We start from the raw sequence: 143,495 nt of genomic DNA on the forward strand, positions 1-143,495 counted from the left end.
TCTCTGTATAGCCCTGGCTGTCCTGGAACTCACTTTGTAGACCAGGCTGGCCTCAAACTCAGAAATCCACCTGCCTCTGCCTCCCGAGTGCTGGGATTAAAGGTGTGCGCCACTACTGCCCAGCACGTGCCCGGAACCTTGTGAGGCCAGTCTTTATTGTCTGTTTTCCTTCTGGCTTTCTGGTCTTTTGAACATTCGATAGAATACCCACTAAGCTCTATCTACACAGTAGGGCTTCTCTAACTTACATCTCTAAACACTTCCTTCAGATTGTTTACAGGAGTTGAAGAACTATATAGTCAGATTTTCTCACAACAACTCCAATTTCCTCATAGCAATTCTCTATTTTCTTCCTTCCTTTCTTTCTTTCTTTCTTTCTTTCTTTCTTTCTTTCTTTCTTTCTTTCTTTGTTTTTTTTTTTTTTGTTGAGGTTTGGTCTATTGCTATGTATTGTAATGCTAAATTCTATATACCCAGAAGGTCTAGACCTAGGAGTGACTTCTCACTATTATAAGCTTTTGTTGTGCAAACCTTGTTCCTTGATTTAAAACCCTTGGTTATATAAAATTGGCTACAGCAAATTACTGGAGGGATTAGAGGAAGGTTCGTTTGGAGTAACCATGTTGGAGGAAGAGAGATAGACAGAGAGGAAAGAAGAAGGAGAAGGAGGAGGGGGGAGGAGGAGGAGGAGGAAGAAGAAGCCACCACCAGGGGAGATGGACAATGAGCTCATGAGCAAGAGAAAGAGAAAGCATCTGTGGCCCACCGCTGGTTGGGTAGCCAGGCCCGCAGTTAGAAGAGTAGATTAGGGGTGGCCTCCAGTAATTGTCAAAGCCAAATAAAATAACCATAGTCTGAGTCTCATTTATTTGTAAGCTAGTCAGGGATAAGCTTAAATTGTTCTTACTGCAGTTTTTGCTTTTTGTTTTTCAAGACAGGGTTTCTCTGTTCTCTGTCCTGGAACTCACTCTGTAGACCAGGAGGCCTAGTGTTTCAAGACCCCTGTCTCTGCCTCTTGAGTGCTGTGACTAAAGGCGTGTGCCACCACTCCATGGTCCCAGTTTTGCTATTTTTACATAGATGTGACTAAAGGCATGACAATAACAAAGTAAGGTGAGTGCTTACACTGACCTGGGTTGCCACACATTTGGTCCCTAACTTCTCCATATCATGAACTTGAACAGGACGTTGTCAGGGTGGGAGCGTGTCACAGAAGCTAGCTGCTCCCCTCATGGTGGAAGCAGAGACGGGAACAGAAAGTAGCCAGGGATGAGATAGTCTCAAGTACCTGCCTTCCAGTAACGGAACTACTTCCTCCATTAGGTCCCAAACCCAAAGCATCCAGAGCTCTAATCTGGCTCTGCTGTCTGGAGAACAAGCAGTTGAAACACCAGCCTGTGAGAGACATTTCAGACTCAGCCAGAACACTAGCCATGGTCCCTTGGCAAGTTACCAAATCTCCATCCGTAAATTAGAGCTGATAGAAAATACACACCTATAATAACCCACAGCGGTGTTTCTTACTATAAAGATAACCACATCTTGCTTTCTCTTCTTTAACATAAAACAGACTTGATCCTAAATAAACCATAACTTAAAAAAATAAGTGTAACAGTAAAGTTACTGACAACTCCATAAGCAACAAGGAGAGTAGGGCTGGTCCAGATTTGTGAAACATCTCTGCAAGGCCAGAGTTCTGATTCGATGTCTCTGCCACAACAGCAGCCAAAGGGAACTCAGCATGGCATCCTCTGGTGACATGGTCTAAAACTTGAAAAAAAAAGGGGGGGGGGGGTGGGTGTTCTTCGGTAACACATTCTTTTCGTATATGGCAGGAAAGATGTCTGAAGCTCCCAACAGACTTTCCCTTATACCTGCTTTGTCACACACCCCCGCCTGTTCCCCCGTCACACCTACCTGGTCCACCACTGGTTAAAAGAATGCAGCTACCATATTAGACGAGACTGGCCAGGGCACATGACTTTCTGAATAAAATTGATGTTCTGATAGGAAATAATGTGGAAGCTGGAGACACAGCTAATATGTGGTGATGAAACAGAGGAAGACAAGAATGGAAAGGAAAACAAGGGGGGAGGGAGGGAGGGAGGGAGGGAGGGAGGGAGGGAGGAGGAGGAAGGGGAAGAGGGAAGAAGAAAGGAATAAAGGAAGGGAGGGAGTGTGGGAGCAGGGGGAAAGGGAAGGAAGGGAAGAAGCAGGGAGAGGGAAGGGGAAGAGGGAAAAAGGAAGGAAGGAAGGAAGGAAGGAAGGAAGGAAGGAAGGAAGGAAGGAAGAGAGAGACATAAATCATGAGGTTATGACCATATACTGTAGGGCCACTCTGTGGAGGAAATGTCCTCACATTCCTTCCTTAGGTTCTGTCATCAGAGGGCTGGGGAGATGGTTTAGCAGGTAAGATCCTGAGTTCAAATCCCAGCAACCACAGGGTGGCTCACAACCATCTGTAATGAGATCTGACATCCTCTTCTGGTGCGTCTGAAGACATCTACAGTGTACTTAGATATAATAAATAAATCTTTTTAAAAAAAAAAAAAGATCTGTCCCTCACCAGTACGGGGACCTTAAAGATCCACATCAAAGACAGATCAGCCCAGTGATGAAGATGAAATCCGGCATAGCACGTTAATTATCTCTTCACACCTAATAACAATACTGCCAGACCTAGTGGTCTGAATCATCAATAAACACTCATTACCTCCCAGTTTCTGTGGGCCAGGCGCTCAAGCATGGAGTGTGTAGGTGGTTCTGGCTCCAGTTTTCTCGTGACACAGAGGCAGACATTGTCCTGGGCTGCAGTATACCTGTAGGTGCTTTTTCTAAAAAAAAAAGTTGATCAACATGGCAAGCAGGCCAGTACCACAAGTCACACTTTAAAAACAATTAAGTCCAGCTTAATTTTAAAGTCTGAGGGGAAAAGCCTGTTAAAAGAGCAAACTTTCGCATACACCCACAGACATACAGTGAAACAGCCTGGAGCACCCTCTTTCCATCCCTCGCAGTGACGTGGCATCCTCCAGGCAGGACAGGATCCTTAATCTTCTGACTCTCCAAAGTGATGCTCTGGGGCCTCCTCAATCCGAGGCTGGCTCTTTATTCTCTGGAGTGCAGTTTGATCTCTCCTTGGGCTGCACTGCTCCTCCAAAATCTTATTCAGGCCTCTTTCTTTTCTCTTTTCCTTCTGCCCTTTCCTCCCACCCTCCCTTGCCTTCCTCATTCTCTGTCACTAACCCCCATAGCCAGGCCATAAGAACACGGTCAGAGTGAGCCGAGATCAGCAGTAGTCGTCCTCAGTCCCACCCGCTGCTCCTTCATCCCATTAGTGTTCCTCTCCACAGCCAGGCACACCCACACCTGGTAAACACAACTGCCGAATTCAAGTGATGGGTAGCTAGTAACTTTCTACATGGATACAAACGCATCTATGCTGCAGTGACAGATGAAGCCATGGAATGATGCAGAGAGTGGAAGGGGGAGGGGAAACGCAAGCTTATAGGCTTTATTGGGGTAAGAAAGGAATCTTTGAAAATGAAATTTAGAAACAGGTAGATGGAATTTCTATTTATTTATTTATTTATTTATTTATTCATGTTACATCCCAACATCAGCCCCCATCTCCTCCTAGTACCCCCTCATAGAGATTTTCTCCCAGTCCCCCCTCCCCTTCTCCTCTAAGAAGAGGGAGTCTCCCCCTCCCCACTGGGTATCACCCCCTCCCCACTCTCTCACCCCCACCCTCCCCACCCCTTCACCCTTTCACCTCCACTTTCCCACCCCCTCATCTTCCCACCCTCCCCACCCCTTCACTTCCTCACCCTCTCTACCCCCTCATCCTCACCCTCCCTGCCCCTTCACCTGGAAAACATAAAAACTCCCCTAATGGGTGCTGGGGGTTGCTGCCTCTCCTTCAGGTATGGGACGACCCCAGTGCACTGGAATAATAAATTCTTCTTGCTTTTTGCATTGATTCCGGCTCCACGTGGTTCACTCAGGGGGTCCCTGTTAAGCTAAGGCTCCCCAGAGTCTTAACAGCAGCATGGAGGCTAGGCAGCTACCCAGCTATTGTGCTTCTTAAGGCATATTAAAATATAAAGGTTGTGTGTTTCATCTGGAAACATAAACAGTCTAAGGTGAGAAGTAACCTCACGATGGGATTTTTCTATGATATTATTATTTCAAATAACAACCTACTTTTAAGGTAAAAAGAAATCTAAACAGCTACTTTACTAGAGAAGATATGGTGCAAACCTGTAATCACAATGTTTGAGAAGCTGAAGCAGGAGGATCACAAGTTTGAGGTCAGCCTGAGCTACATACACATTGGTACCCTGTCCCAAAATACCAAAAATAAGTAAACATAGTTTTAAAAAAGACATGCATATGTTAGAAGAGCATGAAAAGGTAGTTAATATCATATGACATTAGAGAAATGTATATTAAGGCCAAAGTGATCCAGTAGAATGAAGATGAGAAGCAACAAGAAGCCTTTGATATATTGGAAATTTCTTAAAAATAAAGCAAAAAAGGAGGAGGGGGAGGAGGAGGAGGAGGAGGAGGAGAAGGAGGAGGAGGAGGAGAAGGAGGAGGAGGAGGAGGAGGAGGAGGAGAAGGAGAAGAAGGAGAAAAGAGGAAGAGGAAGAGGAAGAAGAAGGAGGAGGAGGAGGAGGAGGAGGAGGAGGAGGAGGAGGAGGAGGACTACAACGACACTCTGAGCATGTGATTCAGTGAACACATCCTTTGATAGTTTCCCAAAGGAGTTGAAATTTTGCATCTGAGCTGGCAAGATGGCTCAGTGGTTAAGAGCACTGATTGCTCTTCCGAAGGTCCTGAGTTCAAAGCCCAGCAACCACATGGTGGCTCACAACCATCTGTAATGAGATCTGATACCCTCTTCTGGTGCATCTGAAGACAGCTACCAGTGTACTTATTTATAATAATAAATAAATCTTTGGGCCAGACTGAACAAGCGGACTTGATGTAAGTGAGCTGGCTGACCCGAGGGAGCTGGGTTGACCGGAGTGAGCAGAAGTCCTAAAATTCAATTCCCAACAACCACATGAAAGCTCACAACCATCTGTACAGCTACAATGTACTCATATACATAAAATAAATAAATCTTAAAAAAAGAAAGTTTGCATCCATAAAACTCAGCAGACATGTGTTTATAGCAGCTATATTTGTTTGTTTGTTTGTTTGTTTTTTCTCCTTTTTTTTTTAGAAATTTTTTTTAAAATTAGGTATTTTCCTCGTTTACATTTTCAATGCTATCCCAAAGGTCCCCCATACCCACCCCCCCAAAGCAGCTATATTTGTAATTGACAACATTTGGACATAACCAAGGTGTGTTGTTATAGCCATATGATGTGAAGAGAGCTGAAGGAGACTAAGGGTCCCTATGTGTCCTGCTAAATGGAAGACTCAGGTCTTCAACTGACACTCACACTGCGATTCTCACCGCATGACAAAGCCATGAAGAAGACAATAAATAGCCCACAGCCACTAGGGTTTGATGGGAAGGGGACGAGGTAAACTGGAGGAGTTTGCGGCAGGGAAACTATCCTGAACATTCTTATAATGATAGATGTGCATTTGTCAAAAACCAGTGGGAGGGCTGGAGCAATGACTTGGTTATTAAAGTGTGCTCACTGTGCACGTGTGAGGACCTGAGTTCCATTCCAGCACCCACATAAAAGCAGACACAGAGGCAGACATTTGTAGTCCCTGCTCTAGGGAGGAAGAGACAGAAGAGCAGAGCCATGAAGGCAAAGGGAGGGAGACCGCCTGGAACAGAGAGAGCGAGAGCAAGAGAGTGAGGGAGGAGGGCAGAGGGCAGTCCTTTCTTATGAAGGCCATACCTGGTGCATCTGGCTATGGCTGACAATGATAAAAGCTGTTGCTAGGTCCCTGGGAGGAGCTAGGGCTCTGCTTTTCTCCCTCAATCATGTCCCAAGAACTGAGTCCCAAGAACTGAGTCCCAGGAACTGAGCTCCCATCATGAGGCTTGGCAGCAGGTGCCCCTACCTGCAGAGCCATCTTGCAAGTCCTTGTATGATATTTTAATTAGAGAAAACAATATCATATCCTGCTGAAAATGGGTAATTTGTGTAGTCAAAGCAGCTGAGCTCGTATAAAAATAGGTCAGGCAGCATTATCCGGCAAAGCTTCAGCCTGGCATCTGTTTCATTAAAAATATCTTTTTAACTGATTAATTCTCAGGCTAATCAAAGACACCAGTGATATAATGGTCTATTTGAAGCACAGACCGGATTTCTGAGTTCTATTGCCTTGAAGTCATCAATGTGCTATTTAATCACATTTCAAAATGAATCTATACATGTGTCCAATATTGTGTGAACATCTCAGCGTCACACACACCAGCATGGGTCCCATTTCTTCATCCACCATTGGCCAGAATAACACTCTATGGTCTGGGACTATTTTTATTGCATGTGGTGGACACGATAGGAGGCAGGGATGCATGTCGTGGCACACATGTGGAGATCAGAGGACAACTTCATGGAATCTGTTCTCTCCTTCCATCTTTAAGTGACTGCCCTTGACCTAATCCAGACACAAGCCTATCATAGCAAGTGCCTCTACTCAGCAAGCCATCCCAACGGTCCCTATTTTTATACTTTTAACATTTTTTTAGACTTCTCATTGGGGAGATTGACATTGTAGATGGGAGATAGGGAAACTTCAGCCACTCCCATTCCTAGGAAATAGTGTAATGGCTTTATAGGGACAGGTTAAGGTCCTGGGTGAGGGTAGGGTCTAGTCACTCCTCAGATGAGAAGTGACTCTTCTTCACACAAACACTGTTAGACTTTGAAGCAGGGCAGAGTTCTCAGCAAAGGAAGTATGGCTGTGGGTAGCCACTCCCTGTGCACCACCATCAGATCAGCAGAATTAGGAAAATGACTACTCCATAAAACTAAGGTCAAGATTCTGTTCTTAGAGTGAATCCATGCTGTGTCTGCAGATGTCAAGACTAAGATGAACTGTGTGTAACAGATGCCCATAATTTCTCTCAGAACTCTGAGCAGTGCATGATCTGACATCCAGAGCATACATTACATATAGCACATATAGCAGAGCCTCCGAACAGGGCTGAGTGGCTTGCTAGTCTATGGTTCCGATCTCACAGTGTGGTGGTTTGCAGGCTGTGTACCACGAAAATAAAGAGGAACTTAATGTAGCTATAGAGGAAATGACAACGGACGGAAGAAGAAATGTTTCATATTAGTAGAAACCAAGAAGGTCCCCAACCAGGCTTGGACACTGACCACTTTCTTGGCCACGCCAGACTGAAGATGGGTTCCGAAGCAGCTGCATTTACATAGAATTGCTTTGTGAAGGAAAGATGGAAGCCACATTCCCTCCTTGCATCTGGGGTCCCCAAGATGATTCATGCCCGCCTCAGCCCTTACACAGCGTCCCCTAAACCTGCCTAAGAATTTTACATAGCTGCCAAAATAGAAGGAGAAAGAAACAGTCATTTGAGAGCAGCTGCTTGGCCTGTGATTGACACCCCCAGGTGCTGTGCTCCTTAGCAGTTCCAAGGCAGACCATGGAAGGAGTGGGTGGGATGCTATGCAAATGGGAGGAGGTGCAGAGTCAGGGGAGGGGGAAGAGGACGGAGGGAGGCTGACAGAGTGAGATTTACTAGCTGAAGGTCTGGAAGGCCCAAGCACATTCTCATGTCAGTTATGAAGAGGAGAGCTGTAAAGTAAGAAGCCCGCAGTGGTCAGTTCTGTGGGGCTGAGGGTTTTGCAAACACCTTGGCTTCAGTTTTTCATGTTCTAACAACCGAGCCTCAGTCCTCTTCAGCATGCTGAAGATGGGGTTAGACTTCTGACTCAGATGTTGGTGCTTCTCAACCTTTCTAATGAGGCACCCCTTTAATACAGTTCCTCGTGTTGTGCTGACCACCCCCCACCACCACCATAAAATTATCTTTGTTGCTACTTCATAACTGTAACCTTGTTACTGTTAGGAATCAGAGTGTTTTGGAGACAGAGTGTTGCCAAAGGGGTCTCGACCCACAGGTTGAGAACTACAGTTTATGAGCCAGGATTGGGAAAGTTCCTCTTGATTCCCCATAGCCCATAGAATATGTTACCCCCAAACATGGCACCTTAGCTTTTAAAGAAAGAGCAGAGGCAGAGGTAAGTGACCTGTGCCTTCACCCATTCTTATCCCTGAGGTAAGGCAAATTCCCTAGCCTACCTGCAAATTAAGTTGTAAGAACTTAAGGCATCCAGAGGTAAGAAATGATGGGCCAGGCATGATGGCACAGACCTTTTATCTTAGCACTCAGGAGACAGAGGAAGGCGAATCTCTGTGAGTTTAAGGCCAGCCTGGACTATATCATAATTTCAAAGCCAGCCACAGCTATATAATAAGACCCTGTCTTGAAAAAAAATTATTTCTAAATTGTATATGCATGGCCAGAGATGACAACATGCATGAGAGAGAAAGAAAAACAGACAGACAGAATGCTGTGATGCTGTGTGTGTGTGTGTGTGTGTGTGTGTGTGTGCATGCACGTGCAGGGGTGTGCTATAGTGACTAGAAACATCCACACTTGATCTTAGCCAAAAGGCTGAGAAGTGATGACTAGAGACATTCAGTCCCTAGAGCTGAAGTTACAGGAAGTTATAAGCCACATGGCATGGAACTGTCATAAGCATTCGTAACCACTGAACCATCTCTCCAGCAGCCTAGTACTGTTGTTATAAATATTCAGTGACTGAAGACTTCCTTGAACGCAGTGGACAAATTGAGTCTTTTTTTTTTAACATTGAGTTTATTGATATATTTAGAAGGACCCAGGCAGGCAAAATGTCGAGGCAGTGAACACCATTTTGTAGATATCTTTTCACTAAAATCCACATGAAGTCTTTTCCTTGGGGAACAGAACTGTGACACCACCTCTGTGTGCAGCTTGTCTGTCCTCATTTGGGGGCTAGGAGGTGTGGAAAAGAAGCAACTGAAAAAGAAACCTGCTAGTGTGTTTACACTTGGACCTTCTTTTGCACATGTCATTTCTCTGCATGTTCTGTGCATTTCCCTCTGCTCTGTAGACGGTGTATGCAATGGACAGATAGATACATACAAGCCCTTCAGCATCTCACCTGGATGGTCCAGCAGCAAAGCACTCACATCAACACACTTCACATCATTGTATGGAAATTGTGTGGAAGCTTAGTCTTGGCTTTAGCTTTGTACACCTGTGCTCAAGCATTGCATATACTGTACCTGTGCACTTCATTTGAGGGCAGAGGAAAGGAAGGGAGGGAGGGACAGAGGGAGGGAGGGAGGGAAGTAGGGAAAGAAGGAAGGAAGGAAGGAAGGAAGGAAGGAAGGAAGGAAGGAAGGAAGGAAGGAAGGGCTCTTTAAGGCCTAAGTCTATATATTTACTACAGACTAAATTATAGCCCCTGCTACATTTGTAATTTTCTTTTGTCTTCTGTGTGTGGGTGAGGAGTGTCCATGTGTGGCTACATGAGTGTATGTGCATGTGGAGGCTGATATTAATCTTCCTTCTCATGCTAGGATCCAGACAGATGCTCAGGCCACATGTTTGTGAAATAGCTCCTCCCCTCTCACAGACACCAGGAAGCCTATTGAGTGAACTGTCCATGCATTCCCCCACCCTCTTGAGGATTTACCACCATTGCTAGAGGGGAGGGGCTCCTGAGGTGCCACACCTCCCTTAGGAGGTACAGTCAGCTAACAGTGTCTGGGGAATGGTACCGTGTTTCTTCAGTAGTGTAGGCACTAATAAGTTGCTCATGCTCCTATCAATAGCACCTCACCCATCCTCAATTAAGGAAGGAACCCTAATTAAATGCATGGCTTCACAAATGAGCAAATGCTTTAAAAACCAAAAGGTACAGCTGGTGAATGTGTCAACTTGTAAATAATAATCCACAGGTGCCTCTTGGGCATAGAGGGGTTATGCCACTTCCAGCCACGGTGAGTTAGGGCCTGCTGATTGGACTGACCACAGAAGGGAGATGCAGTGACAGGGAAAGGTTTATATTTGAGTGTGAAGGGCACTGGCACACATGAGCCTTCTGCCTCTTCTACAGTGATGAAGTGATAACCACAGCTTCTGGCTGATACCCTAGCAGTCTACCTCTGATGACAAGCTCCGAGAAATGCCACACTGAGTGAAGTCTGTTGCTTCGTGTTTCATTTTAAATTGGAAATTAAGGAAATGGAGAGTTTCAATTGTAACCTAGTGATAGTTTTGTGAAAACTGTCCCCAAGGAGGGCAGGATTACAACTTTTCCTAACAGACCCAGTGGACGTGGTATGTTACGGGTCATCAGAATACCACACGGCGTGGGATATTCTGAGTTAGGGAATTAGTGAAAACTCGGTGTTTGGGAAAGCATGCCACTCAGTGGACCAGCTCAGGAGGCTGTGTGTGCACAGGCAGAGCTTGGTCATGTCCAACCAAGCTGTTTGTGACTGTGCTCCTTGCAGGTGTCTTTGTTCTTTGTTCCTTGCCCTTTTGCCTCCTGTGATATACATGTTAGCTGGAAAGGGTAAAGTTTTGTTTTTGTTTTGTTTTTTTAATGCTGATCGTGAGGATGGGGAGGTGGCTAGGTGCTTAAGAGCTTCTTAACAACCATGAAGGCCAGAGTTCAGAACCCAGCACCCACTCAGCTAGTCAGACACCTTGTGTACATCTGTTATGTTAGCTCTGAGGCAGATACAGGAAGATCACTGGGAACATGAGCCCAAGCTCAGTGAGAGACCCTGCCTCAAAGAGATGGCCATCAAGGAGCAGAGGACACCTAACATCCTCTTCTTGTCTCTGTGCACGTTGTGCACAGGCACAGGCACCCACAGGGCCATGTGTGTTCACACACACAAATAAACCATTGTAAAATGCCAATTGTGTGCCTAAATTGTTTTAAATACATTGTTATGTTTTCATGAGATACTGCGCTTTAAAAGTGTAACCAAGGGGCTGGAGAGATGGCTCAGTGGTGAAGAGCACTGCTGTTCCCTCAGAGGACTGGGGTTTGGTTACCAGCATCCACGTGGTAGTTTACAACTGTAACTCCAACTCTAGAGGATCTGATGCTCTCTTCTGGCTTTCACGGGCACATCCATGCAGGCAAAACTCCTACACACATAAATAAAAATAATTTTTTTTGTTTTGTTTTTTGAGACAGGGTTTCTCTGTATAGCCCTGGCTGTCCTGGAACTCACTCTGTAAACCAGGCTGGCCTCGAACTCAGAAATCCGCCTGCCTCTGCTTCCCGAGTGCTGGGATTAAAAGTGTGTGTCACCACTGCCTGGAAAATAAATCTTTTTAAAAGATGCTCCACCATGCCACAAGAGGACATGCTTCACTATGTCCATAGCAGCCTTATTTGTGATAGCCAGAAGCTGGAAACAACCCAGATGTCCCACAACAGCAGAATAAATACAGAAAATGTGGTTCGTTTACACAATGCAATACTATTCCGCTATTAAGAATGAGGACATCATGAGTTTTGCAGGCAAATGGAGAGAAACAAAAAATATCATCCTGAGTGAGGTATCTCAGACCCAAAAGGACATGCATGGTATGTACTCACTAATAAGTAAATGTTAGCCAAAGCACCCACAGAATACCCAGGATACAATCCACAGAACTAAAACAAGGTTAACAAGCCATAGGACCCAAGTGAGGAAATTTCAATCTACTAGGGAGGGAGAAGAAACCACAGGGCAGTTAGGTAGGGAACTGAGTGAGGGAGGAGGAAGAGGGGCAGGGGAAAGGGGAACATGATCAGGTACGGAGGGGAGGAAACCCAGGAGTGAAGCCCCGGGGGCTATCAGAATGAATGGAAATATATAACCTCAGGAGGTAGCCGGTAGGGGGACCCTCTAGAATGTACCAGAGACCGGGGAGGTGAGAGACTCTCAGGACTCAAAGGGAGGAACCTTAGATGAAATGCCCAACAGTGGGGAGAGGGAACTGCAGTCCACCTCCAGTAGAAAGGCAGGGCATCAAGCGGAGGGGTGGGGTTGCCATCCCATAGTCAAAAGCTCTGATTCAGAATTGTTCCCGTCTAGAAGAATCGCAGAGACAAAAATGGAGAAGAGGCTGAGGGAAAGGAGGTCCAGTGACAGGCCCAAATTGGGATCCAGCTCAAAGGAAGGCTCCAAGGCCTGATATATTACTGATGCTGTGATGTACTTACAGACAGAAGCTAGCATAGCTGCCCTCTGAGAGGCCCAACAAGCCGTTGACTGAGACAAATGCAGATACTTACACCCAACCAATGGATAGAAGCTGGGGACCCCTGTGCTTGAATTAGGGAAAAGCTGGAAGAAGTGGAGGAGGAGGGGACCCCCTAGGAGGACCAGCAGTCTCAACTAACTTGAACCCCTGAGATCTCTCAGACACTGAGTCATGAACCAGGCAGCATACATCAGCTGATATGAGGCCCCCTGACACATATACAGCAGAGGACTGTATAGTTTGCCCTCAGTGAGAGAAGATGCACCTAACCTTGGAGAGACTTGAGGCCCCAGGGAATGGTGAGACCTGGCAGAGGTGGGGGTGAGGTGGTGTGAGATGGGGGTTGGGGGAAGAATGGGATAAGGAACAGTCAAAGGGTGGATCGGGATGTGGATAGTGACTAGACTGTAAAAAAAAAAAAAAGTTAAAAAATAAAAAAATTTTAAAAAAGATAATATTTTTTAAAAACTAGCAAGAATCTTTTTTAAAAGGAGCAAAATGAGGTGCTTCTGAAATATCTAGAAATTCTTTCCTTCTCTCTCTCTTTTTTCCATTCTTTCTTTCAAGACAGGGTCTTACTGTGTTGTGCTGGATGGCCTAGCACTCAATATGCCGAGCTGTCCTCAAACTTTCAGACGCCTGCCTCTGCTTCCAAGTGCCAGTACTAAATGCTTACACATCACACTCAGTCCCTCTTTTTTTGTTGTTTTTTTGTTTTTAACCTGCACCTTAAAGCAGATTGAGAAGTTGAATTTGAAGCCGGATCTCCTTCCTCTTCATGGGTTTGCTGGCAAAATGATACTTTTTTTATTTTTACTTTTTAAGCCATGCTTACTTTCGGAGAGAATGATGCCCTGTTATCCATGAACTTGCTACATTACTGACGATTTTAAGTTTTCAAGCGGTCCATTCCTGCATCCCCTCATCCTCGCATCCCCCGAATCAGTTTAAACTATAGCCTGTCATAGCCCCAGCACTGTCCTTGCTGCCCAGGAGCTGCCCTCAGCCTGCTTAGCAGGAATTCGTCTGTGATAACAGGTAAGTCACAAACGGGAGAAAATCATTGCTGTTCTGAGAAGTTTCCGGTAAAGTAGCGTTATCATGTTTTGTGTTTTATTGTCTAAGATGAACTCCTGGAAGATTTTAAGTTTCTGTAAGCATTTTCATAAGTGAACACAATCAAAAATTTTCTAAGAACAAAACTTGATGCATTAACCTTCTTTGAGAACTTGAAAACTGTTTACCATGTCTTCTGTTTTTATTTATTCCATAAATGAAAGCATGTAGGTTGTCTAGCACAGCTCCTGGTTTAGAATTCATCTGGCAGCCATTTTTTTTTCTCTTCTCTTTTAACTAGATAATTCCCCCCTGGAGGTACAAGTGTCTAGAGTCCAAAGCTGGGGGAAGGTTTGTCCTTTGTGGTTTATAACATTCCTAGTAGTGTACCAAATATGTCACCTGGAGGATTAGATTGGGTATCTTTTTAAAGATATGCATGCACACACAATAAGTACATAAATGCAATTAAACAAACAAACAAACAAACAAACAAACACTGCAGGGTGGTGTGGCAACACCTTTCATCCCAGTACTAGGGAGGCAGAGGAAGGTGGAGCTGAGTTCGAGGCCAGCCTGGTCTACAGAGTGAGTTCCAGGACAGCCAGGCTATATAGTGAGAATTTGACTCTTAAAACAAACAAACAAACAAACAAACAAACAAAAACAAAAACTCCAAATCCACCCAGATCTTCTTTTCTTCTAAGAGTCCAATAGGCACTAGACACCACACCATGCAGAGAACACTGCTTACTGCCTGGCACACTGGAGCAGCAGTCGGTGGCCTATGCTATGCACCTTGCAAACTGACCTTCCACAGTGCAGTGATGGGTACTTCATTCCTCCCCCAGACTCCCTTGCAACAATCTATGGAAATCACCAAGTCCCACCCTCCCAAGCCACCATGGACGTGAGCTATATTTTCTACCTCCCAAAAGAATCTCAGTGAATTAGTGGTGAATACCTCATACTCAATAGTTTTTGGAGAAGTTTCACGTAGCCCAGGTTGGCCTCAAAAACTGTCTGTGTAAGCAAGGATGACCTTGATCTTCATCCTTTAGCCTCAACCTCCCAAATGCTGGGATTACAGCATGCGACACCATGCTTGCCCAGTTCTATGTGTAGGATTTTTAAAAAAGGCATGGCAAATTTGTTTGTTCAGTCTTCCTTTTCTTGTGACATGGGTCTGATCCTTGTGAGCATACAATGGAGTTAGTTCTGGACTCAAAAGTGGCAGGTAAGCAGCTACTCCACAGAAAATGACAGACAAGCTTAGAGAATGTGGCTCATTTATTATCAAAGGGTCAGGTCACAAGTAAGGCAAACTTTCATACTCTAGTCTGACACGCAGCTCCTGCCCCGCCCATCAAATGCACCATCTGTTCCTGACAGACAAAGCCATGTGGGGCCTGAGGACTGTACCACCCTCTTCTTAGAGCAGCTGCCAAATAATTCTACCTCATTCCTCGGGTGGTTGACCCTGCAGTCCAAACATAACTGATGATACCTGAAGTGCATGCCTGCCTGGCCCCAGCACAGCCATCTAAAGCAGGATTTCAGAATCACCTGGATGTTTCTTATCACCAAATCCTAGAGGAACCAGCCCAGACCTAATGGCTCAAATTCCTTAAGAAGGCATGGTGCCTACAGTGTATTTTTAATCAAGAGACCTAAGCGATGAAATACTCTAAAAATATCTTTTACATTCTAAGAGACTGGAACTTTTGCTGGACCTCACAGGCAGAGTTAATAATATACCCTGTGGTTACTTAAGACTGCTAGCCTACTGTGTGTGTGCTCAAACTGCTTGTTTAACCTGCCTTCGGACACCTAACATCGGACTACCAACCTCACCTGCCTTGGATTTCCTAAGGTCACCTTTTATAACCCAAGCAAATGCACAGCTATAATTGTAAGGTATGTACTCTCTATGACCCTGATGCAGTTAATATCTGTGCGTCATTTACTGAAAGCAGAAAATACAGAAGTTGAAAGTAACTTCCTAAAATCTACCATAAAGGTCTGAAAGCAACCATTTACAGTTATTGGCTAATATTCAGTGATGCCTGTTATTTGGGTCAGTTGGGATCTGTTGGAGCCAGTGACCTAACCCCTTGTAAAACTGTTGAAGATTGCTGTAAAGCATCCCACCCCTTCCCCGTGTGATGCTTCTATGCTGTTTAATAAACAGTGCAAATCCTCTCTTAGGGGCAGACACAGACAGACATACACAGTCACTCGGAGACACACTAGAGAAAGAGCAGACTCACACAATGGACCCACACAGTCACACAACAGACACACACAGGGACAGAAAGACACAGGTTCAGACTCATACAATAGACAGAGAATACGAGACACAGGAGAATGAAGTAGAGAATTCAAAACTGGACTTGTTGGTTAAATGTCTCAAAGGGAAGTGGTTTGATTCCTTTCCTTAATGGGACATTGATGCATTATTGGTGACTCAGAGTTAATTACTATTAAGTTATAACTCCCCTCCTGTGTGCTTGTGTGTGTGTGTGTGTGTGTGTGTGTGTGTGTACATGTAAGTGTAGATGCCTCTGGAGTCCAGAAGAAAACAATGACTGTTCTTGAACTGGGGTTAGAGGAAGCTGTTAAGTGGCCCATTGTGGGTGCAAGAAACTGTTTTCAGGTCTTTTGTAAGAGCATTGCTTGTTCTTACCACTGAGCAATCTTCAGCAACGAATTCTATAGTTTAAAAAGCTCACCAGAGAGGTTGGAAAGATGGCTTGGTGGTCTAAAATATTTGTTACACTTGCAGAGCACCAGTTTGGTTTCAAGCAACCAAATGGTGGCTCCTAACCATCCAAAAACCCATTCTAGAGAGACTGACTCCCTCTTCTTGACCTCCATAGGTTCTAGACATACAAATGGTACACAGATATGCATGCAGGCAAGACACTCATACACATAAAATAGTAAAAACAAAACAAGCAGCAATAACAAACAAACAAAAGTCCTTCACACCAGGCAGAGATGGTACACACCTTTAGTCCCAGCACCTGGGAGGTAGAGGCAGGCAGATCTCTTGAGTTTGAGGTCAGCCTAGTAGTCTACAGAATGAATCCCAGGACAGCCAGAGCTACACAGAGAAACCCTGTCTAGAAAAATAGCAAAGAAACAAACAAAAAGGAATCTTACAGACACTAGCCATGGTGACACATGCCTGAAATGCCAATACTTAGGAGGCCAAGGCAGGAGGATTGCTGTGAGTTCCAGGTCAGCCAAGGCTTTACAGTGAGACCCTGTATTAAAAAAATAAATAAATAAATAAATAATAAAATAAAAAAATTGAAAGGATAAAAGAAACCCTAATCAGAGAATTGCTTGATGTGGCAGGGTTAGGGCATCAAAGATAGGCTCAGGGCAGAAATCAATGGCAGAGGAAGGCCTCTCCTATACCTTGAACTACATGTAATGAAACATCACACGGCAGAAAAAGGCTGAGATTTCCAAACAGGAAAACTTGGCTGCTATGCAAGTGACTGATATGGGCTGGAGGTCATTACAGCTCCTGCGTGTCTTAGCTCTCCAGCCTGCTTCTGTTCTTGGCTTGATTAAACTATCTCTATTTCTAAAACTACGCACATGGCTCTAGTGCAATTCTTTGTTCTAGGACAGAAGAACCTGGATATCTCAGCAGATGCCCTTTGGACTTAGAACTTAGTCTTATACGTCTATACAATAAACTCATTTCCTCTTGGTTTTTTGATTAAAGAATCACATTTCTGGGCAAGGCTTTGGGATTGTCTACTAGGAGCAGGGAATGCTGGGAGGTAAATACCACATTCTGAAAGCCAAGGGGAGCAGCCAGTCTGGCCAGTCAGCCTTCTCCACCAGCTGGGAGCCTAATAAAATGACCCTAGCAATCAATCCTGTGAATTTAGAGTTTGATCGGTGAAAATTTGAATTTAATTTAAATAAAATTGCAGAACTTCATCTGCATAAACCTCATAACCAGTTCCCAGTTCCGAGCAAGAAAATTGAGATTGCAGTTTACATTTTCGAAACAACTATTTCCAAAGAAACCCATTTCATTAGCCAAAATTTTCGAGTGACTGCTGGAGTCAGAGAGCTGTCCCATGACTCAGCGCACTTGGTGCTCTTGAAGACAACCTGGTCTGGGTCGCAGCACCCAGAGGCTCACAGAAGCTTTCTATCTGCTAGCACCGGGTTCGCAGATTGCTATTCCCTTCTTTTGATACACCATTTGGCTGGGTGTGCGTTATCAAACTGTTCTATGCACAGCGTGGCTCCTTCCCTGGGAGAGACTGGGAGATGCTATTGAAGATTGGAACTCTTGCCAGATGACCTAGCACTGCCTTTAGCCTTTTATTTATGACCGGAAAGCCACAGCGTTTTCCTTTTGTAGTTGTTGGGTGTGGCATGGGTGTTGAGGATCGGATCCAAAGTCTTGCACCTGCTCCACACACACCCTAGCACTGAGCAACACTCCCACGCATTTTCATTTGCTTTTATGTGCATGCTGTTTTTCCTGAAAGTCTGTCTGTGCACCCTGATACCCACAGGTCGGAAAAGAATGTCCTGCTATAGACAGCTAAGACACTGGGGGGGGGGGGGGGGAGAGTGCTGGGAATTAAACTCAGACCCCTGGAAAAGCAGTTGGTACTCTTAACTCCTGAGCCATCTAGCCAGTCCATTTTGTAGTATTTTAAACCTTTCCTTTAAAAAAAAAATTATGACTTAGAAAATGCCATGTAAATGCATGTGCGAGACATCTTTTATATCTATAAATTGATTCAGTGATCCACAGAAATAACATGTGCGTGCCTGTATGAGTTTATGTGCCCTGAGCCTATTTTTGATGCCCTATTCTGCCACATCAAGGCATCCTCTGATTAAGGTTTGTTTTATCCTTTTTCTTCCTTCCTTCCTTTCCTTCCTTCCTTCCTTCCTTCCTTCCTTCCTTCCTTCCCTTCCTACCTTCCTTCCTTCCTTCCTTCCTTCCTTTCTTCCTTCCTTCCTTCCTACCTTCCTTCTTTCTTTTCTTTTTTCTTTCTAAATACAGGGTCCCTCTGTAAAGCCTTGTTCTTACCACTAAGCAACCTCTTCAGCAACCAATTCTATAGTTTAAAAAGCTCACCAGAGAGGCTGGAGAGATGGCTTGGTGGGCTAAAATATTTGTTACACTTGCAGAACACCAGTTTGGTTCCAAGCAATCAAATCCATAAAAAAACACCCATAAATCCCATTCTAGGGAAAGAAACTGACTCCCTCTTCCTTCTCCTTCCTTCTTTTTTTGACAGTGCTTTGTGTGCCTCTAGCTGTTCTGGAACTTGCTCTGTAAACCAGGCTGGCCTTGTCAAACTCAGAGATCCACCTGCCTCTGCCTCCTGAGTGCTGGGATTAAAGGCGAGTACCATCATTGCTCAGCCTCACATCTGTAGCGTGTAATTATTAAAAAACAATCCATGCTATGGCCAGCTAGGCACCAGTGCTCTTCCAGCCCGGTACATAACGTGAAGTGGAGTGTTCTCCTAGCTAATGCCTCTCCCAAAAACACGGGCTCTGCCTCTCCAGAGCTCTGAGATCTCTTAGTCCTTGCGGCCAGCTGCTGCCAAACCGCTCCGCACTCCCAGTTTCCATGGCTAGCTGGGGAGGCACACTCTTGCCAGCCCGGGCTCTGCTTTGGTTACCTCTCCCCTGGAGCGCACCTGAGATGCTGCGAAATGTAAAATACCAGGCAATCTTAGTTTAGAATCAACAGATGACACAACCGCTGGGCGAGGAATATATCATCCTAAACCATCAATTATTCTATGTTAGAAATCTTCTGGTGGCGGTGGCAGAATCCACCACCAGATCTAACAGCATCCTTTTGCTCTCGCCTCACCTTCCATTCTCCTGAGTTCGCGCTTCCTCTCTCAGACCCGGAAGGCCCGCCTCCTCTTGCCCAGTGATTGGCTTCTTATAATCTTTATTATTCCATCAGTTAACTAGGGAAAAATTCCGCTACACACATCACTTCTTTTAAGATTATTCTCAGCCTGGCGTGGTGGCACACACCTTTAATCCCAGCACATGGGAGGCATAGGCAGCACATGGGAGGCATAGGCAGGCGAATTTCTGAGTTCAAGGCCAGCCTGGTCCACAGAGTGAGTTCCAGGACAGCCAAGGCTACACAGAGAAACCCTGTCTCGAAAAAACTAAAAACAAACAAACAAAAGATTATTCTCTAGGGGTGATTTTCCAAAAGTATGTTGTCAAGCCGCTTTGGCTACTCTTAATAGTCCTCAAGACAGTTTCCTAAATGTCCAAGAGTGGCCTCAGGGAACACATTTCCCTGGGGAGACAATTCTCCTTGGGTCTCTAATACTTGTGTTAGCACTATCCCATCCTTCACTTTCCAATAGCCTTCAGAACAGTGATGCCTCCTGTTCAGAGCTGGCATATTGCTGTGCATGGAAGCCTGCAGGCTGGTTGCAGCCTATAATTATAATATGCTACAAATACTTTGTAATACATAGGTCAAATTGCTGCTACTTCACGATCAACTGATGAAAGCCCGTTGGGACAAATAGTTTGACAGAAATGGCTAATTTAAACTTGGAAATTGTATTATATGAGTTGTTTCATTTCCTTTAAAACAGTCTCACAGCTAGTTTTTCTTACTAAGATTTCATTTAATTCTGATTCACAGCCAAAGATGTGTTATTGGTTGTCTGTGGGACCTTAAAGTGGGTTAGGTTGGCTAATGGCTGGCACCTGTTGCCTGCCCCATGATCAGAGACAGCCTTGGAAGCTAGAAACTGTGATAAGGACAGCCAGATAGGGCCATAGCATTCTTGGACAATGAAGAAGGGAAGTTGGTTAAAGACTATATACTTAAAAAGACCAAGTCTCACATGTTATCCTAACTTCTACATGGTGCACTTGTACACACACACACACACACACACACACACACACACACACACATTTGTAATTTAAAAGTTTTAAAAGATGGTTAGTTACCTTCGGGTAGGTCAAAAGGTAACTGCAGGTGACTGTGGTGCTCAGCTTGAGGCTGTTATTAAAAATGTGTGGTGTGGGCTGGGAATGTGACTGACTCATCTGGTAGAGTGTCTACTTAGCATTCACAAAGCTCTGGGTGCCATTCCTAGCACAGAATAAAAATCAGGCACAGAGGCACACACTCATAATCCCAATACCCAGAAGGCAGGAGAAGCATCAAAAGTTTAAGGTCAGCTGGGCGTGGTGGCGCACGCCTTTCATCCCAGCACTCGGGAGGCAGAGGCAGGCGGATTTCTGAGTTCGAGGCCAGCCTGGTCTACAAAGTGACTTCCAGGACAGCCAGGGCTATACAGAGAAACCCTGTCTCAAAAAAAAACAAAAACAACAACAACAACAACAACAAAGTTTAAGGTCATACGCAGCAAGTTGGGGGCCAGAATGGGCTATGTGAGATCCTGTCTCAAAAAATGAATACACACACACACACACACACACACACACACACAATTCAGTAAAAAATCTTTAAAAAGCAAAAGCTATTCACCTCTCCCCCCTCAACTTTGGTGTCACTTCTTACAACACTAATTTCAGCTTAAAAGATAGATAGCTTAATGGCAGCACTGACTGAAAGCTGTATCTCTAGCGCCCCCCTGTGGATATGGCTTCATGAATCCCTGGCTATGGTGAAACCTTGCAAGGGGAATCCTGACCCTGCAATGTCTTTTTTTTCCTTGTAGTTCCCAAACACACCAGGATCACTTCCCTAGAGTGACTTCAGCTCAGTCTTCGCCTCTCTTTCTGTCTGCATTCCTATTGTTTTCATTTCCAGTCTCTACACAGGCTCCACGTACAAGCTCCTTGGAGCTTTGTGCTGAATTCCCACTAGCGGAAACTTTGGAGTTGGTAGTATCCTCTTCCTAGCTATACTGAAATCAAGAACTGGCTCCACTGCTTTCTGTAGGTTCGTATACATATCTGGAGGATGAATGGGAAGATTTGGGCAGCTGCCATTAGCTTACAGCCACCTGAATTCAATGTTCTGGGTTAGCCTGAGAATATGCTTCACTCCTTTTCTGCAAGGGTATTTTTTGCTAAGTTTAAAACTGTGGCTTAGGGGTGGGGGTGTAAGCTCAGTTTTGGCTTCATATGCTTTCTCAACACAAGCTATATTTAGTGGAACTCTTTCCCTGTGCAAGAGTGGGAGAGTTCTGAGAATTTTAAACTCCTGCCAGATAAACCAGCTTTTCTTTTAGCCTCTTATTTGTGACAGAATCACTGCCCTGGTACAGCCCCAAAACTGCAGAAACTGGGTGCAGTGATATATGCCTGTAATATTAGCACTTGGAAGGGAGAGACAGGATCAAAAATTAAAGGCTACTCAAAAATTAATTTCTTTAAATTAAAAACTGAAGTGAAGCACAGTAATGTACTAAAAATTAATTTGACAGCATCAAAAATTAAAAGTAAATTCTATAGTAAGTTCAGGGCCAATCTGAGATACAGAAGACCTGTTTCGAAAAGTAAAACAACCCACTATTCAACTGGTTTTTATTATTCTTATGAAGTCACTTATCAGATTTAACTATGCTGCTCTTCTGGACTGGGCTGACTTGTCTAACTAAGTGCCTGAGGTCCTTATGCAGACTGCAGGTGGCAGTTGCAGTCTGCAGGCAGGCATTCGGGGAGGGGGGAAATGTGTGTGCTCTGGCCTTCACTGCTTGCCTTCCTCCACCTTGGGTGATTTTTCCAGCACACAAGCAGACGGAAGTGACATGATCTGACAGTCATCTGGATATCTGTGAGGTTCTCCACACTGCCTGTGTTCTTCCTCTTTCCAGACTCCACCACATCAGTAGTTCTCTTACCTTCCTTCCCTCCAGCTCAACCTCTCCCTCCGCTTGCTTCAATTTACATATTTCTCCTGACTTACACATCGGCTCCTCCAGGCTCATATCTGTGCCTGTCTCTACACTGCTTCTTGGAAGGGAAAAGATCCCGAGAGCAGCCTCCATCATAATGCCAGCCTCCCAGCTCTGTGCTTTGTTCTAGATTTTTCCCACGAGAAGAGAATGAGTGGCTAGTGCTTTAGTTGCCTGTTCAGCTCAGCTGTACCTGTGGGAAGCCACAGGAAGTCTGTATACCCAGCACCAGAGCCCGTGTAGCTGTGATGGCAGCTTTGGAAGTGCTGCTGCCCTTCCCAGCAGGGTAAAGACAGACCATGCAGACCTGCACACAGCATCAGACAGGACGTGTGCAAAGAAAAACTTCATCTGCTCTTCAAGAACAAAGACCATGCTTCATTTTTGAATAATGGCAATGAAGCTTTCACAGGAAACTAGGCTAGTGCCTACTGTACATGTTTGACATTTATTTTAAATAAAGAATATATTAAGTCCTCACAAAGCCAGGTTTTAAAAAAGGCATCTAATAAATTTATACAGTGAATAGTATGTCTTTATTCTATTTACAGTAAATTTGTTATAAATATAATACATTTTTGAAAAGCTTATTTTTAACTTGAATAGATTTATATTTTAAACAGATCAACTTAATTGTTAAAGTTATTATAATAAAGAATATGATTTAATGACAAAAATCTTATTGTGAAATAGTGTGACAGTAAGAGATGAGCAAAGGAATAAAGTTGACCTCCTTCCAAAACTATGTTCAAAGCATCAGAAAAGCTTTTTGTTTTTACAGTTATGTATAAGCCATAGGGACACCACACTGAAATGTGAGTGTCTATAACCAGCGTTCAAAACTGGTCTTACAGAACTGTTTGGGGCAAGCCAGGAAAATTTGTATTTAACACTCTATAGAATTTCACAGTAAAGGTAGGATCTTTAGACTAATGGCTTAACAGGAGTATTGCCAGCAAGGCTTTTCATTCCTCAAAATCACCTTCTAGGAGTCAACCGTCCGATAAGTTGCAACAGCAGACTTGGACTTTTTTTTAAGACACGGCTTAATAAGGTTTATGGATACGTTGAATTCTGTATTATAAGAATATAAATTATAACCAGGTTTAAAAGGAAAAAAAAAAATGCAGTCTACACATTCTCAGCCCAGAGTACTGTGTCAACTAAGTGCCAAGTCCCTGTATTTTGCAGTGATCAGAGAACTTCCTTAACAAGTTGGGTATTTCAAATGCTGCTGTAAAACCAATTCCACAAAGTCAAACTGAGTCTGTGACTCTGAGTTGTCACGCGTTATTGATGATAATCAGAGCAGGCATGGAGTTCTGCTGACTTGTTTCAAATACTGTAACGTGGTCCGATAACTTGGCGAATACTCTTGGAGTTCCAAGGTTATAAACGCCTGTATGAACAAAGCATGCCTTCAGCTGCAAACTGTGCATCTCTTGGCTTTTCAGCTGGAGCTTATACTGTGTCTGTCCAAGCCACGTGAATGATCCGTGAGTTTCCAGTGCCTCAGGACTACAGGAGGAAGGAAATGGTAAGTTGTAAACCTTTCCCTTTATGTTTTTTTCTCTCAAATTTTACATCTTTCTTTCATCAAATCCTTTTATTTCTAGGAATTATTTATGAAATTAGTAACAATAATATTATTTCTGTAACAATTAACCATGTGCTAGAAGTTATTGCTATTTTCTAAGAACAATAACAAGACAGAGTATTCATTTAATGCCATTATAGGATGGCATTTAGTAAACAATGAAGCATGATTTGAAACTTAGCTCTTAACCTCTTGGCTATGCACATATAAAAACAATTGTGTGTAAAATAATGTCCATGATATTAAACTTTATAAAACCACACAATGAAAACAAAACAGTGCCTAACAACACAGCATAATCTAATGAGTGTGTGGCACACACCAGACAAGTCTACTGTGCTCGGATCTTAAGGCGTCATCTGAGGCGTAACATGACAGCCTACAGTGTACTCTTCAGATGACTTGGAACCTGCAGAGCCAGAAGGTATTAGATCCCCTGGACCTTGGTTATAAGTCACCACACAAGTGCTGGGAACCAAACAGAACTTTACAAGAGCAGCAAGTGCTCTTAACCACTGAGATATTTTTCCAACCCCAGGTTTATTTTTTAATACAAAAATGTCTGAGACAAATCTGCTGGCTCTAGGAGAATTGGATATTACAGTATAATGTAGACTCCCTTGTAAATTACTATTTTCAAATCAGGGGGAAAAACTTCCATATTTAATAGCCCTGTAAACATTTCTTTGATACCATATAAACAAATCTAGGGCATGCTTGAGTTAACTTTATCCATGTTAGGCAAGGATTTGCATAATTTCAAAACACTGAATTGCTTTAAAGGATGCTAAACTTTGGGCTACAAAATAACCATTCACAAAATAAACTCTTACCTTGTTGTTTTATGCCGGAGATCAACTATTACGTCTACATCAGCCTTAGAACAGTTAGAAAGTAAAAGGGTGACTGGGACTAAGCAAAGGCTGTGGAAGACAACAAACAGAACTATTAGCCATGCACTTACTTCTCAGAAACAAGTTTCTTAAAAATAACACAAGAAGACTTAACAGAACACAAGTTTAAAATCAAATTCAATAAGAAAAAAAAATTCAGTCACAATATTCTAGGTAACTTATTTTGTAAATAAGATATATTTCTAAAATCCCTCCATAATAAACATCAGCACGTACACTTTCTATAAGCAATACTGTTAAGCAGAAGTGTTGTCCCTAGAGACAAGCATGGCTTAGGGTGCTGGTGCTAAGCTCAGTCTGCATCCTCTCTTCTATTACAACCGTGTAATTCACAAGAGAAGTGAAACAATCGTGTAATTCACAAGAGAAGTGAAATGTCTGGAGCTTACACTAGGCTAGTCCGATTTGATCCTCTAATGCTCTAATACTCACAGCTTACTGAAATGTCCCTAGAGAGGAGATGCAGACATGTGTAAGCATCCCTCCTGGATCAGCGTGCAGCATCCCTCACTCCTCCTGCCGCCCTTCTAACCCTCAGACTCTACTGACATGATGGCCCACCGAGTGTTCCAACTCTCGGGGCATTGTAGACTGCTAACCTTTCTCTCTCCAACTGCCCACTGCTGAGACATCACTTCCATCTGGTGCTCCCTCCTGCTTTCCTGTTCCTTTCCAGCCCTTCCAGCCTTCCTCTCTCCTTGGCCCACCACTCACCATTTCTCTTCTGTCTCATCACATCCCTCCCCAGGTCTACCAAGGTGACTTCCCCAAAACCCTGAACATCAGTTGTCACATATATACTAATTCTAAGAAAACTCACTCCATCTTATACCCTGTAAAGGGATGGCCTTTTCAGTGTCATCAGATTTAGAACGTTTTATTTTTAAAACTTTGTTTATACATTAAAGTCATTTCTCAGCATTACAAACAAATCATTCCCTCTTGATATTTAGTATTTGAAAGTTCCCCCAAGGGTTAGGGGTGTTAGTTTGCAAGATGGCTCAGTAGGTAAAGGAGACTGCTGCCAAGCCTGACGCCTGAGTTTGCTCCCTGGGCCCCACACAGTGAAAGGAGAGAACTAAATCTTGAAGGCTGTTCTTTGACTTCTACATGAATGTCAAGGAATGTATTTCATACATATATGCAAACAATACAAATAAGACGTAAAAAATAATCTCAAAGGAATGATAGCAGTCTTAGTTCCACTGCTAGTCATGCTGTGGGTCTGATTTGTGTCTAAACCAAAATGATACAAATTTCCCCCTAGCTTTTGACTTTATGAGAAACCTTACAACTCAAATAGAAAGCTTATGATACCTGAGAAGTGGTCGGGACAATATCCATCCTCAGTAACACCCAAGGTGACAGTATGAGAGTGTGTGTGTGTGTGTGTGTGTGTGTGTGTGTGTGTGTGTACACTTGCAAACACTAGTAGGCTAAATCACTTAAGACTAAATATTATTTTAAATTTCTTTTCACGTATGGGTTAATGTTCTTATCAAAATAATATTAATTTTTAAGAATGGGTGTCTTGTACATGTACATAGGAAAATTTAATAGAAAACCTTCAAACCTTTTCTGATGAAATGGATGGTGAAATGACTCCGGATAGTGGAGACTTGTTTTAATGAGATTAGAAAGCTGCTCTACTGATGGTCTTGTGGAAACTGTAGTGTTTTCTGGCCTGAAAAACTTTAATAGTTCCATTTCTGGTGGCTCCTGAAATACACACAAAAAAAAAGATTAATAATGAAATGATGCTTTAATAAAGTTATAGCATATAGACTTTTTAAAAATCAATGAAGACAATGTAATTATAGGTTTTTTTTTTTAAAAGATTTATTTATTGGTTATATGTAAGTACACTGTAGCTGTCTTCAGACACTCCAGAAGAAGGAGTCAGATCTCGTTACGGATGGTTATGAGCCACCATGTGGTTGCTGGGATTTGAACTCCGGACCTTCGGAAGAGCAGTCGGGTGCTCTTACCCACTGAGCCATCTCACCAGCCCCTATAGGGTTTTTTGTTTGTTTGTTTGTTTTTTTGCTATTATTTAAACTAACAGCTGCTATCATTTGCAATATAGCCTGGAATAAACATTAATTTCCATTTACCTAACAATTCCATACATTCGCTCTATGATCTTATATAATTACCCTAATACTCTTCTTATATGTAAATTTAGATTCCATAATTGATCATCTCAATGGTTGGTATGATTCTTATCCAATAAAACTGTTTAGTACTTAGGCTGTGGATATTCAATTATATAGCACCAGTTTAAAATTAAGAATGGACCAAAAAAAATTCCACCTTGAAAATATATTGCTTTATTTCACAAATTTAGTGTTTCAAATGTATCACACTGTGAACCCCAAGATTGTATTATTTACTGGATAAACCTGTTTCTAGTTGTAGTGTGGCTCAGCTCTAGCACACACCTTTGATCCAAGAGCTTTCTGTAAACAGAATTTTTGTAATCCAAGAGTTTATTGTAGGGGCTGGAGAGATGGTTCAGAGGTTAAGAGCACTGGCTGCCCTTCTAGAGGTCCTGAGTTCAATTCCCAGCAACTACATGGTGGCTCACAACCATCAGTAATAGAATCTGATGCCCTTCTCTAATGTGACTGAAGTGAGCAATAGAGTACTCATATATATAAAACAAACAAATACATCTTTTTTAAAAAGGGTTTATTGTAAACAGGATTAAATAAAGTCAACCAAAAATAGGTCAAGAGGCAGAGCAAGCAACTAGTCGAGAGGAAGCAAACAGAGGAAATACCATAGAGAGTTAAGAGGGAGTCAGGAGAACAGATAGAAAGAAATACAGGAGGTAGAAGGGAAGGACAGTATAGAGACAGAGAGACAGTATAGAGAAAGAGAGCTTGCTTTTTTCCTTTTTGGATGTCAGCTGAGAAGAACTTTAGCTGTGTGCTTTCTCTGCCTCTCTGAGATAGCAGACTCACCCCCAGCAATTGGCTCCCGAGACTTTATTGGTAAAATCAAATGTCTGAGACTTTGTTAAAATATATAAATATATATACACATTTGGGGCAGTGAACTGCACAGATAGCCTGGTCTCCATTTGAGCACAGGCCTGGAACCCCAGCGACCTGGTGGGTAGTGACTTCCTCCTTCACAGGACAGTAGAAGTTTGGCCAGCCTCCTGGGCCCCTGGCTCCTGTCATAGCTACAGCCCCCCAGCCCTCTGCAGAGAGATTATGTGGCCATCAGTCACAAAGGCAATGCCCCAAGCTCCTGGTATTGTCTGGACTCCATCCCCACAGTTACCTTACAACAGCCAGGTAGCCCACCCCACTATTAAAGGAGCTGCTTGTCCCCTCCTCCCTCTCTTGCTCTCTTATCTCTTGCTTCCCCTCTCCCTGCCTTCCCTTCCCCCCTCTTTTTTTTTTTTTTTTTAAGGTTTATTTATTATATGTAAGTACACTGTAGCTGTCTTCAGACACACCAGAAGAGGGTGTTAGATCTCATTACGGATGGTTGTGAGCCACCATGTGGTTGCTGGGATTTGAACTCAGGACCTTTGAAAGAGCAGTCAGTGCTCTTAACCACTGAGCCATCTCACCAGCCTACCCTTCCCCCCTCTTTCCACATGGCCATGGCTGCCCTCTACTTCTCTACACTTCTCAGAGCTCTCCTCCCTACCCCTTTTCCTTCGGTCCCTGGGAGGGTCCCCACTTTGTTCCCAGCTCTTCCGTGCCTGGGATGTCCGAGAGTGAGAACCTGATGTCCCTGGCCTCTGTGTGGCCCAGGGACCCCAGAACCGGCTCTTCTGCGGTGCCCAGTGGTCTGTGGTGCCTGAGAGTTGGAGTCCAACTCCGGCAGATCCTTGGGGACCCCAGACTGTGCCTTTTCCCACCCCCCAGAGTGAGGTCCTGTGGCTTCCCACAGTCTAATGCCCACCTGACAGTTCTGTGGGGTTGCGTACAGTCAGACTCCCTGCATCCCTCCTCGCCCAGTGGCCCTAGCCCCAAGTAGAAATGGGACCCCATTTTTTGCCCCCATACACACATATAAATAAATATATACACAGGTATATTACTTAAAGGCTAACATGTACTGGGGAGATAGCTCAGCTGGTACACTGCTTGCCTGGTGTGTACGGGTTCAAGAACCTGCACTCTATAAACCAGGCACAGGGGCACTGCTGGAATCCCATGCATGCCTTGTATCCTAGCCCTTGGATGAAGGAAGCAAGAGAATCAAGAACTCAAGGTCAACCTTAGCTACACAGCCAGTTTGAGGCCAACCTAGGCTAACTGCATAAGGAACTTAAGTTGTCTGTCTCTGTCTTTCTGTCTTCCTGTCTGTCTTTCTGTTTTTTGAGACAGGATTTTGTTTTTTCTTAAGAGGAAACTGAACAACAGCATCAAAATGACCTCCCACTGGTCATAGATACAGCTCTACTTACTTCCCAGCACAGCTGATTGCACCTGAGCAATGCAGAGTGCTTATGAGGACTAAAGGAGAGTAACAGCAACACTGTCACACACAAGCAGTACAAGCTAGCACATTCTCCTAAGCTGTGGGCACCTCAGACTCAGTACCACAAGGCTTTGCAGCTCACCTTTGCATTCCTCCTCCCTCAGTCATTGTTCCAGTTTTTTTGTTGAAAAGTCATTTTATTTAGGTTGGAAAACAACCAAAATTAACTAAAATAGCCATTGAAACTTAAAGAGCTATCATATGGACAGGTTTCACAAACATGACCTATCCCGAAGGACCTAGATGACAATAAACCCTAAAGGACATCAGCACACATTTGGAGCCCAAGCTCTGCTTTAACCCCTAAGACTCAGGCAGGCCCGTTTAATCCAGAAGACCAAGAGCTGAGGAGGACTGGAAGAGTTTCTGCAGAGCAGCTAGGATCTTTCTCTCCACCTGAGTCTGGGTTAGAATGTGTTTCCATTTGTAACAACTCTGTGACTACCTTTAATTTTAAGTTTGAAAACTGCATTATTATCGGCTCAGGGGTTAAGAACACTGTCTGCTCTTCAAAAGGACCTGGTTCACAACTATCCCTAACTCCACTTCCAGGATCCAATACCCTCTGCCTAAGTCTGGAGGCTCTGCACACTGCACATTGGGCACTGTGTGCACTTGGCCATACATAGTCTATGAACATCAAGCATGCAATGATACACAGACATATGCAGGCAACACATTCACCTTTAAAATAAAAACAATACGTGTAACTAAGTGTCTTTAAATGTATTACTAACATATTCAAGTCATCTAAAACAATATGACTTCTGAATTATACTGAGTAAGGGCTAAAGGTATACAGCTTAGTGGCTAGGTGTAGGCTTATCATTGTGAGGCTCAGGGTTCAATAAAATAAGTAACACGGAATAAATTCTTACATATGACCTGTCAGGAGAAAAGATATAAACAGGAGCCACAGAAGGATATTTAGACAAACCAGGCATGTGATGCATGCCTCTAACTCCAGCATAGAGGCTAATGCAGAGACTGCACTCTGAGGCCAGCCAGAGCCATGCAACTATATCCTGTCTCAGAACATGGAAGACTGAGTCGGAGGGGATGAGAGGCAAGGCACAGAAAGACCATGAGCTGAGTGAGGGAAGGATGGCTCACATACGTGAAAACATCACAACGGCCTCCCAGCAACTGCCCTTACCTCTTTCTGAGAGTGTGAAAAGGCTTCTTTCCCAACAGTGCGAACAACAACGTGATGCTGGCCTTCTAAAATAAGCTGCTTGTTATCTTCTACAACGTATGCCTAAAAATGCAACCAACAGAAATGTCACCTTTCATTCACAGTAGAAACCTCAAAAGTAGCCATCTCAACATCGGGAGCAAAGAAAAGGATGACACCTTTATCATTCACCAATCATGCCATGCCACCACTCCAACCTTTCTTTACCAGTCCATAAAGAACCATCTGCCCCCCTCTCAATGTTTCGGTTTCTCTATAACTCACGTTATCCAAGCACTTCAAGGAGACCAATCCTGAGTATTTTTTCCTTGTTTTCAATAGACTTTCAAGAAACAACTCCAAAGAAGTGTTTAAAATCAAAGGTAGTCACAAACAGAGTTGTCACAACGTAGGCCTCTTTTGTGTGTGAACATCATGTGTGTAGGTGCCCCTGAGAGCCAGAGCTCCGCATGTACTGTCCCCCCTCAGCCACTTCTCTCCGCCTTGTACTACCTGGCTTCTGGGATCTGAACTCAGGTCCTGTGCCTGCATAGCACTTTATCTACTGAGCCACCTCCACAGGCCCAAGAAAGGCTGCTTTCTGAAGGTGATCTTAGTTAGAGACCAAGAAGTGACATATACACTTCTTTATTCAACTGTCAAAATGCAGGTGACTATAGGTGAGTGAAAATGGCCATGCTTTGTCAGACTGTGTAGACCAGGGTGGCCTCAAACCTGTGATTCTGTGCACTGAGTGCCAGCATTATAGGTATGTGCCAGCATGCCCACTTTAATCCATACACTTTCTTTTGGTTTTGGTCACTTTTTCCAAGATAGGGTCTCGCTGTATATCACAGATGGGAGTGGAATCTGCTATGTAGCCCAGGCTGGAATCAAACTTAAGCCTTCTGAATATTAGAACTACAGGCACATGGCACCATATCTGGCTACACTGCACATTTTAAAAAAGGCTTTCTTTCTACTAATCAATAATAGAACTCATCTACTTTAAAATATCTACTCCAACTTTCTCTTGAAGTGACGCTGTTGTAGAGAAACACGTGCCAATGGTTCTGCTTTATGATATACTATATTGCCATATTATACAACATACAGGATTTATCTGGAGTTTTGTTTTTAAATTTTATTTATTTCATGTGCATCAGTATTTTGCTAGCATGTATGTCTGTGCACTGTATGCATGACTGGTACTTGGGGAAGTCAGAAGAGAATGTTGGATGCCCTGGGATTGGAGAAATAAGCCACCATGTGGTTGCTAGGAATTAAACCTGGGTCCTCTGGAGGAACAGCCCAATGTTCTTAACTGCTGAGTCATCTCTCCAGCCCTGACTTATTTATTTTTGTTTCGTTTCTTTGTTTCTTTGTTCCTTCCTTCCTCCTTTCCCTCTCCCCCTTCCTTTCTCCTTCTTTCTTTTTCTTCCTCCCTCCCTCTCTCTCTTTTTCTTTTTTTGGTTTTCCAAGACAGGGTTTCTCTGTGTATCCCTGGCAGTCCTGGAACTCACTCTGTAGACCAGGCTGGCCTGGAACTCAGAAATCTGCCTGCCTCTGCCTCCCAAGTGCTGGGATTAAAGGCGTGCACCACCACTGCCAGGCTGACTTATTTATTTTTAATAAGTCAGATTTTCTTTAGATTCAAGAGACTGCATCAGAATGCTGCATCTTAATGCTTGAGTATGTTCCACATCTGTATTCACTAACCAGTGACAGCTTGTCGTGTGGGGTCACACTTTTGAGTATTCCTGTTCTAAGGCACAAGACAGCCCACAGCCCACTCAGCCCAGAACTCAGAAGTCAGTCTGTTGAACAGCGGCTGGGTTAACCTTACAGGAGTTCACTGACTGAGTCTTGGGACAATGTATGACATCTTTTACACAGACTTCCAGGCCAACCTGAGTTATATATGGAGACCGTGTCTCAAAACAAAACAAAACAAAACAAAACAAAACAAAACAATTTGATGCCCAAGATATGAGTTTGGTGTTGAATAGTGTTTGATTCACAGATTTTCCTGTTCCTATGCATGCTATCCCACAATTAAGATGACTTTACAGTGTTCAGTAGCTAGCTAGGTGTGGTAACACACACCTGTAATCCCAGGAGTTGGGAGGCATGGGAAGGATCAGGAGCTAAAGGCCAACCTTGATAATGTAAGATCCTGTGAGAAAAATAAAAACTGAAAACAGAAGGGGATAAGGTATCTTAAATTCTCTTTTAATTTATAGACATTTTCTCAACTCAGTGTAAATGCAGCTCCAGGTACTAACTACCACCAAGCTTTGTATCATAGTCTTTAACACATGTAACCTCTACTTTCCATCAGGATTACATATCTTCCTTTACATGTGATCAATGGGCCATTTTGGGAAAAGTAAAATTTTCTTCTCAACCAAGGTCACCGTGGACTTGACAGTTGAGTACAGATTAGAGCATGTATTACTCAAACTCTTACTTTAAGTGCATCAAGGGCCACTCAAGAGCTTACAATTTCAAGCTAATACATAACAATGCACAAGTAGTCTTTTTTTAGACATAAAACACATTTTGCGATTAAGAGGCACCTTATTTAAGCAGTGGCTCATTTGAGGTTCATGCAAAGTCAGCATGTTTACAAAAATATAAACTACTTCTAGTACCAATAAGTAAATAAGGAAAAAAGATAAAAAGGGAGAAAAGGCACACAAAAGATGGAGCACAAACAGCAACAAGTCCAGGAGACTGAGCACCCACAGACTCACAGAGCAACTTCTCTCTTGATAGTGTCTGGAATTGCTCATGACAGAAGAGTTTAACAGCACCTGCTTTCATAGACCTGTATGGCCACAATATTCTTGGTGACACAAAGAAACAACACTAACCAATAGAAGAAAACCATCTGTTCTTATTGAATTCTTTTCTTTAGACAAAAACATTCAAAAAGTCATTGTGGAGCTATTAAGTTATAAAACAGTGGGGCAGTGGTGGCACATGCCTTTAATCCCAGCACTCGGGAGACAGAGGCAGGCAGATTTCTGAGTTTGAGGCCGGCCTGGTCTACAGAGTGAGTGCCAGGACAGCCAGGGCTACACAGAGAAACCCTGTCTTGAAAAAAACCAAATAAGAAAAAAAAAAAAAGGAGGGGGGAAGAAAAAGAAAGGAGGAAGGAAGGAAGGGAGGGAGGGAGGGAGGGAGGGAGGGAGAGAGAAAGGCAGGCAGGTGTCTGTAGTAATGTACATCTTTATCCCAGAAAGATTGATTTCTGTAAATTCAAGGCCAGCCTGGTCTATATAATAAATTCTAGGCTGGCTGGCTGGCTATCCAGGCTGGGTGGGATGGTATACACCTGTATTTCCAGCACTCACAAAGCTAAAGCAAGAGTACAGAGTTTGAAGCCCACCTGCGCTAGACAGAAAGACCCAGTCTTAAACTGTAAGATGAAAAGAAGCCATAAAGGCCTTACGCTGGCCTGCTGCCCACAGTGTACCACCTTCCATAGGATGACGATGCTCAGGTCCACCTCACTGCACTTCTCAACCAGCCTCACAGCACCCTCTGTGGCTTCTCTGTGTTTCTCTGGATACGCAGAAAGCTGATCCTGTGTTTTCTTCAACTCTGAGGATAAACTTCGGTAAAAGAAATCTGCACACGGACTTGCTGAACTTATTATCTGTTGAAAGAAAAAAAATCACTTGTCTACATTAAGTGCCCCATCAAAACTTACTGTCACTCACTAATGTAATCTGCCAAAATTCTAAAACTCATATATACTCCACAGTTCATTTATTAATTTCTTGTCTGTGCAGCTGAATATGTGAAGGCCATTTAGTGCAAATTACTCAGAAGGTAATTACTTAAAGTGTTACACCAAAACAGTCTACACGCCATGATTTTCCAAGTGTCCAGGGAAGATAAAGAAAAACAATACAACTTTATACAACAAAAGTGCTTTTCATTCTATTTAATCCCTAGAAACAGATCACTGAATTGCACCAAAACTCACTTTCATTGTTTTTGTTGTTAAATAATTTTGTGCATGCGTGCGTTTTGAGGTGTCTGGCTGAATTAAGGAGAAACTTATGAGGATATTTTCTAGGAAACATGTAATGAAACAAATAGATAACCGACCAACCACAAAAACATGCATTTTTTCACCTTCTGATGAAATTTTTTTTCTGGTAAAATATCATCATCATAGTTTTCTCCTAAATCTGTAATACTTGGTGTTATTTAATCAAATACTTCAAAAAAAGGTTCCTACTGATGCTTCTAGAAATTTGAATTCTTTTAAAATAAAATTAAGAATTGACCCACCAGGTGTGGTGGCATGGGCCAATAATCCCTGCACAGGCAACTTAGCAAGCCCCTTCTAAAAGTAACAAGTGAGCTGGGATGTAGCTCAGTGGCAGAATGCTTACTTATCATAGGAATGTCCTGGGTTCAACCCCAGAATCACAAACAAAACAAAAACAAAAATAAGAAAGAAAAACAAAGGAAAAGAAATGAGGAAAGGATGTAGGTGTGAACCTGAAATAGTGCTAACTCTAACATTTAAAGTCACACATGCTCTTTAATGATTGGGCCTTTGTAGCTTTGAGACATTCATTCCTTAAACATCTGCTTTCTTAAATATTGTCACAGAAGGAAAGTCACATGAAAGCTCCAATCAGAGAAATGCAATACTTTAGACATGTACGGAAGTGTTAAAGAGCATAAAGAAGTAATTTCATAAACAGCACTGTCATTCAGGATGACAGTGTGGCTCAGTAGTCGACCTCTCCAGATGACGGCGGGGCTGGTTAAAAATGCATAGGACAGAAAGATGGTTCAATAGTAAAAGATGACCTGAAGTGGCGCACTAGAGCCCAGCAGAAAGTGACCCTTATAGAAAAGTAAAGGTCCAGAAAGGAGCAGTACAAAACTTGTAGGCCAGACAGTCTGGGAACATGGAGTGCAGCAGACACAAGGGAGAGAGCCTGTCTCAACACAGGGAAAGAGAACTGACTCCAGAAAGTGATCCTCTCTCTAAGCTCCACACCCACCATGCCACACACATGCACACAAGCAATGTATGTGATCACACACAGAACTAAATTAATTTGAACAAAATGTTAATGCATTTTGTCCAAACTAGGGGCATACCTCAGTTGGTACAGTGAGAGCCTATAATACCCAAAGCTCTGGTTCAACCTCCAGCTCTCCATGGAAAGCCAGACAGGGTAACATAGGGCTGCAACCCCACCAGGCATGGTCACATAGGTGTGGTTGTTTGAATATGCATGGTCCAGAGAGTGGCATTATTAGAAGGTGTGGCCTTGTTAGAGGAAGTGTGGGGGTGGGGGTGGGGTGAGTAAAAGCAGGAGTAGGCTTTGAGAGACGTTTTCCTAGATGCCTGGAAGCCAGTCTTCTCACGTTTGCCTTTGGAACATGAGTCTCAGCTCCTCCAGCACCAGGCCTGCCTAGATGCTGCCATGCTTCCACCTTGATGACAATGCACTGAACCTCTGAACCTGTAAGCCAGCTGCAATTAAACGTTGTCCCTTGTAAGAGTTGTCTTGGTCATGGTGTCTCTTCACAGCAATGAGACCCTAACTAATAAATACAGGGATGCAATGGTGACTTAAGTCTGCATTCCCAGCACTCAGAAAGTAGAGACTTGCAGATGACGAGTGCAAGGTCCTTGACTACATCAGGAGTTTGAAGCCAGGCTGAACTACAGGATACCGTGTCTTCAAGAAAATTTTAAAAATCATATTCTCAAACTCTACTGCAGATCATAACAGAGCTTCACAAGTGGAGAAGAACAGCCTGTATCCTAAAAACAAGTCTCTACATCTTGATATTCAAACCTAAGTTCTAAAGACGGAGCTACTACAGCTATCTCTCAGGAACGGACAACCACACAGAACCTGAGCTTCCACCACAGTCCTGATAGCATAACGGCATCGTAACAAGATCCACAATGCGTACTTAACACTGAAGAGCACTGCTTCCAGGTGACTCATGTATTATATGTTCAAGTGTTATGAAAACTTTCCAATTCTAAGACATAGACAGCCTATGCATCCAATGTTTCTAGGTCTTGGAACCATGTGATATGCCCAAAATTGAAGGTGACAGCATGAGAAAAGAATCTGAAGCTGACTTAGAAACGAGGGTTCTAGGCAATAAGCTGTACTATGGCCCCTTTCCTAAACACAACAGCTTCCTCAAGTAACTACAATTTTTCTACGATCTCAATTACTGTTCTTACTGGATATTTTCAAAAGAAGTAAGCTTTAAGTAAAGTGGTGTAGTTTATCCATATAGCATGCTTGGGTTATCTCACGGATAAAAGGTGGGTATAAAACTCAATAAGGTTCAGATACTCACTTTTCAGAGATAGCTATTAGTGATGTCACAGTTTTTTTCAAATTAGATACTTGAAAACTAAAATTTTTATATCAAATATTACTGTGCATCATTGCATACCTGTTCATTTCCAAAGATGATATCTGCAAAGGTGTATTTTTCTGAGGACTGTATACCACCTTAAAAAACACACACACACACATGAAAACAAATTAATCACATCACTGCTATAAGATATAACATGGACATTTAGGAAAGTGTGAGAGCAAAACAACTTTACCTTCTTTTTGTTTACATCTTACTGCCTTGAAGCAAAACTTTCCCTTCTCCCTACTGGCAAGCTTGGCATCTGGGAATAAAAATGTTTCTCAGGTTACATGTACAAAGTCCAATTCATATTTCAGACTCCCTGGTCATAACAGAAAGCAATTAATAATTATAAAAATGGTTTCATTTGGCTGGGTGTAGAGATGCATGCCTTTAATCTTAGTACTCAAGAGGCAGAAATAGGCGGATCTCTGAGTTTGGGGCTAGCCTACTCTACACAGTAAGTTCAAGGGATAGCCAAGACTACACACAGAGACTTGTCTCAAAAAAAAAAAAAAGATATTAACCGCTTGAAAGGTTAAAATTCAGAATCTTCGAATATACAAGCATATGTGACTCTGATTCTCTGTGTGTATGTTTGACATTTGACATTGTAAGCATAAAGTTCAAAAGGTTAGAACTTGGGGCTCTAGGGGCCCACAATCTTACCACTAGACCATATCCTTTAGTATTTTTCAGTCATTTCCTTTTGATATTTCCACATCTATAACTTATACAAATTATATAATAATTTAATAATAAATTATTTATAAAAATGTAATATATATTATTATATTTGTCATGGTGTATTTTCCACCACTGTATCTGGCCTTTAAACATGTTCTTATAGGGCCAGAGAGATGTCTCAATGGTTAAAGGTGCCTGCTACCAAGCCTGATGACCTCAGTCTAATACTGGCATCCCACATGGTGGAAGGAGACTGACTGACTCCCTTAAGTCGTCCTTTGACCTCCACATGTGTGCGGTGGAAAAATGCATGTGCACATAAGCACAGACACAAACATAAAAATAAGCAAAAAAAAAAAAAATTAAATGCTAATGTATTTTACCAGCCATGAAAGTCTGTATGAGAGGCAGCATAATTTACACTATAGCCACAATAATTTTTCTGCAGTATACATGAATATACCATGCACTCAGAATATACAGATTTTCCCATCTGTTCAATTAACTCCTGCTCTTCACACATGAGATGCCCCCACGGCTAGAGTGTTTGAATAAGTGGTCCACAGCTAGTAGTGCCTTGCTGGTGAAAGAGGTCACTGAGAGAGGGGGCCTTGAGGGCTTATGCCTAGCCCCATTTCCTATCTGTTCTCTCCGTTCCCTGAGGGTAGAGGCAATGTGAGCAACTGCCATGCTCCTGCCCACATGCCTGCACCAAAAGGATGACGATAGCCCTTCAAATTGTAGACAAAACAAACCCTTCCTCCCTTAAGTCGCTCCTTCACATATTTGGTCACAGCAACTGACACAGTTACTAATAAAACCCAGTATGAGGCTCAAGGTACAGACCTTTGTTTTCGGAGATATTCACGGACTTGTGTAGCTGCCAGTGCTTGCTACTGCTTGACACCTGCACCATGTGGAACTCCTTAACCCCCGCTTCACTCTGTCAGAAAGACACACAAAAGTCACTCAAGGGTAAGAGCACGGAGTTAAAATACTCCAATCAGATGCTACTCAAATCAATCAAAAGTAACATCAGAGTGCAGGGACAGAGTTCAATGGTGCAGAACTTGCTTCATGTATAAGGCCCCCATTTAATCCAGTACAGGAAAAAAAAAGGGGGGCGGGGGAGGAGCAAACCCCTTAGGCTTAGGGGCTGGAGAGATGGATCAATGATTAAAGAGCTCTGCTGAGCTTCCAAAAGACCTAGAGTCTGTTCCCAGCACTCAAATGGCAGCTTACAATAACCTATAGTTACATTTCCAGAGAATCCAACCTCTGGGCACTGGGCACACATGCTGTACACTTACATACAAGCAGGCGAAACATTCATACACATAAAACAAAAATAAATCTTTAGAAGCAAATATATTAAATGTAGCATGTATTTGAAATAACTCAACAGTATTTATTTCAGAAAGTTATTCAAATGCCTATCTAACATCTCTAAAGAAAGCAACATTACCCCCAAGAAACATATTAGCTACAATTCAAATCTACACATGTTATTAGAATCTACTAGTTTCTAGTAGTACTTAATAATCAAACTTATTTGAAAGCTAGGTATGGAGCTTTTAAAAAGACCACTGTTTATAGACTACACCTCAAGCTTCAGGTTTCCCTGGGTATGAGACCCTCGCTCAAAGGAGAAAAAAAATAGTTCTGTTGTGGACTTTAAATTAAAACTCTGACCTTTACTGAGTGAGGTGACAGTTCATAGCTGGCCCAGCACTCATGAGCCCTTATGTGCAATCCCTGTCATCCTATAAACCAGACTTGGTAGCCCACGCCCATCATCTCAGTGCTCAGGAGGCGGAAGCAGGGGCTACAGATTCAGTTTGAGACCAGATATCTAACAAAAAAGTATGACATTTTCTTTTATTTCTCAGGCCTTTTCTCCCGAAATATCTCATCCTCATTAAGGTGAAAAACAAACTGACAAACAAGCAATTATGCCTATAATTCTGGCACTAAGGAGGCCAACGAGTTTAGTTATTTATATTAAAACCTAGTGACATAATATAGAAGGAAGAAGGAAGAGAGGGAGGTTGGGGGTCACAGAGACAACAAAACCTAGCAAACCAGCGTGTAGCTTAGAGTGTATGTGTGTGTAGGTTTTTCAAAACAGGATTTCTGTGTAGCCTTGACTGTCCTGGAACTCTGTAGACCAGGCTGGCCTTGAACTCACAAAGATCCCCCTGCTCCCAGTATTAAAGGAATGTGCTGCCACCATCTAGCTATTGTATATATTTTTTTATGTTTTCCTAAATGAGAGATAATCTGACACTAGAAATTATCAACATTTCCTTACTCAAATAATGACCATAACCTCATAAAAATTACCAATATTTCAACAAAATAAATCTCAATGTTTCTCAAAAAGTGGTTTTACTGATTTATGAAACTAAAAGCAAGTATGGCAGACTTAATAACATTTGATAAGTATCTGAACGATCCTCTTGAGGCTCTATAAGCTTTACAATCACATCTTTTTGATATTTAGAGTACAGACAGAAATGTCTAAAGGGAATGGACTGTCAGAACACATGAGCACAGGATTATTAATTTGGAAAATGAAATCCACACAGATCCATCAACATATGCTTCATTACCTGAGACTCTATCACTGAGCACTACACCTGACATCAATGTACCATACTATTACCAGCAGATCCTTTCACAAAATCAAAGCCATCAGAGAATTTTAAGATGTGCTCAAACTAGTCCATATGTACAGTTCTAAATTCATACATATGTCAAACTGTGGAGAAAAAAAAATTTACTAAACCCTAAATATTTCTAAATAGACTTTAAAACAAAATTCATGTTTAAAATAACTTACAGTATTAGTATTTTCTACATCCACGAAGACTAGCATATTGCCGCCCCTGCCTTCTTCATCTTCAAGTGAATTACTTCTGCAGACAGTCGCTCGCACATTCAAAGACCGGCTAGTACAAATAACTGCAGTGTGTCTTAATATTCTGTGTCTGAAGATTAAAAACACAAGCAAACTGAATCTAAGATTCTCTCCTTATGTTACAAATCTCTAATTTTAAATAAAGACCAGAAACACCGTAACTTCCAGGATTCCATATAACCAGAAAAACAAAGAATACAATGAGGTAGAACTACAGTTAGACTTAAGTTCAGTTTAGTTGTTTATTCTCAGTTTGGAAGGAAACTCATAGTATTTCTGGCTCTAGGCTTTTCCCAGCTGGTCAAATTCAACCACGTCATAGTGAAAATAACCTTCACATAGCAACAATTCCATCTCTCTTAAAAGCGGTCCCAAAGATGTTCCAGAAGTGTGGTAGCACATGCCATTAAACAAGGCAAAGTTAGGAAGATCTCTAATGTTTGAGGCCAATGTGAGTTCCTGGCTAGGCAAGGCTACACAGTGAGATCCTGTCTCAAGATAAATATATAGGTCTCAAAGTTAAAAATACCAAACCAAACCACAACATTTTTTTAAAAATGTGTGTGTGCGTGCCACATGTGTACATATGAGTACCCACAGAGGACAGAAGGCGGCACCAGATCACCTAGAACTGGACTGCACACAGTTGTGAGACACCCAATTAGATGCTGAGAACCGAAGATGAGTTCTCTAGAAGAACATCAAGAGCTCTTAGCCACCGAGGCACATCTCCCCAGGTTTCAAACCTCAAGTTTTAACTTGGTATTCATAGCTGTACATTTCAAATATAATGTTTTGGTTTTTTGCCAAAGTCAGGGAGGTCTATAGTCCTGCTCTTGCCTCCCCTCTGATTACAGGCCCGTACTACCACACTAAACCCTATGACTTCTTTCCCACCATTTAGTTCCTGTTCTCTAACTGGTGAACTGTTGTGCATAGACACAGCTGATTCCTATCCACTTGGTATTCATGTTGTGAAATCTCTCCTGCCCTCTGAAGCTCCTTTCACTACCACAGCACTAAAGTTTCTCTGGCCAGAGAACTTGGCCTGTGTCTATCCTCTTAAGGAGAATTCACATTACTAAGGATCTAAAATGTACAATCACTTCAAGTATTTTCCTGTTTTTGTCCTTATACTATCTTACAACATTTAGATATTCTACAGAGTAAAAAATGTTAATTTTATAAAGATGATAGTAGCATTAGGATTGTGCTGTGCAACATGCAGGCCTGGTATTGTACCAATCAGTGAGTCTGCATTCTTTAAGTGATTGGCGTTCACTGTACGCCACTGTACATATATTTCTCATATGTGCCAAAAATCACATTCTTACAAAAGGACATGGGTATGGGAGAGAGCTTCATATACAAATGACACAGCACTTAATCTATCAAAGAATCAGGAAGCTTATAAACTAAAAACACCTAGAAATGTTGGGCTTCATATTCATTTTCTGCATTAAAAAATTTCACGTAGTTACATTTTCTACATTCTTACCTACCTAGAATTAAGTTATAATTATATATTAAGTTTATATATAAATATATTAAGTTTAGATATAGACATCATTCATAATTCGGAAGATGGTTACTTTCTAGTAATCAATGATATATAATATGTACCAAATATATAATAATTATAACAAGTGTCAAATATTTACTCTAATTTGCATATTAAGTATTAAGTAAGGATCTTACACTTTAAAAGTTTTAAATTACCCACCGTTTTTTAGGCTGCTTTTTAACACTTTCATAGTAAAATAAAAAGTTAATTTCATGGACACCCTCTTCGTCTGGCCCACGAAGCCACATTGGCAGCTGGATGGAAGCTCCGGGGAGCAGCACGGAGTCAGGAAGGGGGACAGGAATGGCCTCCAGCTGCTGTCCGGTGCCAGTTCCAAAGTCCATAGATGATGCTGTTGACACAAGTGCTGTTCCCAAGGAGGGGGAAGCTGTTACAACCGTCTTATAGGCACTGCAGTTCTCAGATGTGGAGGGGCTCAGTGGTGTTAGAGCAGCGGTATTGCCACCAAAAGTGAAGAACTCTGGACGTTTAGACACAACTTTCAGTCCAGTCAGAGGACATTTGCTGACATTGACAAACTCTACATATGCTTTTCGGATTTCTCCACAGAGGAGCCCTGTAGGAAAATGTATAAAGAACACCTGCATTGGAGGGAAAAAATATTATTACACTGTTAAAAATTCTGAACCTCTAATGAGCAACACTGTAAGAGACTGCATTTCTTTACTAAAAGAAAGTTATATCATAACTCTCCTTTGGGTCAAGCATATAGTGTTATTTTGCTACTCAAATTTTAAATTCCAAATTTCAAATATAAGAACAAGATGACTTGTCAAACGGGCATGACTGTGTATATATGGACAAGTAAGGAGTTATGTAAAATGGCTGTAAAAACTAGATAAAACTTAGACTTACAACCTTTATCACTGTCAGATTAAAAGTAGCTCACTGCACCAGTACACACCATGGCTCACTAGAGAACCACGGGTCCACACCCACAGCTCAGGCTTTTAGTAACTCAATGGGGCAACATCAGATCTAACAAACGGGGGGTTTTCAACTTGTGAATAAAAGCGAGGCATATTTCAAACTACTCAACAACCATCTTTAGAGTCATACAGTGAGCAGAAATGCTAAGAAATTACAACTAGAAACTTAATGACTTCTCAATGATTTAGCACACATGAGACAAACTGAAACTCTCAGAAAAATCTCAGCACTTACAAAAGGACTCTGACAACCCTAAGTACATATAAATGGTCAGCCCAAACACTAGTTACTTCTATGTAAAGTAAGAAGCCACCCCTACACCCTGCCCAGAATGCAGCTAGTAGTTCCAAATGCACAGGCAGTTGCAAACACAGAATGGATACGAAGTTAAAGGCCACTAAGTTCCACAAAGTTTAAGCCAATGACAGTAGAACGCAGTGAATCAGGCTTACTACGGTCAGACGCTTAGGAGTGGGACTGAGCAGCTCTGTCTTTAACCACTGTCATTCGAGACACACTTGCTCAACCTCTACACCTGAAGCTTAGGAAACATCAAGGAAGAGGGCGTAGGAAGAGACCAGGGCGTCTGCTATTAATGTTTTCTTTATATGACAAGGAAGACAGACCGGTCGACTTCCAACAATACGGTTGCCAGAACAAGACCAGTGTAATGATAGCATCAACTGATGTGAAACTGCTGATAGGGGAAGTGCCACATGGTCACACCCCAGATGAAGAGCTACAGATGCCAAAGCCCAATAAGAAACGAGCTTTCACCAGGCAGTGGTGGCACACACCTTTAATCCCAGCACTTGGGAGGCAGAGGCAGGCAGATTTCTGAGTTCAAGGCCAGCCTGGTCTACAGACTGAGTTCCAGGACAGCCAGGGATACACAGAGAAACCCTGTCTCAAAACAAACAAACAAACAAACAAACAAAAATAGGCCACACAATCCCAAGTAGTCAGTCTGGACACGTACATATGAGCAAAGCTGAATGACTCAGGTTTACACAGATACATGCATGCACCACAATAATTTAAAAAGAAATTGGGAGGGAGGACATAGAAGGAATTAGAAGGAAATGAAGAGATGTAGATGTGGGGCTCATGAATAAAGTTCTCAAAAAAGGGAAAATTATTAAATAAAGAAATACAAAAAACTTATACTTTTCTCAACTTTTGAATTTTTGCGACAGGTTTTCTCTATGTAGCCTTGGCTGTCCCAGAACTTACTCTGTAGACCAGGCTGGCCTCGGACTCAGCAGTTTGCCTGCTTCTGTCTTTTGAGTGCTGGAATTAAAGGTGTGCACTACTACCACCTGGCTAGTTATATTTTTAACAGCTTTTTTTTTTTTAAGACTTATTTTACTTATTTATATGAGTACACTGTAACTGACTTCAGACACACCAGAAGAGGGCACCAGACCCCATTACAAATGGTTGTGAGCCACCCTGTGGTTGGCGGGAATTGAACTCAGGACCTCTGGAAGAGCAGTCAGTGCTCTTAACTGCTGAGCCATCTCTCCAGCCCCTCTAACAGCTTTAATAACTAAAGAACATTTCAATTATATGGCTTAACAAGAACTGTTTACTAGTAGAACTATGTTTTGGTGACCTGTACTAATTTATTTCGAGAACTTACTATAGTGATCAGAATGACTGCTTTTGAAAGTAAGTCCTCATAAATTCTTAACTGTGTAATTCCAGACAAACATCTATGACCTATGACTTTAAAGTATAAAAGAGAGCAGACCTAACATGACATTTAAACTCTAATCTGTCTCAATTCATCTCTAGGCACTAATCTTACCTAGAGCTATAGAGAATTAATGGATTATCATTGTAAGAACTTGACAGGCTGGAATACGGATTGGGAGATCAGGGCCTTGCCATACTAAGCACAGACACACAGAGAAATAAGGAAACACTACTGAATCAAACCGGCAGCACTCAATGACAAGTAAACAGCCACATATGGTGGCCCATGTCTTTAATGCCAACACTCAAATGGCAGAAGCAGGCTGATTTCTGGCCATCTTGGTCTATATATCAAGGTTCATGGCTACATAGTAAGACCCTATCTCAACAAACAACAAAAACTAAATAAATAAGAATTTAAAAAATGTTTTCAGAGTATTAGTAAATAGCACAATGACCATTCTACTGAGAGTTCTGGGACTAGAAAAAACTTTGGTCATACTACCTTGACATTCATGTAAACATAATCCTTCAATTTAGAACACACAAATTGTTGCTTCTTTGTTCTATACTGACTTTTCTAGTCAAAACTTTTCAGTTAAATTTTATTGATTGATTGATTGTGATGCCATTGACAGGCAGGCTTAAAAAACCATGCACTTTATAGACAGAGGTGGGAAGACCAGCAGTCCCAGAATCCACAAACAGGTGGTGAGACATTCAGCAGATGAAGGTATTCTTAGCTGGAGCTCTACTCTCAAAAGCACATGGCAGGAAAGAAACAACTGTTTGTCTTCTGACTTCACACACACACATACGCATTCTAGTATATGCATCCATACATGCATGCAAATGACAGGAAGAAAAACAACAATAAATGGAAAGAATAAATGTTTTAAAGTATACACACATTAGGTAAGTAAGACCAAGCTGGCTAAATGGCAGAATGCATGCCTAGCACATGTGAGGCTCTGGGTTTGAACCCCAGCACCACAATCAACCAACCAATCAAATTTAACTGAAAAGTTTGACTAGAAGAATCAGTATAGAACAAAGAAACAATAAATAAACAGCTATATATGACTTTAAATAAGTAAAAGCTCTCAACATGGACAAGGAAACCAAATAAAGTTAAGACATGCATAAAATGGCACTTGGGCATGTATCCTTTTTTTTTTTCCCATTAAATTTTGCCCCTTTGCTTTTATATTCATTAGATCTGAGAATACATGCAGCTCAACAATGGCCTCCCCTCAATACACACCACTACCACCACCCAATCATAAGACTTGATGCCATTTTATAACTACTAATATTATATTTACAATCACAATACCTACCAACTTCCCTCCCAGGGAAACTGGAAACTAGCACAGGCAGTGTGGGGTCTTACTACGGCATTTATCAACAAAGCTCCTTGATTCTCCCATCTCTGCCCCCATTCCCTGACATAGCCCTTCCTTTTACATGCCACACCCTATTGCCTTCCCTCTTCTCATGGTCTCCTCACTAGTGGCATAGCCTGCAGACCCATTCCTCTCCACTCATATCCTATCCATATAGGTTCTAGAGATCCCTGTCTGCCTCACTCTCCAGATACTCTATAAGCATTCTCTCACATTTTTTCCATAAATTGCAAAGGGGTCATCGAGTCTAATAACCAAAGTGCTGAGTTACAAATATTTCCCAATTTCTAATAATATTTTGAAGATTACAGTTTAGAGTATGACTGTGATGGAATGCCAGTTTTCACACAGTCTTGCCCTTGTCAATAAGATCTATTTACCTAGCTTAACAATAGTTTAAAAGTGTGATTCAGGGCTGGAGAGATGGCTTAGAAGTTAAAAGCACTAACTGCTCTTCCAGAGGTCCTGAGTTCAGTTCCCAGCAACCATGTGGTGGCTCACAAGCATCTGTAATGGGATCTGATATCCACTTCTAGTGTGTCTGAAGAGAGTGACAGTATTCTCACATAATAAAATAAATAAATAAATAAATCTTTTACAAAAAGTGCAATTCAAAACCTAGCAATGCAGAGGCAGGATGCAGAGGCAGGATGCAGAGGCAGGTGGGATCTCTGTAAGTTCAAGGTCATCTAGGACTACATAGAGAGTCTCAAAACAAAGCAAGAAACTACCACTACCACTACTACCACCACCACAACCACCACAACCACCAAGATGTTATCAAGAGCAAATGTAGTATCAACAACCTCAGGCTAAAATTACATTCTGTGAAACATCATCTGGCTCTGTAATTGTTTGGCCCTGACATGGAAAGAAGTGTGATACCTCCAGCAGCGGCATCTCCTCTGTGACTATAGGATCTAAACGTCGGTCAGGACCGTACTTTACAGATGTCTTCTCTTCCTTTGTGTTGTTAAGTCGAGGGCCTTGAATTTCTAAATCCTGTCTCCCTCGTACTGACATACTCAGAGAATGTTTTCCTGCAATTAAAAAAAAGAAAAAATCAATACCCTAAAATGATATGATAGGTTTGAAGATTTATGTTAACTTGACTATATAAATACTATAGATTTTCATAAGTACCAGAAAAATTCCAGGCAATTGCTGAGTAACACACATAATCAAAGTAGCAAGTATACTTTAATTCCATGTTTAATATCATCTATGGTATGCTATTCAATGTCTCACTGTCTTGGATTTACTAGTGTTACCTAAAAGCTACTTATCATTGAACCTTTAAACCTGTTGTCTTTAAAACCAACATCTTATAAACCATAATCCTTATTCACAAAAAAAACCCAAGAACAACTTTTTTGGACTGAATGTGGATATTGGCCTTGAGAAAATATTAAATTAATACATAATACCAGTCAGCTTTTTACTTTGACTCATATCATATCATACGGCACTAATTTGATGACATATAACTCACATCTCAAAAGGCTGAACAATGAAAATTATAATACAGATAGTTTTCTTTTAACTTCTTCAGTATCTATGTGGGGTTTCACCAAAGGCTTCATAAAGTACTCACACGCACGTAAGGGCTAGGGTGAGTGCTCAAGCTATCTTCCTGAAGGCTACTCAGGGCCTTTGACTGCAAAGGTCCAGATTAGGTATATAATGTAGTGGTCCTATGAACATTCTGAATGAGAAGAATCTATATAATGTATCAAGAAAACCCTGTTTATATGATGGAACTTAGTTTAATGTTAACTCAAGGTCAAAAATTATGACCTCTAATATATCTGTTTTAGCTCTCAAATTCTTAGCTATATTTTATAGACTACCATAATTCTGTGGTATTCAATTAAGAGTTAATTATGTACCAGTGAGAAAAGAAAGTAAAACAATTCTCAATACACACTCACACTGCTTTAAAAACATAATTGCAAGACTACTTCCAAATGACCTGTCTAACAATTATCAAAACAGGAAGCAAAAATACAGTACTAAAGCTCAGAAGACCATACTCAAATATTGTGCACCTGTGTCTGCAGTTCTTTTGTTCCTACTGATTCATTCTTTCTATTTAGGTCTCTCTTACACCCAAATGGAAATGTTAGTTCCAAGTGCAAAGGTCAGAGAGTATCCAGGACAGACCTACTGTTAGCAGTCAGCTTTTATGAATGTAAAGTTCACACACAGCAATGCCAGTCAATTTTAGGTTTTTTTTTAAAGATTTGTTTATTTATTTTATATATATGAGTACACTGTAGCTGTCTTCAGATACACCAGATGGGCATCAGATCCCGTTACAGATGGTTGTGAGCAACTACGTGGCTGCTGGGAATTGAACTCAGGACCTCTGGAAGAGCAGTCAGTGCTCGTAACTGCTGAGCCATCTCTCCAGTCCCAGTTTTAATTTGTTTTAAGATCTATCAACTAACTCTGGGAACTACAGTATTTCCTTGCAAACTCCCTTCTCAGCATCTTTGCAACCTAAATTCAGACTATATATTAACTATAAGGTAATATTAGGATCTTGTAGAGTTCTCTATGTTAAAACAAACAAACAAACAAACAAACAAACAACCCACCAAGCCATGTTTAATAAAGTACACGTATCTTTACAGTTTTCTTCAAAATTTGTATATAATACTATTTAGGGACCCAAGAATATTAACTTAAAACTAACTGCTCTTCTAATATTTCAAGTGATTTCTTTTCCTGTTGTGTTTGGGTTTTGTCTTTAGTGGAGACTGGACCTGGGACTTCATGCTAGCCAAGAGCACTATCAATGAGGCACACAAACAGACCAAATTTTATTACTTTTATTTTGTGACAGTATCTAGCTAAACTGTGCAGGCTATTTTTGCAATTCTCCTGTCTTAGCCTTCCAAGTGGTTGGAATTAAAGGTGTGGACTGCCACGGGTAGCTTTGACTATTTAATATCCAATGAGAAAACAGTGGCTTTTGTATGTTGCTTTATAGAAAGGAAGTATTGAAAACAAAATATCCTAAGGTGGTTTTGTATTGGCAGGAGATATTTCAACAAATAAAATTTATTTAGTTAGAATTTACTAAATTGAGAACAGTAGCAAAAATATTAACAGTAAGGGAATAAAATCTCTTACTTTTGAACCTATGCCAGAAGGTAGAATAATCTAAATCACATATGCTTACACATGCTTAGCTGCCATTATATAACATCGCAACCTACAGCCTAACATAAAATCATATCCTTACATAATATACTATGAGACTTTTTTTCTTGGTGATAATTTTTTGTAACTTGACTACAGTTCTCAAACTAGAACTCTGTGGATGACAACATAACATGGGCAATGTCAAAAGGCTGGATGGATATGCTTGAAAGGCACATTAGACCTAGTTAGAAAAAACCTCGTTTCGTTCTTGTATTCTATGGGATGGCGTAAGTGTTACTTTTCTAACTGTTTAGCGATGCTATAGCTTTACCTGTGTGACATCCAGGAAGAGCACCAATGCCATCTACTGTCCCGGAGCCCTGAATAGTGCCAAGATTATACACAACTCCCAGAATGTGCAGCTCCCCTATGTGATGGGGAAAGAGCTTCAGTCTTGCCTATGGAAATATCGAAGTCATTCTTATTATGTTTTCATAGGATCTTAATAGCACAGTACCTCAATTTTTGAATGTTGCAAAATTAACTCATGATCTAAACTTTTAAAATGACAATTTTTTCTTATGGAAAAGTTTCTTTCTCTCTCTCTCTCTCTTTTTCCTTCCCTTCCTTCCTTCCTTCCTTCCTTTTTTTTTTTCAAATTTTATCACAGAATCTTCAGTGGCATTTCTCCCATTTAGTGAAAGTATATTTTAGGTCAGCAAATCCCAAGTGCAATGGAAGAGTCTTGCCCTGGAAAGATCACTTTCTTAATCATGGTGTATCCCTGTCAGGTTAAGTATGGAAAAACATCTTTCTTAAAAGAAGATCTACAAATTCAGTAACTGTTTTGGCTTTTTTTTTTTCTTTTCTTTTTTTCATTTTCTTTTCCTTTTCCTTTTTGGTTGTTTTGCTATTGAGCTAGGGTCTTACTATATAGCTTTGGCTAGTCTGATACTTGCTATGTAGACTAGGCTGGCCTCAAACTCATAGGGACCTACCTGCCTCTGAGTTCCAGGACTAAAGGTGTGCACCACCAAACCAGGCAAAAAAACAAATCAAAAATGATGTCTTGATCCTCAAAAATACTATTTTTTTCTTTTATAGTACTGGGACTCAAACATGAGGCATTGCACACACTAAATAAATGCCAGCCCTAAAGGAATACTTTTAATAAAAAAAAATAAACATCTGGGCTGGGCGTGGTGGCACATACTTTTAATCCCAGCACTCAAGAAGAAAGGCAGGCAAGCTCTGTGAGTTCAAGGCCAGTCTGGTCTACAGAGTGAGTTCCAGACCAGGCAAAGATATACAGTGAGCCTGTTTCAAAAAAGAAAGAATTCTGTACACCTAAGTGCCTGTACCTTTGCCATGCTAACACCGAGAAATGGTGAAAAGTTTGCCCCCGCTTCTCCAGGAACTTAACCAAAGACAAACTACTACTTTCCTATAGATTTCTTTTGACCAATTCTAGGTTTCTAGTCTTACAAAGTTCAGACTTAAAAAAGCTAGAATAAGCCAGGAGTAGTGGCACAGACCTTTATTCTTAGCACTCTGGAGGCAGAAGCAGGTCAATTTCTGTGAGTTCAAGGCCAGCCTGGACTACAAAATGAGTCTAAGACAGTCAGGGCTACACAGAGAAACCCTGTCTCCAAAAACAAAAACAAAACAAAACAAACAAAAAGCTAAAATATGCCATAGCTACAGAAATTAAGTTCATCTTTTACGCTCTGTTTTCAGTTTACAAGCTTAGAAAGGCAAAAGACAGAAAATGATTAAAACAATTACCACTTTAGATTCTTCACTGTTAATTAAGAATTCTGAAATAACTTCAGTTCCAATCATTTCAGGTTCACCTGTAACCTAGAGAACAAATTATGTATTTTTAAATAAATATACTGATGAATAAAATAACAAATTATTAACATTTTACTGGCCAAATTTACAACTTTATCAACTGAAGTTAGCACCTCCAGATGCTGTGTGTATGTTTCCCACACCCGCAGTAGAGAAAACTATGGAAGGCATCTGGTGTGTAAGTTTCATTTTGTTCAGCCTGATTTATTTAAAGCAGATAAGTGATCTATTCAAGATGCAGTCATCAAGAGGACAAAACCGGAAGAGAAGTCAAGTACTCAGAGCTAATAATGGTCAAAATCATTACTTAAAAGCTACACACAAAAATACCACAAAATACATGGCTTGCCTAACAGAGAAGAGGCCATAGATTTGACCCAAAGTTCTACCACAATTTAAATCTAAAAATTCACCATAGAATTATTGTGATAGTAAACATGGAGCCTCAACCCAACAGTGACAGTGAAACAGTCTACGAATGACCATAGAACAGGTTATACAAATAAATTAAGTGTTTATTAATGCTTTATTTGAACAACATAAATGAACAAAGCAACATGAATAGTGGAAGGAAATCCAGAACATGAGCAAAAAGCATACAAATGAAAAAAAAAATCAATGTAAAGATACACAGGCAAATGGTACTGCGGTTTTCTAAATAGCAGAAAGAGTTTTTAGTTCATGTTTTTCTGTACTCTTACATTTCAAGAATAAGCACAGGTTATACCTTAGGTTTATATCTAAGGTGAACTGAGTGGTAGCACCGGAAGTCAGGCGCGTCGTGATACCTGCAATAACTTACTCGTTCTTTCACTTTTTCAATGTCTTTCCCACTGGCATCTTTAGGCTGAAACTTCCAGAGTAATGACAAATCAGACAGCAAAAGCGGAACTTTTAAAGGGTTTCTAAAAGCCACTTCCACAGTAATTGGCTCTACAAAAGAAAAAGGCTACATTTAATAAGTTTCACAAACCCAACACTACCTCTCAACATACCTTCTGTGGGTTTTTATGGTTTGCCTAGACTGTCTTTTGTCACATACAGAACTCAGTTTTGGGAGTCACTTAGATGTCCTAATGTCATTCTCTTGGTACTTCAGCACCATGTTACAGTGTTACATAGACAGATATTAGATCCCCACTATTTGCTTCTAAATGCAGCTCAGTACATAGTAAGTTGTGTTCATGCCCAGGGCCTCCAGTAATATGGCATTTCATAAGTTATCTTGAATTTGCTTTAAGTAAAACAAAAAGCCACAAGTATTCAAGTATTGGGCTGGAGGGATGGCTCAATGGTAAAGTCACTGGCTGGTCTTATAGAGAGCCCACAGGGCAGCTCCCACCCATCTCTAAATCCAATTTCAGGATATCCACCATCCTTTTCTGCCTTCCAGGGAACAAGGCTTGCATATGGTGCACATACATGCAAGCACAACATTCATATACATAATTTTTAAGTTCAATTACATCACCTTCTACAACTGCAAGTGGAAACCTGGAGTTATCGGAGTAACTGTTCAGACAATACTGTGTAGGATAGAAACTGGATGGAATTACTCCTTTATTAGCCACAGCCACAACATGTTCCTCAAGTTCCCGCCACTGCTGGGATGACTCAGAGTCATATTCTTGATCAAGACTTATATGAGTAGCCGCTTGCTTTTCACCTTAAAACAAAAAGGAAAAGAAAACAAACTTCACATTTAAATACACATGAACTTCTGCCTCACATAAAACACATTTCAAAGAAGATCCAGACATAGCCAAATAACTATAGAGGATGCACTCTTGCAGGATTTCTAATTTTCTAATCTATAGTAACAAAAAATTACTAAAAATTCCCAGAGCCGGGTGTGGTGGCGCACGCCTTTAATCCCAGCACTCAGGAGGCAGAGGCAGGTGGATTTCTGAGTTCGAGGCCAGCCTGGTCTACAAAGTGAGTTCCAGGACAGCCAGGGTTATACAGAGAAACCCTGCCTCAGAAAAAAAAAAAAAAAAAAAATCCCAGCCCGGGGCTTCTACCCCTGCCTTGATCATTGAGTTCATGGATGAAAGACACATTCACAGCCTATATATTTTAAGTAAGTCTTAAGCAGCATAGTAGCTGGGCAGCTGCCTACCCTCCACGTTGTTAAAATCCATTTCCTATCGATAACTTATGTTCCATCTGGACTGCTCCTAGCTCCAACTGTGCAGCCCTCAGGGTCATGCTTTTTATGGCTTAGCTAACCCATGGGTGGCTTCTCCTTTCTTCCCTCTTGCAAGTTCTTCCTTTGTGCCATGGCAGCTTCTTCTTCCTCTTTCCTTCCTAGTGGTCCTCTCTGCCCCAAGCCTGCAAAACCTCAAACTCACCTATGTTTCCTCTGCCCAGCTACTAGCTGTTAGCATCTTTATTTACCAATCACAATTAACTAGAGACAGGGCCACTCAGTATCTTATGTGTAGACTCTTTTGGATAGCTAGCCTTGAGGATCCCAAATTAATTAGCATTAAAATACAAGAAACATTAGGCTAACACACTACACAGATCAACAAAATATCTACTTGCTAGTCCTAGCCTAATTGAAACTTTGCTCCTAATCCCGATACCTTTTTTTTCTCAACTCAGAAATAATGTTATTTTGCCTAACTTCTATAATTTTTACATAAAACATGTCAACATACCGAGGTTGCATAAAACATTACCTATAGATGAAAATTTTGTTTTTGATATCAGAATCTCAGGCTAGCCTTAAACTAGGTAATTAACTTAAGGATAACATGAAACTCAACTTCCTGTCTCTACCTCCAAAGTGCTGGGGTTAAAGGTATGAGCCACCACTCTTGGCTTGTATCTTCATTTCTTATTTATTCTGGTTTTTCAAGACAGGGTTCTCTGTAGCACTGGCTGTCCTGGAACTTGCTCAGTAGGCTGGCCTCGAAGAGAGGTCCACCTGCTTCTTCCTCCAGGGTGCTGGGACTAACAGCCTGTACTACTACTGCTTGTTTTTGTTTTTTAATTTGAATTTATTTATTTTATATGTCTATGGGTACTTTGTCTGCATGCTTGTGTACCATTTACACACCTGGTATCCAGGGCGACAAGAAGGCTTTAGAACCTGGAATTACAGAAGGTTATGAGCTACTATGAATTGAACTCATGTCCTCTGGAAGAGCAGCCCCATGCTTTTAACCACTGAGCTGTCTCTCCAGTCCCATTGTTTATTATCTTAGAGCTTTTCATTAAGTTACTTTATTTTTCTATTTATCTACTTATTTGTGTTAGGGAGTGTATGCTTGGCACAAACGTGGAGGTCAGAGGACAACTTTTGGGCATCAGTTCTCCACTCCCACGATGTGGCTTCTTGGGTCTGAACTCAGGTTGCCAAGCATTGATTGCACCAAGTACAAAGTTAATGCCTCTTGAGCCATCAAGTCAAATCCATATCTCAAAAAATTTTAATGTTAGCTTTCATTTCATGATCCTGATTTTTTTTTAACAGAAAGAACATTTTAGCCAACGTCACGGGCCTCTCCACACTCCCTCCAATCCTAACATTCCCATCACCTCCAATGATTTCACTTCTCCTGGTACTTGAATCTTAGCACTTTCGGGCATATCTGCATATTTCTTGTAAATTTTGTTAGAAGTATGCACATAAACAATGCATAGAATTGGTTTCTGTGTTTCAAATTTAAGCTGAAAATGATTGTTTTCACTCAACATTATGTTCCATTATCTAAAGCAAACATGTAGAAACTGTTCATTCAGGCCCTGTAGCATATGTAAATTATGTAAATACATCAAAGTTTTCTGGCTATTAAAAACAATCATGATGTAAAGTTGTGAGGCTGGAAGACTGTGTGACAGGGAGCCAGTTGTGAGGTTGAGACCAGCAGGAGTAGGGCTGCTTCCTCAGTGCTCTTGGCTTGCACGTTCCAGAGCAAGTAGCCTTATGACCCCCACCTATGCCACCCTGAGGTAGTCACATAGCCAGGTGGCCAGGTTACAGGTTAAACTTCTCTCACCTTATAAGGATATGTTCAGCAAGCACCTGGAATGCATCTTCACGCAAATGACGCTTTCCCAGAATGCCCCAGCTAATGATGTACACTCACCCTGAAAACTCCTACCCACTCTCCAAGGTTTACATAGCCCTTGTTCCTCCCAATAAAGAGAGCCTCTTCTCTGCATTTCACTGAAAACCATCTCTGGAGAAGGCTGTTTCTGCCACACCACTGCCAACCAAGATCTTGCCTAACCCACCCACTCAGCTTAAGCGTCACTACTGCTAGCCCAGCCTGGTGTGCAACATGCCTGGGAAGAGAAGCAGACCAGTGGTGGCATAAAGTTAATTTTGATTTGAGAGAGAAACATCTTGAGCTGAAAACATCTGTGGTGAAAACGTGCAGCTCACCACTCATCAAGAACTAACACATCCAAAAAGTGACGACCTTTGCAGGCCTCGCCTCTGAGGAAAAGACTGTATTTATTTATAAGGGAGTAGTGATGTAGCTATGTTGGAGGGTGCTTACCTAGCACTACAAAGTCCTAAATTCAATACCCAGAACCACACAAAATTAAGCATGATGACATATGACCAGTAGTCCCAGCACTAGGGAGAAGGAGGCAAGAGGATTGGCTTCAAGCCACTCAAGTTTGTAGTATGGACTACATCGAACTCTGTCTACATTTTTTTTAACCTTAAAAATAAAATCTTACAAGTAGAGAGGTAAACTGTGTATGCTGCTTCTCTATGTTTTTATAATTAAAAAGTTAACTTAGGCTGGGTGTGGTGGCTCGAAACTATAACCCACACTTGAGAGACAAAGGCAGAAAGAAGGCTTGTTCCAAGTTCAAGGACAGCAAGGTCTACACACAGTTCTACCTAGCTTGGGGACCTTGTAGCAGAACAGAAAAAAAAAATCAACTAAAAGCTAACTTTATACACATTTATTACAATATGATTTTACACAAACTAAACTCAGTAATTTCACAAAGGGAATGAATGTTGTATTTAAAGGTGTTTATATGCACTGAATGTAGTCTATAACAAACATTAAAGATGCTTGCCAAGTGAACAGTAATAAGCACTTCTTATGTGAGAAAAGTTGCTCCAATGAATCACAACCTTTTGGGTTTATTATTTTTACTTTTTGGACTAGAAAGAAAAACAATAAAGGAGTGGCTATAATTTCTAACTGGACAAAGAACATTTCAAGAAATAGTCATTAGGTAATTAGGTAACTAGACCAAGTAAAAGTTTACTAACCATCTGCTGGTCGTCTGTCATGGCCGAAGAAAACCCGTGTTGCTGAACTGTTAATGTATGGTAAGGGAAGCTGTGGTAAAGGGCCATCTGGTGACAGCTGATTTACATTCTGGGAGAAATACAAAAGAAGGAAAAAAAAATCGTTTTTAAGAAAACTACACTTTTTTTTCATGTTTCCTAATTTTTAATACACAAGGTATCAAAATGTTATGCAAGAAAATTTAGACAAACAGTACTCGTTTATATACCAGCTTTAAAATTTTACAACTGAGAGCTTTAGACATCATTTACTCTACCTCTAGAGAGCCTTGCTAGCCAGGCTTGGTGGTACAGACCCACAAATAACTCCACTACTCAGGAGCCTTAGCCTCGGGGCAAGTTCAGAGACAGCCTGAGCAACTCAGCAAGACCCTACAAGAGGGCTGAGGAGATAGCCCAGTGGTAGAGTGCTGCCTAGCAGGCAGAGGCTGTCTAGAACCTTCCAGGAGAGCATTCAACTGGGAGGGATCTTTGTTTTGTTGCATTTTAAACTCTCAAATGGTACTTTACTGAATTTTGTTTCTTTTTGACATATAGCATTCTACCTGCCAAATTTTAACTGGTCTGATTTTAAAGTAGTCTAAAAGAAGTTATTCCTGTTAGGAAGATTAAAATATTCAACCTTTCACAAGTGTTGAAGGGGAGGGTTTAAACATCTTAAGTTTCCTATTCAGCAATGGTTTATGGTTCTGTCTACCTAGATTACAGATAACCCTTGCAATAAACGCACACCTCATCTGTCATCAGGAAGAGAAAGGAGCACATCCGCCTAAGGATGGAAGGAGGAATGGCTCACTTCTCTGTAAAATCACTGCAATCCACGAAAGATGAAATAAAGTAGGCACAGCATGCCTACATTCTCAGATACACAATGAATTAATCCTAGGCCATCCTGGGCTACAAGACCCTGCCTCATAAATAAAAAAATAAAATAAGTAGTCAACAAATCTAGAAATCTTAAAGTTTTCTTGTAAAGACTCCAAAAACAGTTTCAAATGAAAGGCATGCGTGGCTGTTGTACATGTGTAGTACCATAGGTGGGAAACCAAGGCAGGAGGTGAAGAGCCTGAGGTCAGCCTAGCAACGACTGAGCTCTATTTCAAAAGGAAGAAAGAGGCTGGGGAGAAAACTCAGTAGCAAAGAGCACTGGCTGCTCTTGCAGAGCACTACAGTTTAATTCCCAGCACTGCTGGCTCACAACTTTCTGTATCTTCAGTCCCAGGGGATTCAACACCTCTTATGGCCTCTGTAAATATCAGGAATCAGGCAACACACACACACATACGCAAAACACCCAGATGATTAAATAAGTAAATAAATTTAAATTTAAAAAATAATCAATCAAAAAAGAGTATCGATTTGAGAGGAGGGGGTATGGGAGGAATTCAAAAGAAAGAAGGAAAACAATATAATTCTATTTTAATTAAAAACATATTTTTTAAAAAGAAAAAGAAAAGCTACAAAACAATGTTTACTGAAATATTAAAATTCTCTTTTAAAAACTGTGTAAGGGTCATGGAGTACAGATCTATAACCAAGAAACTTTCTACAACTTTTTAAATGACAGGTAGTTACATACTTTGCAATAAAGCCATTTTATTATATTCTCAGGCCAGTAGTAAGCATGTTTTTTCCCTGAAAATAGTAACTGGAAAAAAAGTTTAAATGTTTATTCCTAGAGAGAAGTATTTACCTTATAAACATAAAGATATTCTCTGAGGAAGGCTCCTTGCTGAGCAGCAGACTGTTTGCTTTCATTGATTAAAATGTGTCTAAAAGCAGAAACAGCATTGTCCAGCTGCCTCAGAGTATAGGACTGGCGCCCAATGGTGAAGTTGATGTGATCCTCTGCCAGAGACCAGCCCTTTCCTTTGTAAACTTGCATGGCTTGACAATAGCAGCGCAAAGCATGCTTTTTCTGTGAGAAAATAAATGAAACGTGTTATAGTTTAAATATGCCTTGAACTGGAAGAAAATAAGCACAAACACATGCAGAGACATACACAAATATAAACAAGAAAATGGCTCATCCACTAAAAGAGAATGTGATAAAGAAAATGAAGCTAATAACTAGGATGATTTCACCATCACACAACTCTATGTAGAACCACAGGTTAGGTCTCCTCGGTCATCTACAATATGAGTGTGCATGTGTTTGTCTGTTCTGACACCTGCCCCTTATTTTTCTGAGATCAGCTTCTAAGAAAAATATTCATTGCTCAATTTGGCTTTATTTATTTCAAATTCTTTCTGTGAACAGGTGAGGTGTAAAAGTTGATTGTCAATACCAATCTGACTGGATTTAGACTCACTATGGAAACACATCTCTGAGAGTGTCATGAGAGAGTCCAGAAAAATTTTAACTGAGGGGGGAAGACTCATCCTGAATATAGGAGTACAAACCTATAGGATGTGGGCTACTATACTAAAGAGAGACAAGAGGGGCCACTGAGATAACTCAAGGAAGAGAGATATGCATACAGGCCTAATGGTCTGAGTTCAATCCCTGAACCCCATGAAGTGACAGGAGAAAACTGACTCCAAAGAGTTGCCCTCTGATTCCCAGAGGCATAAAATACCACAATACCATGTGACCTCACACACACATAACACTAATAACAATAAATGAAAACCTGAGTCACAGAAAAGTCAGGTAACCAAATTCAAACTTTATATATCAAGATTTAAGCCTGTATATATCTAAACCCAAATCTCATGGTTTTTTTTTAACCAATATATTATCTGAAAACAAAATTTATTTCAACTTTTAGAGTTAAATCATAAAAAGTTGGCAAGTAGGTAAGAGCAGGCAAGAGTTCTCAGAAGGTAAAGGCTTGCCAGCAAGCCTGACAACCAGAGTTTGATTCGGAGGAGTCACTTTGTAGAAGGAAGACAACCATAACTGTAATTAGTCTCACTTCACACATGAGCATAAACAAAAATGAGCACACACGTGCACACTTGCGTGCACACACACATGAGCACACATACAGAAACAAACATAAAAAAGTGTGACAAGAATCCCACCACTTGGGCTGGAGAGATGGCTCAGCGGGTAAAAGCACTGACTGCTCTTCCGAAGGTCCTGAGTTCAAATCCCAGCAACCACATGGTGGCTCACAACCACTCACAATGAGATCTGATGCCCTCCTCCGGTGTGTCTAAAGACAGCTACAGTGTACTTACATATAATAATAAATAAATCTTTAAAAAAAAAAAGAATCCCACCACTTGGGAGGCAGAGGCAGGTGGATCTCTGTAAGTTAGAAGCAAGCCTGGTCTACAAAGAGAGCTCCAGAATAGCCAGGGCTACACAAAGAAATCCTGTCTTGAAAAAACAAAAATAAGGGGGAGGGGGAATGGAGAGATGACTCAGTGGTTAAGGATACTGACTGCCATTCCAGATGACCTGGGTTCAATTCCCAGCAACTGCACAACAGCTCACTGTAACTCCAGGATCTGACATCCTCACACAGATATATATGCAGGCAAAACATCAATGCACATACATTTTCTTTAAAAAATTAAATAAAAAGAGGAATGCGGGGCTGGAGAGATAGCTCAGCGGTTACGAGCACTGACTGCTCTTCCAGAGGTCTTGAGTTCAATTCCCAGCAGCCACATGGTGGCTCACAACCATCTGTAATAGGGATCCTTCTGGTGTGTCTGAAGATAGTGATAGTGTATTCACATACATGAAATAAATAAATCTTAAAAAAAAAAAGAGGAATATACAAATAAATGATGAAAATGAAAACAAAAAAAAACATTTAAAAAAGATTTGGTTTTACTTGTAATTATGTATACACATGTGGGTTTGTGTTCCCAGGCAAGTGCAGGCACCCTGGTAGTCCAGGAAAGGGTATCAGACCCCTGCAGTTGAGAGCTACAGGCAGAGGTGAAGAACTCAATGTGGGTGCTGGGATCCCAGCTCGGGTTCTCTGGAACAGCTCTTAACTGCTGAGTATCTTTCCGGATATAACAACCTTTTAAAGACAATGTGCTTACCTGCCCTGCTTTACTAAAACGGTGGCCTGCCAGGATCATATGAAATGCGTATTTTCTAACCATGGGACTCTTCATGTTTATGAAGCAATGTGCAGCCTGTTCCAAAAGAAGGGCACTTCGGAGATCAGAATCCTGTGAATGTACAAAAGAAAAAACAGCTAGCACCAAAAGTGAAAGCAAAAGGGCTTTTCTTTCCTAGCATGATATACAGCCACTATGTCCCTTAGAGCAGAAGAGGGCAGAGATGAAAGCGAAAACTAATCTCAATTCTTCCTTCAAGCAGCACACAATTTATTTTAAAAGACTTCCCTCGCAAAAAAATGACCTTTTTTGTTCCTTTTAATAAAATCCAAATGGCCAATTATGATGTACACTATGTAGTAAATCTCTGAAGAGCTGCGGTCCCTCAGAGCAGTTGAAAGTGAGCAGCAGAATAAAACTGAGAGTTGAATACAGACATACTAACTAAAGATGAACTCAAAAACACAAAACATAAAAATAATTCTATCAACTTAGTTGCAACCTGGATATTATCTGGTGACTAGTAGCATATTTAATGTACACCTCTCCCCAAAGAATACAGGTTAGATTATGTAGACTATAATGCAGGCTAATTTGTGACTTTTTAAAGAACATTTGCTTAAAGGAACCTTCAATTTCTTAACAGGCTCTTTGTAAATCAGGGCAGGAGGACTGCAAGCAGTTCCCGCCTTCCTGGCCCTGCCCGCCCAGGAGCTGTCACCACTCACCCTCTCTGCCTCCCCTCCTGGTAAGCCATTGCTTCAGAGATAAGGGAGAAAGGGATGAAGTGTGCTGATTAAGAATCAACAACTTTTCCCAACTTTCTCTAGGTCCTCAGCCTCAAGCTGAACTTACCAGGCCCTTCCATGTGTTCTGCTGCCATTATTTTCCCCAGGGAAAGTTGAAAACAGAAAACATTGACTTTTAAATGCAATTATTTCAACAAATTACTTACATCAAACAGACCGCTATTATAAACTATCTTTGTAACAGTCTTAAAGTCTTAGAGACATACTTCCATGCCCTCATAAATATATATATATATACATATATATATGTATATATGTTTATTTATTATTTAAACTAACTACAAAAAAAGCAAGTTTCTTTGCCAAGCCAAGCTATTCATTTGCAGAGGACTGTTTCCAGTGTTTCCAGTTTGGTGCTGCCTTTTCAGTTTCTCTTTCCATATACATGAGTGCTTATGTGACTAACATGCATATATGAAAACAAACAAACATGTACATTTTTATATACAAGTGGTGGTATACTCAATCTCTTGCTTTTTTATATATGTTCTAATATGCAAAAACTTTATTAAGTTATAGTCACCAATTAATCACATGTTAGTTTTTTGCTACTATAAAAAGATGCAATAAGTGTATTTATAATTTCTGTGTGCATGTCTCTATGTTACTGGGAACTGACAAGTGTTCCACCACTGTAACTTAAGGTTGATCTAGAATTCTATACATCCCTGGCTGTCTCAAGCCCACAGCCCTCCCACCTCGTCTCTTGCATGCCAGTACACTTAGTCATTTAAAAGGAAAAAGAAAAAAAAAAAAAAGAAAAAGAGAAGGAAGAAGAGGAGGAGGAAGAGGAGGAAGAGGAAGAGGAGGAGGAGGAAAGGAAAAGGAAAAGAAAAAGAAAAAGAGAAAGAAAGAAAACCTCAGTAATTACTCAGATATTCCTATTACATACGTTTCTGGAAGTAATGACAAGAAATTAATGAAAATTATGTAATCTCAAATTTTAATCATTGTAGACAAATTGCTGCCAAAAAATACTACAAGTAAATATTCTCACCAAAGGATAGTAGACTCCTAGCAGTAGGGAGCAGTGGGGAATATGAATCCTGAAGTCACTCTGTAGACGAGGCTGGCCTCGAACTCAGAAATCCGCCCGTCACTGTCTCCCAAGTGCTGGGATTAAAGGCACGTGCCACAACTGCCCGGCTTTTTTAAAAATTTATTTGTTGGTTTGTTTGTTTGTTTGTTTATTTATTTATTATGAGTACATTGTAGCTGTCTTCAGACACACCAGAAGAGGGCATCAGATCCCATTACAGATGGTTGTGAGCCACCTCTCTAGCCCCCACCCACAAACTTGACTCAAAATGTGTACTGCATACAAGATGTACAGAGACAAATATAGAGACAGAGGAAATGGCCAACCAACCTAAATTGAGACCCACCCCCATGGACAAGAACCAACCTATGATGCTATTAATGATGCTCTGTTATGCTTGCAGATAGGAGCTTAGCATAACGGTTCTTCGAGAGGCTCCGCCCATGCAGAGACCCACAGCCAAACATTAGATGGAACTTGGGGAGTCTTGTGAAAGAGTTGGGAGAAAGATTGAGGAACCCAAAGAGGACAGGGACTCCACAAGAAGACCAACAGAGGCAACTAACCTGGATCCCTGGGGTCTCCCAGAGACTGAAACATTTACCAAAGAGTGAGCATGGGCCAGACCCAGCCCCCACCCCTTAGCATATGTAGCAGAAGCGCAGCTTGATCTTCATCAGGTCCCACAGTAACTGGAGTGGAGGCTGTCCCTGGACCTGTTGTCTGCCTAAGGATCGGGCATCCCTAAGTAGGCTACCTTGTCTGGCTTCAGTGGGAGAGGATGTGCCTAGTCCTGCAGTGACGTGGTGAGCCAGCAGGGGTGATACCTGGGGGAAGGGGGTCCCTCTTCTCAGAGAAGTGGAAGATCAGGGAAGGATCTGAGTGAGGAGTTACTGGGAGGAAAGAGGTGGCTGATATTGGGATGTAAAATAAATAAATTGAGAAAAATGGAAAAAAAATAAAGAAAGTCTGGTTTCTGGAGCTAGAGAGATGGTTCAGCAGTTAAGACCTCTTACAGAGAACCCTAGTATAGTTCCCAGCACCCATGTAAGGAAGTTCACAACTGCCTATAACTCAAGCTCTAGGGGAATCCAAAAATTCTGGCCTCTGTGAACATATACAGCTCTCTCTCTCTCTCTCTCTCTCTCTCACTCACTCACTCTCTTTCTCTCTCTCTCTCTCGTTCACTTTCATTAAACAGAAAAACTCATATAGGTATTAATCCTGGATATCCTACTTAAAGAATGTTTTCTAGAAATCTGTAAAGGTTTTCCAATAACTCAATTAAACTCACAAAATAAACTCAGCATTCTTAAATTTAGCCCCAAAGGACTAAGTGATTCAAGAAAGATCCTAAGTTCACATCATGAATTAAATAAGCTGAAACAAAATTAGGCAGACTACTGGCTTCAAACATACTATGACTCTCAAATCTTTACCATCAAGTTATTGCAAATAGGGGTTTGGTGACATCACTTCAAAGATAAAACACCAAAGCCTGATAACCTGAGTTTAATCCCCAGAACCCACTTACAGGTTGAATGAATGACTCTACACGCTTGCCCTCTGACCTCCATACACATGCCAAACACAAAAATATATACAATAAAAAATACACTTAAATAGGAGGCTGGATATGTAGTTAAGTAAGACAGAACTTGCCTGGCACATGTGAGGCCCTGAATTCAATCTCAAACACAAGGAGGGGCAAAGAAGGTGGGATAGAGAGGGAGGATCACTGCAAATTCATAATTCTGGGCAAAAGTTACTAGAATCTGTTCCTACCCATGCCCTAAAGCAAAAAAATGACAAATCATATAGATTTGAGAAAGTTTTTAAAAAAAAGTAAAAAGGTTATAATACAGTGGTCTAAGGAAATTGTATTTATATATGGGGGTAGAACGGGAAATACATATGAGCAAGGCAAAAAAAAAAATTCCTGTATCAGAAATTCTTTGTATATTCACTGATAACCCTAGGTTGAAAAACACAACATAGCACTCAAAGTCGGGATCAGATTTGCTTTTGAAGGAGAGTATGAATGCACTTCAAGAAGCCTTGTTCAGTATGATCAAATAGCTCCTGTCTGACTGGATGTGGTGGTCTGAATATGAGCAGCCACTACAGACTCCTATCTGAATGTTTAAGTCACTAGGGAGTGGCATTATTTACCACACACAACAATAGTAGTGCCAAATTAAAAAGACAGTAGTGGGCTTTCAGAGACCTTTGAGCTAGGAATCAAAGTACGTGTCAGAGGATTAAGAATTATACCCAGCCCATTACCAACATCTAGTCCATCCCATGACAGGACGGATGAACACAGAGGTACCTCAAGCACTGCAAACCTCTTCATCCTGAGCAAGATAATGTGACACAAAAGTATTGAGTAAAAAGTTTTAATTTTTTTGACATGTTATATTAAGATGCCTTGGGTTCATCCAAAGTAGACTAGTATGGCTAGTTTGGATGCATTTTTAAAACTTACTGGTTTTTTTTAAATGGTTATAAGGTAAGGCAGAGACTAAACAATCTCAATGATTTTTTTCCTTTTTTTTTTTTTTTTTTTTGGTGATTTGTGTGTGTGTGTTGTGTTCTATTAATCATTTTATTTGTTTACATTTCAAATGATATCCCCCTTCCCGGTTTTCCCTCCACAATCCCCCCATCCCATCCCCTCTCCCCTAAGCCTCTAAAAGGGCGTTCTTCCACCCACTCACCACTCTAGCTTTTTTTTTAAAAGATGTATTTATTTATTATATGTAAGTACACTGTAGCTGTCTTCAGACACTCCAGAAGAGGGCGTCAGATCTTGTTACAGATGGTTGTGAGCCACCATGTGGTTGCTGGGATTTGAACTCCGGACCTTTGGAAGAGCAGTCGGGTGCTCTTACCCACTGAGCCATCTCACCAGCCCCCACCCTAGCATTTTTAAGCACTAATTTTATATTAAATTGAAATACATGCAAGTCTTAGTTGTACACAGCATAGAACTTATATCAGACAAGATGCCATATACACAGTCATTGTTAGTTAATAATGAAAGGTAGACTGAGACAATAGAAACAAAATAAACTCAATTAGGGCTGTAAAGATTGCTCAGTTAAGAGCACTGGCTGCCCTTGCAAAGACCCAGCGCTCAGTTTCCAGCACCCACACAAACGCTCACAACCATCCACTAACTCCAGTTTCAGGGAATCTGACACCTTCTGACCTCTGAGTGCAACAAGCACACATATGAAGCACAGACAGACATTCACATTGGCAAAATACTCATAAACATACATTAAATAAAATTTGAAACATAATTTTCAATAAATAGATTCAAACTATAGAAGACACAGTAGCTGAGTGTGGTACTCATGACTGAAGTCCTCAGTACTCAGATGCGTAAACAAAAACTGTCTCAAGTTCCTCCTACCACCAAAAAATTGAGAAAAATGAATGAATAAAAATAGAGCACCCCCCAAAGAAAACAAAAACAGAAAACCCAAAACTTTAAAATGAAGTTAACAATTAACTAGCAGTGTTTAAACCCTGAGAAAGCCTCTCCTTATTTTATGTCTTAAACAGCACCTCGTTACAAACTAGTGAAATCAAGCACTACGCAGTTCAGTACCTCACTTGTCAATCGTATCAGAAGAGCTGCAGCCTCTGAGTACTTGCTTTGACTTTTTAAAATTTCAGCACTAAGCAACACACATCTTTCAGCCAACACCATATTCCTAAACGAAAACAAGGAAAATAATCAGCATCATAGTAATTCTTTAGCACATGGACGCTACAGTGCAGTCACAGTCCACTAGCAGATTTAGAGCAAGCCTGATATTTACAGCTAAACCTGCTCCCTTTTCTTCTTTCTAGCCCTTTTTTGGATATACAACAAAGTCCTATGCATGCTTGCTCCAATAGAAGAGTCTCACTTTCTCTACCTCTATCTCTATTTCTTATCCTATACCCGCCTAGCTCCACACTCATACAGCTGCTTGTCAATATCCACAACTGAACCTGCCTGCTCTTTTGGACCCTAACTCAAAAGGCAAGGCTATCCTTCCCTTGTCTTCTTCTGGTAGCTTCCAATTTGCTCCCTCTCTGTTAATGTTCTCAAATTCAATAAAATGATCAAGACTTAGAAAGTCTGTCGTTTTCTACCTACTTTTTAAAAAATGTAATGCTCATATCCTTATTCCTTTTAGAGGTGCTAGGGATCAAACTGGGAGCCTGGCAAATGATAAGCTACAGGCCCAACCTAACATGTCTTATCATCAGACAATTTTAAAGTAAGAACCATAATGCAAGGCTGCACATTTTTAGTGGTATGCACCTATAATCTTGGAAGGAAAGAACAAACTCTCACCAAGTTGTCCTTGACTTCCATATGCATATCATGTTGGATGTCCATACCCACATAAACACACATAAAAAAATTAAAAATGTTGTGGGGGGATGGTATACTCTCAGCAAGTATCGTAGTTTGGACATAATACCACACACCAGAATATGGAAGGCAGAGGTAGGTGCATCTGTGAGGAGATCAACTTGGTCTATATGGTGAGTTCCAGGACAGCCTGACAGTCTGGGATACATAGTGAGACCCTGTCTTTTAAGAGAAAAAGTACCTTACACATTTGAGTCTAGAACTCCAGAAATGGAAGCAGAGGATCGGGAACTTAAGATCACTCTCGGCTACATAGCAAATTTAATCCAGCCTGAATTACATAAGACCCACATTCCCTAAAACAAACAAATGCTTTGATGATGCCATACTTTCCATAAATTATATTTTCAAACAGGTATTCCTGAATACCTAAATCTGCCTTAGTGAACACAAAGATAAACCTCATTCATGACACGTATAGTCAGTCATATGTGGCTTGGTTCCTAAATTCTATAAACTGTTGATTTTTAACAAATTATTACATTTTCATTCATATTATATTTTTATATTTATTTGTGTGTATTCCCATGTGGAGGCACAAATGCACTTTCATTACAGCATTCATGTGGAGGAGTCAATTCTCTCTTCTGTCATGTGGGTCCCAGGGATCAACTCAAGTTGTCAGATTTGGCACTATCTCTACCTACCAGTATCTTGCCCGCCCTAAGGGTACTGTTTCACTTTAAGCATTGCTATTACTATTACCACTATATGAACAATAGAGGGATCAAAAAGACTTTTCTATCTCTGTCTTCTAATGAATCCATTCTACAACAGAAACATCAGGGAGCTAGGCATGTAACTCAGTTGGCAAAGTTCTGGGTTCAATCTAGCGCCATTAAAAAGAAGTCTGATAATGCGGGCATGGTGGCGCACGCCTTTAATCCCAGGAGATGGGAGGCAGAAGCAGCCAGATTTCTGAGTTCAAGGCCAGCCTGGTCTACAGAGTTCCAGGACAGCCAGGGCTACACAGAGAAACCCTACACAGAGAAATAATGACGAAGATCTACTCAAATATGTAGCAATTTTCATTCACTACAACCTAAGTCTAACTTCAGCTTAGGAAGAATTGGCAGTTAAGGCTCCTAACATAAATTTATCCCCTAATACTTTCCATGCTTTCAACTGAAGTATACTTTCCCACTGTCCTTTACCAGCAAACCTAGAGAAAAAATGTATTCCTGTAACTCACAATTCTAGAAATGTCTCCGTGGCAGCTCTAGAACCTAGGCACACTGCAGGAACATCTACCTATTGAATAACCAGAGCCTATCCTAAGCACATCGGGCCTGGCTGATAATCACCTCTTTGTAAGAGTTCTAACAGTACTCACTACGTCTCATTTTCTCTAAGTCTGGATTACTTCTTTCTTTGTGTTTCTGCCCAATTAACAACAAAAAATTCAAAATGGCTGATTTCTGGAGGTAAAATAAATGTCACAAGGATGTTCCCCAACGTAATACAGAACTTTACCACATATATCCACAAATACAGCCCAGCTAAGAACTGAGAAGTACTATTTTCTCTTCAGCTTGTCTCTAAATCAACTTTATTTGAGAACCTAAGGCATAAAAAGCAAACAACTACTTATAAATACCAAATCAGTCTCAAGATGGGCAAAACATAATGTTATAGCCACCTACTTGCAGATATCCCTGTATGTCTGAATTGCTGTGTCCATGTAATGAGCAGGGTATGGCCTAGGAGCTCCTGGCTGAAGAAAGGCTGACACTGCTGCCATTTCCTAAAGGGGAAAAACAGAAACATTCTAATATTGAGTCAAATACTGGAGGTCTCAGAGCACATATGTATAAATTGCAGTTTAGTGTATACTCAAAATCATAATTTGTTTGCCTTAAAATTCTGGACTTTGCGGGGTGTGATGGCCCACACCTTTAATCCCAGCATTTGGGAGGTGGAGGCAGGCTAATCCCTATAAGTCTGAGGCTAGCCTGGTCTCCTCCTGACAGGGCTGAGATAAAGAGGAGCTTCTAAGAGGATGAGGGAGGAAGTAAAGCCTGCTCTGAGCCCAGAAATGTACAAAGAGGAAGAGAAGGGAGACACTTCTCTCGAGAGGACGCCCATATGCACTGAAGTGTTAACTGTCAATTTTAATTTTTAAAAATGCTTCAAAGGCTTAGGGATATATCTCAGCAAGCAAGGAGGCCTGGGCTTGACTCCCAGCATCACAAAACAAACAAACAAACAGTACCAACCAAGGCACCTGCTGCATAAAGCATTGCTTGATCGTTAAGAAAATCCTTCTTTGCAGTGTGATAACAACTGTAAGCCAAATCATAATGTTGCACCAAGAAGCACAAGTCAGCCATCTTCCTGATCTGAAGCTCGGGCGCTTCTGGCGGATACCTAGAACATAAAGAAATGATTTATGACTTGTAGCCTCACACCAGCACATATAAAATACAGGAAGTTGTTCAACTACCCAGAACATGAATTTTATCTCTTTTTAAATTCTATCTTCAAAAAATTTATCAATTTTCAAAACCACTTGAAGTCAAAAGTTAATAAATATGTTTATCTTATAGTCCTGGAAACTTCTCAACTGCAGATAAGCATTTGTCCCATGGACAAGTTTTAAATAAATAGTTAATACTGGTAACTTCACAACTCTGAAAAAAATTTTTTTAATCCAAATAGACTAGCCATCTTCCATTAAAGCAAGATTTTGTAAGAAACAAAATTTGTAAACTTGTTCTTTGTTTTAGAACAGTATGGTGACTGATGCACCAGTGCTTGGAAGCCTGAAGCAAGAGAGCACCAAGCTGAAGAACAAATGGACAGTTCAAGAAGATGCTGCCTTAAAAAACATGTACCAGGGGCTGGAGAGATGGCTCAGTGGTTAACACTGACTGCTCTTCCAGAGGTCCTGAGTTCGATTCCCAGCAACCACATGGTGGCTCACGACCCCCTCATCTGGTGTGTCTGAAGATAGTTACAGGAAAAAAAGTATGTACCAAAGCTAGTACTGAATATCCAATCCAACCAATCCAACTCCATCTTCTTAAGTAAACAGGTACAAAATAAAATGACATTGTGAATTATTTGAGTTTTGTTTGTTTTTGCTTTCACCACTCTAGCCATGGACTGTTGACGGATTTACCGTATCAGACATGAATTCACTCCTTGTGCAGGCCTCAAATCTAACCTGAAAGCAATTGGTTACCCATGTAACTGTCATGTTGCTACTGTACCAGTACATGTGGCCTGGCAGGTAGGCACTGTGACACCCAACGTCCTCTGCCAAGTAAGACCACTGATGACTTTTTCTCAGTAGTTTATATGTCACCTTCTAGCATCATGAAAGCTAACCACCAAGGAGGAAACTGTCCCAGTCAGTTCACTTTCTCAATGTTCTGTAATCAAACCATGTGGAGTCTTCAGCAAAAGGGTCTGAGCTGGGTGAGCAACTAAGAGCAATGGTGAGAACCTGTGCGACTTTGACTTTTCAAATATCCTCTTAGCCAATGGTACTAGTTCACACCTGTAACACCAGTACATAGGGAGCTGAAGTAAGATCATTACAAGTTCCAAGCTAGCCTGGGCTTAGACTCAGACTCCATCTCAAAAAATAAAAAATAAATTAATTTAAAAGTCCAGTAGGAGTTTTTTAAATCAGAATTTAAACAGTATCTTTCTTAAGTATCTGAGTTTTGACCAGTATGGAAATAAACTAAAAAGACAATCACTGTTTTTATATTCAAACAGTAGACAAAGTTAAACATAGTAGAGTTAAATATAGTGATATTTTACTCACAACAACCCAGATGTATTCTTCAGCTCATTAATGCTCTTTTCTGGAACTTTACTACCACTAAACCATTTCTTAGTGGCAGAAAACAGAGATCGACTCAAACCTTTCCTTGATATTAGCTAGAAAGAAAAATTAACATGTTGACAAATATAAAGGCTTAAAATTATTTTCTACAAACCAAACAATTTTAAGCTTTATAGAGTAAACAAATATTTTATTAAAACTAATTCTAAAAATATTTAGGGACTGCAGAAATGGCTCAGTTGCTCATAGTACTTGTTGTTCTTGCAGAGAAGAATCTGGGTTCAGTGCTCAGCATCCACATAGCTGCTCACAATCAACTGTCTCTCCAGTTCTGGGGGAGAGGGACTAGGCACACATGCGATATACATATATGTAGGCAAAACACTGGTACATATTAAACAAAACTGGAAGCAGTTTTGTTTTGTTTAGTACCCAATATAAATATTGGCTGTAGAGATGGCTCGCTGGTTAAGAGCACTTGCTGCTTTTACAAAGGACTAAAAGTTCAGTTGCCTGCACTCACATGGTGGCTAAGAACTATATGTTACTCCAGTTCTAGGACTCCAATGACCTCTTCTGTCTTCTGTGGTCACCAAGTATGAAAACGGTACACATACGTACATTCAGACAAAACATTTATACACATAAAATGAAATTTGATAAATAAATCTTAAAAAAATAACCTGTCCAATAAACTAAAGAAATCCCAAATTAAAATAACTTGGTGTATCTAGGTAGGGCTCAGGAGAACTTCATCACTGATATTAATTTCAGTCAGTTTTCATAGTTTATCAAAGAACAAAAATCAAAACAAAACTTTAAATACAAATCAAACTTTTAATAGTCTTAAACTCATTGACTTAATTTGAAGATTAATAACCTAAAAAAAACTTACGTCTTACCTGATCATTTAACTGACGAATTGTTTTCTCTATGTGTGGCAAAAGGCCACGGAATGTAAACTCTTGTATAAACTGTCGGATTCTATCATGGTCAGTGAGTGTTAAGCAAGCACCACGAATCACTGCAGTACTTGCTTTCTTTGTCTCGTGAACTGAAGAAGCAGACTTTGACTCTGAGCCGTCAGTATTGTTAGGAGGGTCACCGCATTGGTCTATTTGAAGTGGATGAATTCTGAAGTTATTTGGTAGGCCATCTACTGAAAAACAAATCTCTCCTTTACTTTCAGAATGCAACAGAGAACTTAACAAAGCTACCATACTACTAAAGGAAAAGATGATGACCCCTTCTCTGTGTACACTGAGATGAGACGCCAGTAACATTTCCCATTCCAAGTTAAAGGGCAATTGTGAGACGGCTCAGGTGAAGCATCATCACGCTACAAGTTGTTCACTGGCCTCCACATATATGACACTGCGTGTGCACGCACACACATGTAAATATGTGTAATAAAAGTTTCTAATTAAACTAAGGTGCTTGAACGTTCCTGAAGCAGGCTGTCTTATGTAATAGATTGTTGCTAAATATCATGTAAGTAAGCTATAGAACACCACAGCGGCTGCACATGGTGGCACTTGCCTACAATCCCAACACTTGGAAAGCCGAGACAAACGGATCTCAGGCTCATAAGCAAATAGTGAGTTCCAGGCCAGTCTGCACTGCACAATAAGAGCAACAAAACAAATTTTAGAGCTATCATTATCAAAACTACAGCTTAAAAACATAAGAATATAGTTTCTAAAATCATATAAACCTGGGATATTGTGCTGTATATCACACTTCCCTGGCTTTCTAAAAAAGAAAGCAGACTGTTACTCTCTTTCTAATGTGATATTGAACTAAAAATGACCATTTTTTAATTTTTACTTTTTGTTTGTATGTACATAAATACTACAGAGGCTAACAGAGGGCATTAGGTTCCCTCTGGAGCTGGAGTTACAAAGTTGTGAGTGTTTTGGCATGGGTACTGAGATCTAACTCAGGGTCCTCTGCAAGAGCAGAAACCATTGAGCCCTCTCTGTAGCCCTCATGACCCACTATTATAACACAACAACAAAACCCAGAATTCAAAGGACTGAGTAAAATCAGAAAAAGAACTCTTTAACTTTTGAGCCAGGTATGTTGGTACATGGCTATCCTCCCAGTACTTGAGAAACACAGAAAGAGAATTTTCAATTCAAAGACAGGTCCTCTGCAAAAGCAGTAGCTACTCAAGGAGCTGAGATAAGAAAATCCTAATTTAAAGCAGAGACTGATAACTTAGTCAAGACCTTGTCTTAAAATTGTAAAAGAAAGAGTGGGGGCTGGACAGATGGCTCAGCAGTTAGGGGCACACACTGCTCTTGCAGAGGACGTGAGTTCAGTTCCCAGCATCCACATCAGACAGCTCAGGAACACCTGCATGTAACTCTAGCTCTAGGTGGATCTCATGTGTATGACCTCCTCTGGTACCAGCAGTCACAGACACATAAACAGATATAACTTACAATAAATCTTTTTTTAAGTTTTTAAAGAAAAGGGGCTTGGGATATGTCAAGGATGTTTGTTTGCTTGAGACAGGATTTCTCTGGGTAGTACTGACTGTCCTGGAACTAGCTCCATAGACCAGGCTGGCCTGATTTTACAGAGATCCACCTGCCTCTGCCTCCTGAGTGCTAGGATTAAAGGAATGTGCCATCACCAAGTAACAAGAGTGCTTTAATAACAATAAATATTTTCAGCCAAAAAAGAACTTAGAAAGCATAACAAGACCTTTGACTTCGTTATCTAGTCCATCCAATGAAAGCAAGTTACTATCAGAATTCTTACTGGAGGTCATAGTACAAGGGCCATCTTCATATGATTCCTAGCAAAACAAAATGCAAAGCATTAGCAATATAATCAATCATGTTTAAATACTGCCATATACACCAATACCTATGATTCTCCTGCTGAACGTGGCTTCATGGACTTGATAAAGCAATACTCTCTGGCCCTCTATTCTGTCATGCTGTATTTTAATTCCTTTCATACTCAGTTAACTATGCTAATTCTTCTGCATTTAAACGATCTCCATTTCAAATTCATCTCAACATTCATACAGATGTTTATGTAGGCACATAAATATGCCCATGAATCCTAAAAAATAATAATGGCAAAGGAAAAGCTTGCCAGAGTCAGGCAGCAGGAGAAAAGAACAACTTTAAACTCTCCCAGGTCATAAACATAATGCTATCAAGAGTGGATTCTGAATATACTGAAGGGCTGCAAGAAATACCCAACACAGTGCTCAGTTCTAGAAAGGCCATCCCTGAACCCTACACTACTACTACATGACATAAACATTTAAAAAAAAAAAAAAAAAGCTGTTCTATAGCTAGCTGATTTGGGTTCATTTATGTCTAAAGATTCCCTTCCCCCTAGCATTGTATGAAAGAAAGCCAGCATTATAAAAGGAGTAAAATGGGTTGGAGAGATGGCTTAATGTTTAAGAGCACAGAGCACTTACTGCTCTTATAGAGGACCTAGGTTCAGTTCCTAATACCCACATCAATAGTTCTTAACCACCCTTGGCTACAGTTCCAGGGTTTCCAATGCCTGCACATTTATAAGTAAAAATCAACAAATCAATAAATATTTTAAAAATGAGTAAAATATTATACACTATGTCTAGATTAAGAAAATCTACATGACAGAAAAATAAGGAAATAAAATAAATTTTTAATCAACATTTCTATTAGATCAATAATTATATAAGCTTTTAAAATGACTTTTAAATATCACATAAAGAGCAAATAAAGTAGGGTAGCTATACAAAATATATTTTCCATTTATTCAAAAAAAATCTTTCTTTTAAACAAAAAGTCAAATCCTTTTGCTATTGTTTGTATTTTCAAGACAGGGTTTCTCTGTGTAGACCAGTCTGTCCTGGAACTCTCTCTGTAGCCCAGGCTGACCTCAAACTCAAGACATCCACCTGTCTCTGCCTCCTGAGTGCTGGGATTAAAGTGTGCAACACCATTGCCAAGCTAAAAAAGGTCAAATTTCTACTAACCAAATAAACCAAAGGACTTGGCATTGACTCTACCAAGTAGCGCACTGTGTTATTTAACTTTGTGGAAAAAAAATTAATTTTACAACTATCCACTTTAACTATCAAATAACCAACACTAGTCAACTAGAAAGTATGAGCTCCATAAAAGGCCAAAGAGCAGCACGGTGGAAATGTAAGAAGGCAACCGCAGCAAGGAGATGACACAGAACAGGCTAAGAGCATTAGTTAATTTGTGAGAGAAGGATTTGGGGACTGGGGGCGTGTGAGATTGGGTCTCACTATGTACACCAGGCTAGCCTTGAACCTGCCTCTGCCTCCTAAGTACATTTTTGGTTAATTAAACAGAGAAATCCCAATGTTTATCTCTGTATGGCTGGCCAATCTAATTCAAGTCTCAGTCCATGCTGTGGTTTGAATGAGGAATGTTCCCCATAGGTTCATGTATTGAGACACTTGGTGGTGCTGAGTTCTAGAACCTTTCTGAGGCTGACGTTTGCTGGAGGAAAAATATCACTTGGGGCAGCTTTTGAGGGTTTACAACCTTAAACCACTTCCTGCTTGCTCTCTGCTTCCTGTGTATAAAAGGAAAATGGATCTTTCTGCTTTCTGACTGCCAGGCCATCCTCTGACTCCTACTTCCATACCTTCCCCACTGTGATGGACTTAATTTCTCAGAAACTGTTAGGTAAAATAAACCCATTCTTCACGGTGTTTACCACAGGAGCAGAAGGTAACTAATAGTATGTAATTCACTTTTCAAAATGAACCACTTTATATTTAAGAGATCATACTGATGATCAAAATTAGTCATATTAGTACTTGCATTAGTTAGCCACTAAGCAAGGCAGGTACCTTTAGGGTAAGGCTCTTATGTCAATGTACCTTCAAAGCACCCTTTCCTTTATTTTCAGCTACAACTTTATGGTGCAAGCTGAGCATGACCAAAGACATGCCAATCTGTCACTTTACCCTTCCTTTCACGTGTGCTCCATGACTCTGAACTGAGCATGTCCAATAATTCATCCACTGTTTCTTTAAATTATGAACGTAAACTGAGCACGCTTGGGAAGAAATACAGCCGAGAAAGGCTAGGAATGGACCCCAAATGAAACCCTCACACTTCCTCTGATCAAGAGTGGCCTTGCCTGTCTCATGTAAGACATCTTTCTCTTGGCTGTGCTTGTTTTGGCTTTGAAAACCTACTATGTTCAGCTACAAAACTAGTAAGTAAAAATGTTCTAGATCCATGCTAGTGCATGTGAAAAATGTCAGCCCTAGGAGAGCTGAGGCAGGATGACTGAGAGTCAGGAATAGACAGGCTGGGTTACCTAGCAATTTCATGGCCTAGGGGCACACACCTTTGATCCTAGCATTCAACAGGCTGAGACAGATGATCTTTGTGAGTTTAAGGTCAGCTTGATCTACATAATGAGTTCAAGGACAGCCAGGTATAAAGACCTTGTCTCCACCCACCCCTCAAAAGAGAAAAATCTACAGTCATATCTTTTTGAAAATTTAAATACAATTTTTGTGGTTTGGTTCGGTTTTTAGATGTACCTGGTTTTGAATACTATTTTTCTGGAGATACTGACTCCACGGATCTGGTATCTGTTCATCTGATGCTCGATTTGGTGCTCGAGAATTGATTTTAAGTAAATAGCAACCCTGAGTTCCATATTTCTGTTTCATTTCTTCATAAATTGATTCAGCCCTAAAGAAATGGGAAAAAAAAACAACTTTGTAATAACCTTACACAAAGTTCAGACAGAACTTAGCAGACCTTAGATGTGTCACTTGTCTTCATTACTTTTACATTTCTATTTATGTGGGGAGGGCAAGGACATACACCACACTGCATGTGTGCGCATCAGAGGACAACACTCAGGAGCTGGGTTTTTCCCTCTACCTCATGGGTTGTGGAGACTCAGCTCAGGTCATCATCCTTAACAGCAAGAAACTTTACCCACTGCAATGTCCAGTGAGGCCAAACATTAGATTTCATTTAGTTTTTTTTTTTTTTAATGTGTGTGTGCGCGTGCGCACATGCGCGAGCCTGCATAGATTTGATATGCCCTACCTGCATGCAAGAACCCAAGGAGGCTAGAAGAAGGTATCAGATCCCTTGGAGCTGAATTATTGGCAGTTACAAGCTTCCATGTAGGTCCTGGGACATGACTCTGAGTCATCTGCAAGGGTGGTTGGTGGTAGTCTTAACCCTGAGCATCAATCCAGCCCAAACAACAGACATTTCAAGTAATCCAGGAATACCCCCCAAAAAAGGCAAAACAGAAAATGTAGAGAGTATAAACATGTAAACAAAAACTCATGATAATTAAACTACCTTCAAGACAGTCTGAAGGCCAAATTAGTTTGGGGGAACTACAGAAAGCAAAGTTAGTTTCTTTACAGCACAGACCATCTAGGAGCCTTCCACGTGCCATATAGGAGACTGCCTATTCCAAAGAGCGACTTCAAACATACAGCTGCTTTCCGGCAACTTTTGGAACTCATCTTCAAAAATCATAATTTGAAAAAATTTTTAAAAGATTTATTTATTATTATGTCTAAGTACACTGTAGCTGTCTTCAGGCACACCAGAAGAGGGCGTCAGATCTCATGGATGGTTGTGAGCCACCATGTGGTTGCTGGGACCTGAACTCAGGACCTTCGGAAGAGCAGTCAGTGCTCTTATTGCTGAGCCATCTCTCCAGCCCCTTGAAAATATTTTAGATGCCCCAGTACAGGGGAACGCCAGGGCCAAAAAATGGGAATGGGTGGGGGGGGGGGGGCTTTTGGGATAGCATTGGAAATGTAATTGAAGAAAATACGTAATAAAAAAATAAAATAAATAGAACTATTTATTAATAAATGAAAATTATAACATCAAAATTTTTATAGGACAGGGAAGAAAAGAGAACTACACCAAAGTGAATGAAACCCTCATTACAAAGACTCACTCTATATTCTTGAAAAAAGTTAGAGTAGCTGAAGCCTTGAGCTACTTTTCAGATTAAAAACAAAAAACAAAAACAAAAAACCAATGCATGCCATCTTCAGCTACAGACCAAGTTTGACCTCAGCTTAGGCTACATGAAAGATGGAGAGGGTGGGGGAGAAGGACAGAGGGAGGGAGCTACCACACATGCTTGCTATTGGTAGAGAAAATGAATTGAAATGTGACAACCTAAGAAGCAAAGAGTACAAAATGAAATTCTATTAAGTCCAGTCTGTTTTTTTATTTATAATTTTTTTCAATTCTTTCAAGTCTGGATATTGAACCCAGGTCCTCAAGAAAGGAAAGATCTACCATTGAGCTACATACATATCTAGCCCCAAGTCTAGTTTACATAGCTATTCTCAGTCAACTGGCTATCTTGACAGCTAGAAAATATGAAGACTTATTCATAGGCAAATGCTCACATTACACAAATGATCATCCTAGCAAACAACAAAATCATATAACATCTTATTAAGGCTAGGTTAGTAAAAGTTATAAAACAATGTATATAAAGAAATACAGGGCCGGGTGATGGTGGCACATGCCTTTAATCCCAGCACTTGGGAGGCAAAGGCAGGTGGATTTCTGAGTTCCAGGACAGCCTGGTCTACAGAGTGAGTTCCAGGATAGCCAGAGCTATACAGAGAAACCCTGTCTTGAAAACAACAACAACAACAACAACAACAAATACAGAAACATGTTTATGTATAAACACACTGAAGTAAAATTCCTGTTCACTTTATTAATAATATTGCTAAAATCCCAGGATCTGGGCTATTCAGATGGCTTGTAGATGGGCATGCTGTCAAGTCTGAAGACCTGAGAGTTCTCTCCCCAGACCCACATGGTAGAAGGAGAACTGGTCCTTTCAAATGTTGCTTGACCTTACATGCATGCATGCTGTGATGTGCTGTGATGTGTATACACACACACACACAACTCAAAATTGTTCAAAAGGAATTAAGATTCCTTGGCCTAATTCTCGACTGTTGTTTGAACACCCTTATTACAACCATTCAGTACAGGAGATACCATGTTCAACTGAATCAAAATAATTTTAATAACCAGCTCACATTATTTTTTGCATATACCAATGGTTTTTAGACATGTCTTTTTAATTCTAAAAATGAGTAGTCCACAAGAAGTACCTGTTCTGTTTCTGAGTTTTTGGAAATGAGTTAGAGGGTAGTTACTGTGCTTAGGATGCATTGGAATGTGGACTCAATCTCAACTACTTAGATCATTACCAATATCTCAACCAGTGAACATTTATGTTCAAAAATAAGAATATACATTACAAGTCCCAAGTGGCAATCAGATATTAAAAATAAATAGTATGAAACAAGTTTAATCTGACCTACACCTCGAAACAAATGCCAAAGTAAACTCTAAAGCATAAACATAAAGTTATTTTTATGTTTATATTACAAGAATTCATTTTAGGGAACAGCAAGTAAAAGCACTTGCCACCAACAACCTAAGTTCAATTACCAGGCCCTCATGGTAGAAGAGAACCAACTCCTACAACATATCCTCTGACCTCCACATGTGTGCCATGACACATACAAATATGCATGTGCGCGCACACACACACAAATCAGAAAGATGTGATTCTCTTTTTAAAAAAATTAAAACGGGCTGTAGAGATGGCTCATTGATTAAGAACACTGACAGCTCTTCCAGAGTTCAATTACCAGTAACCACAAGGTGGCTCACAACCATCTGTAATGGGATCTGATGCCGTCTACTGGTGTGTCTGAAGACAGCTACAATGTACTCATGTATATATAATAAATAGATAAAATAAATAAAAATAAAACAAAAATTTAAAAGAAATACTTACCTTTGTTCATCTCCTGAAGTTACATCATGCAAAAGCACGTAATATTTAAGTGTATTTGGGATAAACCACTTAGGATAGGAATAATCATTGTTGTGCTGAATTCGATGCTGTTCCTGTGACAACTTTGAAAACTGTTCCATAGGCTCAGCTTCACCAGACGATGCCACCAGCATACCTTATAACCACAATGTCAGGGAAATTATCACATCTCTCAATGATAAACACTACTTTTTTTTTTTTAATTAAATTTTCTGGTGTAAGAATTGAATTGCAACATTTTGCCTCCCTCCACCCACCCTTCTTTCTTTCTTCCTGATAAACACTACTTTATTAATATAAATTTTAGGAGAGATCTTCTGGCCAGGCCCCATGGCACAAGCCTGTTAATCCCAACTACTCAGGAGGCTGAGACAAGAGAGTTGCAAGTTCAAGGCTGTGTCCGCACTATAGTGTGAGTTCGTGTGAGTTCCAGGCCAGCCTGAACATCTAAGGGAGGACCTCTTTCTCTGACCTTCATTTGCACAAACTTATACATTTACACTCCTACCTGAGTTTATACTACACATATACTACATTCACACACATACCTCAAGTACCCAGATCAGAAAACCCTCCAAAAAATAAAGTAACATAATTTTGAACATGATATCATTGCCAATAAAAAAGTTCTCCATTCTTTATAACTTCTTGAGAGTTTTGTCTTTCTTGGCTTTCAGATGACTTAAAGGATACATGCTAAATAGTGATTCAGAAACTCATGATCTGATGCTGGCATGGACTGCAGAAAGGTCTCTCTGTAAGACTCAAACCATGGAGTAGTAGCTAAAACGAACAACATGCAAAATGGTTAGAATTCAACAGAATCAGTTTATAAAAGAAAGATAATAATTTCTAGTAGTAAACAACTATTGTGACCTGTGCTTAAGATACATTAGATATCAAGGCAAGCACAATTTCTCTCATTTGTAGATGCAGAATGTTATATAAATACATCAAATCATTAACATATTTAGAGACATATAGCATATTATAGCATCTATGTTTTAAGTTATTCATGCAAGTACATTTATAAATGGAACTTCTCAGATATACAGAATGAAAGTGTCACTCCTGAGCCTATGCAGCATCCCAGAGCCATGGACTTACTGGATCAAAGTAACGAGAACTAATCTTTAGGTCCCTGAATCAGTCATCTCATGGTCACAAGCAGAGCCCGTTCATAAGAGATCACACTTTGCACTGTATCCAATGAGGTTGATTTCACCCCTCAGGAAAAACTGGACAGTATTGGAAGGCATTTTTGGTTGTCACAACAGAGAAGGAGACATGACTACTGGTGCTAAGGGGAAAAGGTCAGAAACTCAAAGACATCTAAGAGTGCACAGAGCAAAACAGCTCCACACACACCAAGAATCACCCGGCTCAAAATGTCTAGATGGGTAAGGTCGCAAATCCTATAGCCTGACAACTTGAGTATGACTACAACAAAGCCTTTAAAAATTTTACATAGTATCAATACTATGTGAGTGAGTGTGTGTGTGTGTGTGTGTGTGTGTGTGTGTGGTAGTGGGAAGTATGTGTGAGTGTATATGTGTGCATGCACGTGGAGGTCAGAGGAGAACTTTCAGGTTGGTTCTGGGAACTGAACTCAGGTGGTCAGGTTTGCAGCAAAAAACACCTTTACTCTCTGAACCATCTCACTAACACATCAAAGCTTTTGTAAAGAGAATTTCAAGAATATAATTACTTTATAATTAAGTCAACTCTTTAGCAATTAACTTTACATCTTTTTTTTTTTTAATTTGAACATACTTAAACTTAGTCAGACATGGTGGTTCATGCTTCTAATCCCAGCACTCAAGAGTCTAAAACAGAAGGATAACAAAACTGATATCAGCCTGGGCTATAAAGTAAGATCAGGTCTCAAACAGCTGAGTAAGTGAGAAATAGAAAGCAAAAAGAAAGGGTGCTGTGTGAAGCTAGATAGGCAGATATAGTGGTGTCCGTGTCCGTGTCCGTGTCCGTGTCCGTGTGTGTGTGTGTGTGTGTGTGTGTGTGTGTGTGTGTGTGTGTGTATCTCCTGTAATCCAAGCACTTGCAAGGGGGAAGCTGGAGGACTAGGTATAAATGACTAGAAAGGTAGAAAAAAAAAAACTATACATGTTGAACAAATACTGTTATCTCATCTGGTACCAAATAACTTTTTGTTACTTGTTTTATTTTGTTTTATTTTATTTTTTGAGATAGCATTTCCTTATGTAGCCCTGTCTGACCTTTGATTACCTGTATAGACTATCATTTGTGTTACCACAACTACAGAAATATACATTTCTTTTTCTTCTTCTTCTTCTTCTTTTTTTTTTTTTTTTAACTGCAGTCAGGTGTGGTAGCACACACCTTTAACTCCAGCCTGGGGAGGTAGAAGCAGACAGATCTCTGAGTTCAAGGCCAGTCTGATAGTAACAGGAAGGTCAGGAGTTTGAGGCCATCCTGGGCTACATGACAGACTATATCAAAAAAAAAAAAAATAAAAAGAAAGAAAAGGAAAGAGAAAAAGAAAAAGAAAAAAAAGGTGGACTAAATTATAGTCCATCTGTCCATCTATTAAATGGTATACGGTCTATCCATTAAATGGTATACTATGTAAACTGTGTATAGTCCATCCATTAATGGTACCCTATGTAAACTATGTGTAGTCTATCCATTAAAAGATACACTATGTATGGGTTATGTATTAAATAGTAAACCATATAAACTATGATCCATCCATTAAATGGTATACTATATAATCTATGCATAGCCCATCCATTAAATAATATACTATGTAAACTAAGTATGGTCCATCCATTACATGGTATTCTACATAACTAAAAGAGAATGAGGAAACTCTCTTCATAAGGCTATAAAGTAAAATCAGCAACAGCCAAAGCTAGGCATGGTGGCCCAAACTTGTAACCACAGCACTTACAAGTCTGAGGTAGCAAGAGGATGGCAGTGAGTTAAAAACCAACCAAGACTACAGAACCAAACTGTCTCAAAAACAAGAAGGCAAAGTAGCAACCAAAACGTATGCATTTTTGTGAAAGAAAAGAAAAAAGATGTGAAAAGCTACATATACATTTCATTTTATTTTCAAAGACAATGAAAAAATTAACACTTATGGGCTTTGGATAAAGCTAGAATGCACGAGGCCCTGGGCTTGTTCTCAAGCTCTACTACAAGAAAAAAAGCCAAATCAATTACCTCTTGGGAAGAAGAGAGGAGAGAGGGAAAGAGGGAAGGAAGAGTGGAAGAGGAAGAGGAGGACATAGAAGCTAACTCTCTCTGCACTATAGGTCTGGTCTTTTGTTTGGGTGTCTGAAACAGGGGTTTCATATAGCCTAAGCTGGCTTGAACTGTGAGGCCAAGGTAACCTTAAGTCCCTGCTGTGGTTTGAATGTTAAATGCCCCCCCCCCCCCCCCCCGTAGTTCACATATTCAAATGTTTGGTCCCCATCTGATGGCCCTGTTTAGAGAGGCTATGGAATCTTTAGAGGGTAGAACCTTGCTGGAGGAAATACATCACTAGAGGTAGACTTCTGGGTTTTCTAGCCTGGCCCCTTCTCCTATTCTCATTCTACATGAGACTGCTAGAGTAACATGACTGGCTGGCCATGACTGGCATTTCTTCCCCAGAGTAAACCTAAGTTGGTCAGGGTATTTAACCAGAGCCAACAGAAATTAAACTAACACATTTCTGACCCTTTTGCCTCCAACTCCCAAGTGCTGGGCTGCAGGTATGTGCCACCAGATAAAGGTTTTTGTGGTACTAATGATCCAGTTCAGAATTTCATGCACCATAGACAGGGACTCTACTGCTGAGCTACAATATCAACTGTTTCATGATTTGACTTTGGAACTTTATAAACAGAGATATTTATAAAGCTATATAAACTTTTAATTAAATAGAATAAAAAAGAAAAAAGCAAGCTACACTCTCTGACATACTTCATGGCACAGTGGAAACAGATGCTGGACCTTAAGCAGAGGTGTGTGAAGCAAGGCAGAAATGTGTTTTCATCCTTCAGACAGGTTAACAAGTTTTTCATTCTGCCATATATTTTCTTGAGATGCTATAAAAATGTGTGATTCATCTGTCTGCCTTTAACTTTGTTAACTGCCACTAAACAATTTTTGTTGTATTTTTAATATTATGCTGTTTGTAGGAAGTGGGGAGAAATATTACTTTTTAATTTTAGGGTTTAATACTTACTGTAACACTTAATGACAATCTCCCACCTTAAAAATGTTTGTACATAGTTTGGGATAACATGACTATTTTGTTTCTATTCTTTTTTTTTTTTTTTTTTAAATCAGCAAGTGAAAAAGCAGCCATGATGCCCTGTAAAGCTTTCTTCAACAAGCCACGCCAGCACTTGGGAGAAGGCAGGAGAGAGTACTTCAAGGTCATCCTCAGTTACAGAGGGAGTTTGAAAGCAGTAGCTCTTCTACACAACACACTTTGCCCCAGTAAGAATGGGATGGTATGTGCCAGGAGTGGTGGCGCAAGCCTTGAATCCCAGCACTCAGGAGGCAGAGGCAGGCGGATTTCTGAGTTCCAGGCCAGCCTGGTCTACAAAGTGAGTTCCAGGACAGCCAGGGCTATACAGAGAAATCCTGTCTTGGGGAAAAAAAAAGGGGGGGGGGGAATAGTATGTTTTTCCTTTTTATCAAAATACTGAGTTCCAGGCCAGCCTGGTCTACAAAGTGAGTTCCAGGACAGCCAGGGCTATACAGAGAAATCCTGTCTTGGGGGAAAAAAGGGGGGGAGGGAGATAGTATGTTTTTCCTTTTTATCAAAATAAAATGCAGTTCAAACCAGACTATTCCATGAGAATGTATGGATTTAGGAATAATATTATAAATCAAAAATTAAACACAAAAAATAGATGATGAAAAGGTAAAAGTTTAAAGGGCACCAGAAGACCACATTCTCATCAGAGAAATTAGATATATTAGCTGGCACAAATACGACAAGTACTGGAAAAGGGAGCACTGGTCCACAGCTAAGGAGTGCCATGAGAACAATCTGGTAAGAGAGACCCATCACAAGAAACACCAAGGGATTTCTTGTGAATACAAAGAATACAAGAGAATTCTTTTAATTCCATCGAAGTGTCTTTCCAAGGAATGCTAGCTTTAATTGACCGATCTGACAATGAAAACATGGCCTGTTAAGTCAGGCTTACAAGGTAAATGTCTAACATCTACTGCTTAAACAGAACCAGTGAAAAGTATGCCAACTCAGTCTAAAGGTGAAAACTAGATGCAAACTTTGACATACCTAGTACTGTATTAGAGTGGGTAAATTTGCTTTTAAAATAACCCTCAAGAGTATCGATCTGTCGTGGTGGAATTTTACTGAACTTAATTCTGAACTTCCTTGTATTTCAGTCCTAGTTTTCAAAGACATAAAAATAAAGCTATGCTCTGAGGATACAGCTTAGTGGTCGAGTGCATGTATTTATTAGCATGTGCAGGGTCTGGGGTTCAATCCCCATCAGGCAAATAAATCAACTGAAAAGAGGGGCCCTGAAGGGGGGAAAACTCAAGAAATAACTTTCCTTTGTTTAATTCTAATAGTTAGGTTTCTAAAAAATTTGTCTAAACCATTCAGCTACAGTAGTATCTCTGCCTGCTTTTAAAAGCAAAAAAAGCACACAAAGCTCTGGAGTAGAAATGCTAGAAGGGCTCTGAGAATACAAGCAATACAATTAGGTAAGTTTTCACAATCAAATAATAGCTACACTATTCCTATAAACTAGCTAGCTAGAGAAAGCCACTACAACGAACTACTTAAAACTAAATCCACTCCCATAGTTAACAAACAGATTTCTAAAAATCCATCTCTAGAGAAACTAAATAGTCCCAAAGAAAATAATTACATATAATAATCCTGGAAACCAGACACCTCCAAGCCTACACAGTCATACCACAACATAAAGGACTGACTGATGAGTGTACTTTGAGCCCAGGAAGAAACATCTTAATCTTAACACCTCCGTGTGAAACAGGAAACAAGCATTTAACAAATATGAGAAACTTTCCAACATGAAAAGAGACCAAGCAGAAAGAGTATGAATTAAAATAAAAGGCACAAAATAAAACTGAAAAATAAAAAGCCACTAATGATTAATTAATCTATCAATATCCTGAGATAACATTCTTTAAAAATAAGTAAATAAGTAAAAGTAGCCCTGTCTATCCTGGAATTCACTATGTAAACCAAGCTGTCCTCAAACGCAGACACCCTCCTGCTTTTTCAGGGATTAAAAGCACGCACCACCACATCTGTTTTCAAAGAAATTGTTTTAAAACAAAACAAAACAAAAAAACCAACAAACAGTAAAATTTCAATACAAGAGTCAATATAAAGTATGAAGGACAAAAATCTGCAATATTCATAAAAATAATCAGAGCACTGACTAGCCATTCAAATTCTACATCCAACTAAGAATTGTTCCAGGGGCAGGAGGTGGGGAATGGAGAACACCTTCAAATAAAGAATTCAAAAACATTCACAAGACTAAAGACCATGCAAGATCAGATGGTTGCAGTTGATCACTGCCAGGAGCTCAGAAGACCTGAGTGGCCCAATGTGCATCTCCAACACACACTAATAAAGATGGTGGTGACACTAATCGAGTGACATAAAGTAAGAGAAGGAAAGAAACACTCGAGGATGACAACTGAGGAGAGTGTCTTGGAGAGTCACCAGACAAGAGAGGAGTAGAACATTTTCAACTTCCTTTTTCTTTTCTTTTCTTTTTCCTGACAGGGTTTCTCTGTACACAGAAAAACCCCTGTCCTGTCTGTCCTGGAACTCACTCTGTCACCAGGCTGGCCTACTGGGAGCAAGCCTCCTGTCTAAGATTACATGCATGAGCCACCATTCACTGCAGTCTTTAGACTTTATTCCTAATCACTCCTTTCCTCCCATTTTTTTTCATAGCTTGGGGTCATGCACATACTATGCAAGTTTGAAATTATACAATAAACATGTACGCACATGACTCTGGAAAAGAACCCCCGAAATAACTAAAATATTTTGCCCCCCAAAGTAATTTTCAACTCCCTGGGGATGATATCCTCACTGGAGACACCAGTGAGCGGGAAAAGCCTCTGAAAGGAGATTTCAATAAAGAACCTCCTGAAACTGACCTGACAAGTTCAAAGTCAGACTCAAGGAGGTTGAGAGAATACAAAGGACACTGAGAAAAATGTTAAAGATGATTACTAGCATCTGATAAAACAAAAGAAAGCCCTTTTAACAACCTAGATTTAGTCGTACATACTACTGCAAACAGGGAATGTTAACCAGAAACTACGGACACTGCACCATGTGCTGCATAAAAGTTAAGACTAAATGATCACCCTTCCCAAAGATTAAGTTCCTAATAAGTGTTTAAATTAGTTAAAAGTCCTTATTGTTTAATTCATTAAAATTGATGAAGATATGGATAAAAAATAGAAATGCTATTTATAGCAAGGTACAGTGGCTCACACCTTTAATCCCAGCACTTGAGGAGCAGAGGCAGGGAGATCTCTATCAGTTCAAAGCCAGCCTGGTCTACATACTAAATTCCAGGTCAAGCAGGAATACAGAGTGGGACCTTGTCAAGACAGACAGACAGGCAAGAAAAGAATGACTTAGAAAATGTAACATCAGGCTAGTGTGATGGCTCAGTACTTAGAGGCACTAGTTATCAAACCTGATATCTGAGTTCAATTTCTAGGACTCTTACAGCAGTAAGAAAGAAGCAACTTCTACACGTTATCCTCTGACCTACACTTGTGCACTCAAAGAGATACACATAAATAAATGTAATAAGAGAAATTTAGAGAAGCTGGATGGTTGACTCAGAAGTCAAGAGCACTGTTGCTCTTGCAAAGGATCTGGGTTCAGTTCCTAGCACCCACACGGTGGTTCATAACAACATATTCCCTCCTCTGATCTCCTTGGGCACCAAGCATGCATGTGTCAGACAAACCTACATGTGAGCAAAACATACACATAGTGAGTCTAAAACTTTTTTGAGAAGACATAATACCATAAAAAATAATAAAATAAAGTAAAATAAAATAAGATAAAAAAAAAGGCACTGGCAGGGCACAAAACAGAACTGCTGTTCTTTCTATGTCTTTTAAGCAATCTGTCTATGTGCATGTATCAGAGTTACTAAGTCTTTTAAAAGAAAAAGGGAAGCTGGGCGTGGTGGCGCACGCCTTTAATCCCAGCACTTGGGAGGCAGAGGCAGGTGGATCTCTGAATCCGAGGCCAGCCTGGTCTACAAAGTGAGTTCCAGGACAGCCAGAGCTATACAGAGAAACCCTGTCTTGAAAAAACAAAACAAAAAAAACAAAAACAAAAAAAGAAAGAAAAAGGGAGAAGGTTGTTAAAGGTCAAAAATACTTTAATCAGTACAAAAATAAATGCTGTGTTAGATATGGTGGTACATGCCTTAAAACAAACAAACAAACAAACAAAACAACAACAACAAAAGCCAACGGGAGATAGAAGTAGAAAGATCGAAAGCTGGAAGCCAGCTTGAGTGAGCTGCAGGTCAGCCTAGGAAACCTAGTGTGGTAGTTTGAATGCTTAGACCCTAGTTGAAAGAACTGTTTGGGAAGGATTACGAGGTGTGTGTCACTGAGGAGATGTGGGAGCTTTGAGGATTCAAAAGCCCATGTCAGGTCTAATCAGTCTCTGCCTTGTGCTTGTTGCCTCATGCTTGCTGCCATGTTCCCCAATATGATGGTCAGGAACTCATCCTCTGAAACAGTAAGAAAGCCCTCAACTAAATGCTTTTTGAAGTTGCCTTGTTGGTGCTGTTTTGTCATTGTAATAGAAAAGCAATTAAGACTCTTAAGCAAGATCTTGTGTCCAAAAACAAACCCCCCAAAAAACAAACTGCAAAGTTATTTGTCTACATGATAGACAATTCTTCTCTGTATCCCCTTAGCCCTTTGGCATACCAGATAGGTCATCTTTCCTACAATCATTATGGCTATAACAAACTATAAATCCGAATGCACTGATTGCTAATTGAGGATGGTCCTTTACTAGATTATACGCTTATAAGAAGTGTCTTATATCTCTATGTATCAATGCAAGGTACATAACAGAAAATCAATCAATTTGAAAACCAAAGGTTAACCTTACACAGAAAGCTTGAGGCCTTTCCTCAAGAAAGGAAGGGCTGCGCATGATGACGATAATGTGGTAGTTTGAATAGGCTTGGCTCAGAGAGTGGGACTATTAGGAGGTGTGGAAAGTGTGTCACTGTGGGTGGGCTTTGAGGGCTTCCTCCTAGCTGCCTAGGGATGCCATTCTTCTCCTGTCTGCCTTCAGAACAAGACAGAGAACTCTCAGCTCCTTCTCCAGCACCATGTCTACCTGTAGACTGTCATGTTTTCTGCCATGATGATAATGGACTGAACCTATGAACCTGTAAGCCAGCCCCAATTAAATGTTGTCCTTGTTCATGGTGTCTCTTCACAGCAATGTAAACCCTAACTCAAACAACCATCTAGGGCTACACAGTGAGATTGTGTCTCAAAAAAAAACACACAAAACAATGGGGACAGGCAAACAGAGAAGGGGAAGTTATGAGAGGGGATGGAAGAAGGCAAAGAGAAGAAGAGGGAGGGGGTGAGGAGAGCAGACAGAGAAACAAGGAAGGGGATAGAAGTAGAGGAAGAATTAATCTTGACAAGTTCTTATGTTCAGAGATGAACCAAAACCTCGTCAACAGTCAGTGGCCTACCTCAACTATTCAATTAACTCAGGCTTATAGTATAAAACCTTAAGATAATAGCATCGGACTCCTTGCCTTTCATACTATAACACTAACAACAACTCAAATTCTACCATTTCTCAGGTAAATATTCAAAATTTTGCATCACTTTAAAATACATTGTGCCAAAAACTGATTAACCCTGTATCTAAAAATTCAAACTCTTTTGATTGGTGTTTTGACTGGTATAGCTCTGTGGTGGGCTCAATGACTACAAGCATGTTTAAGGCCCTGGGATAAGTTTCAGAACTATAAAATAAAAAAAGATAAAATAAAACAATCATGTTAATCTATATTGCTGCGATTAAAACTAACAGCAAAGAAAAATAGAGCATACTGAAACAGTAATTCTACACACATTTCTGAGCATACATACTTATATACTAAATACCATGCTGACTTACAACCTGTTCTCTGTATATGGTAGCAAGTTCTGAATAGTAATGATAGTTATATTATTATTAATAACAATAATGATAATAATAATAATAATACATGAGGGATTGCATGTGTGCCACAGTGCTTGTGTCCTAGAGGTCAGAAGACAACTTTGTGAAGTCAGTTTCCTTCCATATTGCCATGAGTCCTGGGACTCACACTCCAGTTGTCTGGCTTGCATGGCAAACACTTTACTAGCTGAGCTATCTCACTGGCACAGGAAGATCTTTAGCTACATAACTAGTGAGTATAAAAGTATCAGAATATCAGCCAGGCACTGGAGGCGAATGCCTTTAATCCCAGCACTTGTAAGACAGAGGCAGGCGGATTTCTGAGTTCAAGGCCAGCCTGGTCTACAGAGTGAGTTCCAGAACAGCCAGGGCTATACAGAGAAACCCTGTCTCAAAAAAAAAAAACCTAAAAAAAAAAAAAAAGAATTCACCTCATATATTTTTAATAAGTGAAGACTTTTGGACAGTGAAAAGGAATCACATCAAGTATTAACTCTACATATTAATGTAATATTTTATCAGTCTAATCATGAAAACACTATCTAAACCACTGTAAGATATCTAAACTATCTATTTACATCTATTTTATAAACATTTCCACTTAATAGCAAGCAAGATTAAAAGTTTACCATGCTTTTCATTTAATAATTAAATCATACAAAAATCAAACCCCTGTGATCTGTTGTTAGTTTTATCATGGAACACTGATTACCCTAGGCTACTTACACAGGTGCTAAAATAAAACAGAGAAGTTTCTGGGAAAGTCTTTCAGCACTGCTCTGTAGGCCCAGCTCTAGCACCCTGTAAGCACTCAAAGGTTTCCAAGACAAAGAGAATTATTCTCCTAACAAAAGAAATGTTCACTTAAAAAATAATGACAACACTTATAACTTACCACTTATGTTAAGGTCATAATCTCCTGCTGTAATCACATTAGCGACTAATCCTTCTGCAGGCTGGCTGCCAGAAACAACATCATTCAAAAGCTTCCCAATGGCTCCCGGCTGAGGTGGCTGGGTGACAATGTTGCTTACTGCTATCTTCAAATTTTTAATTATATGCAGTTGATTATTAGGATCTCTCATGTGAACTTAAAAGAGAGAGAGAGAGAGAGAGAGAGAAATTTTAAATTAACTTGGTAAAATGCAACCTAAACCAAAATTGGGTTAACTGTTTTCAAACACAAAAGAAATCAGAAATTAAGAACTAAAAGAATATTCTTCCAAAATGCAACTGGTTACAATTTCCCATAAAACCAAAAGAAATACCTAATCATAAACGTCCTTCCTCTGAGCCAGCCATAGTGGCAAATGTCTATAATCCCAGCAGCTGGAAGGCAGAAGAAGAGAATCAGGAGTTCAAGGCCAGCCTGGGCTACAAGAGGCTGTCTCAACGTGTTGGGGGGAAACCTTCCTCTCATACAACGCTACTGGTCACAATTTCCCTACAGGTCCTGTTTCCCCTACATTTAGAGTTGTCCAAAATGAGGCACTGTTTCAACAACAACAACAAAAAGTAAAAAATAATAATAAAATATCGCCGGGCAGTGGTGATGCATATCTTTAATCCCAGCACTTGGGAGGCAGAGGCAGGTGGATTTCTCAGTTCAAGGCCAGCCTGGTCTACAAAGTGAGTTCCAGGACAGCCAGGGCTACACAGAGAAAACCTGTCTCGAAAAACCAATACACATACACATACACACACACACACACACACACACACACACACACACACACACACACACATATATTAGCATATGCCATGAATATTTGCCTCATTTTGTAGACTGGGATGGCTCTGAACTTATAGCAAGGCATGCCACTGGCCTGAGCTACTTTAGTGCTTGAATTACAGGTGTGAGACACTAAAGACATAGTGATGGAAACAAGAGAATCCTGGGATACTCACAGGCCAGATAGCATGGCACATGCAGGGGTGAACAAGGAAAAAATGTAGTTCAAACAAGGTGGAAGACAAGGATAGATACCAAGTTTTTCCCTGCCCTGCAAACACACACACACACACACACACACACACACACACACACACACACACGTCAAAACCTTGGAGATGAATTACAAAGTTATATCAACACAGTAGTACCTGTGGTTAATATTGTCAATTTGACAGGCTCTAGAGTCACCAGGAGACAAACCTGAGTATACCTGACAAGGAGATTCTAGATTTGATTTGGGGAAGTGAAGGGACCCACTCTGAATGTGGACTGACTTGCATCACAACATGGGCTCAAGTCCTACACTGAATGAAAAAGACAAAGTGAGCTGAACACCCGCATTCACTCATCTCTCTGGTAACTGAATGTGAGGTAAGCAGCCAGCCTCCTGCTCTGCTGCTCTGTCTTCCCCTAATGGAGTACACCCTCAGACTGGTAAACTGCCAAATAAACTTGCCCTCTTTTTAAGATTTTTTTTTTATCAAACACTTTATCACAGCAGTGAAGAAAGTAACTAATATGAAACCGATAGCAGAAGTGGAACTTGTGATAAATCTGACTGTGATTGTTAGGTCTTTGAGACTCTTCACAAGAAGAATGTCGAAGGGCTTAGAACTCTGGGCTTTAAAGCTCTATAATGTTGTAAAAAGAGTTTAAAAGGACATTCTGGTAGAAATCTGGAAAATCAGATTGCCAAGAAAAACAGCAGTAGTAGAGTCCTTGCTTATGGGGTTTCAAAGAGGAAGAAGGACTCCACAGGAACTAGGGTAGAAGTCATTCCTGCTATATTCTGACAAAGAATCTGGGTGCCTCTGCCTACGGCCTGAGAGCTTCAGTGAGGCCAAATTCAAAGGTAATGAATTATTTTGATTGGCTGAGAGCAATCTAAACTAGACAGCATCCAGACTGCATCTTGATTACTGCTCAGTGCCATTTGTTCAAAAAGGGGAGTTTAAAGCTGAAGGGGTCAACAAGATGATTCAGCAGGTAAAGGCATTTGCTGCCAAGCCTGAGACTGGAGTTTGATCCCTGGATCACATATGTTGGAAGAAGAGAAAAAATTCCACAAGTTCCTCTGACCCCCACACGGGTACCTACACACACACACACACACACACACACACACACACACACACACACACAATTTATGGCACAGAAAAGGGAAAAGAAGGGAGAGAGAAAAATAAAGGAAAACAGAACTGCCAGAGTACTATGGTATACCTCTGGTATCTTTAGGAACATATTTTGCATGTATTTTCCTTAAAGTTGTTCTGTAACTATCAAATACTATAAGCAGCTAAATATGGTGGGCCTTGTAGTTAAATAGTACAATATTAATCTGAATTATTTTGAATATATACACACATATATATCTATCATATATTTTGTGTGTGTGTAAAAAGTTTCTCACCACTGGGTGTGGTGGCGCACGCCTTGGATCCCAGCACTTGGAAGGCAGAGGCAGGTGGATTTCTGAGTTCGAGGCCAGCCTGGTCTACAAAGTGAGTTCCAGGACAGCCAGGGCTACACAGAGAAACCCTGTCTGGGAAAAAAAAAAAAAAAAAAAAGTTTCTCACCATGTTGGTAAGAAAGGAAATGTAATCATTAAAAAAAAAAAAGTACCATTCTAGAGAAACCTATCTGAACTAAAACAATAAATAGGAAAATTACCCAGAGAGCAGTCCCACTCTTTTAGTACTACACCTTGAAAAACTCCAAATTCCCTTAAAGGAGTCTAAACAATGCTACTGAAAGGATGGCCTGCTCAAAAACAATTGTAGGGAAAACTGTCTCCCCAGAGTCATCTTGGAAGGAACAGAGAGCAATTCAACTGTGGTGTAGAAGGCCTAAGCTACACCTCAAGCTGGCAACACACGCGATACTAGTTTTACAGGCATGGAAGCTGCAAGCATGAAGGCACATGAAAGACTATGTCAAGGTTCTAAAATGCCCCTGAGGCAGGGCAGTAAATGACAGGGTTGGATTCCCTGCTAAGGGAGCCTGAGAGAGCACGTGTGAAACTGGGAAGGGAAATCGATGCCGCAGAAAGGCCAGAGCAATGGAACATCTGCTACAGCAAGCTACAGGAACACAGGGAAGCTGGTTTGAGAGACTGCATGTGCTGCAGCTCAGGAAGGGTGGGGGTACATACGTCATCTGGAGCACAGGCCCCGATACCCAACACAGAGCTTAACATTTAAGTTTTGCCTGCTGCATTGATTGTTTGATTGATTGATTGTCCTGCATTGATCCAAACCATCCTTGCTATACTCTCATTCCCCGCTTTAGAAATGGGCGCATTTATTTTGTGTCATCCCATATTGGAAGTATGTAATCTGTTGTTTTATTTTATTTTATAGTTTATGTGAAGATATCACCAGAGTTTCAGAAGAAACTTTGCACTTAACTTCAGAATAATATTGTACAAGGGCTTTTGAATTTAGATTGAATGCATTTTACATTATGAAGTACCTATAGGGACAAAAGGCAGAAAGTTGTGCCTTAAAAGTGAGACACTGGGGACTGCAGAGACAACTCCATGGTTAGGAGCACTAGTTGTTCTTCCAGAGGACTTGAGTTCAAATCCCAGCACCTTTGTGGAAATCCATCTGTAACTTCAGTCCCAGGGGATCAGACAGCTAGCTCCATCTGACCTCAGAGGGGACTGCATGCACCCATGTGTGCACTGACAAACTTACAGGCAAGCAGTCACAAATCTAAAATAAAAATTAAAATATTGGGGCTGGTGAGATGGCTCAGCAGGTAAGAGCACCCGACTGCTCTTCCGAAGGTCCTGAGTTCAAATCCCGGCAACCACATGGTGGCTTACAACCATCCGTAACGAGATCTGACTCCCTCTTCTGGTGTGTCTGAAGACAGCTACAGTGTACTTATATATAATAAATAAATAAATCTAAAAAAAATTAAAATATTTTAAAGTGATATGTTCAGGTATCAAGTTGACAAGGGACAGATATGTGGTAGTCAATAGTGACAGTCAATGTGACAGGATCTAAACTGATCTAGGAGACAAGCCTCTGGCCTGACTGGGGTAATTTACAGACTTAATTTACTCTTGTGAATATGGCTGGCAATGTCCCATGGGCTAGGGTCTCAGAATGAAAGCAAAGGAGGAAGGAGCTGAGCTGCAACACTGAGTCTCTGCCTCCTAACTGCAGATTGGTAAGACCATATCCTACTACTAGCCTTTTCCACCATGTTGAACTATATCCTAAACTACCAATCAAAACAAACCCTTCTTCCTAAGTTGATTTTGTCACAATAGCAACAAGAACTGTGCTAAGATGAAATGCTTTAGGTTTAGGGTATAGGTCCCTCATAAAGGCTTGATCCCTGAATATTAAAAGGAAAAAGGGGAAAGTTTATAACTAAAAGATATTTAACTTAAATTACTATGATGATTATAACAAAGAAAAAAAGTATGATGGTACACAATTGCAATTCCACTTCACAAGAAGATTGGGAGTTCAAGGCCAGCCTGACATATATAAGACCTTATCATGAAGAGGAAGAAGATGGAAGAGGAAAAGAATGAGAAAGTGGGGGGTGGGGGGAAGGGAAAAGGAGGCGGGAAAAGGAAGCTGCCTTTCAAAGGCATTTCCTAGACTTATCTGCCAAATTTCCCTAATTCATGTAGAAAACTATTCAAGATCTGTAGAATTACATTCTATTATTATCATTTAAATAAATCTAATCAATTTAAACACACTTTCAAAATTGTAATTTAGGGGCTGGTGAGATGGCTCAGCGGGTAAGAGCACTAACTGTTCTTCTGGAGGTCCTGAGTTCAAATCCCGGCAACCACATGGTGGCTCACAACCATCTGTAACGAGATCTGACACCCTCTTCTGGAGTGTTTGAAGACAGCTACAGTGTACTTACACATAATAAATAAATCTTGAAAAAACAAAAAACAACAACAAAATTGTAATTTAAAGTTAATGTTTAAAGTGAAATTGTCTTAAAACATATCTAAAGCTACCATTAAACAGGAAGGAATGATTACCTCTTTGAAATAGATGGTCAATACAAATCCCTGAATAAACGTTAGGGGACTCGCTGGCACAGAACGTGGGGCTGTATGCATACAAGACAAACACTCTATGACTAAGCCCAATCCAGCTCTGGGTTTTTGGTTATTTGTTTTTGGCTTTACTCCTTTTTTTTATTATCAAAAATACAATTATTTCTTACAATATATTCTGATTATGGTTTCCCTCTCCCTACTCCTCCCAGTTTTTCCCCTCCCATCCAGATCTATACCCTGTCACTAGTTAGAAAACAAATAGGCAGCTAAAGAAAAGTAATAAGCTACAATAAGATAGTCAAAAACAAATCTGAATATGACAAGACAACCCAAACAAGAAAAACACACCAAAACAAACAACAAACACAGAAACAAACAAAAACAAAAACAAAAAAGACACAGAGACACACACACATTCTTATACACAGGAATCCCATAAAATTTTTCCAAAAAATTGGAAGCCATAGTATATATGTAAAGGACCTGATAAGTTGTTTTGGTTTTTTTTAGATTTATTTATTTTATGTACACTGTTGCTGTCTTCACACACAACAGAAAAGGGCATCGGATTCCATTACAGATGGTTGTGAGCCACCATGTGGTTGCTGGGAATTGAACTCAGGACCTCTGAAAAAGCAGTCAGTGATCTTAACCGCTGAGCCATCTCTCCAGCTCTCTGATAAGTCTTTTTAAAGGGGGGGGGGAGGGGAATAAAAAAACCCACCCTGACTTTTCAGTACGAGACAAAGAACCTCCAAGGATAAAATAAATATCCACAAATAAAATCTAGTGTTGTTTGTTTGTTTGTTTGCATTCCTTTCTCTAAATAAAGAAAATTTAACTTGGGAGCTAGAGAGATGGCTCAGTGAGAACTCCAGTTGTTCTTCTAGGTACCAGAGTTCGATTCCCAGCACTCCTAAGGTGGCTAGCAACTGTGTGTATCTCCAGTTCCAGGGGATCCAAACCCCTCGTCTGACTTCTGCCAGCAATAAATGGTGGTGCCAGGCAAAAACACTCATACTCATAAAATAAAGATATATAAATCTTTTAATAAATAATATTTAACCTGTTTTACTACTTGCATACTGAAATTGTACTAAAGTGGTAGTCTCATAACTTACTACCTAAGTGGGGGGGAAAAACAAGCTCTGAAAAATCTCTCTCTCTCTCTCTCTCTCTATCTCTCTCTCTCTCTCTCACACACACACACACACACACACACACACACATGAAAGTAAAAAATCTAACAACAACAAAAAGGTGGTGGGGTGTTTCACCAACTTTTAAAATATATTCTCCATTAACTCTGAGAACTTCATACATGCACACAATGTATCTGATTGTGCTCACACTCTGGACCTCTCTCTCTTAACTCCTCCCAACCCCTCACAACTTCATGTTTCACCAAATGTTTTTATGCTGCCACTGCAGTCTGTATCTTAATCACCTTTGAACTGTTTCTTTCTTTTTTGAGTGATTGCCTATGCAATTCAAGCAAGAAATCCTCCTGATTCAGCCTCTAAAACAATAGAATTGTAGACATGTGCTGTGCTAGCTTAAACTTCTGAAAAATGTATACCAACTCAGTGTGAAACCTTATAAACCACAAACTCAGTGATCTGCCAAAACAGCTTTCTCCAGAACTCAAACTTACCACTAGATGAAATCTAAAAGCCCCTTCCTAAAATCCAAGCTTCTCCTCTCCCAGGATCTCCTCTGCATTCTGTACCCCAGAAGACAGCTTTCCTGGCACTCTCCCTTAACCACTAGACTACAATTATACCTTCTGACCTAACCACTTGATGGCAGTCTCAACTACAATCACTGAAAACTGGGCATGCCACTGCAGGGTTGTCTTGATTGTGATGGTTACTCCATCTTGACTATAAAAAAAACTGTCTCCCTAAAGGAATCCTGAACTGTATAAAATGGGAAAAGACAGCTCTAGTTTGCAATCATCCGTGTTTCCTAATTGTTGATGCAATGTGACCAGATGCTTCAGGATCCTGCTGTCTACACTTCTCTGCCATAATGGACTATACTTTCAAGTGAGCTAAAATAAACCCTTCCCTCTTAAGCTGCTTTTGTCAGAGTATTTTATCACAGGAACAAAAGAAACTAAGGCACCAATCTACCCTCATTCCTTCCCAGACTCCTGAATAAGTAGTGATTGCTTTTCCTATCAACCACTTCACTGTACTCCTTCCTAGTCTTTCCCAAGCAGCAGAGGGAAACAGAAGTAGCCTGATAGCTCTCCTATGACTGCACTGTCCAATGAAGGGAACTGCCACACCACAAAAGGCGGAGTCTCTAAAAATGCACCTACTCACAAGGATATTTAAGTGAGAACACACAGAATTTTAAAAACTTTGCAACAAAAAAAGAATGCAAAACCTCCCATTATAGCTTTTTGGGAGCTATCCAATTGTTGGATACCTATTAAAACAAATCTGCCAAAACTTTAGAAATGCACGAGCTAAATAGTTAGAGTGCTAGAACTAATCCCACCCAAGTGGGAAATCCCACCTAGTGGGAAAAAAAAAAGTTAGTGCAAGAGGTCCAAAGTTCAATTTTCAGCATTAAAAGAAATAAGAGAACATTTTCATTTGCTATCTTTTCTTTATATATTTTATCATGCCTACCAAAATTCTTAACTATATTCATGAGCCCTGACATGATGGTACATGCTAGTAATCCGATGCTTAGAACCAAGGTCAGGAAGATCAAGAGTTCAAGGCCAACCCAGGTTGCAAGAGACCTTGTTCTCCTGTATAAATAAGAAATTTTAAGCACTTCCAGGAGATTAGATGATGATTCAGATCACAATATCTTGAGTCACACTGTTTTTTAAATCTTCCCTAGATATAAAACTGCAGATAAGCTATGATTTCTGTACCTCAATGTCCTCAGTTTTAAAAGGCCATTAACAGCTCAACAGTGGTGCACACGTGGAATCACACATAACAAGCTGAGTCAACCCTGCTCCAAAATAACAATAATAAATGGCATACAATGAAAGACTCTGTGACTGAAAGAAAAACTATATGAAACAAGCCTAAAGTATTATCTCTTTTTTTTAAACACAACAAGAGAGAGCACACACAAAGTCAAACTGACTTCATTTTAAGATTTTAAGACTGTAGAGGGACCAGGAATGTAGTTCAATGAGCTTGCCCTTGCTTAGCATGTATAGGACCCTGAATTTGACCCTCAGTATGGGGACAGGGGAAGGTTTAAGACTATAAACTAGGGCTGGAGAGATGGCTCAGGGGTTAACACTGACTGCTCTCCAGAGGTCCTTAGTTCAATTCAGCAACTACATTGGTGGCTCATAACCATCTATAATGAGATCTGGAGCCCTCTTCTGTCCTGCAGGCATACATGCAGGCAGAACACTGTATACATAATAAATAAATGTTAAAAAAAAAAAAGACTAAACTAAAACAAGGCATAGTGACATACCTGCAGCCTCAGCACTCAGGAGGCTGAGGCAAGAGGATCTACACTGGGCTACAAAGAGAAACAGAAGTCAATCTGAGCTAATACTCAGACCTATGAAACTCCACTCCCAAAAGAATAATTACGAATGCATTTGCTGTTCATGGCAGCTCTAGTGCAACCCCTTTGGGGAATCACTTATCAGACATCGTGCGCATCAGATATGTATGTATTCACATTATGATACATAACAGCAGTCTAATTACAGTTTTGAAGTAGCACTGAATAATCGTATGGCTGGGGTCACCACAATATGAGGAACTGTATTCAAGCTTCGGAGCTATAGGAAGGTTGAGAACCACTGCTCTAAAGCATGGGAGGAGTGTAACAATAAACTATGGGCTGACGAGGTGAAGAGAATTCAAGAATTCCTAACGTTTGGATTAACCAGGTATGGTGCTACATGACTTGGTGGTCTGTGTCCTCAGTTCATTCACCTCTGACCCCAGGCAGGTGTACCTGAGTTCAAGGCCACCCTGGTCTATTTAGTTGACCAGGACTACTTAGACCTTGTCTCAAACAAACGAGGTCTTTTTGCTTAGTTGTATATGCATACTTACATGTATGTAAGTGCATCTGTCAACAGTGCTATGCTAAACAGTGCTGGATCCCTAGGACAGGAGTTACAGACACTTAGAAGCTGCCCAGTGGGTGCTGGGAACGGAACCACAGTCCTGTGCAGGGCAGCCTGTGCTTTAACCAGTGCACGTCTCTCGGCCCTCAGTTAGGTTTTCTGGATAGCTCCTTCCACTACAAGCAGCTAGTCCCCAGAAGACTGCCTGGGGCACGTAAAAGTGTGAACCAACAGTAAAGCTCTATTTGTGGATAAACACCTTAACAAAATAAACACCACAGACAGTTACAAAAGTTTGTAAGAGAACCCTTCATCACTAAAGGAACTTCATCATTAAATCTCAAAGGAACTTCGCCTGCTCTTATTAGCTAGGTTTGGTTTGAAAGATACCAGTTAAGCCATACTTGGGAGTACACTTAAATAAAAGTTTTTAACTTTTAAAAATCTCTCTCCTATGTGGTCTTGGATTACCCCCAGAGTTACAAGAAGTTCTGAGCTACCATACATGGATGCTGGGAATCAAAATTTGGTCTTCAGCAAGAGCTCTTAACCACTGGGCCACCTCTCTAGCCCCTTGAATAAAACTATATAAAGACTGGAGAAAGAGCCAAGTATGATGGTTTATGCCTGTAATCTCAACACTCAAGAAGTTGAGACAGGAGGATTGCCTGGGGTTTGAATTCCAGACCAGCCAGTCCTAGAATGAAACCCATCTTAAAAATTAACAAAAATAAACAATAAAGCTGGATAAAGCAAATAAGTATTAAATATAAATATGTTTCTTATAATTAGCCATCACTATGAAAAAAAGCAAAATGTTCGCACTGTTCTAGCCCTATGTCTAGGTAACTTAAAACATGTACATTGTTAACTACAATTTATCCTGTCTTTGTTTTTTTTTAACTTTTAACTTTTTTTACTTTTTTCTTTTTAGATAGGGTCTTATGTACCCCTGGCTGGCCTCGAACATGATACAGAGCCCAGGAAAGACTTAAAACTTCTTGCCTCTCCCTCAGTATTAGGATCACAGGTGTGCAAAGGTTATGTGGTACTGAGAACCCAATCGATGGCAGCTTCCAGCATGCTAAGCAGGCACTCTACCAAGTGAGCTACAGTCCCATCCTTTACTATTCATGTAGGACTTTTTGCTTGCTTTCTTGAGACTGGGCAAACTGCTGCATAGCTATTAACTTGTTTGAACGGTCAAAAGGAAAAAGGTTAAATAGCCAAACAGAAGTTCAGAAACTGGTGAACCTCGAGGCTGGGCGTATGTCATGAAAGACATAACTCTGAAAGTCCAATTTAATACTCGACCGGGGGAAGGGGAGGACTTGACAGATCTTCACTCTCACGCTCCGTTTCGGAGGCTGCATCTTTCTATTTTGTCTAGGAAGTGCCAAATCCTATTCGGTGACTGCTAAGAGCACTCTCGACTCCCTTGTGTCGGGGCTTAAGTTTATCTTCGCGACTTAATGACCAGGGTCTGTCCAAGGAAGCAAGCGCCTAGACAGCCCGGCGGACAAGAGCGCGCTGTCTTGACAGACGCTCGCCGCGCCTCGTCCGGCTGCAGCCCCAGGCCGCCGCCCCTCTGTCCTCCGCTCGCTCCCAACTTCCTTCTCTCGACCACAGCTCGGTTTCAGCCTGGTGAACGAGGAAGGCCACCACGTACCTTCGGAAGTGAGGCGAGAGAAGGGCTTGAGCAGCTCGGAGAAGCTGAGGTGGTTGAGGCGGGTGAGCCGCTCGGCTTCGTCGCTGCACAGCGCGGCGACGCAGGGGACGAAGGAGTCGGGGATGAGCTCCTGCACCGACTGCACGCACTGGGCCATGGCCGCGGCCAGGCACCCGGCCTCCGCCCCGCCTCGGAGCCGAGCTTGCCGCAGCCGCCGCCGCCGTCGCCTGCCCGGCCGGGCGCGGCCCCACTCCGGAGCCTGCAGCCGACTGTGCGTAGCTGCCCGGGCTTCGGCTTTCGGGGCCTGAGCCCGTCCCTGCCTCCGCTCAGCGCTCCCAGAGGCTTTGCATCCCACTCTGGCAGGTGGGGACACCGACCGCCGCCGCTCGGTCCTCCCTACGGCAAAGCCTTGGTCACTGTCCGACAGGAACCGCCATGTTGGGCCGAACCCCGACCCGCCGGCAGTACTACTCCCGGCAGGCCCTGCGAGCACGCCTCACGTGACTGTGTCAAAGAGGCAGTAGGGGCGGGGCGGGGGCTGATGGCGACGGAAGCCGGTTGGGAGATTGGAACCGGAAATACTGTGACCAGTGGGTTCCCTGAGCTGGGCGGGGGTCCGGTCATGAGAAGGGTGGGCGTGGCCAAAAGGGGCGGGCGCTCTGCTTTTGGCTGGGTTTTCTGGCAGGTGCCAAGCAGCTCTGTCAAACTGTTGGCCAGCCATTCAGTCAAACCTGCCCTCCTTCCGGGTCCTCCCAATGATCCCACCTGCCTGCAGTAAGCAACTAATGTAACTTGGCGCTACTTTTTGACCTGTCGCTCCGCCTTGCCCTTGCTGGACCGCAAATGCTCGAGGGAGAAGGGGTGTGGACCGCGAGTGCCTCCGGCTTCCCTCTGCAGGTGCTCAGGACTGGCTATGTATCCTTTGAGCATCGCCATGCTTTTAGAAGCAGTCTGACACGTATGTGCTCAACCACCCAGCAGGGAAGTGTGCTATTGAGGTTGGTTCTGGCTGACTGGCTGGTTTGGAACTCCTACTTCAGCCTCCCAGTTGCTGGCATTACAGGTTTTGCACCACCACTCCCAGCTCCGCCTCTCCTTTTGTTTTTTTACGAGTATTTACTGTATGGAGGTGGAGAAGCCAGTACTTGTATACTGTGTGGCTGGTCATTGTTGCCTATTTCAGACTTGTCAGTCCCCATAATCACATGAGCCATACCTACATTGCCAAAAGGGAATTACCAGAGGCTAGCCACAGACAGAATGGAGAACGGAGAGTTTTTCCAGACTAGAGACTACGCCCTACAGCTGACCATTGGCGGAGGGATGTAGATCTCTGTGAGTATAAGATCACCCAGGTCTATGGATCCAGTTACAAGCCAGTCAGGACTGTATACAGTAAAAACTGGTCTCAAGAAAAAGGGGGGGGGGTGGATTTTATTCCTATCCTGCTCAGTTCTTAGCAAAGAACTATTAAACTGTAGAAATCCTTTTAAAAGATAGATGACATTGCAGTAGGTACATTAACACACTTTTTAAAATATAGTTTGACTGCATCCTTAGCTAGCCTTATTTATACTCAGAGATCTGTTTTCCTCCTGAGTGCTGGGACTAAAGGTGTGTGCTATCATGCCCAGTGACAGCAGACTTTATAATCAAAAGTTTTGCAATATCAAGACAAAAATTAATGCGGCTGGAGAGATGGTCCAGTACTTGAAAGCAATTACTGCTTTTGCAGAGGACCTGAGTTCAGTTCCCAGCACCCACATCCAGTGGCCTACAAATGCTAGTAACTCCAGTTCCAAGGGACTCAACACCTCCTTCTGACTTTTAAGGGCACCTGTACTTAGGTACACATAACCACACAGACACATACACACACATGTACATATAAATAAATCTTTTTTTTTAAGTTAAAATCAGGCATGCTAACACGTGACAGTAATTCCAATCAAGTAACCCCAAGTAGGAACTGCCAGGTGTCGTGGTACAAACCCTTTAGTCCCAGCACTCAGGAGACAGAGGCAAGCAGATCTATGTGAATTCAAGACCTGCCTTGTCTACAAATCGAGCTCCACGACAGTCAAAAAGAAAGAAAAAAAAAATCCAGGCTGAAATAAGATTGTTAGCCTGAGATGTAAAAGTAACTTTTATTTGCCTGATAGAATTTATTTACCTCAGTTTGCTAACCTAGGCCTGGTCCTGGAATCTTCTAGCCTCTCTACAGTCTTATCTCTGCCCAGAATGTTTTCAGCTCTGAGACTTGTTGCTGAATCAGCTCATCCTTCCAGCTCTTTCTGAGCTGTGGCTGGCCGGTCAACTTGGTTATTCTGACTCAAACTCCTCTCCACACGGATTCAGTCTGACTTCTCTCTCAGCCTCTGACTGGATTGGGCATGTCTCTAGTCCAGCCCGAGGGACTAAAGTTATGTGCTAAGGGCTGAGCCACACCACAACTAAAAACTGCTTTTTTTTTTTTTCAGTAATAACACAGTCTTGGGTTTCACAGTGTGATCAAATATCTGGCAGCACTGAGATATACAATAAGATTCTATCTGGGGAGCCGGGCGTGGTGCCGCATGCCTTTAATCCCAGCACTCGGGAGGCAGAGGCAGGCGGATTTCTGAGTTCCAGGCCAGCCTGTAGACCAGAGTGAGTTCCAGGACAGCCAGGGCTATACAGAGAAACCCTGTCTCAAAAAAACAAACAAACAAACAAAAATCCTATCTGGGGGAAAACTGTAGGCTGGGAATCATGCGTGTGACCCTGTCACAGGAAAAGTGAAGGCAGATAGGTTCAATGTCATCTTCAGTTACGTAGCAACTTTCAGGTTAGTCTAGCACGCATGAGATTCTGTATTTAACAAAGTGAAAAAGTGTATCTAGGAAGAAGTGTATCCAACAGAAGCAGGAGCATCAGCACCGGTTCAAGATCAGCCTGGACTGGAGAGCGAAAGGTGGTGTGAGAGTGTGTGTGTGTGTGTGTGTGTGTGTGTGTGTGTGTGTAGAGCACGAGTTAGCCCTGTAATCCCAGTGTTTGAGATTCTGAGACAGGATGATTTCTACAAGATCTATAAAATCCTGTCTTAATAAATAAATATAAAACATGCTTGGTGGTAGGGCGCTTATCTCTCATACATGAAGTTCTAGGTTTTATTTCCAGTGATTTAAAGGGGGTGGGCAGAAGTTAAGGTTATACTAGCTTAAACAACATATAGGAGCCAGGCGTGGTGGCGCACTCCTTTAATCCCAGCACTTGGGAGGCAGAGGGATTTCTGAGTTCGAGGTTAGCCTGGTCTACAAAGTGAGTTCCAGGACAGCCAGGGCTATACAGAGAAACCCTGTCTCAAAAAAACAAAAGCAAAGCAAAACAAAAAACAACATATAGGTAAAGGAGAAAAAGAGCTCAAGGGAAAGGGGATTCTGCTACAAGCATAGCCCCAGGCCTCAGCAGCAGCATCTTCCCCTGGCTTCTCTGCTTCTGTCTTCACTGCTGTGGAACCCCACCCCCACTCCCACCCTACCCCCAGTATAGGGCCTGCCCACACGCCCAGACCCCATACTCTCACTTTAACAAATTTATTCCCAGCGTCAGTCTGTCAATCCCAGGGAATGCTTCTGATCTGGTCCACTCACACCATATGCCTTTCCCTGAGCCAATCAAGTTCTAGGGAGGATAGCTATTATTGGCCAGTCATGGTCATAACTCTGCTCTCCCAGGAAGGAAGATAGAATTTTGACTCTCAAACTAGAGATGAGAATGTTTACCGGCCACGTATCACTCCACAAACTAACCATTAGCTTCTCAATACCCACACATGGCCTTCTTCCATAGCTGTGATTTTAGGAATGCCTCTACGCAATAATTATCCCTTTTACAACTGAAGACAGATTCACCTTTTACCTAGAGGCAGCCATACATAAATCTTTATATACACTCCTACACAGGAATCTCTGGATGAGGTTCTTCATGGTCTATGACCAATGGCACTCTATTTGTTTTCTTTCTAAGACAGGCCCAGGCTGGCCTCCACTTAGCTGTATAATCAAGATGACCTTGAACTTCAGACCATCCTGCCTCCACCTCCTCAGTGCTAGGATTCCTCCATTTTATATGGTGTTAGAGATTTAAATCAGGTGTTCCTGCATGTTAGGCAAGCATTCTAACGGCTGAACCACATCCCAGACCCTAATGTAGTTTTCAGATTTCATTATAAATGTTTATTTGTGTTTGTTCAGGTGCCCATATGCACACATGCATTGATACATATGTGGAGTCATAGGACAACCTTTCTTTCCTTCTACATGTGGGTCCTGGGAATAGGACTCAGGATGTCAGGCTTGGCAGCCAGCATCTTCCCAGGCATACATGGATACATACCTGCATGCATAGGAACTGAGTGAATTGGATATAGTCTTCCAAGTCACTAGGTAGTAGAGATAGACCTTAAACTCCTAGTCCTTCTGTCTCTACCTGCTGGGTTGCAGGTGTATGATACTGGTTTAAAGTGAAGACATGGATGTGGGTATAGTTCAGTGGCAGAGTGCTCACATAGTGTCTGCAAAGCCATGGATTTAGTGTCCAGTACTACAAAAATTAAAGAGCAAGCAGTTGGTTCTTCTGTCACTGCTGTGCCTACTACATTTTTTGCAATATAATAAAAAATGATTCATGGAGAATCCTTTGGTGACCTGCTCCTTGTGACTCCTCCTGGACCTTCTGCCTCATGGTCATTTCTCCTCTGCCTTCCTCATGACACCTTCTTCTTCCTTCCCCTTCTCTTCCTCCTTTTCCTCCTCCTCCTCCCCTTCTCTTCTTCCTTCTCTTCCTCCTCCCCTTCTCTTCTTCCTTCTCTTCCTCCTTCTCCTCCTACTCCCCCCCCCCCCGTCCCCAGTCTCCCTGGGACCTACCCAACCCCACTGGAATTGGAAGTCCCACACTATTCTCTTCTGCCCAAATACATGGCTGATCAGCTGTTTATTGACCAATCAGAAGGTGATGTAGAAGAATGTTTATAAAACACTGAGACAGGTGATGCTTCATACAAATAACACCACTAAAGTCCACCTATACTTAACTCTTTGACCCAGGTATAGAACCCAGCATTTGAATAATACAAAGACAACCTTTACACTGTGCACAAAAAGATTATCCCTGCACCTATCTCTGAAGGAGACTGGAAATGTTAAGGTTCAGGGTCTTGTGCCAAACGAATCAATGAGCGAAGAGAATGCATATGAGTCGATAGCTCAGTGTCTCCACACTGTGCTGAGAATGAGGCTCTGTTCAGGAGGTGTTTGGAGGTCTAGCATATGCTCTTCTGTTTCTATGCCTCCTTTCAACACTGGCTGTGGTTATTATATTACTTGTATTTTGAGTAGTGTACCGTGTCCTTAGCTTGATCATATCCTACTCTCAAGGCCAAGAGGACAAGGTTGATCACAAAGAAGTAAACACTTGTTGAGCAAAGCTCAACAATTCCTTCTCAGAACTGAGTCGTTAGGCATGTTTATCATCATTGGATACCACAGAGTGTACTTAACACAAATGCAAGTGATATCCTTCTGAGGAGGTGTGAATACATGTCCACAGATTGCTAATAGCTGACTGTCTTAGTTAGGGTCTCTATTGAAGTGAAGAGACAGGCTGGAGAGATGGCTCAGCGGTTAAGAGCATTGACTGTTCTTCCGAAGGTCCTGAGTTCAAGTCCCAGCAACCACATGGTGCTCACAGCCATCCACAATGAGATCTGACGCCCTCTTCTGGGGTGTCTGAAGACAGCTGCAGTGTACTTACATATAGTAAATAAATAAATTTTTTTAAAAAGTGAAGAGACACCATGACCACAGCAACTCTTATAAAGGAAAAACATTTAATTGGGGACTGGCTTACTGTTCAGAAGTTTAGTTCATTGCCATCAGAGCAAGAGGAGGCATGGTGGCACGTAGGCAGACATGATCCTGGAAAAGTAGCTGAGATTTCTGCGTCTGGATCCAAATGCAGCAGGAAGAGAATGACAGAGTCTGACTTGAGCATCTGAGACCACAAAGTCAGTCCCCACTGACACACTTCCTCCAACAAGGCCAAACCTCCTTATTAGGGAGTGTCACTCCCTATGAGCCTACAGGGGCCATTTTTATTCAAACCACCACAGCGACTAAAGGAACCATTCCACCAGGCTTGCTGAGCCAATAGGATTATTGGGATTACTCACAGGAACATACTTAGGCCCGCTTAGAGGAACAGATGGCACTTGCATCACCAAAATACCTGTACCTGTGGGATGATGACTCAGAAAAGCTGCATCCTTGAGACTCTGTGCCACCTTCAGTCACCAATTTTCTGATATAGTAGGTGGCCCTAGGACAATTAATTTTCCTGGACAGTTGACATGAAGCTAGAAACAGAATTAGCTCTGCTTCACCCCAGAGGGTTCACCATGAGCACATTGGTTTCCCACCAAGTTTCCTTGTTGAGAATGTACCTACAGACATTTTAGCTTGTACTCATATGTCATATTTGTACCTGCTAGTCTGATGTCAACTTGACACAAGCTAGAGTTCTTAGAGAGGAGGGAGCCTCAGTTGAGAAAATGCCTCCATAAAATTTGACTATCAGAATTTTTCTTAATTAGGAATCAATGGGGAATGGCCTAGCCCGTTGTAGGTGGTTCTATCCCTGGGCTGGTGGTCCTGGCTTCTATAAGAAAGCAGACTGAGCAAGCCTTGGAGAACAAGACAATGAGCAGTACTGCTCCATGGCTTCTACATCAGCTCCTGCTTACAAGTACCTGCCCTCATTGCCTTTCATAAGGAACTGTTATATAGAACAATAAGCAAATAAAACCTTCCCTCCCCAAGGGACTTTTGGTCATGGTGTTTCAGTGCAGCAATCTTGCGCGCGCTCGACTCGACCAGCAAGAACGACGCTGCAACAGGATCCTTCTGCACACGTTTATTGGGAGAGCTTGATTGCAGAGGCGAAAAGACTTTTTGCCCAGAGCTGGTGCTGCTTTTATAGGCCTAGGAGAGGCGTGTCTCATACCCTGATTGGTTATGCACTAAGCCTCATTTGCATGTTCCTCATCTGATTGGCTACTCTCTCTCAGTACCTCACTGAGCCTCATTATCATACCTCATTTGCATGTCTCACATCCGATTGGTTATACTCTCAGTACCTTACAGAACCTCATTATCATGCCTGGGCCAGGCAGTGTTTTTGCAAAAAACTTTACTGCATATGTACACATTGGTTGTTTGTCCAATCTTATGCATGGTGGCCAGCAGTAGTCAGTGCCACTCAGCAACGGCACATGTGGCTTCCCACATCTCCCCCTGTTTGTTTTAATAAAATGAGGCTGGACTAGGCCTGTGCAATTATGCCCATCCGCCGTGGCTCCTGTTTTAGGTCGTTCCTCTAATGTCACAGCCTTACCCGTCATAGGGTAACCCTATCGCCACCGGGCCCCATGTCTTAGGTTGGACTGTGCAGGAGGAAAGTTGCCCGTCTCTGGATACCGCAGTGCTGTGTGACAATAACTGCTAAATGACCTAGGGTGAACTCTGCAAAAGAGGCCAGCCAAAAAATGAATTAGTGGGGAAATCATGATCACCCTATTGATGAGCAAGGGCTGATCAATGATCGTTGAGTCTCTCTCATCTAATCTCATGCTGACTAATTCTTGAGCATAGATAACCAAATTTCAGGGGAGGAGCCGTTTTCAATAGCTAAAAGTGCCTGAGTTACAATCACCTTGTCACGTTTTTGTTGGGTTCTGAATTTGCATACCAACCAGAGCATGAACGCCAGTCCACAGCATATGGCAGCACCAAACAAAATCACTCCCACCCATTCCTTAAAGTAAGAAAAAGCAGAGGTAAACCAAGAGGTAAAGTCTCCGAGGGTCACTGGTTCCACTCTGGTCCCATTAAGGTTCAGGATCTGCATCTGCAGTCTCGCCTGCAACCTCTCCAGCTCCTGCGACCAGTTCCCCTTCAGGTAATTCGATAGGTCTGTACTTTTAATAAAAGAATTATTAATATACTTATTGGGAGTAATGCACACATGCGATGTGGATGCCACACAACTCATTTGTATGACATCCATCATCCGTTCCATATTATGTTGTAAAATATCCACTCTCTGATTCACTAGCATTAACCCTGAGGCGATATGAGAATCCACCTTTTGCAGGGTAAGCAATGCTTCAGAGGATTTTTCTGCTATCTGACTTATGGTGTCAGCAGTATTAACTTGATGGGCCATAGCAGTTCCTGCGGTAACTGCTGATGCCTCGGACATCACAATGGCTGTAATAATGGCAGCTGTGATTCCAAAACCTCTCTTTTGCCGAATAAGACTCGTTATTAGGAACTTCTCTGGATCTGCCTCAACAGGCACAGGGACAAAGATTGGTAGATGAACCACTAAGGCTAAGAATTGGGTTCCATTCCAGCATTGCGTCAAAAAACAAGTGACATTTGTACAATCTAACCATTCTGTATTATTTTGAAATTCAGCCAATATAAAGAAAAATGGAGGATTGACACAAACTTCTACTGGAGAAGTAGTCATATTTGATAATTCTATTAGTTGTCACATTATCTAAATGAGTAGAGGTATTGGAAAGAGTGGCAGAAACATTCAATATCTCATGAAAGGTTCCAGTCAGCAATGCAAAGGCTGACAGACTGATACTAGCACCTGCCTCATTGCTTAAAATCCATTGGTAATATGGCCAAATATTTTCTTTCCCTGTAGCATCTCCTTTATCGTTCATTATAGCAAAATCTAGTGGGGGTGACAAAACAAAACCCTTTGCTATTTCTTTTCGAGGAAAAATTTTTGATTGACAAGGTGAAAAAACTATAGGAAATGCGAGGTCCGGATGACACCAAGGCATGCTGCGTATAGCAGTAGCATTGCCAACAGGCCATCGTGATCTTTTGGGAATGGTCACCTTTCCCTTTATCATAATAGTGGTGATGTTTATAGGTGAAGTTATATTATTTTCAACATCACCTGAGCCTGATTGCGCTCCTTGAGCAACTTGCGTTAAAGCATTAAACAACACTCCAGAGCTCACCTTATTTTGGCTAATGGGATCTGCCCAATTAGAGATAATCTTTTTCTTTAAAAATATACAGGGTGTAAAAGGTTTATCCACATTATGCACAAAGCATAGTGTATAATTCAAATGAAAACTAGTACTATTATACACCCGTGGCTCTTGAGGAGTTTGTCGTGGACAAGGCGCATCCAAATAACATTCTGTTGCAAAAAATAAAGGCAAGGTAGAAGAATTGGAATGTACCGGTAAAGGTACTGGCCATGATCTTACTATGGCCCACAAAGGTATACTTATCCCTGTCTCAATCATCAGGAGCAGGAGAATCATCTTGGGGTTCATCTTGCTCTTTCACGGTCCTTGTCAGTCGTGTCGGGACCCAAAGTGGATTTTCTTCACCCTGTGGAAAAACACAAATAGCTCCCCAGGATCTGATTAAGATAGGATCCGGGCCATACCATTTATTATCAAGGAAATTTTTCCATTTGACCATTTCATTGGGCGATTGAGGCCATTGTCCGTGCCTTTCAGCTGGTGATCTTCCAGCATCATCCAATTTTAAAAAATTAAGAGTAAATATTGTAAGGGATAGAGCCATCTTTGGCGTCATAGCCTCTATTCCCCCTTTTTGTTTTTGCAAATATTGTTTCAGGGTGCGATGGGCTCTCTCAATTATGCCTTGGCCCTGTGGATTATAGGGCAATCCAGTAATATGTTTTACTTGCATTTGTTTGCAAAATTGGCTAAATTTAGAAGAAGTATATGCAGGACCATTATCTGTCTTTAACACTAGGGGCTTGCCCCATGCAGCCCAAGCCTCTAAGCAGTGAGATATGACATGAACTGCTTTTTCCCCTGTCAAGGGAGAGGCATGTAGGACACCAGAACTGGTATCGATGGATACATGTACATATTGTAATTTCCCAAAAGATGGGATATGCATTACGTCCATTTGCCAAACATCTAGGGGTCGCAATCCGCGAGGATTAACACCCACGGAAGGTGCATTAACAAATTCTACACATTTACCACACTGTAGGACAATATCTCGGGCTTCTTTTCTTGTGAGCTTAAACTTTTGTCGTAATGTAGAGGCAGGGACATGATAAAGCTGATGAAAATTTTTTGCACTTTCTATAGAACTTTGTGATAGGAAAACCATGTCTCTGGTGGCTGAGTCAGCAATTGCATTTCCCTTAACCATAGGTCCAGGTAATGATGTATGTGCTCTAATATGTTGAATATAAAAGGGATGCTCACGCATCAAAATACAATTTTGTATTTTCATCAAAATTTCAGATACAGGACTGGACTGTTTAAAATTTCCGGCAGTCTCTAATGCTAGAACCGCATTAACTACATAAACAGAATCAGAGATAATATTTATGGGCATAGGAAATCTTTTAAAGACTTCTAAAACCACCAAACATTCTACCAATTGAGGGGCTCCTGGTGTAAATTGCAACCTTACAGCCTTTTCATTGATTACATAACTTCCAACTCCTGTTTTGGATCCATCTGTATAAATATCAATGGCTCCCTTTATAGGGGTATTAGCCGTTACCTTTGGAAATATTACTGGATGCAATAACTTAAAATGTAATAACGGATGTTTAGGATAATGATTATCAATTAAACCAGAATAACTGCATCTAAGAATGGCCCATTCATCTATAGTAGCACACAATATTTGCATTTGTGCGACAGCATACGGGACAATTATGCTATCAGGCATTTTTCCAAAGTGAGTGATTGAAGTTTTTATCCCTTTGTGGGCCATATTTGCTACCATGGTGGGATAATGCTCTATAGTTTTATTAGGGGATATATGTGGATGTATCCATACTAAAGGACCATCTTGCCATAACACAGCAGTTGGCAGATTGATGGTGCGTAATATGCATAGGCACAAAGGTTCTTGCTCATTTATACGAGTTAACTGTGCTGTTTGGATCGCCTTTTCCACTTTCCTAAGAACATCAGAAGCCTCAGGTGTTAATTGTCTCAATGAGGTAATATGTGAGTCTCCTTCTAGAATTTGAAATAAAGGTTTTAACTCCGAAGTAGGGGTCCTTAAATAAGGTCTAATCCAATTTATATCTCCTAATAATTTTTGAAAATCATTTAGTGTCTTTAGATGATCTTTTCTAATACTAATCTTTTGTGGGGTGACACATCGTAAAGTAATAGTGGCTCCTAGAAAATGACTAACATTAGACTGCTGTACCTTTTCTGGTGCAATACTCAAACCATTATTTTTTAAAGTTTCATTAAGCAAGCCATAAGCTTGCTGTATACTTTCTTCTTCAGGTCCACAGATTACAATGTCATCCATATAGTGACAAATTTTTAAGGAGGGGGAACCATCCCTAACCGGTTGTAAAGCTTTTCCTACATATAACTGACATATGGTAGGGCTATTTGCCATTCCTTGGGGTAATACCCGCCATTGGTACCTTTTATCAGGTTCCATATGATTAATAGAAGGCAAGGTGAATGCAAATCTAGGTTTATCTTTCTTATTTAATAGAATTGAAAAGAAACAATCCTTAATATCTACTACTATAATTCTCCAATCCTTAGGTAGAGCTGAGAGTAGGGGGAGCCCTCTTTGTACAGGACCCATAACTTGCATTTGTGCATTAATGGCTCTTAGGTCATGTAACAATCTCCATTTACCTGACTTTTTCTTTACAACAAAAATGGGGGTATTCCAGGGTTATTGAGTGGGTTCCACATGTCCCAGGTCTAATTGTTCTTGTACTAATTCTTTAGCTGCTTTTAACTTCTCAGAGGGTAAAGGCCATTGAGGCACCTACACCATGTCCTCCGTATGCTACGGGATGGGCACAGGCTCTTCAGTGGCCCCTAGAAAAAACCCAGCCCTTTCTTGTCTGCCTTTACAGTGGCTTTAACTGGTGAAATTCTACCTTGCAAAATTTTTCCAAGACCTAGTCCAGGTATATATCCCATTCCTTTCATCATTTCCTTGCTTTTCTGAGAGTAATCATTAGTCAATATAAAGTTCATAGCTGATAACACATCTCTCCCCCACAAGTTTACAGGTAAAGGGAGTACATAAGGTTGAAAAAGCCCTGTCCTTCCTTCTTTATCTTTCCATTGTAAGGATTTTGCACTTATAGTTGGGGTAGCCTCATATCCTAATCCTTGTAAGCTATGTGATGATTGATTAACAGGCCAAGAAGCAGGCCACCACTTACTAGATATAATGCTTTTATCTGCTCCTGTATCCATTATACCTTGAAAGGTTTTTCCTTCTATTTGTAAAGATATGTACTTTATTTTCAAACATACTCTTTCTACCCTTTGTACACTGCTTTTGCATATTACCTGTTTTCTTATGTTGTTTAGAATAACTCCAACCTTGGGTTTCCAATTTTAAGCTAACTTTCTGTTACAAGCAAAAGGCTGCCTGCCCCTTTAAAAGCTCCATTTGCAATCAGCCTTCAGCAGGGCTTTTTCAGCTGTACTTGACTCCCAGCCACTGTGCAGCTAACTTGTCATTTTTTGCTGTGCAGACTGAGACTGCTTTTTTATTTTTCAACATGAAACACAGAACAACAATCATTCAATCATCCAAGCAAAAACAAACACGAGTTGACAGACATATAGACAATTTGGTGCACCAAAAAACAGAAAATAGAACACAGATATCCTATTCGAAGCTAAAAATATTTCCATAGGAGCCAGAGAGGAAGCAGGACGTCTCCCGTTTTCCGTCTGTCCCTAGGAGGGCTCTGAAATAGCTTATTTTCATTTTTTTTTTCTTCTAGGAATTCTGCACAGTGGCTGCTTCTAATAGTTGCTCCTCTTTCCCTGAGAGCTATCTTTAAGCCTTTGATGAAGGCTGCCTCTTTAGTCAAAGTCCTCGAGAGGAGGGTAAATTGACTTAATTTTTTGTTCTTCATTTTTTATATTATCCTTTATATCTTTATATTATCCTTTGTATCTTTACATTTTATATTATCCTTTGTATCTTTATATTTTAGCTTCCTTTCTTTTTTTCTTTTTATATTTCTTAAGTTACTTATTTTTCTGCGCGTGTCTTCTTTTTCCTTTCTCTCTGTTTCTGATATGCCTTCCTGGTACTCCTACAAAGTCGCTGCCCTTCCTTAACAGCTGGTCCCACACAAACCCAGCAACAATTACCAGACCCACTGCGTAAGAAAGCATACCTCTCAGAGACTTACCTTAATTTCTTTATACTTACTGGTACCACCGTTCCTCAGCTGAAGAGTTCTGAATCCACGCAGTTGAATCCTTCTCAGCAGTCTGTTTTGCAGGAACCTTTATTAACACCGCTCCCCAGCTGAAGAGTTCTGAATCCACGCCGGATCCTTCTCAGCAGTCTGTTTTACGGGAACCTTTATTAACCGCTCCTTCCCCGCGATGCAGTTCTGAATCCTCCCTGTAGTAGGGGGTCTTCGCTCGTGCCTGAAGATGTTTCTTGTCCCGGGTTTCGGCACCACTTCTTGCGCGCGCTCGACTCGACCAGCAAGAACGACGCTGCAACAGGATCCTTCTGCACACGTTTATTGGGAGAGCTTGATTGCAGAGGCGAAAAGACTTTTTGCCCAGAGCTGGTGCTGCTTTTATAGGCCTAGGAGAGGCGTGTCTCATACCCTGATTGGTTATGCACTAAGCCTCATTTGCATGTTCCTCATCTGATTGGCTACTCTCTCTCAGTACCTCACTGAGCCTCATTATCATACCTCATTTGCATGTCTCACATCCGATTGGTTATACTCTCAGTACCTTACAGAACCTCATTATCATGCCTGGGCCAGGCAGTGTTTTTGCAAAAAACTTTACTGCATATGTACACATTGGTTGTTTGTCCAATCTTATGCATGGTGGCCAGCAGTAGTCAGTGCCACTCAGCAACGGCACATGTGGCTTCCCACACAGCAACAGTAACCCTAAGACAGTGTTACAGCAAGATGTTTGTCACTTTACAAGATATTCATCTTTCCTGAGTCGCACATTATTTATTTATGCTTAGAAAGTTGGGGCTAGGAACTAGAGCAGTGCTTCTCAACCTTCCTGATGCTGCCACCGTTTAATACAGTTTCTCATGTTGTGGTGACCCCCAACCATAAAATTGTTTCCTTTCTTTTTTTTGTTTTTCAAGATTTATTTTACACTGTAGCTATCTTCAGACACTCCAGAAGAGGGCGTCAGATCTCATTACGAATGGTTGTGAGCACCATGTGGTTGCTGGGACTTGAACTCAGGACCTTCGGAAGAGCTGTCAGTTCTCTTAACCACTGAGCCATCTCTTCACTTCAATAGAGACCCTAACTAAGACAGTCAGTTATTAGCAATCTGTGGACATGTATGCACACCTCCTCAGAAGGATATCACTGGCATTTGTGTAAGTACACTCTGTAAGCCAACTCTCCAGCCCCCCCCCATAAAAGTGTTTTCATTGCTACTTCATAACTAATTCTGCTACTGTTATGAATCGTATTGTAAATATCTGATATGTAATGTATATGATATGCAACCCCTGTAAAAGGGTTGTTGGACACCCAGACATCATGATCTACAAGTTGAGAACCACTAGGCTAGAAAGATGGCTTAGTAGTTAAGAATACTGCTGTAGAGCTGGAAGGATGGCTCAGTGGTTAAGAGCACTGACTGCTGTTTCAGAGGACCCAGATTTGATTCCTAATACCCACATGGCAGCTTACAACAAGTAAGCCCTGAGACTGTAACTCCAGTCTCAGGGGACCTGATACCCTTTTCTAGCCTCTTCACCCTCCTCTGGCATGAGGCACACTGGTACATAAACATGCATGCAGTCAAAAAAAATCTATACACATAATTATTTTTTTAATAGAGCACTACTGCTCTTCCAGAAACCTAAGTTTCATTCCTAGTATGAGTTGGGACCTACGTCTACTCTTCAGCTCATGTCTGAGAGCTCACAACCACGTATAACTCCAGCTCCTAGGGATCCATCGCCCTCTTCTGGCCTCTGTGGGGTAACATAAAAATAAACCCAACAATATTTTTGAAGATTTTATTTTATGGTATGAGTGGCTCTGGTCTTTACAAGAGCAAGTTCTCATAGCTCCTGAGCCATCTCTCCTCCTCCTAAACAATAGTTTAAAAAGAAGGTTGGAACCAGAGGCTAGTAAGGACTCTTGTTGCTAAACCTGATGGCCTGAATTTGATCCCAAGAGCCACCTAGCCGAAGAAAGGAACCACCCAGCAAAGCTGTGCTTTAACCTCTATATGTGCACTGTGGTACACAGTGCCTGCGCTTATACTCACATATCATGTGTATTTTATGTTGAGGCTAGATGTTTTTGTATTCATTTAAAGATAAAGACCACTGGGTGTGGTGGCCAACGCCTTTAATTTCAGCACTCAGGAGGCAGAGGCAAGCCTGGTCTACAAAGTGAGTTCCAGGACAGCCAGGGCTACACAGAGAAACCCTGTCTCAAAAAACAAAAACAAAAACAAAAAAGATGAAGACCTACGTCTACTCTTCAGCTCCCTGTAATTACTTCCACTCATTTTGAATGGGAAGAGCAAATCTGTATAGCAAAACTGCACTTGTTCCCACTTTTTCCAACAGCAGATGGTGCTGTTGAGCATTGTAATTTGTAACTGCAAACATTTATAATTCTCAAATACATAGTCGTCACATTGAGAATACCTATATACCTCTATATCAAAGCATTGGAAGTTGGGGGACACTAAGAATATTAGTAAATTAAAATTTATTTGGGATGGAGAGATGACTCTGCTGTTACGAGCACTGACTGTGCTTCCAGGGGATCCAGGTTCAGTTCCTAACACCCACACAGTGATTCAAAATCATCTATAGCTCCAGTTTCAAGGGATTCAATGCCTTCTATGGGCACTGCACACACATTGTGCAGACATACATGCAGGGAAATTGCCTATATACATAAGAGGGGATGTTTTAGGTTAACTACACTCAAATATTTTATAATATGCTATGAAATAGAAGGAAGGTTTAAATATATAATCTATGGGATGTGAATGCAGCTCAGTGGTAAAGCATTTACCTAAATATAAATGCTCCAGGCTTAATCACTAACACCACACACATACACACACACACACACACACACACACACACACGAGGGTGTAGAGAATTAGTTAATATTAGGGCAGGGACATGTAGCTTAATGGTGGTACATGCAGTGGCATGTACAAGGCCTCTGGGTTCAATCCAGTACCCAATACATACATATACACAGAGTGTGTGTGTGTATGTGTGTGTGTATGTAATGCTCATATATAATAAACCTGTACACTCTACATGTGGGTTCATATTCTTTGGCAGGTCTAGAGATCAGACAGCTTCATTATTACTAGACCAAGCCCTCTACTACTGTGCTAACCTCAACTCTGACCCACATCTTTTTGTCCTTGAAGTCCTGATATTCTGGCCCCCCTCTACTTCCCAAGTGTTAAGATTTCATAGAGCAGCCGCAGAGATGTGGCTCCAGGTTTTGTTTCTCTTTCTCGGGGCATCCAATATTCCAGCTCGGAGAGGACAGGGCCAAGTCTGAAATGTGTAGGGTAGAAAATCTGCTACTTGGGGGGCTGTTGACATGGTTCGGAGGTTAAGAGCGCCGACTGCTCTTCCAAAGGTCCTGAGTTCAGATCCCAGCAACCACATGGTGGCTCACGGCCATCCGTGACGAAATCTGATGCCATCTTCTGGAGTGTCTGAAGACAGCTACAGTGTACTTACAATAAATAGATAGATAGATAGATAGATAGATAGATAGATAGATAGATAGATAGATAGATAGATACAGTGTACTTACAATAAATAGATAGATAGATAGATAGATAGATAGATAGATAGATAGATAGATAGATAGATAGATAGATAGATAGATAGATAGATAAATAAATAGAAAATCTGCTTCTTACCTCTGAGGCCTTAGACACTACTGGTTGCTAGGCCAGATGCCATCTTCTGGAGTGTCTGAAAACAGCTACAGTGTACTTACAATAAATAAATAAATCGAAAATCTGCTTCTTACTTCTGAGGCCTTAGACACTACTGGTTGCTAGGCCAGAAGTGGGAAGTAGAGTCCAGGACAAATGTGGTTCTGGAAGAGAGAAGGCCTTCTCCGAGAATCTTAGTGTTAGCCGGGCATGGTGATGCATGCCTTTCATCCCAGCACTTGGGAGGCAGAGGCAGGCAAATTCTAAGTGCGAGGCCAGCCTGGTCTACAACATGAGTTCCAGGACAGCCAGGGCTACACAGAGAAACCCTGTCTCGAAACAAACAAACAAACAAACAAACAAAAGAATCTTAGTGTTAGTTCTTTAGGCGAAGGCCTTCTCCGATGATCTTTAATGAATGACTCTCTGAGACTAGTTTAGCTTGTTCATTGAATGCATATACTTTATTCGGGGTGAACCAAAGGTTATATAGTTTTGGGGTGATTCCATGACAGGCTTCAAATTGGAAGTTAAGGAAACGATGCCTAAATCTCTGTTTCCAAGAACTGGGCAATTCCAGGCAAATCCAGGCCCCAGAAGCTGCCCTGCCACCTGGCCTGAGGCAAGGACAATGGGTCAGCAGCAGTTTCCAGACTTCCTCAGCTACTTCCTCAGCTGACAGTTTCCAGATTTCCCCAGCAAGTTTCCAGCCCCCACTCAACAATAATGGAATGTCTGTAGAGATGGACCTAACAGATTAACATAGAGGTCACCTACCCCAGAATTCCATTAAGTGCTTTAAATTAGGCCTGCAAGCTGACTTGGGGGTCTCTCTATCTTGGTAATGGGAGACCCCAGCATGCTGGACTGCTGCAGAATAAAACACTTTTTGCATTTACATACTATTTGAGTCTGGGCTATCATTCTTTGGCGAATCATGTAGCCTTACAGAGGGAAAAAAAAATCATTGGCTGAAAGCTAAGGTACTGTGGTGCCTCATTAGCATAGAGAAGCATTCCAGGAGCTGGATAGGTGACTTGTGACCACCTGGTTAGAAGTCACCTGGTGGGGCTGGAGAGATGGCTCAGCAGGTAAGAGCACCCGACTGCTCTTCCGAAGGTCCGGAGTTCAAATCCCAGCAACCACATGGTGGCTCACAACCATCCGTAATGAGATCTGACTCCCTCTTCTGGAGTGTCTCAAGACAGCTACAGTGTACTTACATATAATAAATAAATCTTAAAAAAAAAAAAAAAAAGAAGTCACCTGGTGACATGTTTCAAAGCAGGCATGGAAAGAGATAGTTCCACTCCAGCCAGTCTCAAGTTTTGAGATTTCCAGGGTTTGAGTATATGCCATCTTGCCAGTTGTACCAGTTCTGTGGCACCATCCACACTCACCAGTTCCTCTTATGCCACGGTCCATATGCCCCACACAGAGATGACTCAGCTGTTAAGAGTACTGTTTGTACAAAGAACCCAGGTTCAGTTCCTAGCACCCACATGGCAGCTCACACCATCTGTAACTCCAGTTCCAGAAGACCCAAGACCATCTTATAGCCTCTATGAGCACTATACACAGGTGAGGCACAGACTACATGCAGGCAGAATACCCATACGAGGAAAATAAATAGAATCTTTTTAATAGCTCAGCAGCTAAGTTAAGAGTGTTTGCTGCTCTTTCAGAGATCCCAAGTTTGATTCCCAGAACCTAAGCCTGGTGGCTCAGACAGCAGCTTTAAGAGATTTTAAGTCCTCTTCTGGTCTTTGCAGGTGTTTACTGACCTAGAGGCAGTGGGACCAGAGAGAGTGGAGGCAATATATGAGACAAGCTCACCTCTCATACAGTAGCCAACTGTCTTAGTTGGGGTTGTATTGCTGTGAAGAGATATCATGACCAAGGAACCTTTTATAAAGGAAAAACATTTTATTGGGGCTGGCTTACAATTCAGAGGTTTGGTCCATTATTATCATGGTGGGCAGCATGACAGCATCCAGGGAGACATGGTGCTGGAAGGGAGGCGAAAGTTTGGTATCTCAGTCTGAAGGCAGAATTGACTGTGTGCCATACTGAGCATAGTTTGAGCATAGGAGACCTCAAAACCAACCCCCACAGTGACACACCTCCTCCAACAAGGCCACACTTCCTAATGATGCCACTCCCCTAGGGCCAAGCATTCAAACACAGAAGTCTATGGGGGCCATACGTATTCAAACCATGACACCAACTTTATTCAGAGAATCAAGCAGTTTATACTCTGAGGGTTAAGAAAAGTCACATGAGTAAAGTTCTCATGAGTTCAACCTGTATACAATTACAAGGACAAGTTGCACACTGCAAAAACATCCTTTTCCATGGAGGCATGTAAACAAATAACAATAGTCAGTTGTAATCATTACTCTGATGTAAACTCACTCCTGTCTGCTATGCCTTAGAGGAGCACAAAAAAACATCCCCAGAACAATTTTGTGTTTTGAAGAAACTGAGGTCACAAGACTCTTGTTTAGTTTTCTTGGAATTTTCTCATAAGCATTCAGAATTCTCAAACGACTCCATTCTTGGACTGTGATCTGACAGGCAGGCACCTGCACACACATGGCATAACTCAGACAGAAACAGATACAATTAATAAAATAATTTTAAAAATTAAAAAAAAAAGCCAGGTGTGGTGGTACACGCCTTTAGCCCCAGCACTTGGGAGGCAGAGGCAGGCGGATTTCTGAGTTCAAGGCCAGCCTGGTCTACAAAGTGAGTTCCAAGGCAGCCAGGGCTACACAGAGAAACCCTGTCTCGCCCCCCCCCCCAAAATAAAATAAAATAAAAATAACAATTTAAAACTATTTAGGCCAGTGAGATGGCTCAGTAAAGAAAGGTGTAGCCATTCAACCCAAATCTAGTAAGGCACAGATAGATCTTGCCAGAAACTTCAAGTACATCAAGCACTGTTCCAAATCCTCATTTAAAGGAAGACAGGGGCTGGTTCAGTAGTTAAGAATACTTGCTGCTCTTTCAGGGGGTAACAGTTCAGTTCCCAGAACCCACATTTGGTAGCTTACCTATGATTGCAACTCCAGGGAATCAAACGCCCTCATCTGCTCTATGAGGACAGAAACAAATGTGGTTTTCTCTCTCTCTGTCTCTATCTCTCTGTCTCTCTGTCTGTCTCTGTCTCTCTCTGTCTCCGTCTCCCTCCTCCCCTCCCTCTCCCCCCCCTCCCTCTCCCCCCCTCTCTCTCACTCACTCTTATCCTCCCTCCTTCCCTCCCTCAAAAATCCAATTAAAAAACAACCTTAGAACAAAGCCAAGCACCACCTGCCCAAATTGTGCTTCTCAGGTTGGGAAATGGCTTTGTTGCTCTCCATGGTTCTGAACCAGGCTTACTCCACAAGACTCAAGCCTACTTCCTGTGTAAATCCTGTTTATTTCCTGTGTAAATCCTTCTCCCACGCTGGCAAGCAAAGGCATAAACATCAATGAAAGAAAAATGGAAAACAAAAACAAAAAGAAGAACAGGTATCAGTATAATGACTAACTACTTACAGGTTCAGGTAGAAAAAAGGGGGAAACTCACGTTCAGATTATTTTCAAATATTTTTAGCTATCTAGCCTGGCCCAGTGGTGCACTTCTTTAATTCCAACACTTGGGAGGCAGAGGCAGGCAGATCTCTATGAGTTCAAAGCTATCCTGGTCTACAGAGTGAATTCCAGGACAGCCAGGGCTATTACTTATGGTGACACACACCTGTAATTCTAATGTTTAAGATGTAGATCTAGAGTTCAAGGTTGGCTCCGCTGTAAGGCTGTAATGGCACATGCCTTTGCTCGAAGCACTTGGGAGGCAGAGGCAGGTATATCTCTGAGTTTGGGGTCAGCCTGGGCTATATGGTGAGTTCCAGTACAGCTAAGACTATCCAGACAAACCCAGTCTCAAAAAAGAAAAAAAGAAAAGAAAAAGAAAAAGAAAAAGAAAAAAAAACTGTTGAGAGACCTTGGTGCTGCTTTGGCATTTGTCACTAGGCTCCAAGGACAAGGAAGTAGGCTCAGATAAGAATATTAGAAACAGTGACCATAGGGTTTTATTTACTGCTTTGCTTACTTACTACCTTGTGTGATGTCTTTGCTTATTACTTTGCTTGATTACTTTGTCTTTGATCTAAGAACTGACCATGTTTGGGGGATGTATCTAGAATAATATAAAAGCAGACTGAAGAAAAACAAAGCTGTTTTAGCCTCAGTATGGGCTGGAGTCATGTTATAATGTTGTCTAATTGTCTTTTCAGTTCTTACTCCCTCCCTTGAGACTCTGTTGACTGACTGAGCTGGCTTGGTCAGATGGCCCCTCAACATTGGAGCTCAAATAAGGGGCATACAGTGAAGGACATCACAGGGAAAAGAGCACGTAAAAAGGATCCTGTTTGGATTTCCCTGGAGAGAAGAGCCATCTTATAAGACTATGACTTTCAATGCATTTGGTGATGGGATTTCTGCTTGGTTTGTAAAGAACAGTATAAATGATAGATGTATTTCTGTGTTTTCTTAAAACTGGAATCTTTTATTAGTCATGTTAAAATTACTTTTGTTTCTTCTATGTATTTAATGCAAGTTGTATTGATTGTACACCTTCTAATTGTGTTAGTGTATTGAAATCTGGCATATCTGTTATGGTGGTCTATCAATCGACTTTTGTATTATTATTGCCTGTGAGTATTACAGGGCCTTGGTATTCTGAAAAAGACTTGCAAACACTGGAAGAAGCGAGTCATACTCTAAGCAGAAGCAAGAGAGTAGTGGGCTTGATAATTGCTGGTATAGCAGCTTTGATTACATTAATAGCTAGCACCACGGCTTCTGCAATTGCTTTAACACAGAAGTTAAGACAGCTACTTTTGTTAATCATTGAGCAAAAAATGTTACTAATGATCTGAATATTCAAGAAGATTCAGATAAACATCTAGAACAAATTGATGCTCTTATTGATACTATTCAAACTATCGGAGAGGAGGTTCAGAGTTAAAGAATAAGAAGTCATCTCAAGTGTCATGCATACCAATGGGAAATTCAAAGACACTTGCAGGGTATTTAGCGTAATTCTAGCACCTCTCTGGATAGTTTAACTTTGCATAAGGAGATCATGAATTTAAGGAATACAAAGCTCAAAGTAAACTCAGTCCAGGAATGCATGGCATTCCTTTTATCTTGGTCATCCTGATTCATGGCTTTAAGGTCAGTATTTCCATCTTGGTCAAGCTTCAAGAATGGCTTACATAGCTTGATCATGTTAGTCCTTCTTGTCCTGGAAATACTTTTATTCCTGCCCATTATGATAAAACTTGCCTTTGTGTTGGCAGCCAAAATACTGGCTTGAAACTAAAAATGGATCCTCAGACAGAGTTATTAATCTAACAGTCTGGCAGCTAAAGACAGGTAATTTTTCTGCACAGTGTCTTACTGACCTAAGACAGAAGTACATTGTTTTTGAAAATGTATATTCCAAGAAAGGTAAGGAAGGCATGCTTGTCAGAGCAACCTAAAACAGGCACAGTCTTGTTTATGAAATAAAAAAGGGGGAGATATTGAGAGATTTTTGTGCCGCTTCTAGGAATTTGGCGTTTATCACTTACTCCCTCCCTTGAGACCCTGTTGAGCTGGCTTGGTCGAAAAAAAAAAAGTCATCTTCAACTACTTCAAGGATTAGTGATAAACTCTGGGTTACCTATAATGAATCAGTGTTGAATTAAGAAAAGAAATAAACCGGGCATGGTGGCGCATGCCTTTAATCCCAGCACTCGGGAGGCAGAGGCAGGCGGATTTCTGAGTTCGAGGCCAGCCTGGTCTACAAAGTGAGTTCCAGGACAGCCAGGGCTACACAGAGAAACCCTGTCTCGAAAAACCAAAAAAAAAAAAAAAAAAAAAAGAAAGAAAGAAAGAAAAGAAATAAAAGAAATAAAAGTGCTCCCCTTGGAGCCACTTAAGAGTGAGTCCAGACTTGCGTTCTCTATTCATTGACCCTTTTGTCTTTTGTCCACTGTCTGTTGAAGGGGGCAGTTCTGATGTTAAAGTCCTGTTCCCCAACCGGTTCTTGATTTGTCAGTAAAGAAGACTGGGGGCCAATTGCTGTGCAAAAGGTACAAACGGGACTTCACGTCCCAGGAGGAAAACGTAGACGCAGGGAAAGGTGGGGGCTTTCTGCCATGCTTTGGAGGAAGAAGAAAAGAGCAACCATGTGAGGTCTCAGGGGGAGCTGGGGCCAAGGATGTTTGGCAGGGGCTAAGTGGGACTAGCCACTAAAGTTTTGGGCAGGTGGAGAGGTGGAGATTGGCAAGGACATGCTTTTCCAAGTAGGGGATAGTAACATCCCACAATTGGGCCTAAAAGGCAAATTGTAAAGGGGCAAACGTGTGTGTGTGTGTGTGTGTGTGTGTGTGTGTGTGTGTGTGTGTGTGTGTGTGTGTGTGTTTAATCCTCAGGATTGAGGGAAGCTGGGAGAGAACTGGTACTGCAGCCTACTTCCCAGAGAAAAGGCAGGTAGATCAAAAGAGAAGCCGGGAGGGACCAGAGTGCAGCTGCTCCTGGAGCAAGGCAGTAGCAAGAAAAATACATGCAACAGTCTGTCTTTTGCATGATCTGAATTTGTGCCTGCATCTGTATCTGTCCCTGTGTGTCTGTCTCTATGTCTGTGTCTGTCTCTAACAGAGAGTTTTCTCTGCTGTCACTGAACAGCATAAAAGCATCACATAGGAGAAGGAATGGAATACTTTACAGAAATCTTTAGTAACAGAGGTTTACAAGAAATTAACTCCTGCTTCCAACTGATCCCAACTCACCCAGTTAATAAACATTACTGTTTAGCAACCGATATCCATAAGTAGGTGCTTTCTGCCTTGATGGTAGATATTGGGTTACTTTCGATTTCTGTATCTGCTGTCAGCCAATAGCATACAGCACTATCTAGGTCGGGCATGGAAGAATACTTAACCTAATATTAAATCTATGCATTAGCTATAATTAGGCCAGGTTGTAAAAGCTGATTACATGAGAAATCCAAGACAAGTAATGTTGTTTGTTATAGTGTTCTCTTAAAGGCAAATTAAACAAACAGTTTGAGTGCATAGTAGGCAAGGGGTCTTTTGTAGTAAGTGACTTCAATGTGTATTTATTCCTTTGTAGTTTTATATACATTGGTGTTTTTGCCTGCATGTATGTCTGTGTGAGGGTGTTTCTTCCTTTAAGACAGTTTTGTGTAGCTTAGTCTGACCTTCTTAATTCACTGTGTATCAAAGATTATCTTGTACTTCTGATCCTCCTGCCTTCCGGGTTACTGGCTTCTCGTGTGTGTGTGTGTGTGTGTGTGTGTGTCTGTCTGTCTGTGTGTGTGTGTGTGTGTGTGTGTGTTTAAGAAATATTTTTTTATTACGTATTTTCCTCAATTACATTTCCAATGCTATCCCAAAAGTCCCCCATACCCTCCCCCACCCTCCTCTACCCACCCATTCCCACTTTTTGGCCCTGGCGTTTCCCTGTACTGGGGCATATAAAGTTTGCGTGTCCAATGGGCCTCTCTTTCCAGTGATGGCCGACTAGGCCATCTTTTGATACATATGCAGCTAGAGTCAAGAGCTCCGGGGTACTGGTTAGTTCATATTGTTGTTCCACCTATAGGGTTGCAGATCTCTTTAGCTCCTTGGGTAATTTCTCTAGCTCCTCCATTGGGGGCCCTGTGATCCATCCAATAGCTGACTGTGAGCATCCATTTATGTGTTTGCTAGGCCCCGTAAGAAATATTTTTAGTTTTTAATTTTGGGATATGTGAGTATCTTTGAGTATTTGTTATTTCTGCTCCAAGACCAGAAAAAAGGTGAAAGGTGTTGGGTCCCCATATAACTAAAGTTACAAGAGGTCATTAGTTACCCAACATAGAGGCTGGGAACAAAAATAGAACAAACAAAATAAAAGCAAAAAGCAAGCGATGAAGTCATGGTTGTTTGGATAGTTCAGGCCAAACAGGGCCATTTAGTTGGAATTCTATGGTTTGTTTTCCTGTTTCGGCCCTTGGACTTGCCCTGTGTATAAATCCTGTTTCAGATGTGACCAGAGGTCAGCCTGTGAAGGCAGTGACTCACTCCCTCACTTTGGACTTTACCTGTCCTTGCATATAAAGCTTTGTTTATGAAAGCAACAGAGACTACAAAAGCAATAATGTCTATAATCATATTTTAATCTTTCCTTGAAGATTGTGATTTGCACATACAAGCAATGAGTTTATCAGACAACTGGAGGAGACACTAATCCAGGCCTCACTCTTTTTTTTTTAATATTTATTTATTTGTTTGTTTGTTTGTTTATTATATGTAAGTACACTGTAGCTGTCTTCAGACACTCCAGAAGAGGGCATCAGATCTCATTACGGATGGTTGTGAGCCACCATGTGGCTGCTGGGATTTGAACTCTGAACCTTCGGAAGAACAGTCGGGTGTTCTTACCCACTGAGCCATCTCACCAGCCCCCAGGCCTCACTCTTTGTTTGTGTAAGTGCCTTAATCCATGAGTTTAAGTTATCTCTATCTCGGGGTTCTTTTGTTTCTTTGTTTGTTTTGCTTTGCTTTTATAATGCTGTACTAACTGGTTTATAACCTGAGTCCTTAACTGTCTAAATCCATGTGTTTGTTTGTTTGTTTGTTTGTTTGTTTGTTTGAGACAATATCTCGGTAGGTAGCCTTAGATGTCCTGGAACCTTCCAGGTATACCAGTCTGGCCTTGAATCACAGAACTCTACCTGCCTGCCTCTGCCTCTGGGATTGGTGTGTGCCACTACACCAGGCCTACACCTCCTAATTTCAGAGAGATGATACCAGCACAGGCAGTGTCACGCAGAGATGGGGTGTTTATCTAAGGCACACAGGCCAAGGGCTCAATCCCTAGAACCACAAGAAACTGAATATAAAATATAGGTTTGATGCCCATCACCAAATAAAATTTGGTGTGATGATTTGGGCTTGGGAAGCAGCTGCAGAAGGATACAAAGTTCAAGGACGCCTTCTGCTACAGACATAGTTCAAGGCCAGCCTGTCTCAAATAAATAAGTAAATAGAGAAGGTAATAGCACATCTAAATATATATCAACTTTTTCTATTGATTTAAAAATCTGAGAGTAAGAAGTAGTCATCCTGGGCTGGAGAGATGGCTTAGCAGTTAAGAGCACTAACTGAGCCGGGCGTTGGTGGCGCACGCCTTTAATCCCAGCACTTGGGAGTCAGAGGTAGGCGGATTTCTGAGTTCCAGGACAGTCTGGTCTACAGAGTGAGTTCCAGGACAGCCAGAGCTACACAGAGAAACCCTGTCTCAAAACAAAACAAAACAAAACAAAACAAAACAAAACAAAACAAAACAAAACAAAACAAACACTAACTGTTCTTCCAGGAGTTCTGAGTTCAATTCCCAGCAACCATGTGGTGGCTCACAACCTTCTGTAATGGGATCCGATGCCCTCTTCTGGTGTGTCTGAAGACAGCTACAGTGTACTCACATACATTAAATATAGATAGATAGATAGATAGATAGATAGATAGATAGATAGATAGATAGATAGATCTTTTTAAAAAAAGAAGTAGTCAGTCATCCTACAAAGGTCTAAGGATAATGCTATAAATGGTGAGTCACATCTATAATCATAGCCCTCAGACTAAGGCAGGGGGATTAATATAAGTTCCAGGCAGCTTGTCAAGTAAGATCCTATTTTAAATAAAATGAAACAGAATGTTTAAGGATAGAAATAAAAATCTCCCCTTATTCTTTCAAAAATATGATATATTAGGGAAGCTTTCACTGATTTCCTAGACCTGTAAGAAGCCACTCAAGAAAGGACACAGCCAGTTGTAGTAGCAATGCCTTAATCCCAGCACTAGGGAGGCAGAAGCAGGAGATTCTCTGTGGGACTGAGGCCAGCCTGCCAGCCTGGTCTACAGAATGAGTTCCAGGACAGCCAGGGTGACACAGAGAAACTCTGGGGAGAGACAGATGAGAGAGAGAGAGAGAGAGAGAGAGAGAGAGAGAGAGAGAGAGAGAGAGAGAGAGAGAGAGAGAAGTGTTTATTACTTGACATATATTTACCAAAGGAGAAGCACTGTTCAAAAAGTTCTCTGCCCTTGGTTCATTGAAAATTCACAATTGTGCCATTGAAATGCAAATATGGTTTGATGTCTGAGGTGGGGCGTAGTCACTATTTAATTTGTCTCTGATTCCTTCTTGTTCTATCTATGCTGCTGAGCTCTCCCAAGCCTTTCTTTCCTGCAGTTACCTTAGTTACCAGACACAACAGGCCCTACTGACAATCACCTTAAGATAAAGGATAAAAAAAAAAAAAAAAAAAAAAAAAAAAAAAAAAAAAAACCCAACTCCCTAAGCCCAGAGATAATCCTAGACATAGTTCACAGGACTGACATAAATAAGGACCCAAAGTGATGATCAGCCAGGCCAACAGGATCTGGCCTGCTGCCATAGGAACCCGCAATGGCTGTCTTCATTTCTGACTACTGTACAACACTAAGGTTGCTGTAAGAATTTGGAAAACAGAGTTGAGGCCATTAGACCTCTGCCCTTCCCAATGAGATTGCATTTGCAATGAGAACTTTTCTTTTATTTATTTATTTATTTATTTATTTATTTATTTATTTATTTATTTATTATATGTCATCACACTGTAGCTGTCTTCAGACAGCACCAGAAGAGGGCATCAGATCCCATTACAGGATCATTTATTATTTATTTTATTTATGTGAGTACCCTGTAGCTGTCTTCAGACACACCAGAAGAGGACGTCAGATCTCATAACAGATGGTTGTGAGCCACCATGTGGTTGCTGGGATTTGAACTTCGGACCTTCGGAAGTACAGTCAGTGCTCTTACCCACTGAGCCATCTCACCAGCCCCAATGAGAACTTTTCTTCTTCTTCTTCTTCTTCTTCTTCTTCTTCTTCTTCTTCTTCTTCTTCTTCTTCTTCTTCTTCTTCTTCTTCTTCTTCTTCTCTCTCTCTCTCTCTCTCTCTCTCTCTCTCAGATTTATTTATTTATTTTATGTATATGAGTACACCATTGCTCTCTTCAGGCACACCTGAAGATGGCATTAGATCCCATTACAGATGGTTGTGAGCTACCATGTGGTTGCTGGGAATTGAACTCAGGACCTCTGGAAGAGCAGTCGGTGCTTTTAACTACTGAGCCATCTCTCCAGTTCCCATCCTTCCTCTCTTTAACTGCATTTCTGGATACTGGAACCTTGTCCCTTGGGACATCCTAGATCCAGGTTTTGCCCTTATGCTGGTATCAGTAGGTCCTAGTCTATTGCTTCTGCTGTCATCATTTGTGGTGTGTGTGTGTGTGTGTGTGTGTGTGTGTGTGTACATTTGTGTGTACATGCACACAGGCCAGAGGTTGATGCCACTGTTTTCCTTTATTGTTCCATATTTAACTGTTTGAACAGGGACTCATTGAAACTGAATTTTACTAAATCAACTAGTCTGGCTGGATAGCAAGCCCCTTGTACCCTGTTTTCTCCAGCTTCCCAATACTAGAATTATAGATGCATACTGTTACAGCCGACTCTATTTAACCCGTGGAATGAAGTCAGGTCCTAAGGCTTGTGTGGCAGGTACTTTACTCAATGGATGATTTCTCTAACCCCGATGGTTTTTCCCTTTGTTTTTATCTTCCAATATCATCATCATCATCATCATCATCAACAACAACAACAGCAGCAGCAGCATTTTGGTGCTATAGATTAAATAAAGTCTACGATACTAGCACGTGCTCCATCACTGAGCTGTTCCACCCATCATAAACTGTATTTTTCAGACAGTATCCTCATGACTATCTGAGAGTCAGTTTGAATAGAATCAGGAAGGTGTGCTATAGAGTTCATCCAAGGTTCTCTACCATTTCAACAGAATTTTATTATTTTATTTTTGGAGACAGGGTCTCATGTAACTCCGTTTAATCTTAAAGTAGCCATGTAGCCCAAAGGTACTGTGAACTTCTGATCCTTCTGCTACCCTCCGAGTGCTGGATTCCAGGTATGTATCACCCTGTCTGGTATTATGCCGTACTGAGGATTGAGCTCAGCATTTCCTGTGTGCTAGTAACAACTTGAGGGAAAGTGCATGTTTGACATGAGCACATGTCAAGAACCCCAAATCATTAGACTCATGAGAGTGGCACAACTCTCCTCAGATGAGGCTCAGATGGATGGCAAAGGCTCCCTCTGGTCTGAGTGTGAATGTTGACAGTGTTGGGGGGAAATGTCTACAATAGATTTCGGTCCCTGAATAGGTACAGCCTTAAGACTAGCTAACCCTACCTCTTTCTTCGGGTGCTTATGATAACCCTGAATCGTGTTCATTTGTCTGAAATAACCCTACCTCCTTGTTCAACTGTATATAACAAATGCTGAGCATCCAGGTTGCTGTGGTTTCTTGCTGTGGTCCAAGGGCCCGGATCACCAAGCCCAGCTTTCCTGTGTAAGTGTGTCTATGTATTGTCATTTCTTTATTCCCCTGACACCCCAGTTAGGTCAACTCCTGGAGTCACACAGAGTCCAGCACTAGGAAAGTGCTCTACCAACCCAGGTACACTCCCAGGCCCCTTCCCTTTTCAGTTTCTTGAGACAGAGTTTTGCTATGTAGTCCAGGTTGGTCTCAAACTTTTGATTCTCCTGTCTTAGCCTCCCAAGTGCTGGGTTTATATACATATACCACCATGCTTGACTTTCTGAATGGAGGTATATTCTCTCTCTCTCTCTCTCTCTCTCTCTCTCTCTCTGTGTGTGTGTGTGTGTGTGTGTGTGTGTGTGTGTGTGTGTATGTGTGTGCGTATGTGTACATGAAATCGTATGCACATGGAAGCCCAGGTCAATCTCAGATACTGTTCCTCATCAGCCATCTATGTTGGTTGATTTGTTTGTTTTAAGACAGTGTCTCTGAGATGGCAAAAAAGAAGAAAAATGGTTGTGAAAAATAAAAAATAGCATTCAAATATAAAGTGGTATTACCATCACTCATATCTATAGGCTTGACTATTTTCCAACACAAATGGATTGCGATCTGAGAGTGTCTCTCTCCTCACATTTCCTGTAGAGCCCTCCTGGAATGGGCATCGTCTCAGCTACTCCTTGTGCTCAGTTGTGTACCCACTGGTCCCTGCTCTCTCCATCTGTTGAGCTTTGCCTTCCAGTTTCTCTCTTCTCTGCTCCATGCATGCATTTGCTGGTCTTATCCTGTTACCCTCAGACTCCCCCTTCCTTACCCCTCCCTCAGAGCATGGGTACCACTTTGTAGTGTACTCTGACCACCCACAAGATAGACTATATGTAGAATATGATTCTTATATTTTTATCCTAGAATGAATGTCTAAAGTTGACACCATGTTTTCTTGTAGAGAATTGTAGGATGCCAGGAAGTGCTTGCTGATGGAAGCCTGATATGGCTGACTCCTGAGAGGCTCTGCCAGAGCCTGTCAAATACAGAGGTGGATGCTCGCAGCCAACCATTGGACTGAGGCGCAGGGGTCCCTGATGGAGGAGTTGGAGAAGGGACTGAAGGAGCTGAGGGGGTTTGCAGCCCCATGGAGGGAGCAATAGTATCAACAGGCCAGACCCCCCCAGAGCTCCTGGGGACTAGACCACCAACCAAAGAATACACATGGAAGGACCCATGGCACTGGCCGCATATGTGGCAGAGGGTAACCTTGTTAGACATCAGTGGGAGGAGAGGCCCTTGGGACTGAGGGTATTCAATGCCCCAGTGTAGGGGAATGCCAGGGCAGGAAGACGGGAGTGGGTGGATGAGGGTGAGCACCCTCATAGAGATGGGGGGGTATGGGATAGGGGGTTTCCAAAGGGGAGACCTAGAAAGGGGAAAACACTTGAAATGTGATTAAAGAAAATATCCAAAAAAAAAAAAAAAAAAAAAAAGAACAGTATCGAGGTTCCTCATAAAACAGAGAGAGAGAGAATTGTAAGGCAAGTTGAGCTTGGTCTATTTTAGGAACATACTCTCAGAGTGTCAATTTCCAAAGAAACATGACATTTATGGTTCTACAAGTAAGACATATGCTCAAATTATGTCCTTGAGGTCATGGGATAGTTTGCACTGTTTATTCTGAGAAATAGCCATTAGAACTATGAATGGGATCAGACAGAACTTGGCTGTTAGCATAGAGCTGTAACAGGGTTCCAACAAAGGTATCAAATGGCATTAGCTAGGAGGCAGAGGCAGGTGAATTTCTGAGTTCGAGGCCAGCCTGGTCTACAGAGTGAGTTCCAGGACAGCCAGGGCTACACAGAGAAACCCTGTCTCAAAAAACCAAAAAAAAAAAAAAAAAAAAAAAAATGGCATTAGCTAGCCTGCGTGTTGCCTTTTAACCTTGTAGTATAACACTGTCATCCCCAAATGTTTGTCTGAATTCATAACCACACTGGGCCACAGGGTGGACATGTCCAGAAAGTTTTGAAATGTATTGTAGAAGTGCAAGTCATGGTCTCATTCCTACCCAAGGTTCCGGATGTAATGAAGGTCAACAAGGAACAGGAAAGTCTGGTGTACAAAGTGGCGTGACAGGTTCCAGTATTCCAACCAAGTGATAACCTTGTAACCTTGGCGACTGTATTAGTTGCTTTCCTGTGCTGGGATAAAACACCATGACCAAGGCAACTTAGAGTAGGAAGGGTTTATTGGTGCTTACAGTTTTAGAGGAGAGGAGTCTGTCATGAAGGAAAAGCTTAACAGACTACAAGGGCAGGAATCTGAGAGATCACATCTCCAATGCAAGCATGAAGCAGAGAGAGCAAACAAAAGTAGGACAAGCACCTACCCAGCATGGCTGTGCCACCTTAACCTCCCCAAACAGCCCCATTAACTAGGAACTAGATATTTAAATACCCAAAGCCAGGAGGGTTGTTTCTCATTGACAGCACTAAAATGATCCTTGCTGATCCAGAGTTTACTGAGAAGGAAAGCAAACACCTAATCAGCATGGTAGGTTGAGCTAGAACACGATTGCTCCTGACATTTGTCCCTCATGTGGATTTTGCTTTCCAGAGCAACACAGAATGAGAGTGCTGCCCTGTTGAGGTAAATTTCTAACCCAAATAAACCCGAGCAAAGAAAACACAACTCAACTGTATAGGTGGAACAACAATATGAACTAAACAGTACCCCCATAGCTCAGATCTCTAGCTGCATTTGTAGCAGAAGATGGCCTACTCGGCCATCACAGGGAAGAGAGGCCCCTTGGTATTGCAAACTTTATATGCCCCAGTACAGGGGAATGCCAGGGCCAAGAAGTGGGAGTGGGTGGGTAGGGGAGCAGAGCAGAGGGAGGGTATAGGGAATTTTCCGGATAGCATTTGAAATGTATATAAAGAAAATATCTAATAAAAATTAAAAAAAAAAAGAAAATACAACTCAATTAATATGAACACATACTGTGCATCTAGACTGGGCAGATCTACCACTGCACTACCATCTTCCCCATCATCTATGAGACCATCTTCCCCATTCTACCACTGCACTACCATCTTCCCCATCTATGAGACCATCTTCCCCATTCTACCACTGCACTACCATCTTCCCCATCTATGAGACCCTTTAGAACTTTTGGGTTCTTCTGCTTCACTTTCCGTCTACCTCCTTCTCCGTGTCCTCTCTGCTCCACCTCCTCCTTCTCTCCCAAACTTTCTGAAAGCAAGGGTTTCATTGATATAAATTTCCTCCATTGATACACAAATTTTGAAAGTATAGAGTTTAGACCCAAATCCTTCTATAACTGTTATTATAAATTGATCTGAGATTATTAAGCCCGTGAGTTAAGGGCCAAATAGCAAATTCATGCTCTGAGTTTACTTTAGTATGTTGTCAGTTATTTTAATTAGAAATGGCTGAGAATAGTTAACGGAGAATAGTTCAGATTACTTTACATAGATAGCTGGTTTTCAAAAATGCCAGAAATCCACAGAATGTGACATTTAATGTTATTTATTCACTTGTTGTTGAGACTAGTCTGCTCCTGATAGCATTCCCTTTCCTGGATTCAAAGAAGAAACTAAGCATCAGTGGAGTTGCTCCAGTTGTGGTGAGACAGCCACTAGGCAAGAATTGCCTCATTTCATCTACAGACATAACACTGTCCAGAAAAAAGACATAATTTACAGGTTAGGATAGCTTAGTTCTGCTGAGACAGAATAGGCTAGTCCTTAATTTCCTGTTTCTCTAAGGTCTGTCAAATGATCCTGGGCCAAAACGCTGAAGACAGATGGATGCGCCAACTTACTGACTTACTGGGATTGTAGGTAGGTAGCTGTCTCTACAATTTGTCTCAGTTCTGGAAGCTGTGTTAGGCTTCCTATATATTTTCAGTGAATGTTGGTCATTCTCAGATTTCTGACAGGGTTGAAGACTTATAGCCTCATAGCCAACCAGGCTATTTACATTGAGAGAACAGATTTGAGAGAATGGTTTTCAGATGGCATACAATCTAAAGTCAGGATATAAGTCAGGTATAGAATTATAAGTCTTTTAGTTAGGACAGGTGACAATGTTCTATCTTAATGAAATAAATAATGGACTGGGTGTTAGGTCTATCTTACACTTTATAAGTTACAAAATGGTTAATAGTTGTGCTCTATTTATATTTGAGAGGAAGGTTCTGTTTTTTATTAGAACAGAAAGGGGGAAGGGTTGTGGATGGGCCTGGTGCTGTTTATATGTTGATGCTAATTCCACTCTCCTGGGAGGGGCTTCAGACAAAGAGTGAGTCACACTTGGGTGACTTCTTGTGAACCAATCCCCTAATGAATAAAGGAACCAATCACTAGGTGAGTAGGCAGGACTTCCAGGCTGGAAAGAGGACGAGAGGAAGCAGGAGAGAGTCAGGTCCTTTTGGACAGGGATTGCGTGAGGACAAGATGTAATTACTAGTGTCTCTTGGTTTCAATGGTGGCTCTGTCAGGATTCACCACCAGAGGAAGGCTTATAAGATTAGGATCTTAGTTGCTGTGCCCAGTGATTGAGTTACCATTGTTTCTGAACTAAATTTGTGTTGTGTTTTCCTTCACGGCTCACCCAGGTTCAAGAATGAAAGATATGACAGCCAAGCTTGGGTTTGCTTGGGTTTGCCTGAGGTACACTTCAAAGGCCATGGGGGATTTGAAGCACGGGGTTGATGTGAGGAAATTTGCCGAGTACCAGCCATGCCAAAGGGCTCCCATCTGGCACGCTTCTTACTGCAGACTGTGCTGTAAGAGTCTGCTATGGGTGGTTAGGAAGACTAGATGGCAACATGCTTACTTAAATTCATATATGAACTCAGCATTCATGTACTTTTTAGATTTAGTTTTAGTTTTAAAACTATGTAGATACGTGTATCTGCATGTATATATTTGAGAATGACAAAAGGTATCAGGTCCCCAGAGGAGGGTGGCAGGTGGTTGTGTCCCATGACCTTTGTGCCTACTGACTCATATATCCTCACACCCCACAAAAATAAATAGGTATACAAAATTAATTTTAAACATGTATATAAATATAATAGATTGAACTAAAAACAATGTTTGTTTGTTGAGACAAGACTTTTGTACTATGTAGCCCTGGCTGTCCTGAAACTCCTATAAATCAGGCTTGCCTCAAACAGAGTTAAACCTTCCTCTGGCTCCCAAGTTCTCAGATTAAAGGTATATACACCATGGCTAACAAAAACATTTTTTAAAAAAAAGAGATAGAGAGATAGAGTTTCTCTGTGCAGCCCTGGCTGTCTTGGAACTCATTCTGTAGACCACTCTGGCCTCAAACTCACAGAAATCTGCCTGTCTCTGCCTCCTGAGTGCTGAAATTAAAGGCACGTGCCACCAAGGCCCACCTAACAAATAACAGCTTTTGAAATGTAAGTTGTGGTTGAGAAATGTACTCTTAAATACTAGATTAAGATGGAGTAAATCTGATATTCTTATCTCCTCACTCTTAGTGGCCTATGGTTCCCACAGGGACATTTGGATCTCTTTATATCAATCTGGTTTAGACTACAGAAGTTCAAATTTAGAAGCAGGAGCTAACCAGCTAACCAGCTCAGCGATGTCCAGCACTTGTTTAGTATACATGGGGTCTTTGGAGCTGAGCATGGGGCCTGGGAAGTATCCCCTGACAGTGCTAGCCTCACGTGTAAGAGGCTCGAGCTCCAAGACAACATAAGCTGGCAATGGTGGCTTGTACCTGTAATCCCAGCACTCAGCAGCAAGATCGGAAGTTCAAGGTCATCGTTGGCTACATAATGAACTGGGTGCCGGGCCAGGATGCAGGAAACCCTGTCTAAACAGAGAAAAGGGGCCCAGGGGATGGTGGCTTCTATCTAATCCAGTACTCAGAAGGCTGAGACAGGAAAGTTTAATTTGATTAGATGAGTTCCCGGTTGTGAACCCAATACGGTTGAATCTTGGTAGTTTTACAAGAGATGGAGCAGACATGTGCACTCTCTCTGCCTCCAGCCTTTCGATGCCATCCACAATCACTGGGACTTTGCCATTACAAAGTGCAACACTAGAGGTAGCCCTTGAACCTTGGATCTGAGCCACAAGAGCAAATAAACCTGTTCTCCATAAAGTTACCCAACCACAGCATCACATTGCAGTAACACAAACAGACAAACACAAGTGACCTCCTTTCTTCCCTTCCCTTGACTTTGCCTTGGAATATATTTCACCAACACACACAGACTCATGGGCGTGAAAGGTTAAGCAGATGTCTGCTAAGGCATTAGCTTTTGTTCTCTGTGCATTGCTTTTCCTTTTCACAACGGAGGGTCATGATCAGCCGTTGAAAACATTGTTTTTGGCAGACACTGCTATGTGACTCAAGTTTCTCCTCTCTTTCTCTTACTGTTTCTTTTACCTGTGAACTGTGCAATATTTGTTACCCATTAAACATCTGACCAGCTGGTAACAGAGGTGGGAAAAGGAGAACAAGCACAGGCATTTCATTCAAGTCTTGTTGAGCACAGGACACTTCAGAATGATCTGAATCTCCGCATCTCAGAAAGACGTGAGCAAACCAAGAAGAAAACACCATGTGTAGTGTTGACGTGAAAGCCCAGTACCTGGGACACAGACACCCAAGGTCATCCTCAGATACAGAGTGAATTCAGAGCCAACCTGAGCTACAGGAGACCTACCTGACTCCCTTAAAAAGAGAGCATGACTCATGATTACATTGTATTCTTATTCTGTTGGACATGTTGGGGTTCAGGAATCTCCACACAAATCATATGAACACTGATCTCAGTTAAGCAAGAATAGTTTATTGAACATACAACTTAATACTGGTCAGACCAGGGACATAGTTCAGAATTGGGTCTGAAACTATGAAAATGGCCATCTTTCTTTGTTGGCTTATAAAGGATCACACACACACACACACACCACACCACACACACACCACACCACACACACACCACATACACACACACCACACACACCCACACACACACGCAATGAGTTCATACTCAGTGCAATGAGCTTATGAAGTGCTGCCTGGTGGTCAGCTTTGACTCAAGATATTTTAGACATAACAGTTCACATTGACCTTTAACTCAATGAGTCCTACACGAAGCTTTGTGGAATTTCTTAAGATTAACAAACCTTAAACATTCAGAACAAAACAGGGTATGTGGTCAGCATGATCCTGCTCTAAATTGAGTCATTTCTCTGTATCAATGACTGGCAGGCATAGAACAAAATGGCTACATCTATGCTTGTGGGGCTGGGGGGAGTCAAACCACAACAAGACACAGTGACAAAATGCCTGAAAAAACAACTTAGGGAGATTCAGCTCACAGTCGGTTGGCTGCATTGTCTTAGGTCTGAGGTGAGACAGAATAGCATGTTGGGGAGGGTGGAATAGAGCAGAGTTGCTCACCTCAAGGCCACCAGGAAGCAGAGAGAGCAAAGAGTGATCAGCGACCCTCCTAGTCTTCCTGCTTCCTGGTTTGCACACTTTCCAATAAGGCCATCAAATTACAAATGAAGCCGGGCGTGGTGGCGCACACCTTTAATCCCAGCACTCCGGAGGCAGAGGCAGGCCTGGTCTACAAAGTGAGCTCCAGGACAGCCAGGGCTATACAGAGAAACCCTGTCTCGAAAAACCAAAAAAAAAAAAAAAAAAAAAAAAAAAAAAAATTACAAATGAGACACTATCTAAAAGAGAGAAGGTAAAGCGGGGATGGGGGTGGCTCATGACTATAATTCCAGCACTTGAGACACCGAGGCAGAATTACAAGTTCAAGGACAGCCTTGGGCTACACAGTAAGTTCCAGGCCAGTTTATTATCTCACAATGAAAAGTATAATGAGCTTGCCACACACATACACACACTCACACATACACACTCACACACACCTATTGTTTCCCACAGTGGAGTGGAAGAGCCAGTGGCAAAGAACAGGGGAGAAATGAAGAAAGCAAGTGCTAGTGTGGGCAACACGGTGAGATCCAGGCCTGTCAGGCCAGACACACAGTGTGACTCTATATATATCAGAAAACAGAGAGAGCTTTGGATTACAGATGGTTGTGAGCCCATGTGGTTGCTGGGAATTGAACTCTGGACCTTTGGAAGAGCAGTCAGTGCTCTTAACTGTTAAGTCAAGTCTCCAGTCCCTACTTTAAAAAAATCATTTTTAACTTGTGCTTGTCTGTGGGGTGGATACGTGACAGGACTGTAGTATCTATAGAGGCATCGAGTCCTCTGGAGCTGGAGTTACAGGCGGTTGTGAACCACCAGCGTGGGTGCTGGGGATGGAACTCAGGTCTTCTGGAAGAGCAGGATATGTTCTTAGCCACCATGCCGTCTTTCTTTCTAGCACATCCCTAAAATTAAAACCTAAAAAAAATAAATTAATTAAAATAAAAGCATTTAATTTGTTTAAAGCTGCTGTCTGGAAATGGTTGTCAGCCTGACCCTTTCCCCACTCCTCCTAAGAGACTGTTATCTGTTTTCACTGCTAAGCTGGTGACTACTCAGGCACAGGGCCCAGTTGAGGTTTAAACTTTGGTCTAAATGCTTAAATAACAGCCAGATTCTGTTTTCATGTTTCAAGCCACAGCCTTTTAACCTAAATTGAGACAGTCACTCAACAGCTGGGACTTTCTGTGTTAACAGGGACTGAAGATCCAGCCTGTGTCCTATTAAAATCTCATTAAGAATTTCGGCGGGGCGTGATGGCGCACGCCTTTAATCCCAGCACTTGGGAGGCAGAGGCAGGTGGATTTCTGAGTCCAAGGCCAGCCTGGTCTACAGAGTGAGTTCCAGGATAGCCAGAGCTATACAGAGAAACCCTGTCTCAAAAAAGCCATAATAAACAAACAAACAAACAAACAAAGAGTTAATATTGGGGCTGGAAAGATGGCTCTTCCTGAGGGTCTGGGTTCAATTCCCAGCACCTTCACAGTGGCTCACGACTATCCTTAACTTCAGTTCCAAGTGATCCAACACACTCTGTGGCCTCCTCAGGAGCCAAGCATGCATGTGATGCACAGACATATAGGCAAAACACACATGTACACAAAGTAAATGAATTAAAAATAAATAAAGTTGGGGTGGCGGTCAAAGTACACCTCAGCAGTACTGTGCATATACTAGAAGCACAGTTCCGTTTCCTACAGCAAAAATCTAAGCCAAATTTTACATGCTTGAAGATATCCAAGTCTCTCAGCTAGGCATGGTGGAACAGCATAGTAATCCCAGCACTTGGGAGACTAAGGCAGGAGGATGGCCATGAGTTTGATATTAACTTGAGCTACACAGTAAGACCCTGTCTTAAAACAAAACATAGTGAGGGCCCTGGCTTGAACTTTGTGGCACCATTATCCTGATCCCACTGTGTTTGTTGTTTGTTTGTTTAATGTATGTGAGTACACTGTAGCTGTCTTCAGACACACACCGGAAGAGTGCATCAGATCCCATTACAGATGGTTGTGAGCCATCATGTGGTTGCTAGGAGTTGAACTCAGGATCTCTGGAAGAACAGTCGGTGCTCTTAACCAATGAACCATCTCTCCAGCTCCGGATTGGATTTTCCTCAGGGAAGACTTGCAACCGGATGCTTCTAAACTTGTCCCTCCTACACCCAAAGTGTCATCAGGAGGTGACAGAGCTTTAAAGCCCCTCCGCCCCCAGCCTAAATAAACGGTCTGTCTTTTCGTTTATTTTAAGTTTAATTCTATCTATTAGTAAGGAAGACTCACTGGAATGGTGTCCATGTGGAAGTCAGAAATTAGAGAGTCAGTTCTCTCCTTCTGTCACGGGGGTGATGGCGGGTGGGGCTCATACTCAGCAGTCCCTTTACCTTCTGAGCGACCATGCTCCCTCGGCTCTGCCTTCTAAATCACCGCATGGAGATAAGCTAAGCAACTGCAGCCGGTGAGGCACAGCCTTCTGGCAAAGGTGTTTCAATTTGCTATTTAGAAAATACATGTTGTGAAACTCAAGAAGAATGAAGACTGAAGTGTGGGCACTATGCCCCTCCTTAGATTTGGGAACAAAACACCCATGGAAGGAGTTACAGAGACAAAGTTTGGAGCTGAGATGAAAGGATGGACCTCGTAGAGACTGCCATATCCAGGGATCCACCCCATAATCAGCATCCAAACGCTGACACCATTGCATACACTAGCAAGATTTTATTGAAAGGACCCAGATGTAGCTGTCTCTTGTGAGACTATGCCGGGGCCCAGCAAACACAGAAGTGGATGCTCACAGTCAGCTAATGGATGGATCATAGGGCTCCCAATGGAGGAGCTAGAGAGAGTAGCCAAGGAGCTAAAGGGATCTGCAACCCTATAGGTGGAACAACATTATGAGCTAACCAGTACCCCGGAGCTCTTGACTCTAGCTGCATATATATCAAAAGATGGCCTAGTCGGCCATCACTGGAAAGAGAGGCCCATTGGACTTGCAAACTTTATATGCCCCAGTACAGGGGAACACCAGGGCCAAAAAGGGGGAGCGGGTGGGCAGGGGAGTGGGGGTGGGTGGATATGGGGGACTTTTGGTATAGCATTGGAAATGTAAATGAGCTAAATACCTAATAAAAAATGGGAAAAAAAAAAAAAAGAAAGAAAATACATGTTGGCCGGGCGGTGGTGGTGCATGCCTTTAATCCCACACTTGGGAGGCAGAGGCAGGCGGATTTCTGAGTTTCGAGGCCAGCCTGGTCTACCGAGTGAGTTCTAGGACAGCCAGGGTTATACAGAGAAACCCTGTCTCGAAAAAACCTAAATAAATAAATACACAAATACATGAATAAATAGAAATCCTCATATAGGAAGAGATACTTCAGAAAGCATTTTAGTTGCAAGTGTCTAAAACTAGGAGTCTGACACAGTCATGTGCAGGAACTGGCTAAGAGATAGACCCCAAAGAGAAAGCCTGGGAGAGAGAGAGGAAAAGCTGCTTATCAAATAACTCTTGCCTTTTGCTGTGACTCCCAGGATCTTCTGACCCAATGACCTAATTCCTGCTGCAAGTGCTGTAGCTGCCAGCAAAGTGCCTTGCCTAGAGTCCTGTGTTTGCAAAACAACATGTGTCTACTTGCCCTTGTTTAAGGATGGTTTATACTTTAACCATATACTCAGATTACAGCACATGGCTGTTTTCTGAGAGGGAAACAGGCACCAGTCTTGGGACTCGGCCCTGGGCATGCTCTCACAGGAAGGGAGCTGGAGAGCGAGTCAGCTCATAAAAGTCTAGCCAGGAGGTAGAGGTCAGTGTCCTTCGGTAAGTCAGACAGTGTTGGGAAGATCTATCTTGCTTGGTGATAAAACCTCCACTCAGCAAAAGGGCTGTTTGCAGGAACGAGCTCTCAGTTGCCAAGGAGAAGATGGGCAAAGGCCCACCACAGGCCTTGCTCCCAGTCCTATAACTGCTAAGAACCTTAGACCAGGACAGCTGGGCAGCACCTACTGTGCTAGTATAAATAGCAGTGCCTTCCACTGGGCATTATGGTATGCCTGTAGTACAACACACAGGAAGTGGAGGCCAAAGAGACAGGAGTTCAAAGGTCACCATTTTGTTACAGGGAACCCTGATTCACCCTTCCTCACCACTCAAACACCAACAATTGCCCTTTTCATCTTCAACAGGTCTTGCTTAGGACAATAAATTCTATGTCATTGTTTCCACGAAGTACTTGGAATGGTGCCAGATAAACAACGTTTACAATAGAGACGAAAGCAAAGAGCAGCTTTATAAACTAGGCCAAGGAGGAGTCAAGGGGGCGGGGGGGGGGGGGGGGGGACGGGGACGGGGACGGGGGGGGGGGGGCGACTAAAGCACCATGAGCAGACTGTTGTTGTGGTACCAGAAGCCCAAGAAACAATTTGAGCCATGTGCCATGACTAGGTCATCCTTGGCTACCTTTTGTATTCACAGCCAGCCTGGGATATGCAAGACCTGGTCTCAAAACAAAACAAAGAAACAAATTTTTGCCTGGGAGCCAAGTGTGGTTATAGAAGACTGTAATCCTGGCTTTCACCAGGGAGCTTGAGTTCAAGGCTGGTTTGGGCTACATATCAAGATCTTGTCTCAAAAATTAACTAATTAAGGGGCTGGTGAGATGGCTCAGCGGGTAAGAGCACGGACTGCTCTTCCAAAGGTCCTGAGTTCAAATCCCAGCAACCATATGGTGGCTCACAACCATCCGTAACGAGATCTGATGCCCTCTTCTTGAGTGTCTGAAGACAGCTACAGTGTACTTACATATAATAAATAAATAAATCAAAAAAAAAGAAAAAAATCATATCAATCAAAAATTAACTAATTAATTAAAAAGTATGTCATGAGGGCTGGAGAGATGGCTCAGTGGTTAATAGCATTGACTGCTCTTCCAAAAGTACTGAGTTCAATTCCCAGCAACCACATGGTGGCTCACAACCATCTGTAATGGACCATCTGTAATGGGGATCTGATGCCCTCTTCTGGTGTGTTTAAAGACAGCTATGGTGTACTCACATACATAAAATAAAAATAAATAAATAAATAAATAAATAAATAAATAAATACATGTCATGATGTAGTAACCTTA

General features: G+C 41.5%; 1 protein-coding gene across 20 annotated transcripts; it reads right to left on the minus strand.

Moving 5' to 3' along the window:
* Positions 1–22,659: 22,659 nt before the first annotated feature.
* On the minus strand, positions 22,660–101,874 carry Trappc8 (trafficking protein particle complex 8). 20 transcript variants are annotated; one of them, XM_011247030.3, is made up of 30 exons: positions 101,360–101,869; positions 90,512–90,706; positions 80,064–80,153; positions 79,332–79,506; positions 76,048–76,201; positions 73,209–73,302; positions 71,399–71,655; positions 70,476–70,591; positions 68,917–69,067; positions 68,344–68,444; positions 65,882–65,987; positions 61,270–61,290; positions 60,394–60,525; positions 58,079–58,303; positions 56,347–56,455; positions 52,567–52,761; positions 51,898–52,028; positions 51,027–51,101; positions 49,573–49,699; positions 46,977–47,131; positions 42,196–42,638; positions 40,395–40,542; positions 38,399–38,495; positions 37,059–37,127; positions 36,899–36,957; positions 33,918–34,097; positions 30,416–30,517; positions 26,327–26,472; positions 24,673–24,762; positions 22,660–23,760 (listed from the first exon to the last, which is right to left on the minus strand). In XM_011247030.3, exons 1-30 carry the CDS (start codon positions 101,514–101,516, stop codon positions 23,526–23,528), a joined length of 4,335 nt encoding a protein of 1,444 aa, XP_011245332.1. In that variant the 5' UTR covers positions 101,517–101,869; the 3' UTR covers positions 22,660–23,525. The 20 variants fall into 20 exon arrangements, 16 of the variants coding, with proteins under 16 accessions (XP_011245332.1, XP_011245335.1, XP_011245334.1 ...); XR_001782396.2 differs by having other exon boundaries at positions 22,672–23,760; positions 42,196–42,613; positions 101,360–101,874; XR_001782397.2 differs by having other exon boundaries at positions 22,672–23,760; positions 33,891–34,097; positions 42,196–42,613; positions 101,360–101,874.
* Positions 101,875–143,495: the final 41,621 nt, after the last annotated feature.

This window comes from Mus musculus, chromosome 18, assembly GCF_000001635.26.
Source record: "Mus musculus strain C57BL/6J chromosome 18, GRCm38.p6 C57BL/6J".
Lineage (NCBI taxonomy): Eukaryota > Metazoa > Chordata > Mammalia > Rodentia > Muridae > Mus > Mus musculus.

Bases quoted from the DNA above. Each gene is read 5' to 3' on its own strand.
- Trappc8 (XM_017318011.2), bottom strand. From the start codon at position 101,516: ATGGCCCAGTGCGTGCAGTCGGTGCAGGAGCTCATCCCCGACTCCTTC. The intron at 36,958-37,058 runs GTAAAGTTGTTT...GTGTTTTTTAAG, and splicing joins AAGATGTAAACAAAAAGAAG to GTGGTATACAGTCCTCAGAA. The intron at 24,763-26,326 runs GTTTGAAGGTTT...TGTCTTCCACAG, and splicing joins CATCCATTTCATCAGAAAAG to CCTTTGCTTAGTCCCAGTCA.